A 144,179-nucleotide genomic window follows, 5' to 3' on the forward strand; every position below is an offset into this window, starting at 1 on the left:
CGCCTGCGAGGGCTTTGCAGAAGCAGTGTAAAAGTGGTTGTCTCCTGCCACCTGGTGAAAGCAGTGTTCACTAACAGAGCTGTGGGAATCCTGATACAAAATTTTTTTATTTTTTTTTTTGGAGGTGTTTTTTTTTCCACCTAGAAAATGAAACCTTACAATCACCTACTTCTACCTACTACAAATTAAACCAATACCAAAATTGGTGTTACAGGTCCAGTTGATTTAGGACTACAAGGATGTCAGCATGCAAGTATTCAACACTGAGTTCAGAAGAGGCGATCCCAAGGCGAATTAAAACCAGTTGTCCCATGGGCAGTAGGAAGCCTGTGCTCCACGCCCCCTTGTCTCCCCCTCACCACCTCCGTCCTCCTTTTTCCTTTTCAGCAACATACCTGTCTGTTCGGTGGGAGACTGCGTGCCACGGCTGGGCTGAAGCTCCAGGGTGAGGCAGCGGGGAACTGCCGCAGGCAGCACCTCGGTCTCGCTCCCCTCCCCAAGCCCAGCCGGGGATTTTCACCAGAGGTTGCGCGGATCTACTGCCACGATACTTGCAACAGGCAGTGTCCAGAGATACACGTTTAAAAGGGAAGGGGGAAGGGAAGATGGAAAGAGCTAGACAGCACAATCTGAGCAGCTTAAACTGTGTAACTTATTTTTTTCCTGATAAGCTTCTGAGGTTTTTAGGAAAATAAACTTTTAGAGTGCGTAATGGATTTACATTCTATGTCAAGGATAGATTTCCCCATATGGGTACACAATTTCTCATGAAAAACCTGTAAGTTATTTCTTTATATCTTCTGCGGAGACATTGCAGGTATTAAAACCAATACCATGTCCAAGCTGACATAACAGATTCTGGATTACTCCTACTATTAATATGTGAGTAGAGGACTGGGAAAAAAGAAAGCCAGGAAGAATTTTCCTCTTTGATACTGATGTCAGAGGAAAAAAAGGTCAGTCTGTATTCCTGAGCTTTATACCATTTTTTTTAAATGGAAGTAAAGAGGAGTGGGGTTCAAAATAGTCATGTTATGAACATGTAGGTGGAACGACATGCCAGGATGTGGATTTCAGATGCCCATGGCGAGGAAGATGCATGAACTCTATCCAGCCCCCCCTTATTTCAACCTCCTCCCTTCCCATGAAGAGGAAAGCAGTGAACGCAGGTGGTACGCTACCCACATAGCCCCTGTGCCAGAAACACAAAAACAAGAGCAAAGAAAGCTGGGAGATGCTGGACCAGGAGGAGGTTCAAGAAGAAAGCAAACCAAGGCATACCTCCTGTTACATATATTGTAGTGAGAATAATGAAAAAAAAAAACAACCCTGCTGGTAAAAGAGGCCAACAGTAAGTTTACATCACAGCTGTACAACAAGGTCTTAATAAAGAGAAATCACATCCCACATATGTCCCACTTCAGTCTTCCTCCCATACATATTTTTATTTCTTTAAGGAGCAAGTACTCCAGACTTTATTTAATTCATGGTGTTTAAGTACAGGTCAGCTTCTTAACAGGTGTTGTAGAAAACGTATCCATAGCACGAACATACCTGCATTGTGCACATTAATTGTATTGCATAGACTTGCATTGAAAAAGAAAATTGAAATTATGTATGCAATGCTGATCCATGAAAACCATGGCTAAATTCAACAACCAAAGTAATATTCTGGGAATAGAATTACTTCAAATTCCATTTTGGCCACTTTAGGTTGTAATTCAGCATGCAATTATTTCATTACATAATCACTTTTCTACTTAGGCTAAAATTAAAGAGAACTACTGCCTTAACATGAAAGGAAACAATACAGGTACGCAGGAGGCTGAGACTGCTTTGGACTTCACAAAAAGTACACCTAGTGCTGTGTTACATTACAGCATGACGAGGTTTATATAGCCAGCATTAAGATATTCTAGACAAAACCACAACAAACTCCTTCCCCGAACAAAAATTGTTCTTCAGAAAGAACAATTTTACTCCAAGTTCTAGGAAAAACAATTCTACGCATTAGCCAGTTATGGTTTTGTTTGTCCTGTGACAGAGGAAGACAAGAGGAAACAATCTTTGAAACAGGCAAGTATGTATTACAAGGATCACGGCATTCATGTTTTATTGTTTGCACAATGGTAAGTTGTTGCACATACGGACAAACAGTACACATTTGGAATTAGTTTCACAAATCGATACATTACAAGAAAGTCCAGTGGTTTAACATATTAACTATCAAAAAAAGCAATAGCAAAGGAATAAAAACGTTACGGTTTTGACTGCAGCCCAAGAAGTTTTTAAAAGGTCAAAATCAAAATAAACTTTTAGTTTTCCCAGACATAAAAAAACCACACATTATATCCCTTCCTAGGGGAAGGGTCACAAAGATGCAGTAACATACAAGTGTACAAAAGGGAAGAATTCTGTGCTCAGTTTCCCTCAATTTTACCAAATCAAGTGAGAAACCAAACATTTGTCAAAAAGCAACCACTACTGAACTCAGACATCCAAAACATACAAAATGGTAATAACACTTCAACAAGAGGAAGCAAACAACTTGCTCAGCACTAGAAAAAAAATCTTACTCACTGTAACTGAGAAAAGGTGCTTTTGTGAAAATGATTGTGAATATTAACTTGATGCATGTTATATACAGATCATCAGCAACACAACTTGAAAGCTCCATTCACTCACACTTCAATCTGTATCTCTATTTGCAAAGATTAAATGGCCCTATTATTTCCCTCACATCGGTCTAGTATGCAAGATTCATACTCTACTGTTGCAGTAGCTTCACCTTCAAATCACATCATTTTTCTCAATTCTTTAGCAGCAGCTTACTGCACTATACCTCGTATTGAAAACGGATACGCAATAGCTCTTAAGTCAATCAATGCAGGTAGCACTGACCAGAAGAAGAAGAAGCTGGTGAATCAACTCCATTTTGTAACATTTAATTCAGGTTTTCACTGCAATAGTATATCCTTATCCCCTGCAACTGCAGGGAAAAGCTCATCCAGCTTGACAGCTCTCTGCCTGCAAGCAAACCTTGTGGAACCCTGAGCTTTCAGCTGAAATCCTGCAGCTTTCCACTGTGCAGCTCAGGAGAAAAAACAACACAAAACTTTGGGAACACTACCTATGAAATGTCTGTGTCAGCTTCAAATTCTTCTTTAGAGTTGGCTGCTAAATGGGTAAAATAAAAGGTTCAAAAACCACAGCTCCTAAACACTGTACATACACACCAAGCTTCGTGAAATAGTAAACATTGTACTTCAGCTGGTCTTAAACAACAAAACACGAGAAGGGGATGACACTGCCTGGGACCTGCTATCTGAAATTCAGAAGAACCTCAAAACGTGGATCCACAGAGTAACATGGAGAAACAGAACACACAAAGAGGAGACCTGTCTGTGGGGCAAGGTTTGCACATCTGTTTTTATTTATACATATATATACACAGACATACACACAGCTGTGTGCACTGTACTGTATATATTTACATCCATATACACAAAAACACCCTGAAGTCGATTTAAAGGCCATATCCAGGAACAGAAGATATGAACTCTAGTATTTGTACTAGAATATATTTTATCTGTACAAAAAACAAATATGCATATATTCATATGGTATAAAGCTTATTAACAAAAAATATTCTGCTACTAACATTAGGTTAAATAGATGGTTTTACAAGATTCTTTAATAATGCAGTATAGAACATTTCTAAAACTAGGGCCAAAAATAAAAATACATAAACGGGTTTCTATTCACAAGAAAATAGCTGTTCAGTATGATTCATTTTGTATTTCAGACTAGGGAAAAGTAGCAAATTTTTTTTTTAATTTTATTTTTTATAAATCTCACGGGATGCAATTTAATTAATGCATCAATCTAGAAAAATAGACTTTTCAGATGAACAAAGTTGATTCACTTCCACTTCCCTAAAAGGGGTGCCTATCTTTTCCCTCGCTTGTTTCCAGCTGGAGGTTTCTTCAGCTGAAGAAGTTGCCCTCCTGTCCCAAAGCCTGCAGATGCAGGATTAGACACCCCGAACGTCAGACCAGCAGATGCTGTGATGCCAGGATTGCTGAAGTTAAACCCAGATGTAGTCGAGCTGCCAAAGCCTTGTGAGGGAGGCAAAAATATTTTAAAACATAAGTTACATCAGGATAGCAATTGAGTTCTCCTTGAAGCTGTGAACAGCAGCCACTTTATTACCAGTATTTACCAATACCAAACTGAAACAGTACAACAGAAGAACCCTAACTTTCTCCTCAAGCTCTCAATCTAAGTACGTAGAGCGTATTTAGATGTGCAATGTGCATAAAGCAGGGTGGGAGGGAAGGCAGAAGTACAAGTTGACCATGGCCTGCCCTCCTCACCCCACAGCAGTTTCATAGCAAAGCTAGAAAAGCCCCCAGCCTCGTGTGCTATTGACCAGGCTACCTTTTCCTGACTATGTGGCAGAGACCATACCTTAACCAAGGCAGAAAAAGCTCAAAATCTTTGCCAAATTCCTGGTGTCTAAAAACTGTGACTTGAATCAAACAGCCTTGAGGAAAACGCTTTGGAAAACCTGAATGAACAGGTGTGTAAACTTTGCTCTTGTAACTCCCCCTCACTCTTTCTTCTATAAGGTGTAAATAAGAAAGTTTCACTTGGTTCAGCAACACAAGATTAGCTGAAAAAAATCCACCTGCAGTTTTCAGCGACAATAAAACCAACTCGTTTTACTTTCTTTTGTGAATTTGTATCAGTTACACATAGCCAACTTGATGGTGGTTGAAACAGGATGATAGAAGCTTCTCAAATACTGGTTGAGAATAAGTTCATAACTCTGCTTTCATGTTGTTCTCAGGGAACTGAAAAAGGTAACCAGCCTTGCAAAATAACAAGTATGACATGAGCAAATTAAGTTTTACACAAGTTTAACGTGAAAATAATTAAAATATTAATAAAAACACGATTGATTCTCAAACAAAAGAAGGTATGTTCTTAATAAGCATTACTTAACATGAACAATTTCATCGGTTCTCAGACAGCAAAATCAATCCTTTGCTCATATTAGTATCTTCAACTGAATGCCTTAATTATCTTTAAAGCCCCAAATTAAAGACACAACTGGTTGTCTCATCAGAATCCCAAAGTTGCTTGCACAAGGCTGACATCTTCCATTGCCTCACTTGTTACTGAAGCATTAGATCAAGAACTATCTCAAAATAAGGTGAAATTCTTCCTCCTGTAATGTCTGGATCTGGGTTGCACAGCTACACCGCGAACTTTGTGTTAGAAAGAAAGATGCGTAAGTTGTGTGACAAAACTGAGAATGTTTTTGTTAATTTAGGTATGACCTGGAAGGTAACAGCTGGTATGTTACAAGTACCATTCAAGACAGCCACAAAAGTGTAGAAAGGCAAAAGGGAAAGTCATCTAAATGGCTTTGTCCCATAAATTCTTTTAAGAAAGCGAAAAACAAACTCTTAGGAAGAATACTCAAATGAAAATCTTTAGGAATAAACTTTGAACAAGACATACGTTGTCTTGCTCCTTTTGCATGGAATAGCTTGGTTCTAAAAGGAGTGTTTGCGCAGTCTCGAACCATAGCTACAAGATGATCAACAATTTATTTGCTGAAATAAGCATCACTTAGGTTTAAACAAATATTTTCAGAAAGTAAGTGACCACCTGCCCTTTGAAGGCACAAACTTAGCATCTCCCTTACGGACCTTAGAGTACACCTCACTCATTCACACCTCTGCTTCCTCAAAGCCCCTAAGCACTATGTCCACATCTCTTCAATACCTCCAGGGATGGGGACTCCACCACTTTCCTGGACACCCCATCCCAATGCTTGACCACCTTTCTCTGTGAAGTAATTCTAATATCTGATCCAAATGTCCTCTGGCACAACTTGAGACTGTTTCCTCGCATCCTATCGCTTGCCATCTGAGGAGAGAGACCCATACCCTTCTCACTGCAACCTCCTCTCAGCCTCCTTGTCTCCTGACTAAACCACCCCAATGCCCTCAGCTGCTCCTCATGTCTCATTTCCTAGTCCCCTCACCAGCTTCCTTGCTCTTCTCTGCACACTCAAGCAATTCAATAAATGTCAGACAAGCCATTCAGGTAGGTAAGCCAAATAAAACATACAACCTTTCCAAACAACAGGTTGGGGTTTTTTGTTTGTTTTAACACTACAAGGAAAAACAGCAGATCCCAAAGGTAATCTTCTACCTCCACTCCACAATAAGTACTCTAAATGTAAAGGGATTTCCAACACAGCTCTAAGTGATTTACTAAAGCCCCCATATTTAGAACCTGTTCATGGCCATTCTTCAATAAAAACAGTTCTCCAACCCAAATTCCCAACTAGGCTCTTCAAAGCATGTCTAGCATCTCAGTTTTCATGAAAATAGCATGACACCCTCTATCCCCCCGCAACATGATGTCTATAAATTCATTTATTTTTTCTCCTTTTCCCATGATTTTGGGAATGAAGGCTCTTTACAACATCCCACTCAAACCAACCTTTTTGATTGCCATCAGATGAGTAAGAAATTAGGAATTAAGATGGACTTTTCATGAGGAGTTGGCTTTTCACAGTGGAAGAAAGCTTTGTCTGTATTTCAGAGAGAAAGGATCACAGAACGCTTCCTATAAATTAATTATGCAAAATACCAAACTGCTCACATTTAAATAAAAGCAGTAACATCTGTATATCCATGCATCCCAATTCCCCCACTCTCCCAACTACTGTAAAAAATATTCAGAAATAAGATACAACTATCTTATGGTAGGTAATATTAAACAAGCTTGTTTCTGGATCCTGTAAGTGTTATTTAAGAAACAGGAGACAATTTTTTTTAAAAAAAGTTGCTAGCCTTATCATTTAGGCACCATTTAAACCCATTTATGCATACATATTAAAATCTAACTAAAGATCTATTCAATTCAGAAGCTATATAGCATAGGATTTTGGACATAGAAGTTAATATACTTCAGGACTACCAACCTTATATGGAAGTTCCTAACGCATAATCCCAGGCTAGATGAAGATTTTCATGAACACTATTTTATAAGCACAAAATGTCAGGAATTACATTTAGTTGTTTATGTTTCTGGTTACCACCTTATGGATCTGCGACTCTTGAGACAGCTGAAAACAATCCTGATTTAACTGGATCCAACTCATCTGCACTGCTAAATAGAGACTGGGAGCACTGCCACCATGACAGAGCCTGGTTTGAGGAATACAGTGAAGTGACATCTAAATCGTCTCTGCTCATCACCAATATAGCGAGACTATATGTTTACTTTGGCTCGTTACCTCATCATTGGTGGACAATTGATCCATACAAGTAGTTTTATTATTATATTTCTAAATACACTGAAAATTAAATTATATTCTTTGTAACGCAGCAGCTTGAAATTCTGTAGTATTATTTGAAATATTATAAAAATAAGAATAAAAATTTAAGCAGTGCAAGTTTTGACTTGTTTCTGGTATTAGCAAAAATAAGCAAAAGAAGGCTGATGCTTAGAAACTGCATACTGAAAAATCAGAAGTGTTCTATCAAAAATTTACTAGGGTGTTCATGATGCTAAACAGCTCACTAAGCTGGCTGTACATTTCCACCTTATAACAAAGTTTAAGGTACTTTACAGGCCTAATTTGACAGTAACCAAGGAAATAAGCACAGCAACTAACAAGATGCTGGTCCAAGGTAATGTTCTGGGTGCTGACTAATAAATAACCACTTACTATAGTTATAACAGCATTTTTTTAAAAGAGAAATTTCTTAAACATGCTACCAAAAGCTAATCCCAGGAGACATGATACTCCTTCAACCTGTCTCTGAAGTCTATACGACAGACCACAGTAAGCTACAAGCTTCAGAAACAAACTCCAATTTAAAAAGTAAATAGATAGATGCAAGCTGTAGAAGTGACTAAGATTTCAGATGTCTGAGTTATGGAGACACTATATCCATATTTTCATCTTCTCACTACCAACAAAATAAAACCGAAGAAGTGAAATAATACTGAGATAGTTAGCTCAGTTGCCACAGAAGAGTTTTGAAAATAGTTAACACATGAAATCTAGATATCTACGAAGATATGCTACCTATAACCTGCTATTTTTAACAAAGGATAAGCAAAAAAGAGTTTTAAGGGAGCCTTCCAGACATCTAAAAAATAATTTGAACTTCTTGTATTTAAAGTTAAGTTATGGGTATGTTTGTGACAGATTTATGAACTAATTTCAATAGCTCAGTAACAGCATAGCCTACGCATTCAAGTAGTAACTGCATTTCTGTGCCTCAGGTTTCAACTGATCCATCTGATGCATGTTCTTCTTTTTAATTAGGTAAAGACTTTTAAATAAAAAAACATGCTTAGTTGATACTGCTGAGACCTTTAATAGAACCAAAAAAAAAATTCTGAAAACACATTTAGCAAGTAAACGATTACTCTCATAGTTACATATACATGCAATTTTAAGCATATTTGTGTCAGGAGCTTTTTTAAGACTGTATAGTAGTAGTCTGATTATAGAACTTTTGCTTTAAGATAAACGTGAATTAGATAAACGTGAATTCAAGAAAAATAAACCAACCTGCACTTAGACTTCCTGATGGTTTACTTGTAGTTCCAAACCCAAATGATGATGCTCCTGTGGCACTACTTCCAAAGGCAGAGCTACTTCCAAATCCTAATAGGATAATAGTAAAGACACACAACAAAAAATTACAGACACAACAATTAAAGATATATAGGTTTGGGGCAAGTATTCTAAAACTAAATGTAATTCTAAGCATTATTTGGTAAACAAATATTCCCGAGGCTGCTGCATCAAGTGTATTTTAATCTCAACACAGCATTGCTTTAAAAAAGCAGTGCAAACATGAAAGCCTCAGAGAAAATTATTTTCTTCCAAATACTAAACTGAGTAAAAGAACAAACTATAAGTGATTGCAGGTGGAGAATCTGAGTTTAACAGCAATCAGCTGAGTTTAACAGCAGCTTAGCCATTTGGTAAATTGTCAAGGATACACTATACCAAATGGGCCAAAACTAAGTAAATTCAGACACAGACTTCTATTAGAGAAAGCCATAATCTTCATCCAAAAGAACAACTCCAAGAGAAAAAATCTCTACATTTAAAAGAAAGTAATCTTTTTTCTTGAGGTTACATCTGGTTGATTTCAGGGTTTACACCACCCCAATCCCAATCTTACTGGTGATCAGCTTTACCTAAGACATGACAAAATAACATAGTACCTGGAACAGAAATATAATTTCTAGAATTTTTAATGGAAAATCATAAAAAGAACAGCAATAAGTGTATAGCTGTAATAACATCCACTTTGCATTTGTTATTTATAACTTCATACTGTAAATATTTTAGAATTTCAAAGTCTGTTATTAGCATGAAGTGATTTCAAAGCAAAGGAAAAGCAAGTTGATATTTGCAGTTTGAGATAGAGGTCAGATAGAGGTGTGGGTTTTTTTTGCTACCTCAAGAAGTTACCAAAATTAGAACAATATTTATATTCAATGAAATTATGCCCTCATCTTTTGTTTGAAGCGTTAGGAAAAATACTTTTAAGTTTTAATTTTATATAATAGCAAAAAATCATTTGAATGCAAGATATTCTGAAATATACACCTTTTTTTCCTCCTATCTAGTTGGAAATGAATTAGCAATAGTCAGGCAAGTATCTGTATCAGCATTTCATGAAGCATAGGATCAATACTCCACTTATCTTACATCCTCAAGTGCAAAAGCCTATACAATTGTTACCGATAAAATTCAGGCTTTTTATCATAGCAAGACAGCACGTTTCCGAGCTAAAATGCTGTTTCAACATACATTAAGAATCATACTGTTTAAAAAATAAAATCTGGATGGCTGAAGCATTAATTCTGCTCATTGGATTCCACGAGCACCACTGCAGGTTATTCTACATGTACTCGTGTATTCTGTGCTTGCTTCCATTAGACAGTTTCCTTGATTTGTCAAAAGACCACAACTTTATTTAAATGTACATATAAGAGATGACATGCAAGCAAGCGCTTTCCTAACCAAAGAACTTGTGAAGAATACAAGTTAGGCCTCTAAGAGGAAACTAGAAGCAGATGTCCACCAATTTAAAATAAAATGTTTAATTTATACTGTTTATTTGTGTTTGATCAATTTTGCCAGTCTTTAACCTATAGTGTCTTTGGTTAAAAAGGAATAATTTTATGTTTAAGGCATCTAAAACATTGTGGGAATAACCTAATAAACCACAATTGTTCTCCACTCAGCCCACCATTCTGTTATTTTTCCTGTTCGGTCTATGGGCTTTTTTTTTTTTTTTTTAAAAAAAATCTGAGAAAGCTTAAAAACTGATGAGAAGGCATATTGGTAGACAAAGATAATTTCAAGATAATCGTTCAAGAGAAAACTGATGTAATCTTCAAGTATTATACATCACAACAGTTACATCTTTCCAACAGCTGGTGACAGCATCTTAAATGTTACAACAGCGATTTTCATATTATGCTCAACGATCCAAATGCACAGATGCAGACTGCAATGGCTGCAATGTGGAGAGGGTGTAACAAGAAAAAACACAATGCGTTGTTTGTGCTCAGATATAACAATTGTCTTTGCACATCTCACACAAGAGAAAAGACACTAGTGTCTGTTGACTTGCACTGTAGGAGCCCGACTGATATAAGAAGAAATTTGCATGCGGATAAACACTTTTCCACTTTTAGTTCTACTTCTGAAAACTCATATGTAAATAAAAATGTATACATGCATTTAGATTTTATTTTCTCATTACCACCTATTCTGAAACAGTCACAAGCTCTCTTGGTATATGCCCCCCATCAGCACTATTAATCAGTATTTTGCTAAGTATTTTCCCCCTCACTTTCAAACGTTGCTTTGTTTTAGAGCTTGAGAAAGATCTTTTTCCCCTCCCATCTCAGCACTGATGAACACAGTGACTGATAAAGCAAATGTGGCACCAAGGAGAATCCCAAAACTGTAGCTGTATATAACAGGTGAAGAACTTCATGAATTAGTCATAGCATGTCGCCATGTGCCCAACTTCCAATTATGCAACAAATTAATTCAAGCTGTAGTTACAGAAGGACGTTCTTGATGCACTTCCCTAGCTATAGGATCAACTCCTTTGTGATAACTTCATCCTGTTCATCATGGGGTTTTCACTGCAATACTCTACTAGGCTTATTAACTCTGCAAGGCATGAAGAAGTTTGGAAAGTGTAGACTGTAAAGGTCTTGCCCTGAAACAGATCATCCTCTTAGTGGAGTTTAAGGTTTACAAGAGATTCAGATGTGCGGTATAATAATTCAATGAAACATTAGAAAAGTTAAAGTGTACCTCCAAGGCTTGAAGAACCTAAGCCACTTGATTGCAAGCCAGTGCCAATACCTGAGCCGAATGGCGTTCCAAAACTAACTCCCAGAGATGGCTGTGGCCCTGGTATAAAAAAAATGAGAACAAACTTGCCTTACTCTTTCATAGTAAAGAGGTCCTTTATTTATTTATTCAAGTACTCGATCATGTGAACATCATTGCTTTCAAACCCCATTAAGACCCCAAACTTTACCTCAAAATTCCTCACTTAACTGTCTGCCTCTATGTCCACCTGATAAAAACCGAAGAAAACACTGACTGTAATAAGGTGAAACTTTCCCAAAACTAGTAACATGAAAACACTGTTTAGTATTTTTAAAACTTAAGCAGTTTCACCTTAAACTTAATGCATTAATCATTAATCAAAATCTTGACAGAACTATAGGTAACATGTAGCCACCTGTATCAATGCAATCAGAAAAGGGATAGACTTCAAATTTAAAATGTAAGAGCTGACGCTACTCTAAAACTATATTAATTTAATAAATAGGAATTTTCAAATATTCCATCCAAATTTAAACAGAACACTATGATAAAAAACAAGACAATGACTTTATTTTATTAAATTTATTGTTCATTTTTAAGCAAGTCAATTACACAGTAACATGACAATTCGATTTTTTCCACACAAGTGATAACTGAGTTCTGTTGAGCTCTGCTACATTACACCATTCAATAAGGTAAACTAGTCAAACCACCTGTTTAAATAAACATTTACAAAAGGCACAATGCTGTGTACCTTAATTAATTAGATACATTCAAAATTTCAGAGTCAAGAGTTTGTCCCATAACTAAAAAAGCTGACAGTTTCCCTGCATATCCCCACTAAGATGCAGGACTGTCAATAAACATTTTCAGTCTGCCAAGATAAAATTTACAGCCTCAGTTCCTTTTATTTTTTTTTTCTTTCCTTTTTTCTTTTTAAACCTTGGGGAATAAAGAATCAACTCGCTAGCCTGTTACTAGCACATTTTAAAATACTTAATTCTGATAAATAATATATTTTGACAGTTTTCACAGTACAATCATATTCCTGTCTTTTTTCAAGCAGTTTTCAGTGCACTAGTTAAAAAGTTTCATCATTGAAAACAAAATACAGTGCCAAACTCTTAATCCACAGACATTTGCATCTTTCCTCAACACAAGCTTTCACCTTTGAATATACTTTATGTATCACGTGTGAAAGTCATTCTTTACTTGAATATCATCATAAAGCTCCAATGATTTCAGTCGTTTCCCTAAATAGTTATTAAAATCTGGGTTTAATTTCATTCAAAACACCCTCCTTCATACTACAAAGCTTCCTGTAACTAACATTTATCTGAAGTTTTAAAACATAAGCGTTTCAAGCTTTTTAAAATCGGTTCAGTTTTTGAAGCTTTAAATGGAAAATCCTTTTGAATCAAGTGAAAGGCACTGTACATTGAAAAGTAACATTTTTGCAAGGAACACAAAACTCTTCTGTGATCCAAGCTGAATGACATCTGCATACTCCAAGTAGTGTTAAACTAAATTGTAAGGGCAACTAAAAGTTGTTAGCTTTCAGTCTCTGCTTAGCAGGAATAGTTGGAAAACCCAAGCTAGTTTTTCAACTAAATAAAGTATATCAGATGTTTTAATTGCAAATTTTCACATAAATTCCAAACTAAACTTGTTTACATCCAGTTTAAATACTGACACATCTACCTAGCAGCTCTTATAAGATTTTTTTCATCAATAAAAAACAAGAAACCCTACACAAGTCAGTCATCTAATAAACTAAACGAAGCCCAAAACACATATCCAGTTCCTTCTACACTAAAGGGAGTGCACAGGTTTTCTATCTCAGTAGGAGGCACTGTTAGTGGAAGACCTTAAAACAAAAACACTACAGTCCTCCAGGCAAAGCTCCCCCCCCCACCCCAATGCAACATGCTTTTCAGAGCCAGTAAAAAACATTATTCTAAAACACCTCAGATGATATAAAACAGGATCACATACCTTAGGCTAACAAGCTTTTCATTGAGCAACAGCATAGGATATTTGTTGATTTTGTAGCATAATGTTCTGAAGGCATCATCACTAGTTATAGCTCTTGTAAGTAAACATAATTTTCAATAGCAAAAAAATTAGTAGTAAAGGTTCTTCAATGCCAAAAGTACTAGCAAAAAATTGGCACTTCTGGCTATTACAGGTATGAGACAAATTCTTTATTACAAGTCTTTTAACACTTTTATACCTTGCTAAACTGAAATGCTCCAGAGGGCAATATAATGAACAGGACCCACTGCAGAGTCCAGACAGGTCAGCAAGATTTCCCAAAGTGACATTATGCAATTTTTGTAGCACAGCTGGTCATAACAGTGAATAAATTTAGTGTCACAACTTTGATCTGATTCTGACAAAGCAATACATTGACTAGTTTTAACCAAAGTTAGTATCATTTTTTTGGTGTGTAATTTAAGTGCTATAAAAAAAATGCAGTATCATTTTCTATTAGCTCTTTAATCTCAAGAGTTAAGTCAAAACATAATGAAATATGCTAATAGCTTGATAATGCCTCGACTAACTCTGCACTTCAGTTAAGGAGAGAGTAGCTAAGTTCTTGGGGATACATATGGCGATTTTTTATTTTTTTTTTTAATGGAGTAAAGGTGAGCTTGAAAGTTATTTCTTTAAATCAACTAAGTCTCACCAGAAAAAGATCTGTTTCAGCCTCATGCATTTACAGCTCTTAATCCACTTGGCTTTAATTTCCTTTAAAATCTTTCACTTTAGACCCATCAATAGTAATAGGTAGACCAGCCCCCATCATTCGAACTTCCATGCTGTTAAAAATTGCTCAGGGAAGGTGCAAGTGAGGCAGTGGTTAAAACTAGCTACTGCTGCACAAAAGCATAACCAGCCCCACTGCTACCAATAAAGCTGTGCTCAGAGCAAAGGTGCTAAACCAGGGAGAAAAGCTGCATGCAGACAAGACAAACAATTTTAGTAACTCTAGCTTCAATAAAACTGCACAAAAATTGTGCTTCACTGTGCACAACACAATCCTGGTGTCCTGATGATCCACCCCAGGATACCAGTGGAGCCTTATCTCTGCTCCCTTTCTTCCAATATGCCCAGGATCCACTGGCTTTGTTTCAGTGGAAGCCAGACATGCCTTAGTATACAAAGAAAACATAAATGGGGTGCATATCTACACCCACGAACTGGGGAAACGTTCCCTGATCCCACAGTTTAGACGTAGCTACTAAACCTTTGACTTCTGAAAACAAATTTAGAATAAATTACCTTTTCAGAGAAAGAATAGTAACTAATTTAACCTGATGAAATAGACTTCACCATGTAAACATCAATTTTTTTTTTTAAAAGACTAACCATCCTGATCCCCCGATATTAGAGTACCATACATTAGATTTTAGTCAAAAAACATTAAAGCCCAAATTAGTTTTCTTGTTTTATTCTTATCTTCAAGAACAACAACAGCAGGTCAGGCATTACACAGACCCTTCTACCTCCCCCTTTTATAAACCTCATTTCCTATTCTTTTCTCTCATAACCTTCTGCTAATCCTAATAGGAGCACTTCTCCTGTGGGGACGGTCAGAGAGAGCTGGGGCTGTTCAGCCTGGAGAAATGAAGGCTCCAGGGAGACCTCACTGCAGCTTTTCAATACTTAAAAGGGGTTATAAAAAGATAAAGACCTACCACTTGGGCAGATAGGACAAGGGGGAATAGTTTTAAACTCAAAGATGGAAGAATTAGATTAGATGTTAGGAGGAAATTCTTCACTCAGAGGGCAGTGATGCACTGAAAAAGGCTGCCCAGAGAAGCTGTGGATGCCCCATCCCTGGAGGTGCTCAAGGCCAGGCTGGATGGGGCTTTGGGCAACCTGGTCTGGTGGGAGGTGTCCCTGCCCATGGCAGGGGGGTGGAACTGGGTGGTCTTTGAGGTCCCTTCCAACCCAAACCATTCTGTTGTTCTATGAAACTCAAAACACCACAAAGTTAAAACAAGCAAATATTTGCAGTATTATTGCAGTAAATGGCCATCTGAAATCTTTTCCTCAAAGAAGAAAAAGTAAACTATGAGGAGGCAATCTTCAAATATTTAAAGATTCCTGCAAAACTGAAAGAATGGATTATTATTCTCCTTTTCCACTGAGAATAAAACCAAAAGTAGTGGACTAAATTTGAAGCTATGAAGTTTTGGGTAAGATGCTGAGAACAAGTCAAGCGCTGAAATCAGTAATCTAAGGAAAGCTGTGAAATGTTCCTTCATAGTAAGCTTTTAAGAATGTTTCTCTCTGAAAGAGTTCAGGCCTGAATAATCCTTTTGAGCCACAAGAGTAGGTAACATGACTTCAATTACTAAGCCTATTTTCTAATGTTTTAAAATATCCTTGATGTTTTGAATGGCACTTCAATCTACCTCTAGTTCTCCAGGTCATCAAGCAAGTTCCATGGAGGGCAACAGTATTTCAGCTGAATAAGCAGTAAACTCAAGTTCTTGCCTACGTTTGTGGGCATGTGCGAAGTAAGTTAATGGCTTTGTTCTCTCTGCACTGCTCCTGAAGTTGGCACATTTTTGGCTTTTGAAATACTCTGCCAAAACCACTAACCTAATTTAAAGCAAAACAAAAAAAAAAACACAAAGAAACAAACAAAAGACGAATTCACTCTTTCCACTACAAAATGTTACGGCATAACTTGAAGTATAAAGTCACCTTACCTCATGCGTTCTGGTACAGGTCAAGTTTGCATTTTTTTTCCCACTCCTAACCCCTCAGAGAACACTAATGAAGTCATGCCATAAGTGGCATCAATTTACTGAAGTTATTGGCAGCTCTCTTGAATCTGGACCAGGAAGAGGAAATCTGAATCCCTCACCACAATTCACTAAAATGCAAGTAAAACTTTGAATGTGACATCTCAAGTATATGACTTGTATCCACAACTAAACCCGTAACGATCATGGTGAGTATTAAAAAAAAAGACAAGAAGAAAGACAGGGGGAGAAGGAACTATTTTGGCAACATTAGGCTGCACAAGAGATTATGTTTTTAAACTGCTACAAAGCTGGTGTGGCAGTTTAAAAACATAATCTTTTGTTGATGTCACTTCCACTGAATTTCCATGGATTAAGATAGCAGCAAAAAGAGGAAGATAGGACTACAAAAGAAATTTAAAATAAAAATATTTCATAATGACTTTGTTTTCTGTTGCATTCAAAATATTCTGTCATATTTGTCCTTTAAACCCATCTCCTTGCTGTTTATAAGGGCCAGGGCTGGAAGCATATTTCTCTTTCCTTCTATGGAGAGGGCAAGGACAGCCTAATAATTTGTCAGACTCCTAAGGGTGGTTGCTGAGTAGGTCTTTAATTAAACTAATTCAAATTATGACTGCTGTTATAAGACAAGTGAGGAAAAAGGTGCTAATTTAACTTCCAGTACACACAGGCATACATCTTAGAAAATAAATGGTAGAACGCAGTTAAATAAGCTTTTCAAAATTTGCTGACAGACATATCCACGTTCAAGTAAAATTAAATGGAGGCTATTATTTCCGCTAAATGATTAAATATCAATTCAGCTTCCTATATTCAGGAACCCCTCTCTGAAAAGTGATGGTTAGTATAATAGTATCAATTAAGGTGCAGTAAGTTACTTCCTTTGCCATACATATTAATTTGTCCTTAGCAGTAGATCAGGTATTTCCTCTGCTTTGGTCTTCCTCTTAAACATACGTGCATACATAGAACCACTGATCCACTCTACTTTCTCTACTAATATTCACAACAGCAGAACAGGCAGCAAAAACTGCCCCAATATCACCACAATGAAGGAGTTGGCTATAAAATAATAAGCCAGGCATCCACTTTCCTATTCTACAGATTTTTGACTATCCTTCCTGTTTGACAGCATTTTTCATTTTACAGTTCCAAAGTGCTATATAAAAATGCATTAATCGTTTTACATATGAAAAAGGTAATACGCCTTTAGATATTCTCTCCTCACTGATTCTAAAATAATTTACTATAACCACACAACTCTGGAAAGAGGCTATACTAAGTGTATTCGGAGATGTTACTGAAGAGTGAAGACTCACATTCCAAGGGGGTAAATTAGAACAGTACAGTAAATATCACTAATACAAGTAAATTCACAAGATTAAGTATCTGTTGTATAATTATTGCTAAGTCTACCCTGCTTTTTTTTTTTTTTCCTATTGGCTATGTATCAGTAACTTTACTCATCACAATGTTTAGATTTTTAGTCTAACACAAAGGAAGACCTTATAGAAAAGTTTACACAAGTTTACTACTGTTGTAACACTAATAATCTATAACTTGAATGCACTCAGACCTGTAGCAGGCTGTTGCTGCTGAGTAAGTGTTGCAGCCATCGCAACGGCTGCTGCATTTGGTATGTTGCTGAAAGGGGTCGGTCCAGTGGTAACATGTGGCGCGCTCTGCCACTTCTTAGCTTCTGCTCGTCTTGCCTCAAACACATCCATGGCATCTCCCAGAAAGGTTTTCCTGTAGCCAAGGTATTGGTCTTTGAGCATCTGAAGGGGGGTGGGGGAAGTCATTTTAGTTCAGTATATTAGACATAAAATCTTTACTTCATAAGGAAGAAAAAAGAAACCAGGTTATAAATAACATTTCCTTAAAAAGACACAAAAAGATCTAGTCAAATTATAAACTGGATACAACTGTTTTGTATCAGCTATATCCAGAGGTTGTCCTTTAGTTAAATGCTGCAAAGTGCTCAAGTGTAACAGATTAACATTCTGCACGATACCAAAGTCTTTCAAAGTTGGTGTAAACCAGCACTATTTTATTTGTTGGTGTACTAGCTGACGTCAGAGGTGAAATACTGCCACATTACTAGCTCATTACATGATATAACAACTCCTCTTCAGTGTTACCCCTTCTGCACATTTTCGTTTGCTTCACCTATCTGTCCTTTCTCTCTTGCATTTCTTTCTTCGGACAAACCCAAAGAAGGTATCAGAATTTTAGGATCCACCGTCATTGCTGATTAATTTCATCAGCTAGGTAATGCAGTGCAAATGCAATAAATTATTCTTGCTTTAGGTTTCCAGGTAGCCCAAGTTCGCTCTTCCTTCCTGCCTTGCCCTCTTGCCCTCCCCATGCCCTCAAAAACCCCCCTTCTGTGGCAATATCTGGCTTCATCACTAGCAATATAACTTCATCACTAGCGACTGCTGTGAGTGACCTTTGTCTCAAGTGAGGGAACTATGGGTATCTTAGGTAACATGGAAGACTAAATGGCTTCATTCAATGAGCTGGTAAGAGTGATTTCCATCTACAGAGTACTTTTAAATGCAATACATTTACTAAAAACAAAACCCAATAGATTCAACTGAAAGTTATGGAAGACGTTCTATTTCCCATGTTCCTGGCTAAGTGCTTGTAACTGAGGAGCATATTTAATTCTGGTCCAAGAATTCTGACTCAGGATTTTATCAGCTGTAAGCCCAAGTCTACCAGAAATAGCAGGAAACACAAAGATTTCTCTCATTATCATATGAGGACTGCTGTCCTTGGTGAGAAAATACATTTATAGAACTTGGAGATTTAATAAGATGCCATATTGACTGCAGCTGACAGAAATGTCATTAGATTCTGTAGAACAGGGTCTTAGGGCTAATCTACGCAGAATGATTTAATAAAGTTTTCTACTTAAATTGTGCCCAAGCACGTTTTACTCTTTACTGAACCTGAATACAGAACGTACCTATATACTCACCTATAATATGAATTCATTTATCAACTAACCCTGTACAAAGAAGTTCCAGGTTACATTTTACTACAACTTCAAACCTTTGAAATGAAGTGTATGTGCAAGCCAGAAAGCCTACTTCAGACAGAGGAATGAATTGGGGTCACAGCTCTGCCTTCACAAATCATATTACAACCATGAAATAAGGCAGAGAAAAAAGCAGTTTCAAAACTGCTCTCCTCTCCTAGCTTCTAACAGTTAATAAACCGCCAGAATGAAAGATCCATTAAGGAGTATGTTCATTTCTCTGACTTTTGAAGCTGCAATTGCATCTTCCAAAAATATAAGTCGTCATGCCCACTAGATTGAACTTCAAAATACATCCCACAAGGAAGAAAAGTCTCCATACTAACCCCTTGTTTTCAGGTAATATACTCCTTAAGAAGTAACACCTTTCATACTGAATCATGCTGTCAAGGTACTTGAAGTTATTATTGCTTATACTTGCATACTAATCCAGCTCTTTGCATTAAGTAACAGAAGTATCACCACACTGATCACAGCACAAGTGAGGGCTACACTCAGATCTCAAGAGTGAAAAGCCCAGAAGATGTTACAGATCCTTTTTGTCTTATTCTGCTGAAGTTATAGAAGAGCTGATATATTCTTAATCTCGTACAAAAAATGAGTTATCTAAGAGCAGCACAAATATCTGATTGTACGTAGCTGTAATCCAGTGAATATCCATGATGACAGAAGCAATGTAATGCAAAGAATCTGTTCCTGCAAGAGCATCTGCATTCTTTAACATTATTAAGGAAAAGTAAACTGTTTCAGATGTTAACAAAACGAGCAATACCATGCAGAAGAAACTCTGAAAGGGAAAAAAAAAAAAAAGAGAGCTATTCCCCATTAAAAAGTCACTTAGCAAAAACAATCCCAAATATTTGTACTTTCTCCAAGTTTGTTTTTTTTTCTTCTCCCCATTAAGAAGAGTTCTGAAGGTCAAGAAAAACTACAGATTCTGCCCATTTGTCCAAAACTGTTATGAGAAACTTGAGCTGGAGCCTGTGAAAAAAACAAGCCTAACTAGGCTCCTCTGGTATACTACTTCATTAGCATTTTTTTTTTAACATAGTAGTCTTTTTGTGTATACGACTTTCCTTGAAAGCCAGATTGGAGGGAAAAAAAAAAAAAAAAAAAATCAAGCAAACCAGAGCTCACTTTTCACTAAGTTATTTTGAAAACTTTCTGGTGAGTACCTTTTTGTTACTTATTTGAGTAAGAGCATATTTAGATTGTCTTTACTTGAGATCAAGAGGTCATTGGGTAAAGAGCAAAACATACATACATGAGATCAAATACAGAAATTTAAAGAACTGATCAACAGTTAAAAAGAAAAAGGAGTTAAATAAAAAGCAGTTTGTAACCTAAATGACTGTGGTCAGTTGTCAACATCACTGCAAGTAAACGTTTCAAATTAGACATCGGTTGAACAAAAGCTGCCCTTTTAATCTAAGTACTTCTTGGACAGTTGTTACATAATTTTTAAAAACAGTAATTTAACAAAAAAGAATATGTGAAGATAGATGCTTGTTGATAGCTAATAATATATTTCTTTCACTAAACATGCAGGAACACAACACAAAACATACCTTTACATTTTCATGTATTGACTGAAGTTGGGCTGCTAAAGCTACAAATGTTTGATAGATTTTCTGCATAGCCATGGACAAATCTGTAAGAGGCATATAAAATATATGTAAATAACAGTCTTCCAGGAGAAGAAGGTTAATGTTTATTTTATTGCAAAAAGCCCACCCTGAACCCGTACAGCATGAAGCACAAGAGAATTGTGTGAGAATAAATTGTCTGTAAGAAATACAGAATTTGAGAGTTATTAGGTGATACAAAACCTGCACACAAAACTACTTCTTGAAGCATTATTTCTCAGTGCTTCAAACTTTATTTGGGGGGTGAAAAACAACTTTTTTCTCCAGTTCATTCTTATATGCATGGTAATCTGTTTCCCACAATTCCGTCACTCAGCAAAGCTACAAAATTATTCTATTTAATGTCTTTTAATTATGCAGGAACATTTTACCTCACTGGTTTATTACAGAGTTAGATCAGATATTCTTGTATTTGTATATATTTCCCACTCTAAGTTAATGCCCAATTCCGTGTGCAGCTGATTTTGCAAAGAGATAACAGCAGAACAGAAACTTTACTTGCATTTTAAAAACATGACTAACAAGGATCACAGGAACTCTCTTATTCTACCCACAAGCACTTCATAAACTGAGAGAAAACACAATGGGGAGCTTTGCTGCCTGCACAAAGTCTTAGATTTAGGATAGTCTGCTTCCCACACAGATATGAAACTTTTCAGTGCACCCACTCAACTAACGCAAAACTTTATGATTTAAGAGGAAATCTCAAAGGCCTGGGCAAAATGAGGTGGGCTGCTGACCAAAAAAAAAAGCTTTTCCAAAAGAAGCACTGAAACCGTTTGCCAAAACGGAGGATAGAAAAGGAATGAAGTGGTCTTTCAATGTGATTAGATCAGCTTCATTTATATGCCTCCTTCAGAGGAAGTCACTGAAATGCAAAGAGTAGCCATCAAGTTCTTGAAGATGAGACAATTTAAGAACTGAAAATGTTTGCCTCTCCATTGAGGAATTTTTCCACTATAATTTGAATTTTTTTCTGAAAAATGAATAAACCTCATGTCATCCTGCAGGGATGTGGAGCCAGTAGTACCTAGGAAGACTGGCCTCAAGTTCCCAAAAGAGTCTGAAAGCCATTGACATAGAACACATGACATTTCAAAAGTCCAGACATTCTGGGTCATAATTTATGAGTTTTTCCCTGTATGCTAAAGGTAAACTGGCTATGTATGCAACACAGTGCTGACTAGATTTGTCGACAGTCTAGGTACACTGGTACAGCTGACTGATCATTGCCCACACAAGCAAAGGAACTTTAAATTGCAGGAGGAAACTGATGAAAAAGCAGAATACGTGAAGGCAACCCTCTCGTACTCTGCACAGTGACATCATGTGCAAAGAAGAGAGGATCGTGAGGATCCTGTAGTTCTCTTATTTTTGACATACAAGGTCCAAAGCCTAAGCACCATCCTATAATGGCAAGATGGTCAAGAATCACTTGACACACAAAAAAAAGTGTGCACTTTAAATCACTACTTATCACAGGACCTGTACCTAAAATGACCCAAAAGATGAAAATTCCTATGATCACAGGAGGGTAACAAACCAAAGAGAGATCTCTGACAAGAGATTATCCCAAGATAAAACGATGACAGTAAAAAAGAAAAAAAATTCTTGGAGTTGAAGGCAAAACAACTCTTCTACAATGGTGAAGGCACCTTAGTATTTTCCACAGATAAGCATCTCTGCCACATGAAGACTTTGCCTTCAATAGCAGGTAGACACAGTCTCATTCATGGGGGATGGAGGAAGAAAGGCAGGCAGGCAGAAAACCTATTTTTCTTTCTTCTTGGTTTCTCATTATACATAAACCCCTAAGAACGCTACACAAAGACAGGAGAAATAACAGTGGTCTCGAAGCAGAACCAAATCAACAGACCAAGCAGTCGTGAGCTGAGTCAATGAAAGACTGAAGAGTATGGAACTTTCTCTGATGTTTATGAGCTCATTAGGAATGTGAGCAAGGAAAATGTAGATGGGTTGCACAGACACTGCAAGAAAGGGAAGCCCCAAAAAATCAGAGTTTAAGAATTTTCAAAATAATGTGTGAGATGTGCCCAGGCCATGTTAAGAGTCCTTAACTTCCATTCCCAGTTCCTACACAAGTGCCTTAGCTCAGTCTAGAAAAGATTCAGGAACCATCCTTTGTAAAACAACAGAAGTCAGAACATGAGTGTAAAAACATACCATGTCTCTTTACTTCCTAGCTTTCAGCAGTGTAGAAGTTGTGATTTCTACTCCCAGACACTCAAAGTTTCCATACACAAACCAAGCATACAAATGGCACCTCAGGAACTGGATCCATCTTAAACAGCTCCTGAACCTTTATGAATTGAAGGTTACATTCCAAATCATGACATTGAACAACTGCACAATCTATCTGAACACTTGCTTCTGTACATCGAATAAGGAAAAACAGTAACAAAGAGATTAATTACTAAGTCTTTCTTATAGATATAAGACTTCTTAATTTTTGTGTATGAAACATTAAAATTGAAGCATTCACCTTGTGGAGTTATGTGTGAATTGTTTGCTTGAGTAGCTAGATGATTTTCCAGTTCTTCTATTTGTTGCCTGTATTGCTGCAGTTGTACTTCAAACTGCTCTACCAAGATTCTGAAGTAGCTAGATGAATAAAACAGTGAAGTTTAATCATACAGTTTCATTAATTAGTACTACTTAAAGACAAAAACATTAGAAATTGGCAGCTATTTTGCTACTTGCAGCAGGTATGTTTTATGACATTCTTCAACAGGTAAAAAGAACATGGGCTGTATTTCTCATGTCTATGGTATACGCTAAGTGTAGAAATAAAACACTGACTCTATGAAGCACTTGGTACAAAATCAACTTACAAAGTTATATATTGATCATTGTTGTAAATAACAGTAACTCACTCTGCTGGGGCTGTATTTTCATGCTGGAGACCAGGAGGAGTTTTCTGCGTTCTTAATGCTATTTCTGCATTCTTCAGCTCCTAAATAGGGAAAAAATAATAAAACGTAAGGTTCTGAATGAAGTGCTCAAACAGAAAAATAGCTACAATTCTACTGTTAACTTAAACATTGGAAGAAAGCATTTTATATGAAGAACTATGACAGGATCTGACCAGAAATTCTTCAAAGAACACTCTTGTAGAAAGATAAAGAACTGCAAATACCAGAAGAGGTTTGGACAAGGAACTAATAATGGTACACCCTCAAAGCATGCTGAACTCTTAGAAGAGCATAGAATGATTTTGGGTTGGAAAGGACCTTTAAAAATTATCTAGTCCAACCCCTGCCATGGGCAGGGACTGTCACAGGTAAGATATAATTTCTACTGTACTTCAGAAATCCTGTAACATTTATTAACAGATATGGAAAAAAAAATAGTCAAAGGCAAGAAAGTAACATCTAAAAGAAAAAATATTTTGCATTTAAAGAGTTAATAGTTTTAAAAGAAAGTGCCTTTTTCTATGGAAAGGATCTTTTTAAGCATGGTAATTACAGCAGACTTCTGTTTAATACTTTCCAATAACCATCATTAATCCTTTCTCGATGCCTGGTTCTGTCACTATTCTTAACGGCATTGTTTAAGGAAATGCAAGAATATCACTAACAACTTCTTGCTTTCATAGAAAATAATTGCCCAAGTATAAGTACAGAGTATTTCAAGATATAAAGAGCATCAATTTTTTTACTTGATAATAAAATACACTGATTTATAAAGTAAACAGTCTTTACATGCCAGGTGAAAGAAAAAGTGACAAGATCTTAAATTCAAAACTTAACTTTAGCTCAAACTGGTTACACGGTTAAGATGCAGATTGGTGAACAGAGCTGAATCCTTCACTAAAAAAAAAAAAACAACACTCGATGTGCTTCAGTCCCTGAATTTTTAATTTTTCTACTTGTAGGAAGTAGTCACCAGAAGAAAATATACTTGCATCTCTGCTGCTCCAGAGTCCACCACGTGGTTACAAACTGATCTTCACTGGCAGGTGCATATGCAACTGAAATGGAACTAGAGGGCATATACATTCCCTCCATTGCATAGGCAACATAAAGGACGCTCTCCTCAAGATAGGTGTCTTTATGCTGTTGTACTTACCTAAAAACATTGGCAGCACTAATTTCAGCCTCCTCCGATATTTTCAGGCAGATCAGAACGGGTTAAGCTTTTCACTTTGTTTACAATTGTTTCAGTTTGGATACCATATAGTTTTAATGTGCTAACTTGTCTGATAAATAAAGGTATTTATCCTATAGGAAATAAACATGCAAACTCTACATAGTAAGGTTTTAAGTTATACCTGTGCAGTTTCCATTTTCAGCTTGTCAATATTAAGAGTGTTTCTCTGTAATCCACTGGCAACTACAGAGAGAAGTTGTTTCAAAGCTTTAATGTCTTCCTGTACTTTAAGCATTGCTTTAGATGACATTCTACTAGTTTCTTCCTGAACTTGTTTTTGTTCTTTCACAAATTTCCTGGAAAAGGGAAAAAGGGAGTGGTAGGAAAAAAAACACAATATATTGAACCTGAAATACCCAAGTGTTTACCCCACTTGCATTATTTAAATAGGAATGAAGGAGTTTTAGCTTTTTCCAAAATCTAGTATTGAATAGTAAAATTGTTTAGCTAGCATGCTAATACCATAGAAAACAGCAAAAACCACCAAGACTTCCGTAGCAATTGTATAAGCATGTCAAGCTGTACACTGACAAACTAAGCTACATATATTATTTTAATATATATCTATCCAAAAAAGTGATTACCACATTGAATTCACAAATACATACAGACTGACTAGTCTACAACCTGCCTCCTTCCTGCTTGAGTGAAGGCTGTTTTGCAGTTCTCTCAACTCCATGCAAGATCCACAATGTGTATGCAAATAAGATTCAATATTTATTATGCATGTACAACATGCCTTACTGCTCCCAGGGAGAGCAGGATCAGCTTCTAGAAGCATATGTATTGGGCACAGTTGTTTGTGGAAATGCTATTTAAAAGCAAGGCTGAAAAGGACAGCCTAAGACTTCAGCTACTACAATTATCCACCTACTCTGATCCCAATATTATAGGTGACAGCCTTGGGCTAGTAAATTATTCTGCAAGCAGCCTGCAGTAAAGTGTTTTTGTTACATACCAACAAAACACAGTACTTCAGCTATGCAACTATAATAAATAAAGCACTACTTACTGTAGGTTTTCTACATCTTGACAGATTACTGGAGGTAGATTTTCATCCTTTAGTGCTTTGCTATCTCTGTAAGAGACAATGCATGTTTACACCATGCTTTGAAAATGGCAAGCATTTTTTACATGATTACTAAGTATCATGAACACTTTCAAGTGACTGATTACACACTTTTACACCTGTTGTACGTATACTGCAACTAAGAAGGATTTCAATTAATGCACAGACTATGCCAGTGTCCAATCCTGTGGCATAAGTATTGCACACGTTTTGCAGAAACAAGTTTTCAAAACATGCAATTAGTCAACAGCAGAAGCCAGATGAGCAGCAGGTATTGCATTTGATGGAAAAATCGCAATGTTTACAATGATGAACCATCATTACTAAAGGACCCATACTGCACAAACTGGTTATTTACATATAAGGCTTTTCCAAGACCAAAGTAGTAGAAAAGACAGTACATCAGAAAAAACTAAACTTAGTAAGATACTGAACACAAAGATAAACTGAACACTTACTCTGCTCTTGTTCCTGTTTTGTCACCTAGAAAAGAAAAGTAGGTCAGAAATAAAACTTTAAAGTTGTTTTGTCAATTCTTCAATGAGACTTTAAGAAAGAACTAATGAGTGCACTCTGCTTGATTTCTCTTATTAAAAGGAACACACTAGGTTAGCCATAAAAGAAAGGTTTTAATTTATTCTCCCTTCACAGACAAGCATCTTTTCAATAACAACAATTCACAAGGTCAGGTGCTAATTTCTTGGCACAAGAAGTAACATCAAGCATCTTGTGTCCCTACACCAATCACTACAAACGCATGAACAATTGCAGTTGCATAAGAAATCTGTCCCTGCTTACGCAGTTGTAGCTCACTCAAACCTGCATCCATAGAACAACAAAGTGTCTTAAATTCTACACCTGAAAAAAGCAACTGAGGTTTGCTCACTGGACTTCTTTAAGAATTCTGCTATTGCATGTTGTCCAGGAATAAGTGAGGTTTTAGAGAACTGAAGATATTGCTGCTTGCTTACCATCTACACAATTCAAACTAGACGTCTGTGTATCTAGATGAGAAGATGGATCCAAGATACCAAATGCTGCTCTTGAGCAACAGAGAGGAGCTGAATCTAGTATAATATATATATAGACAAGCCATGACTATTTCTAGCTCTGGCCAGAAGCAGTAACCATACCGTAGCAGTCTGCTAGGAAGAATGCTCAGACCAAGAAATAAGCCTTACTGTTTTCAGCTGGATGCCATTCAAATCCTTGCTTCCTCTCAGTGCCAACAAGCTAGAAGGTAGCCAAAGCTGATGCTAGCACCACAACCAATTTAGGCTGTACAAGCCAGTGCTATTGCCAGGCGAAGCTGCTTGTTTTAGAAGCAAGAACTGCTTAAATTCTCTGCAGACTGTCAGCTAGTACCAGCACCCATTCCCTGTACCTTTTGCAAACAAACAAACCACCAACCAACAACAACCACCCTCACACCCAACAAAACCAACAACCAAAGAGCAACTGTACAAAAATGGGAAAAAGACCAGAACTGATAGAGGCCAGAATTAGGACTAAATTTACTTTGCTTTCTCTCCCCAGTCACTTTTTTTTATTGCTGTATATCACCTCAAATATATCTAAAAGGTGAAAGAGATTTGAAATTAGACCTTGCTACTTTCTGAGCAACTGCCCTGGTTTTTAATAACATGAGGGAAGCTGCTATACAATAATTTCTTCCTGCAGAGCAATATTTTAAAGAAATCCTAGGTACTCAGTCTCAAAAAAAAAAAAAACCTTTAAAACCAATTCCAGAAGACAGGCACTGGCACCTTTCTTCTATCTGTCCTGGACCTACTAGGGCAGCAATTTCATAAGCACTTTCTTTTTAAATTGCCACATCTCCTCCTTCCTTATCTTCATATAGAAAAGATAAATAAAAGGCACAAAATCAGCTTCATACCTTACCACCATTCCTCACAGTTGTACAAACAATTGTACTGTCAAAACTGGGTAGTAGTGCACAGGTAGGACTTCGACAACGCTATCTATTATGAGAAACACTCCTAAATAAATCCTAAATTCTGAAAAGTGAAAACTCTGAACAATCCCCTTTAACACTTCCCATTGCTTTGCTCCTCATCCTGACATCAGCAGTCCCCCACACCCAGTTCTACTATGCAACATATGGGGAATTCAGGTACTTAACTCATTTGGAATTACAACCCAAGAGCTGGGCAAAACAATGCTAAGTGATGTCAGACTGAAGTAGTCTGGGGTTCTCTAGGCTTCAGTTTAAGATAGTTGTACGTCATGGAAGTGTCATGCAACCCTAATACCATGGTAATGGAAACCCCCCCCCCCCCCCCGGAGAATCTAGAGCTCAAAGCTTTTTCATCAGTTGCAGCAGTAATATCCAAAAAAGATCCACATCATGCAGAGTACTCCAGTTTGGACAGTCAATACATAATCTCTTCTTAATAGAGTTTCTGTATTTCCTTCTCTTTTAGTTATTGGAATACCTCATTTCAAATTTGGCTCCTGAACAAAGAGATTAAATGAATTTTGATTCCCCAGAGAAAATGCACATTTTTATAATTTTTTAAGATTACTCTGGATGTATAAAACCAAGTTAAATTAGTAAGTGCTCATCTGTCTGTGCTCAATATTCTGTTAAGTATTTCAGAGATACCACAGAGGTAGGTTTTAATAACTGGTTTTAACAACCTGATAGAATGTACCAGCTATCAGTACCCACTACCAAAAATATAGCTTTAAAAATAGCCTGTTTTTACCTCTTATTCTTCATTCTGTGGCTTTTAAAGGAAAAAAATGCCAAGAGTACCCACCTCGGGTGTTTAAGAACTGTTACAACTTGAGAAAACTATTTCCAAATGAGTACTTTTTGCATCTGCAATGCATTTCTGAAGCATAGCTCTGATTCCCCCTCTAGTGGATTCCCCCTCTGTGTCATTTGACACAGCTGTTAGGAAATCTGCCATGGCTTTTCAGTAAACAGCCCTGAGGTTTTCATGTCTGGAAGGCTGGAAACCAGGATTTAGGTCCCTGGTTCCTAAGTATGATACTTGGTTACACTTATTTTAAAGTACATAAATTTACATGACATTGTGTTTGCAAGCAAAATTTTGTTCTTCTATACAAGTACAACATTCAAGAATGAAATTAACTGAAATGCTTTGTAAAACAAAGTTTAAATTGATAGCTTTAATTCCACATTCCTAACAGTGAAAGTGTGTCTCTGCTGTAGTACTCTGAGAATTTTGTCAGTAACAAATTATGGCATGCATTATCAGCCATAAACATTTTAAAAGAAGCTTACTTTTTTTGTCTGAAGAGCTACTAAACTCAACACCACCAAGACCTTCATTAGCAGTACTTGAAGGAGCCGCTGTTGTCCCCAGAGTCAAGCTCAAGGCATTCTGCCCAAGCCCTGCAAGAAACAAACAGAATTTTTGCATTTAAAATGCTGATAATTACAACTTATTTTAAACCAAATCCAAAGATTACCTTGTTTACAATTCCAGTTCATTTATTACATTTGGATTAAAATATTCAAAATTTGATTCTATCGTTTCATATAACCCTATGAAAGTATTTTCACAGAATCACAGAATCACAGAATTTTCTAGGTTGGAAGAGACCTCAAGATCATCAAGTCCAACCTCTGACCTAACACTAACAGTCCCCACTAAACCATATCCCTAAGCTCTACATCTAAATGTCTTTTAAAGACCTCCAGGGATGGTGACTCCACCACTTCCCTGGGCAGCCCGTTCCAGTGTCTAACAACCCTTTCGGTAAAGAAGTTCTTCCTAAGATCCAATCTAAAACTCCCCTGGCGCAACTTAAGCCCATTCCCCCTCGTCCTGTCACCAGGCACGTGGGAGAACAGACCAACCCCCACCTCGCTACAGCCTCCCTTGAGGTACCTGTAGAGAGCGATAAGGTCACCCCTGAGCCTCCTTTTCTCCAGGCTGAACAAGCCCAGCTCCCTCAGCCGCTCCTTGTAAGACTTGTTCTCCAGACCTTTCACCAGCTTCGTAGCCCTTCTCTGGACTCGCTCGAGCACCTCCATGTCCTTCTTGTAGCGAGGGGCCCAAAACTGAACACAGTACTCGAGGTGCAGCCTCACCAGAGCCGAGTACAGGGGGACGATCACTTCCCTGGCCCTGCTGGCCACACTGTTTCTTATACAGGCCAGGATGCTGTTGGCCTTCTTGGCCACCTGAGCACATTGCTGGCTCATATTCAGCCGACTATCAACCATCACTCCCAGGTCCTTCTCTGCCTGGCAGCTCTCCAACCACTCATCTCCCAGCCTGTAGCTCTGTTTGGGATTATTGTGCCCCAGGTGCAAGACCCGGCACTTGGCCTTGTTGAACTTCATGCAGTTGACCTCGGCCCATCGGTCCAGCCTCTCCAGATCCTCCTGCAGAGCCTTCCTACCCTCGAGCAGATCGACACACGTACCTAACTTGGTGTCATCTGCAAACTTACTGAGGGTGCACTCAATGCCCTCATCCAGATCATCAATGAAGATATTCGATAACTAGATAACCATCTTTAGTCATCAGCATTTTAAATATCTTTGTTTCATTTGCAGTTTAAGAAAAGCATGTTATCAAGACTACAATTTTTTTTCCTCTAGAACTGAAAGACAGGAAATTAGTAAATAATTGAAATGACAACACTAATGGCTAAACATTTTTTTCAGATCAAAAGCCAGCTAAATAAGAGTTTTAACTTCTCCACAGTTAAAGAAAATACTTATACAATATTGCCCTCTCCCATTTATGATCAACAAAACTTTTTTAAATGAGAACACAAGCATATCAAAATACAAGCAAATTTAAGAATGAGGGACATCAATGACTTCAGTTTTCATTTTTATGGTCTACGGATAGCAATGCTGTTCCAAACTGTAAAACAAGAATAAGTTTCACAGTATTAAGATTTTATATAAAAGTAAATCTTACCTTATAATTTAATATGATCAAACATTACATTTCAACACTTTAAGATAGAAGGGGAAAAAAAAAATGTTCACCTGTTGCTGCTGTGCTTGTATTCTGGAAGAGTGACCCTCCTAAACCTGCTAGGGCTCCTCCTAAGGAGAGGCCTGTGGAAGCAGTTGTAGTCGGAGCAGTTGTACCACCCAAATTTAAGGTAAAGCCAGTAGTACCTGCAGGGGAAAGAAAAAAAAAAAAACTTCATGCAGACACTGCCTTCAAATACACCCACAGACAATCTGAAGTAACTGAAATGTGTGAACATCATCTTTATTGTAACTAAATAATAAACTCAGCCTTTTTTTTCTTGCAGTTTCCAAGAACCACTAAAAACTTTCAAACTGTACGTCATTTTGTTCCATATCATTGCAATCTTGATTAGTCCAAGTCTACCTGCAACTACAGTAAAATTCTGAGTCCCCCAGGATGCTAAAGAAACTAGAACCTGGCATAGGATTTATTTTACAGCATAATGGATTTAAGAAGTGTGACTTTCTAATCTTTAAATGCTGAGATATTAATGTTTTATGTTAAGCATTAAAATATTTAATACAAGGCAAATAAAAACATAGGTAGTTTAAGTCTTCTGCTGTAATTGGGTATCCCAGCTTTTGGAAGGATAGAGAGCAATCAAGTAGAGAAGGACAAAAGGCATAAAGTGACAGAGCACAGAATGCACAAACAACTGGGCTGAAATGCAGCCTCCCACGGTTAAGAAAAATGAACTCCACTCTTAATTGTCACATATGTTGCAGTTCAGTTAAGTAAAGTATGATGGCAAGCATTTGCTAGTACAAAAGCTGGAAAAAAAAATCTCCTTTACACTAACTACTTAACTATTTCATGCTGTCTACAACAGGTAGATCTAACTTTTCAGCTGTGTAAGTAGGAAACTTTCAACATTCAGCAGGGTTAACAATAATTAAAATGATGGTTTTATGTGACAAATCATCTATTGCTACCCTTCTAATAACTTTGATTACATGCTGCCTAAATTACAAGGTGTACTGCCCTCTATATAAAATAAACGTCTGAATTGGGACACCCAACTTAGAACTAGTAAAGTCCAACGAACCTTCTTACTGAAGCACCACAGCATTATGAAAACGCTAGAATAAAACAGAGCATAGCACAATTTTACAATAAGGTTATACTGTTAAAGACAGACAAACATTTTCCTACCTGCTGCAGGAGTCGATGTTAGAGCAGACGACAGCGATAGGCCACCTGCTGCAGTAGAAGTAATAGATAAAGCAAACGGTGTGGCTGAACCTGCAGGTTTGTTGAAACCTAAACTAAAGCCTGTGGTAGCTGCTGATGTGGTAGCAGGTGTGCCTAAAAGAAAAGCAGAAAACACTTTTTGGATATTTTGTTTGAGAATGAATATTCAATCTCATCTTCTAAGCTAATCCCATTTAATTGCCACTAGCACCCCAGCAGGCAAGATCGCTTGCAGGCAATACTTCCATAGCACCTTCAGATAAATTTCAAAGTTGACATGAATTGCAAAGGTTGTTCAAATTCAAGGTCAGTTTTGGTGTTTCCAAAAAATAATAATCTGAAAACACCCACGTTTCTGTAAATCTCATGACAGCTGAGAAACAGTGATTAAAGACACACCAGAGAAACAAGAGTAATCTATTTCTCATGTCCCTTCCCAGTTCAACTCTTTACCCTTCTGCTACGGGAATTAACAAGCAGATCTGTTCACTCAAAGTTCATAAGAACAGGAAGCTCTGTATGAAGAATTCTTTGATAATGGATTTCATTTCTTTGCTGAAGGATGACACTGATGAGGGGACAAACACAAGTCTAGCTTTTCACTATGACTGCTCTTACTGTTGTGCAGGAATAGAATAATCCTTTAGCTCTACTCTGGCTTGCAGCTGACCACAATTAACAGTGAGGAAAAACCTCACTCAACAGTTAACTTTCTACATTATATGAACACAACAACTTTTTTCCCCTGTATACCATTAACATCCAAATTAGGTCCTTACCTAGTGTCAGTGCTGTAGCAATGGTTGTTGCTGTTCCTGCTTTAAGAAAGAAAACAGAGTAAGAACAGTAACTGAGAACCGCAGAGCAGTTATCCTAATAAAAACCATGAACCAAAACATGGAAATGATGTAATATATGTAGACTATTATACAAACTTTTACATATTATCTTGAAAACAGAAAAAACATAACATAGAAACCACTATTTGTGAGCACCATAGCATACAACAAAGCATAGCTGCCTTTTAAAAAAACAAACTTTTCTTTATGAGAATGTGTTAAGAGTGAAGCTGATGTTAACAAGCAGCACACCAAGTTGTTTTAAATTTCAAATAAATTAAAGTAAACAAAACTATGGAGACTGATAATGCTATGAAGTATTTTTTAAGCCATACGGCTGTACGTAACACTGACACACAAAACAGATTTACAATATGATGAAGATGATTATGGGGAGCAAGCTTTTGTAAAGTGTTGTGCCTTGTCTCAGTTTTTTACCCCACTTGTAATTTAAAGAGACAGTTTTGAGCAGTGCTATGCCAGGTCAGATTTAAAAAAAAAACGATTAAAAGTTCAAGAGACAGAATCAAGACAGAAATCACCCTACCATAGACAAACACAGTAATAATTATTCCTTATTATTTCTAATAAAAGAATTTCTAAGAACCAATCTATCTGTTCATGCAGAAGTAGAAAAATTTAAATTTTCCCCAAATAAATTGGAGCTAAAATAAAATTCATTAAGTTATGTGTGCACGATGGCTGAAAGATAACTCAAGTCTGAAAAGGTTCATTATTTTATACTCTAATTCTTAACACTGTTGTAAGAATTTCTGCATCTGAACTACAGACCTAAGGAAAAAGAATCAAATTTCTCTATATTGGTAACATTAAAAAAAACAAACAACTTGCAACTGCAAGACTGCAAACATTAACAATTTCACAATGGTTTTAAATATTTTTCACATCAAAATACAGTTCAATTTTAAATCATAATTTTGCGTATTCTGGATAAAGAGAAAAGTTTCTGGAAAACATCAGTTTCAAATTATGGCACAATTTACACATACACCCAGATAAATTCTTCTGGCAACTGCATTTGTGTTTATGCATCATTGGTGCTGCATACATCTCAATTAACAACCTTTTATAATAGCCCGTGAAGACATTTTAAAAAAAGAAACACAAAATGACATAAGAAATATTCTGAGTGTGGCATTCTGTGACATAATATTCTGTGTCATAAGTAACATTCACATGGTACACGTACGAAATGTGTGGTACATACACATGGTAAATTTATTCACTATTGACTCAAATTTCTGCTGTACAAGAACTTTTTATACCTGTACTGGTGCCTCCTAGCGTAAAGCCAGTGGTTGGCTTTGATCCAAAAAGTCCACTCCCGAAGCCCACTGATGGAGCTGACGTAGTTGCTGTAGCAGTGGAAGAACCCAGAGTTCCAAAATTAAGTCCACCTGTTGAGCTATTACAGAATAAGACTGTTAGCAATAATTCTTTTTCCAAAGAAAAACCCAACCCCCCCTTACTTCTGTTTCTTTCCCATGCCATCATTGTCTGAACAGTCAGAACATAGAGCAGGACAGAGTCAGAGCTCACTATCAAAGAGGAACCCACCTCCCTCCCTCTCCTTCAGCTACCTAGCTTTTACTGCTTCCATGATGCTGACACCACCTGTTGAACTCGTTGCTACCTGCCCGATACATCCTGATATACCAGCAAGAACTTGCACTTTTCTCTTAGCTTCTTTATTATTTCCCCGAACTACTGGAAGTGGAGGACAAATGCTAGAGCCAGACAAAAGACGACGAACCTGCAGGAACATTCTTCAAAGCAAGCTACAAGCCCAGTTCGATACCTCTGCCCAGAAACATCAAAGCTACCTCCCCCCAGAGCAATAAGCATGTAGTCACGCATCTGCTCACATCAACAGCACAACTTGGGCCTGTCTTACCACCGAGAAACACAGATGCAAGAATTAACTTTCTAACCAAAACACTCTCCTTTTCCACACATGCAAACGACAGGTGATCCATACCCACGTTTTGCACACTTTCTTTTCTGACAATACACTGTGCAATCCAATCCAACCAGTGAAATAAACTTCCAGAACCATTTGCACAGATTAAGGGGAAGATAGAGGAAACAAAGAGGAGAAACTCAGGGTTCAGCAACCACTAGGAAAATTAACAGTTGAGTTGTGCTTTTCTTTTTTTCTTTTTTAATTTTTGGGTAGCTACACATTATGGAAGCTTCATGGCAAATACAGGCCAAGCCATGTGTTGCAGAGAACGCATTAAGTTGTTGCACAAAATGTGGGGGAATACAATAATCACAATTACCTGTAACCTGTGAAATCAGGGGTACTAAGAGCCAGAAGTGTCTAAGGCTTAAAAATTTTAATTCTTAGACTGATGAAAGATGAGGTGAGTAATTTATTTGTAGTAACTTCCGGCTTCCATTTTGAACCTCTTGAGAAGCTAGAGATTTCTTGAATTTAGACATTTTGTATAGACTATAGCAGTAGCACTGAAATAAAATGTAATTTAGGCTTCAGTGTAACACCTGTTACAAACTTCTTGAGGTTTCAGATGCTCAATATTCTCTCATTGTTCCCTCTTTTTGTATGAACGCAGCTCCTCTGTGTAACAAATTATTCACAAGAGCTGATCTTTAGGAAAAAGGCTATCATCAGCTTCTACGTTAAACTTAGCAATATCTACACCCTGGCAACCTCGCAAGTCCAGTAAAAGTTGGTGCAAATTCAAAATCTGGGTGTTGAATGATACTTAAAGGTAAAAAATTCAGGAAACAGGTGCCAAGAAGTTCAGAAGGACAAAAACCAACTAACTGTCCAACTCCATAGGGGCCAAAGCACTTCAGCTTGCCTTACTCTCAGAATTTCAGCATACCAAACTGCAGCAGCATGACCTAATTGCTTATCAACTTAGACATACAACGTGATGCTTCTTTCACTGGTTGGGAGCTTGTTTCTCATCTTTTTCCAGTGTAGACAAAGATGATTTTTTGATTAACTTTTTCTCATGTTTCAGCATTCCAGTAGAAGAAAGCTAAGGTCCAAAATATGCAATTCAATACTATGGGACAAAACATACAAACAATAATAACAAAAAAGTAAATAAGCCAAAATGTAAACCAATGGAAGTACGAGAAAGCACAGACCAGGGTATTATTTACTCCCTACAGCTGGAAGGATGGGGAGTTCAGCTCACTTAAGTCTTAACTCTAACTTCAGATCTAGAATAAAGCACTTCACCTGGCTAAAGCATGCTATAGAGAACACTGATAAACATGAAAGACCTTAAATACCTCAGCTGCTACTGGTTTAATGCAGAAATTACATGGGCTGCCATACCATATAGGCTTTATGCCATCAGGATATAAACTGACTGGCCACACTGATCATTAATACTCATGCTTGGACTGAAGAGCAAAGCCCTCTTCTTCCAACACCTGGCAATGCTGCCTCAGCTGAGGAGAGGCCCAGCTTCTTCTTACAGTCTCAAACACGTTCTCCAGTAAGCCATCCCACAGGGATGCTCAGGATTCTTTTACGAACGATCCAGCAGTGAAAAGGCCTCTTCCTCTGTGATACTCCTTGACCAATAGCCCTGAAGACTCATCCTACTTGTAGAAATAGATATATATGAATAAAAATGCAGAGTATCATATTTGCAATTAATTAGCTTCTATTACATTTTAACTTACTTTTTATGGATTAAAAAAGGCAGCCAGAACAGCAAAAAAACACCCTACACAAACATTCAACTTCTACGGGTAGCGTATACCACATGCAAATCAACACAACAAAATAAGTTCTCTTCTTTCAAGCAGTACATTTAAAATAATGCTTTTGAATAATGCATGTTTCGTACAACTTTTTTTTTCTTTTTAAACAGGCATGAAACAGAAGCAACTTAAGTTCTTTACAGGGTTCATATAAAAGCTTCACTGTGGGGAAGAAAAACGCACACAGTAAACAGAAATATCATTAATCTGTCCTGACTGGACAATTAAGAGTACTGGAAGAAACTAAGACTCGCCCCCTCCCAAATGGGCTTCCAAAAAGCAATACTGCCCTTTAATCCAGAGATACTCTTTGATCCAGATGTTGTTCCCTTCCTACTGATAATTCCTGCCAAATCCTACAGACAGGTATTTTGAAACATACCTGCTTCAGGTGAAGTAGCAGCTCACCCTGCCCCTTTCATTTACATTACCGTGATCAGTTTTGCCCAATAAGATTTGGCAGACATCCAAAAATTTGGAAAGTGCTCCAAAGCTCCACTGTAAGTATCCTAATCTTCAACAGAGGCATAACAGCAAGCAGGTTAGGAAGAATATGGGCTACTACAGGTGTTGTGAAGAAAAAAAAAAAAACAGATGCCTATTATTTTGGAAAAAATAAATACTAATCTTGCTTTTAGCACAGAGCCTGCTATATCACGTGCAGACCAAAGCCCAGCACCAAAGTTTCTTTTCCACTCCAAAACACAAGCACCAAATAAATGACTCTGACAGAAGGGTTGAAGTTGCACCAACTTAGAAACGAATACAGAAATTTGTGTTTGAACTTTACACACTCGGACCTTGAGCGTGCCACACACACCACCTCAGGCTGCCTGCTTACACCTAGCCACGTGTGGGATTCACCTTTTGCATTCAGAAGAATAAATAAAAACAAAACAAACAAACAAAAAAAACGTGAAGGGTGTCACGTAGCTCAGACAAAGATGATGCAAAGCAAGATGAGGATTATAAAATCATTACAGTTGGACAAGACCTCCAAGATCACCTGGTTAAACCATCCCCATACCACCAATGTCACCCACTAACCCATGTCCCTAAGCACCACGTCCAACCTTTCCTTGAACACCCCCAGGGACGGTGACTCCACCACCTCCCCGGGCAACCCGTCCCAGTGCCTGACTGCTCTTTCTGAGAATAGATGTCTCCTCATTTCCAACCTGAACCTCCCGCAGTGCGACTTGAGTCCATTCCCTCTAGTCCTATCACTAGTTACCTGTGAGAAGAGGCCGACCCCCAGCTCCCCACACCTCCCTTTCAGGCAGTTGCAGAGAGCAGCAAGGCCTCCCCTGAGCCTCCCCCAGACCCAACCGCTGCCCCTCCTTTTGTCCTCAGCCGCCCACAGGCCCCTCCGCCGGTGCTGCGGAGCCACACGGCGCCATGAGGGGCAGCCCCGGTGGCTGCACTCCCCCAGCCTCCCGTGCTCCCCCCACAACCCCTCAGCCCCAGCCCTCGGGACCCGTGAGGGCCGCCCAGTGCCGCAGGGGTGGGGAGGGGAAGCCGCGTTACCTCGGCGTGGCGGCTCCGAAGGAAAACCCCCCGCCGCCTCCTCCACCTCCTCCCGCCCCGGCTGCAGCGGCCGTTGCGGAGCCGAGGGTGCCGGCGCCGAAGGAGAAGCCCGCGGACATGGCGGCGGCGGCGGGGCCGGGGGGCGGCGGCGGCGGGGCCCGAACCCAGCGGCGGCAGCGGCCACGCTCCCTCCGCGCGCCCGCCGCAAGGCACCACGGGACGGCGGCGGACGGCCCCGGCCGCCCTTAAAGCGGCAGCGCCCCGCTCTGGGGAATCCCTCCCCCACCCCCCCCCATATCATTTCTGGGAATTCTTTCACAAATTCCTCCCAGCGGAGAGGGTTTGGAGGGCGAGGCGCGGTGGAGTCACGGGAAAGAGGGCTTAGTTATGGAGCGATACCCCCACACGACTGTGATCGCTCCTAATTGCCCGCGGATGTCACCCCTCCACTATCTGGGAACTTAGTTCAAGGCCACGTGTTGGTATCTTTATAAAAAGTAATTATATATATAATAATTTTATATACATGTATGCGTTGCTTGTTACTTCGTTCTAGTACCGTTGTCCATAGGTTCGTGCCCCGTGTGCCCTGCCAGTACGGGCGCAGTCTGAATCCACATTAAAGTCTTTAAATTATAACTGTACAGAGTCAAGGATCAGTCCCGAACTCTAAACAATCCACCTTTGTCAGGGAGCAATGCATTAAGAAAGGCCACTATGAAGAAGATTCCTCGTTCATGAGCCTCCTGTTGTAAGACTGAAGCCCCCCGCCCACGAAGAGGCCTGGGGAGCCAGGACACGGCTCTTTTTCCCCCACACCTCCTGGCACCGCAGCACCAGGTTCGCTTTCTCCTCAGTGCCAGCCGCCAGGCGAGACTTCACGGCCAGCGCTTGCGCCGCACGGCTCCTAGGACGGCGTCCCCAGCCCCTCCATTCCCCCAGGGCGGGTCTGACAGAGGCTCCCTGAGCGCTGCGGGACGCCGCAGGCCGCCACCCCACGGCCGCCATACCACCCCCCCGCTGCCCCTCAGCCTCCCCAAAATGGCGCCGCCCCTGGCAGCCACCCCAAAATGGCGCCGCCCCCTGCCGGCGCACGCGCGCTGCAGGCGAGGAGCGGGCGCTCTGCTCCCCCGCTGACCAATAGGGGGCGCCGCAGGGAGCTCGCGCGGCCGTGGCCCCGCCCCGGAAGCGTTTCTAAGGCGACGCCCGGCCCGGCGGCGAGAGTAGGAGGAGGGCGGCGGGTGGTGGCCGACGGGGTGCGCCGGGCCGTCATGGAGCACATCCGCACCACCAAGGTACTGAGGGCGGCCGTGGGGGGTGAAGGGGGATGGGGTGGTAGCGCTGCTGTCTTTGGGGTGGTCGCTGTGGGGTGTTAGGGCCAGTTGGGGCCCGGTGTGTTCCTGTTCTGCCGGTGCCAGCCACGGTTGAAGGCGTTGCGGCCGGCTCCGCCGTCGGTGCCTTCTGCCTCCCTCTCCTGAGGGAGCTCTGAGGCGGGCAGTGCTGCTCGGGGCATCCCCTTGAGGGTGCCTGCCTGCTCTGGGGGCTCTCGGGTGGGTCCCTGCAGGCTCAGGGTTCCTTTTGGGTGCTGCCTGCTTTATAGGGCCGCCTCGGCTCCTCCTGGGAGGGCTTGGCACAGCTTGGGGGGAAAGGCAGGGGCTGCACCTGAAGAAAGGGGCTGAGCATAAAGAGGGGGGCTGAGCAGCTCGGGCGGTTACGGCCGTGTTGTGCTTGGGTGCTGCCCTGTACGGCGTGTCCTGGCTTTGAGGGCAGAGCCTTTGTGAAAAGTGCTGTTTTTTTCATTAACAATTGATTTGTATAGTCATGAACGTAAGCCATCAGTAGATGTGCGGTTTGTTAGGCTATTCTGAAAAATTAGTCAAGCTGCAGTTGATGTTCTAGACTCTTCCACTTTATTTTTAGCTTATTAGTTGCTTTATAATGAAGAAAGTGCAAGTCTCACTAACTCCCTTCTGTAAATCAATTAGATAAGTTTTTTTTTTTTTTTTTAAGTTTCAGCTCTTACATAATCACGTTTTAACAGTATTTCTCTTGTCAGCCCTGACTGCACAGACGGTTCCTCTATTTGTATTGTCTTGGAAGTGACCGAGCAATTAGTTCCATGACCCGGCAGTCTGGCTGCAATCAAGTTTTATAGATGTGTGGAGAAAAGGAGTGGTTATATTCCAGTAAATGTATAACCACTAATTAAAGGAACTGGCTTTGAAGCTTTTGGAATAATACCTTTATATAAATTTTGTATAAACTTTTAACTAATTCTTTTAATATATTTTTACATATGCATGTAAGTGTAATACTAAAGGAAGGCCTTTAACAAAGATATTCTGAGTGCCATTTTGGTTTATTGGATGGAATTACCTCATACCACGTTGACAGATCAGGGATAAAGTTTCTTTATCAGCCCACTTTAAAACCTGAAACTCCTTATTTGTAAACAAGATTATTACAGGCAATCATTGGTATCAAAATTAAAGACCAGACTAAATACAAAATATTTTAATGATCTGAGTAAATGTTTAAGTTTCAAAACTGGAGTTGAGACCATAAATGCTGGCAGGTTGCTGACTTCTTTATGTTGTGCTTGTGCATGGCTTTGGGCACCTGCTAAGAAAATCCTTGATGTAGCAATATAACTAGCTGAAGAGAGAAACGAGCACTGCAGCCAAGTTTTAAGGTGTGGAACTTATAATTGCTTCAAGTAAGATAAATCATACCCCCAAAAATCTGTTTAAAGTGATGGATTATTAGCTAAAAGTAACCTGAGTTCTTGATTAGAATTATGATGCTTGCTTAATTTTTTAAAGTTTACTTTGGATAAGCTTATTGGATATCCAGGTAGATTAAAATGCATATGTGCTAGTTTGTAATAACTTTGAATATTGCAGTTATAGAAAGCAAGAAAACTAAAGCACAGCCTGTGCTAGGTACCATGCAAGATCTGTGCATGTGTGGGCTTGACTTGGACCCCATCCTGACTGGTAGGAGACACACATTTTCTAATCTGGCCGGTCTTCACTGTTTTTCAATTTATTTTACTGAAGAAATAGTGAAACTAGCATGAAATAACAGTGCAGTCTTGCACAAATTGACTGCTGTGCAAGGAAGCTGTTGTCCTGCAGAAGGTGTTGAAATAGATCTTACTCTTTATCTAACTTCATTTAATGGAAACGTTGAAGTTGTCTTAGAACTGTTGGTACAAGTTACTGAAAAGTTTAACTTACAAAATTAAACTATCCAACAAATTTATGGTGAACAAGGAAGTGAGGTCAACTTAAAATTCATAGTCTGAAGTGATTTTTATACTTAAGTAGTAACAAATGATGAAAACCATATCACAGTATCATAAACTGGGGACTTACAAATAACAAAAAAAATGGTTCTGTGTTGGAGCTTTAGAAGTGAAGCATCCTTAAAAATATTTTAAAGAAAAATATAGTAGAAAAGGCTGGAATTTCTTCAGTCAAATCTGTTTGTATATTTGAGGTCATTTGTTCGTGAAATGCTGATGGGTTTTTCCAGTGGAGGTAGAAGTTGGGGATTCAGTAATCAAGCAAAATCAAGTGTGAGCCTGCCAGGCTAGGCTTAGATGGGGAAGGGGACACAGCTCCTTCTAATTTTAAGGTGTATTATACAAAGCTCCAATGAGAGTCTTGAAAAGTACTAATGCCTGTCCTCAGCTAACATAGAAATACGGCCTTGAGAATAACTATTTTGTTGCATGGAAGACAACAGATTTTTGAATGCCTGGATTTTGTGGGCTGTATTTCTGTTATAAACCTGCAGTCATTCCTGTGCACTTCTCAGTTTGCAGGGAGGTGCAGTCAGAACTGCTCAAAACAAATTCCAGTTTTTGACTGTGCTGTACTGGTTATGCTGCTTTGTATCTGAGCACTGATACCTTGCTGGTTACAGGATAACATGTTTTGAGGTACAAATACATGTAACTTCCTTTATTTTCCCCTTTCCAAACTGAAATCTAGATTATAGAAGCACTGTCTGCTAGTAGATATGTTTCCTCCATTCTGTATTGGATGCCTTACATTGCTTTTCTAATTTTCAAAAATGAAATGAAAGGGCAAATTTTTAGTGTTTTGTCTATAGTTTTACCAGATAAATAGGTTTGTACATGTGAATTAAGACCAGTCTAACATTAGTACTGTAAATGTGGTCTCAGATTTGGGTGCTGGCCTTGCTGGTGGGAAACTTTCTGGAGTTTAGCTGTGAATATAATGGTGGTAGCATCAAGCTTCCAGCAAAAACAGCTTTAAATTGGCACTAATGAGCCCGTGCTGCCAAGAAATACAGGAATGCATAGAGATAAGCCATTCACCACGGTCCTTTCCTGTTGTTGCACACCCTGAGTCATGTAATGTTTGCCTCAAATAAAGTAAACTGTGGAGCATGTAACGTTAGGAGCACCAGATAAAATGCGGGCTATCTAGAAATTGCTTTATTCTGAAATGCTTTTCCATAGGATTGAGATAACAGTGTTGATGGAATATCAGGAGGAGAAAATCTGCCCTTGGAAGATTGAAACTTGAAATCTCGATGCTTCAAATGCCAGCAGAGTCCTTGAATTTCTAGGAGATTGTTTCTAATTATTAGTATAGTGATTGCATTTCATCAGAGGTTATTTTAACGGTGAGGCAAGGTTGTTATAATGCAGATTTTTAAGATCGGGAATGATATAAATAGCAGTAGATAACTAAAATCAGGAGAGTTAATCTTAGTGTCTGTGGTGAGGATACAGATAGCTGTTTGGAGAAGAACATATCAGATCAGTAGCTAATTCAATGCTGGCATGTAAATAACAGGAAACTCTTAGTGCATGTGCTTGCTGTACTTTGGGACAGCAGTCTACAAGTTTTTAGTAATTCAACTTTTTTTTTAAGTTTAATACCTTGGTCTCTTACTACTAGATAACCATATTAGTTATGTATATGGTCGAAGTAGTCTGCTGTACCTAGTCTTGTAATTTCATTGTGTGCTTTTGTACTGAAACGGGATATTTTAAATGGTCATTCTGCACAAGATTGTGTGACCACAAGTGTCGTCTTAATAGCTTGGATGGAATAGCCTTGGGTGTGCTGTATTATATGCTCTAGCATTTTCAAAATTACTGCACAAACAGATGGAGCTTTACTGGAGATGGGATTTTTACTTTGTGTTAAAGGAAAAAAGTTTTGCTTTCCCCCACTTTTTTCTTATAGGTAGAGCAAGTGAAATTACTGGATCGGTTCAGCACCAGCAACAAGTCTCTGACAGGAACTCTGTACCTTACAGCAACTCATCTGTTGTTCATAGATTCAAGCAGGAGGGAGACTTGGGTAAGTATATCAAATGCTTGTGGCGCAAATGCACAGGTTCTTCAGATGCAGTTCTTCCTGATCTGAGGTTGAATTTGTTTGCTGAAATGTTTAATGTAGAAGTTATTCCCCATGATCTGCTTGTTCGTGATATAATAAGTTAATGATTCACAGCTCCTACTCTTGCATGACACCTTTGCAGTTGAAATTGGATAATGTTGAAAATAATTTTCACTTTTCTGAGTTGCTGTTATTTCTTCTCTGTAGGCTTTGCTTGTTTTCGTGAGCAAATGCTTTTTTTAACATCTGACTTGCACTGCAGTTCAGAGGAAGGAGCAGGAAATTGTTAGATAATCTAAGCACTAGGTTGAAAACTTCTGCATTACCTTTGCCTTCCATTTAGATCTTGCCTACATTAAATGAGCTGGAAAAAAACCAAAGATTGAGGCTTGGTGATTCCATGCACTTTTTTAGATAAATTACTGTTTATTCTGAAGATACATACTTTGGAACAAAAGAGTTCAGAAGGGGCTGCAGCTTCTTGATGGCTGTGACCATCGTACCACCCAACTTCGCTTGTACAACAGCAATACCTGCTAGTTTGTTTTTTTTGCCTGGTTCCCTGGCAAAAACATGTGTACATCAAGTTCTGGCTTCCCCTGTAGCACAGCTGCCTGGTGGGGTTCAGTGCCTTTAAGGGTTCTGTACTTCTCTAGGATGAAGTCTCATTTCCCTGGGCTTCATATTTTTCTGTAGTTGAAACTTCTTGCACTTAACCTTATATCCTGGTTATCTGATGAGATGCCTTGTGGTGCTTAAAATAAAAAATATTTTTTTACTGATTTGGATACAATCTACAACTGTGTGCAAAACAAGCTGTTATCCTCTCACGTGGAAGGAACTATTGAGGAGAATGTGATTCAGAAGCATTATTTGCATCTCCCAGTGCACTGCTTTAAAAGATTGTACTTCAGTGACATCAAACCTGTACTTTGAATATTGCATTTGTGATGATAGTGCAAGTATCAAGTATAATTATGATAATGCCTCTCTTCAGGATATAGTCTCTTTGTAAATGCATACTTGGCAGCATAGTTTTCAGTTGCCTAAATCTGATCGATATTTAAGAGGAGATGATTGCTACAGTGAGGTAATTGAAATGCTTTTGAGAGCATCTTGTTCGGTTGAGGTAATGTATCAGTGGCTTTCTTCCTGTGGTTGAACAGCTGTTACTTTCTCCTGCATTTTCACAAACTTTGTGTAGATTTGCCACAGATATCCATTACTGTGACAGTCTTTTGTTAAAGTGGTTGAAAGGCACTTTGCTATGACTGTCATGTCTACATCAGCACAATGGATAATACAGGAGAGGTTTTTCTTATCTCCTGTTCATTCTATATCCCTGTGAGCAGTCTGAGTAGTCTGAAGTTGTACTCTTGGCTCGAATACTAGCGGACTGATTAAAGTAAATGACTGATGCATAAAATATTTAATGTGAGCTCCTCTGATAGGCAAAAAAAAAATATTGTAATTGTAAAGTCTACTATATGTAGAGTTGCTTTCCCTGCCTTGCTCTCTTTTTGCCTGATGAAATTCTGAGGTATGTTCCATTAAAGGAAAAAAAAAAACAGACAGCTTATTTGGACCTTGCCTAATTGCATGCAAGCTAGTCAGTTAGCAAAGCTGTGGAAAAAGATTAGAATGATCCCAGTGGAGTTCTATTTCTTGATTTCTGTATTTAAAATATATTTATTACTTTTTATGAAGATTAGGTGACAGTTCAAAATATGAGGGGAGAAAATAATTAAATCTTAACAGGTTATGGTATCTTGACCAAAATACCATGCTTGGATTTCTTCTAAATTCATTTTTTATAACTGATTGAAAAAAATCAGTCAAAATCCATATTGAGTACAGGTTAATCTGTGTTATGTCTGTTCTAAATAGTGCGCTTTTCTCATTTTTCATCATCATGCTTACAGTGAGTTCTTGTATGCCTTAGATATTACATCATCACATTGCTGCAGTGGAAAAACTTCCCTTGACTACTTCTGGCTGTCCCCTTGTCATCCAGTGCAAGAACTTCAGGATAGTTCACTTTGTTGTTCCCAGAGAGAGAGACTGTCATGATGTTTATAACTCTTTGCTTCAGCTGTCAAGAACAGGTGAGACTTCAAACTGGAAAAGTCTTTGTAGTATACACCTGGGTAATAAGTTGGTGAGGAATTCCATGCTTTATTTTTTTGAAAGGCTTTTACATGATGTACATTTCACAAATGGGTTAGATGTGTCAAATAATTTTATTTATAATGGAGTATTAATTTATACGTGAATTTAGAAAATGTAGTCTGCCTCTTGTAGCTCACTGATCTTGTCTAAGAGAATGCAAGATTCCAATAGATCCTGCATTTCAAGTGTTATCCTGAGCATTGTGAATATAAATGTGTAGTCTTTTTTATTGATGTGTTCATGGATAAAATACTACCAAACAAGTACTAATTTGTTACTGACTTCATGCAATTTCAAAAAATATGCTGAAGTTTTGATGCTAAAATAACAATATGAATTTAGACTTACAAGAGACTTATCACCTAATGTGGCCTCTTGCATTATTGTGTTTGAACAACTGTAAAATGTTGTCATCTGTCATGTTAAAATATTAGGAAAAAATAAGAAAATATTTTGAAAGCTTTTTTGGTTTGAAGGAAACTTACATTGCTTTTAATGTTCAGTAGATTTACACTTCTGTTCTTACCTTTAAAGATGCCTGTTCTGTTGGCTCTTGTGAAGCTCTTAATAATTTGCTATTTTGTCAGTCTTCATTTTGTGACCTTTGCTTTGCCCTAATGACTCAAATGTCCCTACTGGGACAAGAGGTCAGGCACTCTTTCATTCTCTTTCCTGAAAGTTTTATAACCTACCTTTAACTAAATATCTGGAGTTGCAGAATAAATATTTAAAGAATGCCAAGTATCTATTCAGTCTGAGAATCTTAAAGTCTGAAATTTCTGCAGTTCAGGCAACTTTAAGGTTTGTCAACTGTGCTACCTCTTTCACCAGTGGATTTTTGAGGGCAGCTCATTACATGGTCTTATTTTTCTTTCCTTTTTAGCAAAATATGAAGAATTGTATGCCTTCTCCTATAATCCAAAGCAAAATGAATCTGAGCAAGTCAAAGGTTGGCAGCTTATTGATCTAGCAGAAGAATATAAGAGAATGGGAGTGCCAAATGATTACTGGCAGTTGTCTGATGCAAATCGTGATTATAAGGTAAGGACTGTAGTGGAAAAATGTTCTACTTTACATCTGTTTTTGCTTTATCCTCTGGCTCTTGTCCCATAGAAAGCAGTCTGATACTACTTAATCACTTGGCTTGCAGCATAAGCAAGACTTGCACGTGGAGAGAATTAACTCCTTAATCAGACAGTCTCACAACTTTCTAATTGAAGCTTTTCTTCCATGCCTCACTGAGAGCATATGTGCATTACATTGTTTTTTGTGTTTACTTACCTATTTGAAACCCAGTCCCAACAATTCTGGTGTTCTGCTGCTTTGCTCTCCTCTCTTAACTGAGAGGCATTCTGCATTAGGTTCTGTAGTGCTGACTGTAAAAGACAGTGGCTGTGGTGGTACAGCTGATTTCCAGATTAGATTTCATCTTTGTAGTCTGCAAATATATATATACATATATATATATATAAAAAAAAACAATAGAAGTAGTTTCAATATTTTATTTAAAACACATGCTTAGCATTTCTGAAAAACCTCATTCTTGAGGTGAATGCTATTATAACAGTGATTTCCAGCAGAAATTAATTGGTTGTATCACTGTGACACCAATTTGTACACTATTCTCCATGGTTTCTCTTCTGAGATATTTACATGTATATAGAGAATTATCTTGGTGTTTACCCTTGTCTTTTATTTACTTGTAAAAATAGTGTAGGGTTATATATCTACTATTAGGTTTGTACCCTGTGTACATATACATAAACTAAGTATGTGTCTTTCAGATTTGTGAAACCTATCCTAGAGATCTTTATGTTCCCAGAACTGCAAGCAAGCCCATAATTGTTGGTAGCTCCAAGTTCAGAAGCAAAGGAAGATTCCCAGTGTTGTCGTATTATCATAAGGATAAAAAGGTATTATCTGTTTTCTTCATGCAAATGGGCTGAAAACTCAACACTTGCTGGTAGTTCACGGTAAAATTACGTAATCATAAGGTGTACAATTCAAGTACACTGACTTGAATGAAAACAATATATAACCCATGATAACCTTAAATACAGCTCACAGTAGTAGTCTAACAAGATGCTGAATTAAGCTAAGCCAGTTTAAAATAAATCCTCAAGCAATCAATTGAATCTCTTAAAGCTTTCAGAAATTGACCTGAAGATCAAGATAACATGTCACTTGACAAAAATCTATCTTGATAAATGAAGAATAAAATTTATTATGTCAAAGTGCGTGGCGGGGTGCAAAAAAAAACCTCAAAATAACTCATCGATTGAGGAGGAATTTGCAAGGTGTAAAAAAACTAGTGAGTAAAAATAGATTTTGCAAGGCAAAGTTTGATAAACAGTGGTATGAAGCAACTTCTGCCTGTCTCAGCCATCATTAGAGGGAGAGCAGGATTGTCATCTTGCTGAGTTGAATTTTTGAAGGATAAATATTAAACTAGTAGATGCCTTTGAAGATAACTCCTAATTGGGAAATGCACCTGACACCCTCTCAAATATCATTGACAATGATATAGTAAAAACTACTTCAGACTGTAACATATTATACCTAAAAATAATAAAATTAAGCATAATTTATTTCTCATCAAGAGTAATTTGATTTTAACTGAAAAGTAAAAAAGTGATGTGCTTTTTTTTCAGCCTGTACTTCGAGGTTTTAATAATTAAGAAAATTGTGAACTACCTTGTCATTGTAGATAGGCCTGAAAAAGTTGTAGGCAGTGTCCGTTTTAGTCTACGCAAGTGTGATTAAAAGGTTGGAACACCTATGCTTTTTCAGTTGATGTGTCAAATGAAATGAACTACATAGGCGTTTCCTAAATTACGGAAAGTGCTTCAACTATAGATACTAAAATGAACACTAACTAAACACTAACTTGTCTTTTGTATTCTATCATAGGCTGCGATTTGTAGATGCAGTCAACCTCTCTCAGGTTTCAGTGCCAGGTGCCTGGAAGATGAGCACATGTTGCAAGCGATCAGTAAAGCAAATCCCTCAAATCGCTACATGTATGTCATGGACACCAGGCCAAAGGTATGTATTTCTACGGGGTCTTCACACTAGACTCTCTTCCTGAACACAAAAAGAGTAACTGAGATAACATACAATTTGGAAATATTGAGAGTTAAATATTTTGGACCAATATAAACATTCTATAAAGGTAGAAACAGGCCTCGCTATTCAAGTGGTCAAGTGCCTGCTTTTTTTTTTTTTTAGGAAGTTGGAGCACTATCAAAACAAATATAAGGTCAGGCTGATGGTTGGACTTGATGATCTTGAAGGTCTTTTCCAACCTAAGTGATTCTATGATTCTATAATTCACAGAAGATGTTAGTGAACTTCTGAGGAGGTACATTTAAAATACATATGTAAAACATGGGTAAAAAGTGAATAGTTGGCGTGAGATCCAATCACTTTTAACTGTTGGAATGAAGTTTATGAAGTGGTGAGCTGTGTTGGAGGTTGTTTCAGAACAGAAGGGTGGACACTGACTTGCATAAATGTTTTGTGTAAACTATTATTTCTGACTGTATTAACCAGGACGAGGTAGGAGAAATTCTGTGTTATTATTTTGAGGTCAAATCTCAACACTAAATTGAATTATGTTGAGTTTTTGATGTGTTGGCGTACGAGGGGGGGTAAGTTTCTCTTTTTAGGCAATCTGCATTTAGATTGATACGTTTCATTTAAATCTCCAAATGCAGGAGCTAGAAAATAAGGATGTAAGGTAAAAATCCTATGTTGTTTTACACTTACTTTGAGCTGGCTTCAGTAGGTCTGGCTGAGGTAAAAATTGAGCCACCTGTGGGTTTTGTAGTTGTACTTTTACAGCTGCAAGCATTCTATTAGGATATCTTTTGTAGGATACCTGAAAAGCACATGTATGGTTGAGGCTGGGTTTTATTTACTCCTCTTTAGGTTAATTGCCTTGCAGTGTCTTTTCTCGTAAATGTTTTGAAATAAGTAATGGCTTGTTACTGAGTACACAGAGGACAGAACAGGAAACTATTAAATGCATTAATCAGATGTCAGTGTTGAATATAGACCATCTGTTGCTTTCTGTGTACCATGCCTTTCCCATACTTGAATGCTTAAACTGTTAATTTATTAGAATCTATTTCTAGAACTATTTATAGTATGTGCTTTTGTGTGTCTTTTCGTAGTGCATTCCACTGAAATTGCTTGTTTTTTATTTCTTAATCTTACATTTCATTTGAAGTGCTGGCTTTTAGTATTTTGATTTTGCTCTTTTAAGCTTAATGCAATGGCAAACAGAGCTGCTGGGAAGGGCTATGAAAATGAAGACAACTACTCTAACATCAGGTTCCAGTTTGTTGGAATTGAAAATATTCATGTAATGAGATCCAGCTTACAAAAACTCTTGGAAGGTATGTTCTAACTGTACTATATAGTGTATATAAAAATAAGAAATATTCCTCTGAAGTATTTAATAATGCCTTAAACTGTATTAAGACTTGTGTTCTATCCAAGTTTTGCGTTTAGTATCTGTTTGCTGTGTTCAGTTGTGGTAATGAACTACCTTAAATCTTTAAACTGTAAACCCAAAGATGTGAGTTATTTTGAAGAAAACTGAGCAGCATGTGTTTGGGATTAGCTTGATTAGTATGTCAGTGACTTGTGGGAAAGACCAGTTTTCAAAGTATGCATGTGTACATACATGTATTTGTGTATGTATATGTAAATACATAAAATAACATGTATATACATGTATCTTCACATGTAGAACATTCCTCAAGGAGCACTTGTTTGCACAGAACTCACATCAACTGCATGATCTGGTCTTTACAAAACTTGAACTCTGTCTTGGCATACAGCTCCTGTGCTTGTAGATGCATCTGGCAGAGTATTCATGTTGGGGGGGAGGAGGGGAAGCAAGCCAGTTCATAGCACTACTGCCTGGCACAGTGTTGTGAAAGTGGTGAGGCAGAAGTCTTGTATTTTAATGATACTCTTTTTTAATTAGTTCTCTTAGTATTTCATTGAGGTAAACAGATGAAAACAAGCAAAAGACACTTGGGAGTATTAATGCTGTGATTAAAGAGCAGTGACAGAAATCAGGTTTCTACGTGTACTGCTAGTTACATGTTTGCCTTTTAGAATTATCCTAATATTTCCAGTCATTGGGAAGGCTTGCAACTGTAGGAAAGTCTTCTTTCTTGAAGATATTCTAGCTATGTTGGTCAAGAAGTTTTACAGATCAGTGGTGTAATCTTGATTCATTTTCATTGAACCTGTATTTGCTGTTAACCAATTGTTCAAGCACGCTGTGTGAAATGTTACCATAGAATAGTTTGGGTTGGAAGGAACCTTACAGCCCACCCAGTTCCAACCCCACGGCTGTGGGCAGGGACACCTCCCACTAGATCAGGTTGCCCAAAGCCTCATCCAGCCTGGCCTTGAGCACCTCCAGGGATGGGGCATCCACAGCTTCTCTGGGCAGCCTGTGCCAGGGCCTCACCACCCTCTGAGGGAAGAATTTCTTCTGAATACCTAATCTAAACATACCCTTTATTTTAAATCCATTCCCGCTTGTCCTGTCACTGTACCCCTGACAAAGGGTACCTCCCCAGTCTTCCTGTAGGCCCCTTTAGGTACTGGAATGCTGCTGTAAGGTCTACCTGGAGCCTTCTCTTCCCCAGGCTGAACAACCCCAACTCCCTCAGCCTGTACTCCTAGGAGAGGCGCTCCAGCCCCTTGATCACCCTCATGGTCTTCTGAATTCTGTCTAACAGGTCCATATTCTCTTGTGCTGGGGGCCCTAGAGCTAGACACAGCACTCCAGGTGGGGTCTCATGAGAGCAGAGTAGAGAGGGATAATCACATCCCTTGAGGTGTAGTACTTAAACTATGTTTATATATTCTGCGGTTATTCATGTACATACTTTATTGAATAAAAAGATTATCAGCATGACCATGAACTTTAAAAAAAAAAAAATAGGGATTATCCCAAACTTCAAAAAAAATTAATCTCTTCTTCAGTTCCAGAGAACTGGCTCATAAATCTTGATTTCCTTTTTTTTAAAGATGCCTGTTCCTGTGTAGTAATGTCTGATGCAGACGTATATGTATCATAGTTAAACTTTGAACTTCATAGTCTTTCCATCTGACATAAGCGTCTGTTGGTGGGATGCTATCAAATATTTTTCATAATAATAGTTTTCCTTAAGGATAGAACCACTCTCCGTTTTACCTTGTGTGAAAGATTAATGTATTTAGTCTCAGTAGTAATTACAATTACTGGCTTCTGTCTGGGATATTGGAGGCGAAAGAAGGAGAGAATGGAATTATATCTTCCCAAGAAAATATGAAATATGCATATATTTCAGTGGTAGGAAGGACTTCTGAAACTTAGGGAGGCTTGCAATAAATATCTTTTCAGACCTGGGAAGGAGATGCTATGAAAATTATTTGTGTTTTAAGTTGAGGAAAATGCCATTTAACTTCTGTGAGCTACCTTTCTCCTATACCTAGATGTGCTGAACTGAATGTTCTCTAATCAGTGATAGGATACCAATGACCCTATTCTTTCAAGAGTCTTTGTAACTGGGACTGTACTCAGATTTATTTATAACAAACAACGGCTATTCTTTCTTCAGTATGTTTCTGATGCTAGGCTCTTTGTCTCTGTCTGGCTTCCTTCATACCCTAATGAAAGGCTTCAGAAGACATTTGTCTGCAAATTGAATGTAAGACACGGTCCTTCCCAACATCTTTCACTAATGCAGGGTGTTAGGGGGGTTTTGCAGTCTATTCTTCTGATTCAGCTGTTTTATTAAAGGTCTTATGTGCATCAAAACAAAACTTCTCAAAAATAGTCTTCTTCAGTGTAGACATGATGACTGTGCCCCTGATGGGCAGACTGTCCATCTGTACAACACTAATTGAAGAATCTTCACATAGGCTGAATTTGTGGCTATGGGGTTGAATAAAGAAAATTCATTTTTTTATATGTTTAAAAATATAGCATTAATGCCTGAAAAGACTGAATTCTGATAAGCAAAAAGGTATTGCTTAAATCTGGAAAGAGCACTTTGGTAGGAAATACTTGAGGGAAAAAGCTCAATAATAGCTGCTGCTGTGGCGTATATGTTGATGGTGGAAGTGTATTAACAGTTTTTCTGTGAGTTAATTATATGAAATGTGTTTGGAGAGACTTTTTTGCTTAAAAATGACCCTGCCCCCAGCCCACTGTGCTTCCTTCAGTCTCTAGGTTCTGACTGCAGGATGCAGTCATCTTTTGATGCAATAACTACTGCCCAAGGCACTGCTTGAAGTGGTGTATATGTAAGGACAGTCAGTAATGGGGCAGTGAGTCATTTAGGCTTGCGTGTGTGCAGGGCATGTATTTATGATCCATATAGCCAAAACTATCTTAAAGGATAGTTTTTGTGAGGTAGCTAAACAACTTAATGGTGCCAAGTCATCTTTGATCCTTCCGAGTAACATGATGGATTGCATGGTTATTCAGCACATAGGTGTTCAGAGAGGTGTTAATGTGATTTCCTTATTTCACCACTAAGTAGTAAAAATGTCTGTTAATTTACAGAAAGTTAATTACAGGGGCTTGACATATGTTTGTACCTCCTTGGTTTGAAAATCAAGGCAGAAGTCTGTCTAGAAGCAGAAAATACCAGTCAGGTGTTTCCAACAAGCTGAAAATGATGCTCAAAAGCTGGTTTTGAGAGAAGTATCTGGGTGAAAGTAATCAAAGGCTAGAAGCCTCTCTTTTTGAAGTTACTGATCTCCCCCCCCCCCCCCCCTTCCTGTTCCTTTCTAGTTCCTTGTGCTTAAACAATAATGCAACTGAGAGCAGGTGATCACAATCCTGTGTTAAAATAACTGATTTTTTTGTTAGTCAGTTATCATTTGGAATGGGTGTTTGGTGTCCTTCAAGAACCAGATTATCTGTCTCATTTCTGAATTGCTCAGTACATCTCTGAGAAACTGTCTTGGTTTACTTCCATACCTGTTGCCTTGCAGTGTAGCAACTTTCCATTAATTTGAGTCCTCCTCTGCCCCCTCAATTGGTCTTATAGTTATGGGATCAAAGTACACTGGGAAGAATAGTAGAGATCAGTCAGTATTATACTATATCATTTCTGGAGGTAAACAAAATCCACGTGGTCTTCAGTTCATCGCCTTCTTGTACTGCACTCACTTTATTCTCCTAGGCAGAGTGGAAAGGGTGATGAAACTCATACTCATAATAGTAGTAATTTGAAAGTCTTTCTAGTAAACTTTTTGGCATTTTTGTCCCTTTCCTTGGTGAGACACAAGGGTTCTAACTCTGTTTGGTTGTCATTGGTGTATTTAATTCAAATGTTTTGTCAGAAACACACATCTTAATCTTGTCACTTAAGGCTTCTGTAATTCTGCAGAGCTGAGTTTTGGGTGGAGAACCTTTTTTAAGTGCCTATCTCTTAACTATTTGAGTGGTGGCTTCCTGAAAAGGCTTCAAATCAACTTAGAACATTGAAGAATAATTCTATGCCGTTTATAATGCACTTTCTCCATTGTAGGATATAGGTAGATGTAACTGCTTAGGGCTTCCTAACTCTGTTTCTTTCAGTCAGTGGCACAAAGGGTTTGTCTGTCAACGACTTCTTGTCTGGTTTGGAGAGTTCTGGATGGCTGCGTCATATCAAAGCTGTGTTGGATGCTGCTGTTTTCCTAGTCAAGGTAATTTGTATGCTGCCCCTTTGAGGGTAGTTTGTGAAAAATTACACTTCATATTGCCTTAAATTGTAAAACTCTGCAAATACAGTTTCTCTTCGTTTTCTCTCTTTTTGCAGAGAGATGCTTGAAATACCACAGATACATCTGATATGTTTTAAGTCTTATGTGTTTCTCTGTGGTAGGAGATACTGAATATGCTATCTGATGTCTTATTTTCTTTGAATGTTGTTTTGTCAACTTGAAGAGACTGTTATGATTCTTGATTTCTTTGGATATTTATGAAAGATGTAACCAGGTTGAAGGTGATGGAGACAACTGTTATTTACTCTACACTGAGAAAAGGAACTTATAAGACACTAATGTCAGAGAAGACAAATTGGCTATTCCCATTTAGCAAGGAAATGGGACAGTTCATAAGGAATTCAAAAGTACAGTGGAATTTGCCAAGCGCCTATGATGCTATGGGCTTAACATGAAAGGGCTTCAGGGGGAAGGGGAGTAAAGAAGAAAACCTTTCTTTTCAGGAGCTGAAGTAGGAAAAGGTACTTTAGTACAAAATAAAAAAAATAAAAACGGATGCTTCTAAAGATCAGGTGATCCTCAAATATTTGGGTTAACAAAATTAAATTTGAAGAGATTTGAATTCCCAGCTGAAGCTAAAGACCACTTCCTGGTCCTTAACTTTTGTGTAGTATAATGACTGGATGTTATAATGAGTGGATGCTATAAAACAATAAAATAGAAAACTAATAAACCTATTTGATCTGTAATGTGTAGTCTGCTTCTTCCTTAGTGTTCATTGTGAGGGCATTTCTAGTTTTACAAGGGATAGAAACAGAAATGGGAACCACTGTAGAAGTCCCTGTTACCCTTTGTGAAGGAGATAATGGAATTTCCTTTTGTTAATAGGGAGTTTTCCTGCGTTTCAGTGGAGAGAAATACCTAGATTTCTGGTAGTATCTAACACACTTCCCCATAATTTTTTTTCTTCTATTGAATAGACTATTCTGAGTGTTTGGATAAATGTAGCTTTTGTATGCATTTACTAAATTTTGACTTGGAACAATCTAAGCAACAGAACATTCATTAAGGAAATAACTATTTTGCAGGCAATAGCAGTGGAGAGTGCAAGTGTATTAGTGCATTGCTCAGATGGTTGGGACAGGACTTCACAAGTTTGTTCTCTTGGAGCTCTCTTACTAGATTCCTATTACAGAACAATCAAAGGATTCATGGTAAGCAAGCTGTTGTATTGTTGAATTGCTCCTTTGTAAATCAAAGGATATACAATGTTTGAGTATGAAAGCGAAGAGTGTAACTGTACTGATGCTATTTTGTAGTTACAGATGTATAATATGTTTTGCAGACTACAGTTGGTCTTTAGAAATACTTGGCTGTGGGGAAGAACTGTATTTAAAGTAACTTAAACTGAAATACAAATAGATTGTTTTACGTACCCTGCAGAAATGTTGTAGTAACTGCCTCTTTCATCCAAAATAAAGAAACTTATCTACAAAATAATGATTCCCAAGTGCTTACATGAGATAGATGTACTAAGTTATACCAGCTATACATTCTTAACATTTGTCCCAAATTAACTTCATTAACATCTAAAAATGACATCCCCAGCCACAGTGACATAAAGACCTGAATATATTTAAGCAAAAATGCCTTCATCTTTCTCTAGAGGTGATCAAATAATTTTGCAGTGATAAAACAAGCTACTGCTGATATTACTAACATTTTATAGCAGTAAAATTGCTAAGATTACATTGTGTGGCTTTATGTAAACTATAATAACAAGAATGCAATACTAAAATTTTTCACGTACTTAACAGTTAATTTTTTGAAAGTTGAGTGATAATCCATTTAGGTGAAGCTGTAAAGCATTAATATGCTTAGAGAGCCTGGTTTAACAGTATTTTCCTGGTCGTCAACCTGTTGAACTTCTTAACTAGCTTTAGAAACTAGTTTTAGAAGTGTGTTCTGACAGTCTCTTGTTGGAAAATTAAAAAATACACAGTAGCAAATAGTTGCTTCTACTGTAGTTGATTTGAAATACAGTATGTATCAGTACTCTGTGAGGTTAATCTTATAGATGTAAGATTTACTAAAATTTTGTTCGATACTTTTGTTTTGTTTTTTATCCTGTAGGTTCTGATAGAGAAGGACTGGATTTCTTTTGGGCACAAATTCTCTGACAGGTAGTTTGATCTTCTGACGTAGAAAAATGTTTACAGTGAACTGAATGATAAATATTTCACTAAAAGTGATTTTGAATTTTGCATTAATATCTAGACCTATGTAGTATTACAAAGAAAGGAAAAGCAGCTTGTGAATGTTAAAGTACTGTATTGTTCCCAGAAACTTTGCAATGAGTAAGCTATTTTCAGTTGGCAATGCACTTTGTGTATTGCCATTTATTCAAATACCTATTGGGTGGTGGTTTTGTGTTACAGATGTAAGTTTCTAATGTCACTGATACCTCACTTTCGCATGTTGGTAACTGCAGCTGGATCTGCATATATGCATAGACAGTGCAAGACAAACCTAAAGCAATCTTCCAGCCATTTAGACAACATAAAACATTTTTAAAGTTTTGATCTGCATAAATATTTGCATTTACCCATACTTCTGATGATGGAATATCTCTGCCTTTAGAAACCCTGTATGCCAATAGTTCTGTTTTTTCCTTGCTCTTAGTGTCACCAGCTATGACAACAGCCCTGATGCTATTTCCTATTTACTAGTTCACTTTTAGCTCATGTATTTCAGGTGTCGACTATGGATGTAATAGATAAAAAGGAATTAAATTGTCTTGTGTTGCTTTTCTTTACTGAATAAAGATATCTAGCGCCTTACTGAATACAGATGTGATTACTTACAAGTCAGAAAAATAGGTTAAATTTAGGCTTATTTCTATTCATGAATTGCCCCAGTTTTTCAAGTTAGGTACTTAATTTCCAAACCAAAACTAGTTTAAGAATAGCCTGCTGTATTGTTTTGAACTTAGTTGGGTTTGTTTTCAATTTCTAATCCAAGCCAGTTTCAGTCTGTTTATGGAATCTCTTTCAGGTGTTGTCAGTTGGATGGTGATCCAAAAGAGATCTCGCCAGTGTTCACTCAATTTTTAGAAAGTGTGTGGAATCTGATGGAGCAGTTTCCACAGGCCTTTGAGTACAATGAAGCTTTCCTTCTTCAGATCCATGAACATGTCCATTCATGCCAGTTTGGAAACTTCCTTGGAAATTGTCAAAAAGAGCGAGAAGAACTAAAGTAAGCAGGATATTGTAATGTCTACTTATTTTGGAAGACTAAGAACTCCTGTGAATATGCTCAATTCGGGGCTCTGAATAAAAGTAAACTGGGAGGATTGGTAGAGCAGAAAGTGATGCTGAACTGTATCAGGTAATGGCAGTGTTTTAGCATGCAAAAGCATGAGAAGACAGTTTCTCTAATTTTGGGAAAAAATACCCTGCTCATCCTGAAGTGAAAGTCAAGACATGTTTCTTCCTCCTTTCCCTTTTCTAAAAGTGGATAAAAAAAAAGTGCTCCCAAGTTCACAATTTTCTGCTTAAGTTGGGAGCACTTATTCCCTCCCCTGATATGTTCTTAGACAACCTTAAAATTTTTGCCTGTTCAAGACTAATTCTTGTCAGTTAAAATATTAATAGGCTGTCTCAATGCTTTCTGTTAGAAAACTTCTGGAAAGCTTTCAGTGGCTCATCTTTGTCTTAAACTATATTGAAAAAGTATTTATTGCAATGAGGCAAAACTTGCACGATATAAAGTCTATTACTTCTAAAATTGATAGTTCTTTCCAAGTTCTGTCTGACATCAGTATATGTCAGGAAGAAGTTGATTTTTACTGAGAGCATTTAATTTAGTTTCATAACTTTTTCTGTTAACTTAATAAAGTCAATGATGGTTTTAAATATTCTGAGTTGAACAGCTTCTGGATTTTGCTTGTAGTTGGTGTCTTGACCTTGATCTCTTGTTGCCTTAAGATTAAAAGAGAAGACATATTCCTTGTGGCCGTTCCTTCTCGATGAACAAAAGAAGTACCAGAATCCTCTGTATAGTCCAGATTTTTCTCCAGAACTAACTCTTTTGGAGCCTAATACAGTGTCATTCAATTTTAAGTAAGTTTGAATTATATACAGTCTCTCGTCTTCAAATTTGTTTTTATCTTGCATAGTTAAAACTATCTTATGTGCAGGTTTTGGAGAAATATGTACCATCAGTTTGATCGAAGCATGCATCCCAGGCAATCTGTGTATGATCTTATCATGAGCATGAGTGAACAAAATAAACAGCTGGAGAAAGACATAAAAGAACTGGAAGCTGTGAGTATTGCAAAATAAGTGTATATCCATGTGATTTGTTCTACAAATTCATGAGTAAAGCCTGTAATAATGCTTCTAGCTTTCATATGTATGCTGTTCTTCTATAGCCTACTGCTTGTTCTACATAATGTTGAATTCACCTTTCACTGTGTTCTTCTATGCTGAATGCCAGGCTATGCAGCTGATGTTCTGCTTATATAACTTTTATATAAGTTATATAAAAATATAACTTATTTTTGCCTTACCCAAGAACTCTGTTCTACCAAAGCATTACTGAGATAGGTCTCTTATCTGCTTCCTAGTTAACATCTTTCAGTGTATTCCTGCATCTCAACAAACTGGTTTGGTATTTTTCAGATCTAAAGGAGAAGTCTTAGAAGGTTTTTAGTAAGGACATAAAGGCACTGACTTTTGTCTGGAAGAGTTCTTGTTTGCTGTAAACTTCCTTGCTAGTAGTGTTGAGGCCTCTGCCTGTACTTGAAAATGTACTCCTGTTCTGATAGTCCCAGATAAGGGACAAGCAAGGAAGTCTTTACTTCTCTATAGACAAACAAGCAACCTTTCAGTCTTCTGCTCAGCAGCATATTTTTTAAGCATGCAGTGCTTGTAGCATCTGTTGTGAACTGTGGAAAAAGTGTTGGCTTACCCAGTGGCCTAATGCCTATTGGATACTGTAGTCTAACTATGTAAAAGCATTAAAGGGAATAACAGAATCTGAGTTGGCCAGCAAAAAAAAGGGTTCTTTCATTCAAAGCAAAACATCAGTAAAGCAGTGATGCTTACTGTTAATTATTTTCTATATTTCAGAAAATAAAGCAGAAAAATGGGCAACCAGATGCAGTCCTTCTGAAAGAACATCAGTCTGCTCATCCTGCACCCATGGCACTGAAAACCCCTCCGTGTTTCAAGAAGGAGCAGCCACTGATTCCTGTGAATGATGCTGTAAGAACTATAGAGGGCAGCAACACAGCGGACAATCGCTACAGTGAATTAATGGAAGAGTTTTCAAAAGCTGAGCCTGCTGTTGTCAGTTTAGAGTATGGAGTGGCCAGGATGACCTGTTGAAATCTGGCACAGCGCTTCCCTCTTCCAGCCTGGCTGAATTAAGACACTTTGAGGATGGGTCTGTGCTGCATGACCAAAACATAATTTGTATATTGGCAAGTTTTGTTAATGTAGACTAGAACAGCATGCTAATTGTCAGGTGTTTGCTGTTCTTATATATATATATGTATACATATAAAAATGAGTTGTATTTTAAAAGAAATAGGGGCATTTGGTAAGTGGTGACTAAAAATTGAGGAGTGGCATGTCTTTGGACTTTGGGCCTGTTTGCACTAAATTAAAACAGTAATCTTTATTCATTATAGGAAAACACAGGTGGTCTTTCACATTGATTTTATTTGGGCGAGAAAACTTGAACTTTGTATTTTGGGGACTGAAGCTACAAGTGTGTATATATGTTGCATATAATATAAATATGTATGCCCTTGTTATATGTCACCCAATGCTAATTTTCACTATATTAAGTGCCATGGGAAAAGTATTTAAAAACATGAATAGTTGGCCTTAAACCTGTTGATCAGTGATATTGGTGTCCATGACTACTGCACTCTGTAAACGAACTCTGTTTATGTTGTATTTGTTCAAATTATTTCCTTAAAACAAGACTGAATACAGGGAATGAAGCATGCCTAAGCTGGCACAGACTTTCAGCAAATTGCTATTTGAATGTCAACTTATTACTGAAAACTGTTCTTCTTCCAGTTCCTCTGTTGTTTAAAATATAATAGATTGGCCTGATTTTGCTCTCTAGTAGCTCAGTAGATGTGAGCATAATTGGAAGTAAAGGTTGTGTCTGATCTTAAATGTTTTGATTTGTGGTAAGGTATTTAAGTGTAGAATAAAGTGTAAAACACGTAAGGGGGGAAAAAAAACTTAGCCAATATCTGAATGGAACTTGAGTATTCAGATTGCTTAATTGCATGCTGGGCAGTTCTTTGAGTTCCAAGAATGGAAGCAGGAGTTCTAGAAGTCGTCTACTAACATTGTTCCTGAGTACAGCAAAAACCTTTCATTTATGTATCTGAAGCTCATAAGAAACTGAGTGCCTCCAAGATCTTTCTCTGGGAGAAAAACTTCATAATTAGTGAAGCCTCCCTCTTATCTTGTAAAAACTTGTCCAGCTTGTGCATTTTTAAAAATCTTCAGAGTATTGTGAAACTGCGTATATAATTACATAAAATCTTCATCTAGCAGGATATAGTAGAAATTCTGACATAAAAATGTTGATATAATGTAGATTTCCATGTTTGTAGCCTGCTAGTAAGGGAGAAGGTTTTCGTCAACTTTCTATCTCATGACATTTTCTGAGCAGGTAACAGAAATATTCATATTTGGGTATTAAGATCCCTAGGTATGGTGTTAGATTAATGCTACTAGCTTTTTATCTTTGGATTTAAATCCTTTTTTGTTATAAGTGAGAATGAGTTTATTCCTATCCTAATCCCTAAAGTCTGTTTTGTTAAAATTACTGGTCTGTGCCCCACATAACTTGACGTAATTGGCAGTGTTTCCCTCTACATCAAATTAGATCCAGTAGTATATTAACAAGGCCAATATACATCATGATCAAGTTGCACTTGTGAGGTTGTGTGGGTGAAGTTAACTGTGACCCCTGTATTTGGTGAGTATAATTCACTATTTTGTTTAAAGCCTATAAATGTAAATAAATGTTCATAAATCTTTTTATTCCCAAAGGGATAACGTCATCTTTAAAATACGTTATCTAGTCATTAAAACATAGTTATTTTTTTCCACTACAAGTTTTGACTGAGTTTCACATTTGCACAGTGGTGCCTTACAGGGTTTCAGCAAGCGAGGGTTTTGTGCCTTGTTATTTGTTGTCTACCCATCACCTCCTGTATCAAACTGGTTCTGTAGTTTTCCTTTGAAAAAACATCTTGTATTATTAAGCTTGTGTTGCATCTCACTATGGAAACAAACATCATAGACAATATAGGCAAGTGTTATTGGTTTGTACTTGTTTTTTTAATATTTAGCTGCTCTGGTGTGCCATGTACATTTTTTCATATTTATTATTTAGAGTTTATGGACTCAAAAGATTATATTAAGCTTTTTTTTGCAAATATTGTTGTATGTGTTTTTTACTTTAAGAACTGAGTACCCGTGTATATAAGGCTTTTTAAAAGATACGTTCCCTTTCAGTAATGATAAAGTGATCTTATTTCAGTCTTTGGGCCCTTTCTATTGGAAGAGTTCACTTAAATGAGAGTTGGGATGCCTTTTAATTTTAAATCAGGGCATGTTAGATCAGCTTTAAAGTGCTGTAAAATCATCTGCTTGGGCATAAAACCTGCTTCATTTAAAAAACATAAAATTCAATACTTCCTGATTTAAAGTAAATACTGTGCTCAGTATGTGAGTAGTTTCATAAGGCCATTGCATGGAGCAGCCTTAAAGTCCAGACAGCTTTGCCAGTTCAGCCCCCAGGGTCACCAGTGAGAAATCTTCCTGCAGAGAGGCAGCTGTCTATTCTTGTTTGCTGTTTAGGCTTAAGCCAAAGCTACCTTAAAGCATGTGGGACCTGTGGTGAAATAAATAGATGGTAGCACAGTGAGCTCCAACACAAAGCTTGGCAGGATAGCCAGGACTCAGCTCAGTGGGACTGCTCTATGTCCTTCAAGAAGCTGCCTAAAAAGATGTGGCAGGAGCCTTCTGGGAGCAGAAAGAATTCTGATTCATAATTCTGATTCACAGTTCAGTGGATGAGCTTTTCTTTATCACAGGTATGCTGCTTCAAGAGCAATTACAGTATCAAAAGGTGCCCAGTACCACTCAAAAAATGCTCAGAATTCTTTCTAGTTCTTTCTCTTTTTAGCTGTGGCTCTAACTTGCAGCTGGTGCACTGTCCAGGTGATTGGGAATATAATGTCCTGGGTAGAAATTTGCTATAGTTGATTCTGTTTCATTGCTTCCAAGATCTGAAGCATAGAAATGGCAGGTGCCAGTTTTGAGAAGGTTTTGAAAAAGTCTGGGTTTCTAAATCTTGTGCATTGCACTACAGGGGAAAAATTATACCCTTTAATTAACAAAGCTGATAGTCTCACCTGAGGAATTAAAACAGTTTTCACATTGTACGCCAGGCAATTTGAAATAGTTACTTCACTAGTATAGGCAGAGTTGGGTTTATTCTTAGGTCGTTAGCTATTGTCATGATGTATTCTTTTAATACAAGTTTAAATATGAGTGTTCTGTTTTGTAGGACAACGGCCAAATCAACAGACTAAGAAATTAATTAAGCAACACTGAACTGAGCCTGAATTTTCCACACATCTAATTACAAGTGACCTAAATCTAGAGCAAAAGCCTGAAGTCTAGAGTCCATTTAGAGAAGTGGAACAGCAGTCCTTGCATCACAGCACATCTCTATCTTAACGTGGAACAAATGTCTGAATATAATGTTTTAGAGGGAAGGCTATTACAGATCAAACTGCGACAGTTCGATGTGTTTCTTGCTCATTGTGAGCACCCTGGAAAATGCCTTGCAGGGAAAGAGAATGTGTTCTTTCTCTAGCTGCTGCTTTCCTAAGGCCTTTTAATAAGAAGTAATGCTTCGGCAGAGCTCTGGGAACTTGCTGCTCCTATTCTGGTAAACCAAGCACATAATGGATGTGCAGAGTTGTTTGCAGCTCATGAGCTCCCTTACAAAAGAAGGGAAGTGAGGCTGGGAGTAGCTTTGTTTAACTACTAACCCCTTGAGGAAGTTACATGAATGAAGAAATTCCGTGTGAAAATATTACAATTACAGGGCCTGTGCTATTAGCACCTGCTCTTTGGAGACCTGCCCTGTTATTGAACAAGTGTGGCTAGTGCGAGAGCCTCACATAAGAATCATGATTGCTTTCTAGTTGAAAGATGATCTCATTTCAAACTAGATCATTCCTCCTTGGTGGTAGTTTATTCAACTTTAGGTCAGAATCGAAAGGTTCATAGAACTGTTAGCAACTAAATATGAGTTCTAAGCCTATAGCTGATCATAGACTTGTGTATAGTGGCTGTGAAACCTACTTTAGGATTAGATCTTTATACCTGGCTAGTCTACTTTGACTCACTTCCACCATTTATGCCATGCTTTCCTCCAGGTGTTGCTTATTGTGGTGCTTGATGTGCCTTTCAGATGTAACAGACTTAATGCTTTGGTTGTTTCAAAAACCTGGAAGTACTGCAGTTTTCGTCTACTATTCTGAGGGCTTGGTTCAGCCTCAGCGAACAGCATGGGTGTGCTTACGTTTGATCTAGCTGCCTTGACCTGCCTACATGTTACATAGCATTGAAAATCAGCACAGCATTGTAATTCAGTGGTGCAGTGTCTGTACGCACAATAGGCTTGAGGAGAAGGATGTAGTCAGGACCCTTGTCACAGCATGCGGCAAGGAACAGGACCCTGCTGGGATATCACTCACAAAAAGCAGAAGCAGCAGAGCTGTTCTGATGCTCAGGGAAGCCATGAGGTGGAAGGTCAGAAGCATGCTTCTGCATCAGCTTCCAGGTTAGGGAGCATTCGAAGAGCTATTCCATTAAGCACTTGAGGCTGAGCAATCCTGTACTGGCGTTGAACAATAGAATAGATTCAGATCTGTTTTTTTTTTTTATTATTTTTTTTTAACCTACTGGCTTCTAGTAATAAATGTCCTGGTGGTGACTTTGAAATTGGGGTGCAATATTTTGTTTAATCTTGTTTATGGTTTAGCTATTGAGGACAGTTGTACCACTTATAATTAAGTGGGCTTATGTTTTTTGGCATATACTCTAAAAGTCTTTCCCATTTTACCTACAAGGTTGGCGTGTACATATCTTGTGCTTTGCAGATGTTTCTACTGAAGGCTTTTCTTGCAAGTAGGTAGTCCTGGTAAGGTGCCTGCCAGGCTGCCCCACAACAGCATTCCTAGTTACCTAGCATTACATTTAGACCCAGGCTGGCTTGCTTGCTTTGCCTTACTGTTGCTCTTCAATCTTCCAGTTTATCTTTACAAGCTGTCTGTCAGTAACGTCCCTTGACAAACATCTTTCCATCAATGAAAACGGGTTTGTTTTTTCTGGCTCTCAGGGATTTCTACCCCTGAACTAGTGAACTTGAAAAATATTGCTTATTTTCCCTTTCAGGGCTTCTGAGTGCCTCTTGACTTCCACAGTCAGTTTACTTACTGCATTTTAACTTCAGACCTGGCTAATAAAAAAAAAATAATAATAATTTAAATGCTGGATGTGGCAAAGGGAAAGAAGATTGTTTTTGTTGTAACATGTCTGGAAAGACTGGCTGTCTTAAAAACCATTTATTGCTCCATGTAAAAGTCACTTATCTGTGTGCTGGAATTATGCTTGATGTATATTCATGAAAAAACTTCAGTAGATTTTGTAATGACTATTTTATTTGTACATGTTTTGAAAAGCTATGAAGCTTTAAATAAAATGATCTTAATATTGCCAATCTAATTGGGCATTAAATAGTCCATTTATAATGGTGAGTAAACTTTAGATCTGTTGAATAAAAAATTAATTCTGTGGGTGAAACACCTGATACAGACTAGAAAATATGGAAGTGACTCAGCCTATTTATTAGTTTCCTGAATGATCCTGTAACCTTTAGGTATGGGAGACTGGCACAGCTTCCTTCTGTGTTAATGACGGTATGCTGCTGCTCTGTGAATTGCAAACACTATTCTGTGCTTAACTTAGATGTTAGGAAAAGAGCTTTACACATCTACTCAGTATTACCGTTACACCATGCATGCTAACCCTAGATTTGTGTTTTCGACTATGTCCAGCAATTCGGAGTACTAAATAGGAATGATTTTCTGAAAACATCAGTGAAAACACCAGCCTATCTTCTCAATGGCTCTTTCAATTGAGTATTGAAAGTTATTTTCATTAAATCTCTGAGGCTTCCAGGGACTGTACACTGATACTGTTCATTTAGTAACGATAGCAAGTGATTTTTGTCATGGTAATAAAGCTCTTCCTAATTACTTGCTGTTAGACATTACGAGAGCTTCTTGCAGCAGTGTTTTACTCGTATTTGCTTATAATTCATATACTTACCCCATCTTGGTCTGCATTGACAACATGGCTTCTGTTCATAGATGTAAACTAATGTAATGGACAATGCGATGCATATGCAATGTTGTCATCTTTGTTACAGATTGGGACCCTCCTGCTGTGGCTAGATGCAATTTACAGGGCTCTCAGCCTGTTGGAGGGTTATTCCAGCGGCTTCATGTCAGGTAGGCAGGCTGTATGCTGGAGCTAAACTGCAAGAGAATCAGGATAGTACCATTAAAGGGAAATGTCAAAACTCCTGCAAGCCACAGCAGTACGTCTTAACCACATGCCACAACAATCCTAACATCTGTCAGCTGGGTTCTGTCTCCAGCGGCAGTAGCTGCTACATGGAGAGCATCAGTGCGTTCATCCGTGCGCGCTTCGAGGGTGGGAATGCTTCTCAGGAAGGTGGATGTGCAGTTTCATAGGGGCATATACAAGTGGTGGGTAAAGCAGAGTTTAAATTCAGTTCTTAGTGCTTAGTGTAGTCTAGTGGCTGGTTAATTTGGTCTGCTGACTTAGTCCAGGGAGTATTTCTTGCCTCACCTGCCTGAACGTAGGCAGGTTGTGGTTATAGACATCACCTGGAATATACTTGTTAAATCTGAGTAGGCAAGCTATAGGAAGAATACTCTGGCTACAGAGTGTGATGGTTAGCAGCAAGTGGGAGGTATAAGCTCTGTAAAGGCAAAAGAGGAGATGGACTTGGCATCTGTGACCTTTGTGATGGCCACAGTGGGAAGTGAGGACTGATACTACGGTGGCTTTGAGGGTTTTGATGTTGGCTGAGCGACTTTCAGAATCTGGTGTAAAACCTAAAGTGATCCTAAAAACGTTGCTGTCTGTTTTGGGTTTGTTCCACGCCCTGAAGCTCCTGTGTGTAAAACATTGAAGATGGCTGTGCTCTTGCAAGAACCTGTCAGGGCAGTGGACAGGCTTGTTCTCTGAATATCCAGGAGTGCAGATGTGTTCAGAAATACTCATCCTTAAGAAATATTCATCAGCTCTGATGATAGCTGCTCCAGCTGAGTCCCTCCCTGTGAAAGCAAAAAACTGCTGCAGCTTCAGGTTCAGTTTGAGATGAATGTGAGAATGCTTGAATGGGCGAAAACGCTCCTAGTGATTGGATCCTTCTTTATTTTTGGGTCCTACTTCCAGCTTTTAGTAAACTTGTTTTTTAATAGTATGCTGATGGAAGAAATGTTTCTTCATAAGCTAAATGCTTACCTTTTTGTTTGCTTGCTGGAATTTGCATGTACGTGATCTAATGGTTTTAAGTTATTTGGTGGCATGCAAGCGCCCCATTAGGCCACAATGCATTCAAGAGGTAAAAGTGTGATTACCATGACAGCATAATAAATATGATTTTTTCTCTTTGATGTGTTAAGGACAACAAGTAAACAGGAAAGAGACTCCAGTTGGTATTCTATCCCTTATCCGAATGACTTTTAAATGCCTATTGTGGGTGCAGGAAATATCAAAGGAGACTATTGACAGCTATTATGAAGCATACTGAAAAAGGTTGGTTTGTGGAAGAAAAATGTTCATGCAGTCTTCCTGCCTTTAAGGAGGATTGTGTTTATGAAACAAAATAATTTAAATCCTGGCAGGAAATGCAGCTAGAATGATCCAGAGGAGGGCAGTTAGTAGGGTTGCAAAGGAAGTGCAAGAACTCCTAGTGCTTGGTGTAGGGCTTCATCTAGGCAGAGCTTGGTAAAAATTAATTTATTGGTTATTTTTAAGAAGTCATAGTGAATTGGCTTTGGATTGAAAATGCATGATGTGCCAGGAGAATGTGAAAGGCAAGCATGGAGTATGACTGGAACCATCAATGTAACCATCACTATGAATTTTGTGAAAATGATGCAGAGGGGAGAAGAGCACTGAGGTTTCAGTGGCTATAAATAAAAATAGGAGGCTGAACTGAGCTCTAATTCCTTTGCTGTTTCTTATATCCCATAGCAGACAAGTCCATCCATGATGCCAAAAGACAGCCTGGGAGAGGGCAGATAACTGGAATCTGAGTATTTGCTGATATGAACCAAGAAAAGGGAAGCAGAACTGCTTCCCAAGCAGAGATCATTTGGAGGAGATTGCACGCTAAGCACAGATGACAGGGCTGTAAAAGAATGAGTTTCTACTTAGCGACTGTTGTAGCAGAAAGGCTGGTCAGCTGGAGTTCAGCAGTGGGGAAAGGATTAGGGTTAGCAGTAAGAACTAATTTCATTTATTAATATTTAATGTAATGTATGAAGAACTTAAACTATTTATATAACCTTATCATGGAGTTATATATAGCCCTAAAATTTGAATTCCTGGGTCTCAATTTGGCTTGTTCTACTTAAAGATAAGAATCCATATGTAAATTTGACTTTGCTTTCCTAAATTCTTGCCAAAAATCTAAAGACTACAAACTAATGTAGACTGCTCTTTTCTCGGCAGCTTTGCATCGAGTCCTCTATACTCTATGGGGGTTGATGTTCTTGTGGCTATTCAGTTTCTGATCAACTCTGCTATTTTCTTGCTTTTCTCTCCTATATGCCTATTTGTTCAGTCAGACCACAAGGCAACTGAGGCACAAGAGAGCTACTCGTAGATAGCTGCGGAGGTCAGCCAAGGGACAGGGGGTTGCTACCGAGCTGCTCATCTCAGTAACACCTATACAAGCCAGCAAGGTAGAAAAATACCATTTGGGATCCCCAGCAATACCACACCAAGCTTGTCCTGAGCTGCAGAACAGTGCAGTAATTACAGCAGGTCTGCGGAAGAGCTAATGACCTGACCCCTGTCTGAAAAGCACCATTAGCCGGGCTCTGCCATGTGCTCCGAGAGCAGCACTGGAGGAGGTGAAGTGTGGTGCTCTGTCATCACGAGGATTAGGGAGAGCTGTTCTGATTTACTGCAAATAAAAGGAGTTCTGAAACTGTGCTGCTTGCTTCCAGCCTGTTGCTTTGTAGGCTTATTAGTGTAACAGGTAATGGGGTACACTTAGTGTTAGTTACACGGGCACACAGCTATTGTGGATGTGCTCCTGGGAAGGCTTTAGAATCTGGGAAGGTTTTAGAAATTGGTGATCACAGCATAGAAAGCGTTAGGGCATCTCAGTTCTTATGAGGTCACAGGGACTTCGTTTTTAGGAAGAGTTTGGACCATTAAGCAGAACTACAGTTGTGCCTCTGAGTGAAGCTCTTCCAGCTCCAGAGACTCTGGGGCTCACTATTTAATCATGCTTACTTGCTCTGTTTTCCTGATTTTTTTTTTCCTGAGTTTTCCCACTTTTTAAAGGATAACTATTATTTTGTATTCAGCTCCAAATTTCAGCATGATTTATAGAAGGAAAAATAAAACCCAAGACGTTCCTCTACCTGTTGTAGTAGTTTAAAACTGGTAGCACATTTTTTTTTATCCAAATGTTTTTAAAACAGGAAGGAAAAAGATGTTTTTGTCTTAATTCTGAAAATAATAGTGGGTGTTTGGTGTATTTTTTTAATACTTTCCTGTGTAGTGGGTTCACACCCCTCAAGTGAGGCTTCTCTGAAGCCAATGTACTGAATGCCGTGACCTCAACATTTGCCCTTTTTCTTTAGGAAGGGGATGTTTTTCTGCATGCAAAGCTTTTTGTTTTTATTTTTTCCCAAATGATCCGTCGTGTTGAAGATGTTCCTACCTGGCTGCTTTGCAGAGACAGTAACTCCACCTGGGTGAAGGAAGTGATGTATTCAAAATATCTTGCTTTTTCCTTTTTTCCTACTTTGTTTTGAAATATTTTTATTAATATCCATCAATGAATGTAATCTGATAGTGGCACGTACTCCACAATGCTTTAATTGCACTTTCTGGAGATGTAAGTCTTCAAATACATTGAAGTTTAAGAAAGAGGGAGCTGTCAAGCCTTTGTACTGCGGTTCATATTAACAAATCAGACTAAGCCTCGTTTCACTTTTAAACCTTCATTGGGTGTGAAAGGCTGAGCACAGAAGTGCCTTACCAACACACCCATCCAGCTGCTTACTCCTCCCTGGGGACTGGGCTCTCTGGGCACTGGAGCTAAGCAGAAGAGAAGTGTGGGTGGGAGGAAGCAGCCTCTACAGCAGATGAAACTGCAGCATCTTACACAAGTAGAAAGCTGAATGCAGTGTGTTTGTTTTTGAAAGAGGATAAAAATTCTATCAAATCTAAGTATAGCTTGTTACTAGAATATACCATACGGCTGTCTTTATGGTGATTCGCAAATTGAAATATTGGCTACGGTTAATCTGAGCTTGAGAGGCAGCTCTCAGCACAGTGCTCAGTTCCTTCATTTTAGTGCCATTCAAATGCCAGCGTAATTGGAGGCATGCATTCGCTCTTGTCATTGCAGGATGAGCTCTCATGTGCCATCTAAACAGAGTTAGAGCTATGGAAAGAACCTGAGGCTCTGTTACATTATCATTTTCAGCTGTAATGCTTACAGTACCAATAAATCAAATTACTCTTTTTTTTTTTTTCTTTTTTTTTTTTTTTTTTTTTTTCCCTGTGGAACAAGATTATAAAAACTGCCCCATTTTCCCTCTTAGTTAATTTTTTCCCCATACCTTAATATGTCGTTTGTTTTATCAGACTTTGAATTGGGCAAAGTTGATTTCTAAAAAATAGATTTTATTTTAAAATGAAAGCCACAACTATGGTAGGAAAAACATCTGTGCAATGTCTTAGGGAAAATGCTCACTAATTTTTCAGCAACTCCTGTAAGACTACAAATACTACTGCAAACCTGCAACATAATGATGAGGTTTTTGAATAATTTGGCAATCCTGGAATCATTCTCTGTCATTTCCAGAATAATAGGTCTGTTGTGTGTAGAAGAGGTGCATAAAATACAAGCAAATTTTATAACTTGTACAAGCAAGTAGTGTTAAGTTAGTTGTGTGAACTTTTAAATTGTCCCCAAGAGATCCTAGCAGTAACTCAACAGAGACAATACAGAGGTACATGTCGGAGCCATGAATCGTGGAAAAACAAGGAGAAATAGATGAAACTGATCACTTGTGCCAGCATCCAAATAAATCACTGAAACCCTTGAACGCTCCTTCCAGCAAACCTAGAGGTTGCTGGTATGTGGCCAGGTCCCAGTGCCACCCGGTGGGTTTCATCTCCCCGGCTTTGTGTGCCCACTTCTGAGCTGGTCACCCTTGGCTCCATGCGTGGATGAACAGCTGCTCCTGGTGCACAGCTGGCTTCGGTGCACATCTGAGCAGGGTCGTACAAAGCACATGGTGAAAATGCCTCTTTTTCTCGCTTGACTGTGCAGGAACCTTGGCTCAGTCACATGTGAAGTCAGGCGCCGTGAATCGCCTTCCCACAGCTTTTACAGGTCAGAGATCTGAAGTTTGGAGCAGCTTTAAAACATGCCCTGGAAAGTAAGGGCTGGTGAAGGAGCAGGGTGCCCAGAAGTTAAATGCTGCAGAGGTTTTCTGATGGAGCACTTCATGGCAGCAGCCTCCAGAGCAGCGCTGGCACGCATTGCAAGCCACCTGCCCACCCTCTGCTGTTCACAGAGAGTTGGAGGACTCCTGTTAGTAGACAGCAGAGCCTGATGTTTTATGCTACTGGTAGCAGAGTTTGGGATGCAGCCCAGAGATGGGTTTGCTTGGTAGGCAAGAGAAACTGAAGAACAGGATTCAGAAAACTGGCATACTGAGCTGGTTAGAGACTGACAGATACGTTGGCACTTTGTGAAAGCTGCAAGGAGGTAATGTGCCAGGTTCAGCCTCTTTGCTGCCTTTTAGCTATTAACTTACTGCTTAAGAGCTGGGTGTGGAATGCGAGGTCCCAGTTTTTGCTCCCCGGACCTTGGTGGGTTCAGGCAGTCACCTCTCTGGGGCTTAACCTGTGTGCTGGGCTGAGCAGGGCCATAGTGGAGCAGAAAGCCTGAGAAGCTGCCCCCTCCCGTCTTCAGCCTCTCCTTGGGACTCTCTGTGGTGACTAAAACTTGCCATGGAGTCCTCTGGCATCAGGCTCCTGGCCTCTGCTTCCTGGTGCTTCTGTGGCATGTTCTGGATTGTTGGACAAGGCAAAAGAAGCAGATGAAACTGGGATTCTTCCTAGCATTCTTGTAAAACCTTATCTACTTCTGGTTTTATCACTCAAAAAAATAATAGTAATAAAAAAAATACTGCTGTTCTGACCACTGCCTTGGGTTCAGATCACAGGGCCATGCACCTCTAGAGGCAGGAGTATCCAATGTGTGTTGGCTAAGTCCAAGCAATACTTTGTAAGGTGATAGAGCAGGGCGAGGTGACTAATGGGACTTACTACAGTTCACATGGTGGGATGTGGAATGTCATTTCAGAGAGCAATTACAGGTCAAAATTCTGTCCTGCACATGACAAAATCATGGAGTGCCAAGTTGGAGATGCTTTCAAGGGTGATTACCAAGAGGGAAACATGGGTTACAGCAGAGAACTGCAAATGAAGAGCAGACGACTGCACCCAACCTCCTCAGTCCCTAAATATGATTCATGATGACTAATGTGGTGGATGAAAGGCTGTTATCAGTCAGATTCAGCTCTGTGGCTGGAAGTGCAAGAAGTCTCTTTGGATTTGAGAGGGAGTATACCCAACACCTACACACTGGTGGGATGAAGAGTCCAGTATTAAAAGGCTAAAACTCTTTACTACATGGAAGATGTATATAGAGAGCAAAGCACAGGATGGACTGGGATAATGCTGACCTGTGCTGATACTTCATAGTGTGCTCTGAATTCACTGCGCTTAACAACTCTGTCCTGGAAACTGTCCACAGTATCCTAAATGGTGCTGATGAGCATTTTGGGGTGGGCGTGTGGTTGGTGCACAGTTTTGTGCATAGAAATGAGCTTTATGTGGTTAACCTGCGATGTCCCCAAGGCGATTTTGCTCCTCATACACCCTTGTTTCCCGAAGGGCTCAGTGCTACCTCATTATTTTCAGGTGATGTTCCAGATGTGTCGTACCACCATAGATATACCAAGGTCTGAGGTCAGGAAGCAACGCCTGTGGTTGAATACGTGAAACTGGGAAGTGGAAGAAAATACAATGTCATGGCAAATGAATATATGGAGGTGTTTCTGCAGCCCCCCACTGGAGACAAAGCTCTAAGTGCTCTATATAGGTAAGACTTCCATTTCCCTTGGCACACAGGAATTCCTGCTCTCCTGTGTCTCTGAAAATGCAGAGGTTGAAATGGACAGATATAAATGATATCTGTGTGATGGCCAGAAGTTGTTACACATCAAAGATATTAATTGGTTTCCTATTAGTTTTGTCCTCTGTGAAGGAAAGTCGCATCAAGGTAAGTGTGGAGCAATGTAACAGTCAGTACACAAAGCAATATCTCCTTTTAATGTGGCAGAAGATGCGGCCACTCTAACAAAATTAATCATGTGAATTATGTGACTTGTTTTCAACAAAGCATCTTAAGTAGTTCATAAATATTCCTGAATGCCAGATTCTCTAGGCAGCACAAGAAAATAATAAAAAAAATAAAAAAAACAAACAAACAAACAAAAAACCCACAAACTTTACTGTACCCCAGCTCCCCGGAAGAACTGTTAAATTGCTAACAGGTGCATGATAGAGAGGGAGATACTTGGTTTCTCTTAGAGATATTGTAACAATTTCCAGACTGTAATAAGCTGAGGGTTAATTCTCTATCTTTTTACTTTTAATCATCCTTGATGGTTGTATGAGAGTAGGAAGATGGTTTCACAGTTAAATCTGGGACTCTGGGAGATGTGATTTTGATGACTGGATGTGCTGCAGGCTCTCTCTGACCTCAGATAAGTCATTTAATTTCTGCATTACTCCAGTTTGCCTGTGGAAAACTGAGATGATAATCTCTTTTCATCAGTGCTCCCTTTGGTTTGCTTAGGTGGCAATCTATTCAGGTCAAAGACTATTCCTCTTATTTTATGTGGCGCTCAGACCAATTTCACTGAGGGCCCTGAAGCTTGATCCATAGATAATTCTGTTTTCTAATAGTATTATTTGGAAAATATCTACAATTAATCCATGAAGGGGTACTAAAGTCACCGTGAATAATGTTTCTTCCCAAACTGCTGGAACTTCAATCAAATTGCAGAATGACAACATTATGTCTACTGGTTAGAACAACAACATACAGTTGGGAGATGAAGGTCTCCAGCATCAGCACGGTCTGCATTTTTGTCTTTAATGTTGAAGGGCTGTTTTTACTCTAAGATGTCTGGTGTTTGTGATGTCTTTATACCGAGTCTTAAGAAGCTTGCAAAGGAAAAAAGGAAAGTCCTGTAGAAGGTACATCATAGGTTTCAGCTGAACTATCAGGTGAGAAAAAAATGTCAAAGATAAAATATTGAATATCCTGACATACACTGGTAATTTCTCTTCCATTAATTTGTAAGGAAAAAATGGGGAAGAAGAAGTTCTTGTGGAAAAATAAAAATAAAATAAAAATCCCAAAGTGAATGGAAGTTCAATACATAGTTTTAACACATTAACTTTCCTTTGTAAACAAGAGTCATAACTGTTACATCCAGGGACCTTGGGGAAAAACTGAAAAGTACAAAATTAAGCAGTAGCTAATGAGGAAAAATACATATATATATTTTTCCATGAAGCTGTTCAGAATCAGTCCTTGTTTCCCTCAGGATGTTGGCTGTCTCCAAGGTGTTATACATCTTAAAAATTTCTAATCTTAAAATCCTCAGAGTCACAAATGGAGATGAGCCTGGTGGTCTTGCACCCTACTGACCTGACCACTTGAAAAAGCTTTGATTCCTCTTTGACACAGGAGAGGCCCCCCCCTAGCAATGTTCTGGTGGAGTGATTTCCTGAGCAGCTTCGCAGCTTTTGGCAAGTGTTGCTGGCTCCTTGCCTGTGAGGAAAAGCCCAGGTGGACATAGTCACAAGAGGAATTTAAGTGAAAGAAGACTTCAGAGTATTCAGTAACAGGCTTTCACTGAAACGTCTAATTCATACTTAATGGAACAGTGTACAACATCTTGTTGCTTTGTATAATTTGTATATATTATCTTCCGTACCCCCTCAGTGAATGTCTCTATTCATATCAAAAAATAAAACATGCGAGGTTTTTCTGTTCTCTCATTTTCCCAGAATTTGCAGATTATTGTTAATTGGACTGGTTTTGAATGTGATATTCCCTGTTTATTGCTGGATGGGATGTGCCTGAACTGGGAGCATGAACAATTATCTTATCAGTGTGTGAAGACTGGAAGGAAAATATCTGAGTCCTTAGTGTGTGACAACGTTTGCTGTGCCTAATGGCTATGGATTTATGGTGGCAGGCCTACAGATGACATCCTGCTGCTTCCTGCACTCGTTTAGCCACCTTAAATGATGCTGGTTACCCGCAGCTCCCATCCCATCAAGGGATTCTGTGGGTACACTGGCTGGAAAAGAAAGGCCAAGGAGAGCTCCCCCCCTCTGATAGACCAGAAGGGAGAACTGGTCATGGCAGATGTGGAGAAGGCTGAGGTACTCAGCAGGTTCTTTGCCTTGGTCTTCACTGCCAGTCAGGCTTCCCACGCCTCCCACTTCCCTGAAACTGTAGATGAGGGCTGGGGGAGCAAAGTCCCTCCTGCTGTAAGCAAAGAGCAGGTTTGAGACCACCTGATGGAACTGAACAGGTACAAGTCTATGGGACCTGATGCCGTGCATCCCAGGGTCTTGAGGGAACTGGCTGATGGAGTTGCCAAACCTCTCTCCATCATGTTTGAAAAGCCCTGGCAGTCAGGTGAAGTCCCTGGTGACTAGAAAAAGGGAAACAGCACTCCCAGTTCAAAAAAGTGTAGAAAGGAGGAGCTGGTGAGCCTCACCTCTGTGCCTGGCAAGATAATGGAACAGATCCTTGTCCTGAAAGCAATGCCAAGGCACATGCAGGACAAGGAGGTGATCAGAGACAGCCAGCATGGCTTCACCAAGGGCCATGGAGATGTTAAGCCTGGAGAAGAGGATGCTCTGAGGAGACCTCACTGCAGCTTTTCAGTATTTAAAGGGAGCTTATAAAAAAAGATGGAGAAAGACATTTTTCTTAGGCAGATAATGATAAAACAAGGGAGACAAGGTTTTAAACTAATAGAGGGAAGATTTAGATGTTAGGAGCAAATTCTTCACCTGGAAGATGGTAAGGTTCTGGAAGAGGCTGCCCAGAGAAGCTGTGGAAGCCCCATCCCTGGAGGTGCTCAAGGCCAGGCTGGATGGGGCTTTGGGCAACCTGGTCTGGTGGGAGGTGTCCCTGCCCATGGCAGGGGGGTGGAACTGGGTGGGCTTTAAGGTCCCTTCCAAACCAAGATGTTCTATGATTCTACGGTAGTTTGAAGAGGCTTTGTATGTGTGCAGTACTCTAGAAGCTGAGACCACATAAGTGAAGTAGGATTTGATTAGCACTCTTCACTTTATGACAGCTAATATTTTTCTACTTTGTCTCTTGGTTTTCAAGAGCCAGAAACCATACTCTTTGCTTTAATATCCTGTAATTAATTCATATTTCTATCTACTATCAGCACACCTGACATCTCTTGTTCATGTAGTATCTAAACTTGATGTCTGTTTTTTGTGAAAACAACCAAATTTCTCATTCGTGTCATGACCAAACCCATGCAGGTTGGATCCTCAATGCTTTCCTGAGAAGCTTAGACTATTCTTTGCCCTTTCCTATTATCCTTAATCTCTGCTTCTGGCAAATAAGTACTGACCTACTTTATTTTTTTCCCTTCAGAAAGAAAAACAAAGTGCACGTGGTGGAGCAGCAGCTGCTGCTGTTTCCTGACAGCAAGAAAAGAGTCAGCATGCCCCTGGTTAGGGTTTTGTTAAAGCCATTCCTGCTTTTACATCCCCCTCTCCCCACCCTGTGTGCGGGCACTCGCTGCAGCCCCATCCCCTTGCAGCCACTGCACCGTGTGCTGTTACCCAGGTGTGGACAAAACAGAGGAGAAACACCACGGGATGGGATTGCCCACAGATGGGGATGAGTTAATTAAGGGTAAGTGGACTCTGGGGCCCAGCCCCCTGTGTTGGTGCTCCCTGATGCAGCAATGACTCCTGCTTGCAAAGCTGGAAGGCCGCCAGCAGCTCTAGAGGCCACTGCTCTCCGACACGTGCTGCACATCGTGCAGCTCCTCTTTGCCCTTCACCTTAGCTGCCAGTTATCTGGAAAATACATAGAGACTGGGGACCATGGCACTGTGTTCCCTTTGCACGCGAATGGCGGTACTTTGTGGGGTGGAAATGGGGGCACCTTTCCCATGGCTTCCCATCTCCCCCCCTCCCTTTCTGCATTGGATAGTGGTATCAGTGTTGAGTGCTCAGCTCCTGCTTGCTTCACGGGCAGCTTCCACTATCTCCAGGAACTCCAGTGCTTCACAAGAGGGCTGTTATGCACAGATGAGAGCTAGCCACCAAAATAGAAAATCAATAGTATGCAAGCAGTCTCCTCCCACACATGCTTTTGAAAATCTCCCCCACAACCTTTTGCATCAACACTAACCAGATTTCACCTATAAATCTGCTGCACTTAATCTCCCTGAGTACCTCTCCAGCACTCGCCTCTCATTGCCAACTTAAGCTCCCTTATTGACAGATGCACACAAACAACTTTTTTCCCTCCCACTTCTCAATCCACTATTGTTCAAAACCAACACGCGATGACAGCTCTGGCAGGGCTGCATCTGTCCTGCTTGAGCTCAAAGTCGTGAAGGTGTGAGAAACAAAGTTGTGTTTTTGCAGTAGAGAACTAATTTTCTGTATTCCAAGGTAGCTGTGTAGTCATAAGAAGGAGAAATGCTAAGTAGAGAAGTGGACAGTAGAAGGCCTCACTGTTCCAAAACAAGGTAGAAGCTTGAGAAAAACAGGATGAGCAGTGTGGGAACAGTAAAACAAAGATCACAAGTTCTCAAAATATAAGAAAGGAGAAACTGAAGGGTTGAAAAAAAGAGAAATTGTACGTATATGTTATGGAGGAGCGTTGAGTAGCTTGTGAACCTGTAGTACTCAGCCAATGAGGAAACAGGGGAGGTGATCAGGCGTCAGGTAATAAGGAATAAAAGGTTATGATTTGTTTACTAAAATGTGCTCCTGATTGACAGGACGCCCACCACTGCAATCACGAATAAAATAGCTTCACAGAGGGTCCTGTCTGAATAAAATTATTTGAGATTTTTCTCACAAAGGGTTTGAAATGGGAGGGCAGAGCTTTGCTCCTGCCCAGATTTTGCAGAGCTCCTTCCGTGAGGCAGCCAAGCAGCCCAAATTCAGGGGCTTATGTGGGCATCTCTGCCTTCCCTGCGCAGCCCTGGCATATATCTGTGCAGTTGCACAGTGGCTGCTGGATGTTTTTACCCTTGGCTGCCTTTAATGCTGTCTTCAAGTGATTGTTTCAAAACTGCCTGATGCCACATCAAAGCAGCAGCCTAGACAAAGCACATTCAGGCTGGGAGCTGGGGTGGAAAGAGGGAAAATTTGCAGCAGAGCGCTCATGCAGCGTGTTTTTTCTTTTGCTTCAATGGGAGTGAAGGGCATGCAGGAGACCTGCTGGCAGAAGGGCGAAATTTTGTAGGTGTGAGCTTGGCCAGGCAGAAAATCCAGCCCATCACAGAATGCTGTTAGCTGTGTTGTTTTTTTCTTTGTTTGTTTGTTTTCTGATTACCAAACTTTTTTTTTTTAGCGAATATTGATTGTCAGTGTTGGAAGGAACACTGGGACTATGGCAACAGCACGAAGAATTAACAGGATGCCTGATGCGAAATGCATTGGCTTTTTCATGTAGTAAAAAGAGATGACTAAGCTGAGAATCATAACAAGACCTAGTCTCCATTTCAGATCTTGTTTAAGAGTCTAATTATGGAATATTGTAGACTTAATTAAACACGTAATCAAGGGCAAATAGGCGCAGCCTTACTCCAGCTAACAGAAATATAAAAATTATTGTGCTGGAACAGACTATTTCTCTAATTAGAACACAAGAAACAGCTACAGTCTCTTACAACTCTCATGTAGGATAAACCATTAGCAGCAAGAAAAAGAGCTCTCACTGGGTTAACCCATAAAATCCATGGTAAATAAAAACTGATGACCTTCTATAACCACAATTGCAGTGAGTTTTGTGGGCACGAGGAGTCCACATACTAATTATTTTTCCACTTGCACAGCATCGTCAATTTAAGAAAACTAAATTACCATAAAGATCACAAATTCAGTTTATTACTAATCTGCTGAACAGCTAGAGAAACAGAAACCCGAGTACTGATGTGGTGTTCCTATGTTCTCCTGGAAAATCAGTGCAAAAGTAGAAATATAAATTGACGGTTGTTCTGTCAAGATGTAAGGATTTATGGAAGTTACTGTCTAAATATTCAACCCTCCTCCCACCCAAAAAACCACCAAAGAACAAACAAGAAAACACCACTCTTGGGGATGTGAACTCACAAATTTAACTAATTGAGACAAGTAATTCCAGGCTGCTCTTGTCAGCTGGCAGCACTTGAGTTTGAGGCTTTGCTTTCCACTGAGCTCTTGTGAATTCCTGGTTGACTCCCCAGGTGTCTGCCACTTAGAACAACCGGCAGTTTTGTGGTTTTAAATGTTTTAATGAAATTGTCTCACAGACACGTTTGTTTGGCCCTCTGAATCCTGCTGTTACTCAAATCACACATGATCGTGTGATCAACCGTAGCCTCAAGCAAAGGACAAAGATGTGCCTGTGTGTATGCTCCATGTTAGCTATTTAGTTTCAAAGTGTTTTTGATGCCCTTTTGCCCTTTGCAGCTCCAGAGAGAAGTGGTGCCACCACCTTTTCAGTGTAGGCATGCTGGTGACGCTGCTGACGCTGCTTACAGATCTCCCGGCTCCTCTCCTTTGGGCTGCCCAAGGCACTGGTGAGGTTTTCTTGGGATGCAGCACTGCAGCGTCACTATTTTGGCCTTTTCCTTGGCTTTCCTACCCACCAGTTTAACGTCTGCACCTTTCTTCAGGCTCAGCCTTTAGCCAGACTGCTGTTGCACACTGGTTTGTTCTCCCCCGCCTTTCACCTGTTACTCTGGCTCTTTTTTTTTTTTTTTTTTTCCTTTCTCTTTTTTCTTTTTTTTTTTTTTTTTTTTATAACTGGTCCATCTAGAGCAATGCATTTTATCCTCTGCTCCTGGAGCTGGTTCTCGAAAACTTGTCCTTTCCTGCTTTCCTGTTTTTTCTTCACTGATTCAAAGAAAGAAAGGCCCACACTATTTTTGAGGTAAGAATATGAAGTTTGAAAACAATGCTGAACATAATGCCTTTTATCCACATGTGGGAAGAAAAGAAGTGAACAGATCACCTATGTTCAACCTTTGAAGAATATCAAGGATAAATCTAATTTTACCTGGTTTATTTTTCCCTCAAGGGATTTTTATAGGACAAAGCAGAGAGATGTCCTTAAGTAAGGAAGTGACCAGGAACAAAAATTATACGAGCATGGAATCACTTAGGTTGGAAAAGACCTCCAAGATCATCAAGTCTAACCATTAACCCAGCACAGTTGAAGCAGATGAAGGGGTTTCACCAGGCACTTTCTGTGAAACTCAGCCACCTCCTATGCCACCAGGTTGCTCTCTTGACTGTGTTGCCTTTTAACAGCAAGAGGAAACTGTGAGATAAAGATCTGATCCTGGAGATCAGTAAAGGGTGAGCTGAAGTAGCTCTCCGGAGATGGTGCTTCTTCAATCGAATGTGGAAATAAGGACTGCTGCTGAAAACTGGCTTGTGGCAGGCAAGCTCAGGAGCCCTTTGGGGTTCAAATAGTCTTGTGTCGTGTGAAGGTAGGTATTTTTTTTTAAGATTAATTCAATTAGAAAACAACTATCCTGGCCAGACTGGTTTTCTCCTTGCCTAGAAAGGACAAAAGGAAAAGTCATTTACCTTTGTCTTACCTTTATGCAACGCCATCTGCAAGTTCAGGAGTATTGAATTTCCTTGTATTTCAGCCATGCATGGAAACAAGGGTGGAAGCAGGATCTCAGCCTGGTCCCGCCTGTGGTAGTGCTGGTGAAACCCCTCTGGAGCAGCAAGGACTGGGGCTGACTTTCTACTCCAATACCCACAGCCATTTTTGTCTTCAAAACATGGTTTGGGGCTGCTGGCTGCTCTGCAGTCTGCATTGCCCACACTCCAACCATATTTCCAGCTTTGCTTTGCAGTATATTGCTTTTTCAGTGCAACCTACACACTGACACCATCACAGAAATGCAGGCACTGGGGCTTGGGCAGCTATGATCTGGCCTTCTGGGTCATCGTTTGTGCATGTGTAACCTCAGCATCAGCTTGTGCTACAGCAGCCCAGGGTATTTCTATTTCCCAGCTGCACTGAAGTCTGTTTTGTGTTAGAGACAGAAGACAAGGTGTCACTTCTTTGTATTGTACTGTCCATATACTTTCCATAGCCTTATCATTTTTCTGTCCTCACCCTTTGCTGCTTTTTGTTTAAATCTTCATTTCTTTGTCCACCATTTCTCTGCTCTTCTTCCACTTGCACGGATTCACACAGGGGCAGTTTGGCGCAGAACCACTGGAGCACATGGAGGTCTGTTGAGTGATTTGGGATGAGCTTTGTCTCCTGAGAACCTTCTTCCCCATCTCCCACCTCTTTTGCAGTTTATCTCTAGCAGACAACAAAGCAAACACCATTCTGGTCCCACTTCCCACGCCTCCAATAACCAGGTACATTCCACATTAAGCAGAGTTAATACAATTTTTCTTTTAATAGCAAAGTTTCGTGAATCAAGCACAAACATTCCTTTACGATGATGCTAGTAAGACTAGTATAAACCAATGCCCTGAATTTACATTTAGCCATTCAAGGTCACTAGTGATATCTCTGCTTTTGAAATGGGGAAAGTGGCTACTGCAGTTAACTTTCATGCTAAAAATCTACGACTTTCTTCAGTATTCAAAGAGCATGTGGAGAAAAGTGAAAAGGTGTGATGCTAACTATGAGAGCTGTCTGCTAGAGCTGTTTTTCCCTCAAGCAGAATTGACTAAATCTGCACTGTTTGCTGCAAATAAAATTAGTGGCTAAGGCTTGCAAAAATGGAAATGTTGATGGAGACGTGGCTCCTGCAGTGCTGGCAGGAGTGTGGGACTGCATCCAGACACGTGGACCACCCACGGCATGCACCACCTCTTCCTGCTTTGCAAGAAGCCAGGTGAGATGACTGCTTCTGTCCCGAGGTCCAATGCAGTTATTCATGTATTTGTTATCAAAGCCAATGCCAGCCATTCCTATTTTGGAAACAGTGGCTTATGATACACTATGTGTTCCAGAAGAGCAACAGAAAGATGTGCAAAAATTCAAGAAATGTGCTCAGAAATATGACTAACATCAGAGGCTCCACTTGTCTACTTGAATGGCTGGGGACTGGGCCAGGGCTAATGAGTTTTGCAAATGTTGTTTTAAAATCCTGTTAAAAATTTGTTGTCTTAATAGTACAGTAATCCACACAAGCTGTAAGGCTGGTCTCTAATTAAATCATGTTGAGACTTAGAAATGCAGATAAAGGAAGTAGGGATTAAACCAGTCTGCTAGTACTAGTCTCTTTCGGAAATTCTCAGTTGAGTTTATACAGAAAAATGTTCAAATGACCACAGAGACAGGAAAATACCTATTAAAAAATCCCAGATTACTGCATGGAGCCTGTATATTTCTAATAGTGATCTCATAGAATACACTACGGGAAAAAATAGTGTGATACATAGGAGGTAAGTACATTCTGTAATTCAGTAATATCCTTTTTTTTTTTTTTTTTCCACATGAGAAGATAAACCTCTTCTTCGTCTTTATTCCTGACATAATGTATCAGCCTGGGGCAAAGACCCAAAACTTGTGAGTTTGAGGTGTGTCAGACATGGCTGTAAGGTTCATGGAGACATTGTGCATAACATGGGCCTTGCCAGGAAAGATGCATTTTGCGTCTCCCTCTATGCCAGCCACAGCTTTCCTTTTCCCTTTGGAAATGCTATGTCCTCTGGAAGTGCTCGATTCCCCTTGGAGAGGGCTGAAGTCTGGGGTTAGAGGTGTCCACCTCTCCTACAGTCCTCATGAGACCTCGAGGAGAGGGAAATCCTCTCCTGGCTCCATGCAGTGCCTGCAGCCCCACATTTCCTGACTGAGGAATCTCCTTGGTACTCCTCAGGGGCCTCTGCCCACAGGGAATGGGAGAGGCAGGAAACCAGGATTTGGGGGAATCATTGCCTGAGTTGATCCAGGGCTGGCCAGGGTGCATCCAGCTGCCCCCTCCAGTATGCCCACACCTAAATGGGCAGCTCTCTGCTGGGCTCCGTCCTTGGTCAAGGGCCTGCCTGAGTTATGTCATCTGTCATTTTGTATTATGACTCTGATTTTGGTGTTTTCATTTGGCTGTTCATTAGGATGCTTAAATGCAAATGTGGGCACTCATGTTATGGTTTATACGTTGCCCAGATCTGTACTTTTCACTTGGAAAATCTGTAGATGTAAATTTCTGGAAAGGGCAGCCTTCTGCATCTCTGGTACTATCTTACATAATCAGATCCCCAGGGTGTTACAGATGTGGTATAAAAATAACTACACCCATGCCTTTGTAATTTAGCCCAGTAGCATGATGGACCAGCTATGGCTTATGGTAGGAAACCCTCAGATAGTGGGAAACCCACTCAACAGGGATTCAAAGTAGCATTCTCCAGGGCTTTCTCTCTTCCAGACATGTACAGTGAAAAACGTGTTACCCATTTGAAATGCAGGAGGATGAAGGTGCTTCATTATTTTTTTCCTGTCATTTTGAGAGTATTTTGTGTTATTCTTGTTCTCATTAATTCTTATTAAGTGTAATTCTTATTAATTCTTATTAAGACAGACATGACAAACTATGTACAAACCCTTTATTAAAATGCTCAGAAACCTTTCACGCATATTGCATGCTTTTAACTGGTAACAGGTTCATATATTTCCTTAGGGTAAATGACTTTTCACTTCTGATGTTAAGAGAAACTTTTCTGATTTTTTTAATCTCCCTATCTAGAAGCAAATACTTTGTAATGTTTTATTATAATTGAATATCCATAACGTTCAGTGTAAAAAAAAAATAAATAAGAGACTCTTCCAGGAAATACCCTATCAATACTATAAATGATTAATAGAAAAGCATCATTCCCTTAAAATGCTTTACCATACTTGCAGTCCAAAAGCAAGAGTCAGGTACTGGAGTCACACCAAATTTACATTAGTGTGTGATACTGTGTTCTGCTCTACCTTAATTTACATGCACTCTTATCATTGCTTAAGTGATATCTAAGTGCTTCCCAATTATTCATTAAGGGAGATAATTGATGTGATTTTTTTTTTTCTTACCATTCCCCTTTTACTTGTGCAATGAAGTATTTTGTTAGGGTTGGTTTTCTTTAGGATACACAGAGCTGTTTATTTACTTTGGAGAAACCAGGGAGAAAACATTCACCTTGTGCTCAGGGCAGAGAGCTGTGATGCTGAACATCTCCAGCCCCTGTGGGAACCCATCCCTGGAGCTCAGGATGGCCCCAGTGTGTTGTCTCCCGCTCCTGCATGTGAGTCAGAAGACCTGGTCTCCCAGAGACAAGTTTCTCATCCCTGGAGCCGTATCTGGACACAGGGCCTAACACCATGACCTTGACTTGTCACTTCCACTAACACCTTGCCACCTTGTCGCAGCAGTGCCTGATGCCCACGAGGTTCCTCCCACACCATGCTGGCACGTGGCAGAGGTGCCTCTGTGCCATCAGAAATGGCCTCTCTGATTTCCAAGGACACTGCACCGAGCTGTTTCTGAGCTGAATCTGGGTCAGCATAATTCTGTTTTCACATGCACCTAACTGTTAACCATCTCAGACCCTGCCTCCATAAGATAGCCTCCCACCTCTGCACTTAAAATCTCCCCAGAGAATTGAAGGAGCAAAGATTTAAGCTGATTCACATCAGCTTTAATTAAAACTCAATTAAACTCATTCAGATTTAAACGTCCGGGAGGCAGATGCATGATCCACACTTAATTACTGTAGTGCAGCCCCATGCCCTCTTCCATGCCCACGGGTGGTGGGCTTGTGCTTGGGGGCTGACGGGGTGGGCCAGGGGGTGCACAGCTTTGCGGGGATCCCTAATCCCCTTGTCCCTGCTCCACAGCCGTCCTGCATGCTTACTGCACCTTGTGAGGCTAGCAGCTGCTGAGCGGTGGTGCCACCCCCGCAGGGTCACTGCTGGTGGTGCCATGCTGCTGAGAAGCTGCCTCCAGGCTCACGGGGCCTGGTGGTGCCCAGCAGCGGCTGCAGCCATATGGCTACTCCAGGGGCTTCCTGGCACAGCCTCCAGCAAATCCTCTTAGTTCAGCTTTTTACCCTCTTTCTTGCCTCTTTGATGCCGGACTTGCCTGGCTGGGTTCCTGCTCTGGTCTCAGTTCCCACCGCAAGCCCCAAGGCTCTCACAGCCTGGAGGTGGATGTGCCCTACACACTCATGGTCTGACCCCAGCTCAGGGACAGGACTTTGGGTTTGTGTCTGGTCAAGGTCCTGCCTGGTGGTGAGGCAAGAGGCATAAACGAAGTGTTTATGCCAGGCTGGATGGGGATTTGAGCAACCTGGTCTGGTAGGAGGTGTCCCTGCCCATGGCAGGGGGTTGGGACTGGGTAGGCTTTAATGCCCCTTCCAACCCAAGCCGAGATTTTGTGAAACTGGCCTGCACTGGTACTATTAAAATCTCTTGCCCTCCAAACCCAAGGGGCTGCATATAAACTACCTTGCCTGCTTTTCTGATGTCTACCATGGCCTCCTCATTAAAGTAGCCCAAGGGGAGCCAAAGGGCATTTTGTAACAGGAGGCACTGGCTAGTAGCAAAGGCCAGGAATGAAGAATTTAAACCTCCTCCAAACATTGACTCTCCTCTTTGATGCCTCAATAAGGTGTCTGTGTGTTTCATAGGAAGCCAGTAAATTCAAATCTGCTTTCCTAAGGCCGTTAGGAGGATTTTTGTTACCATTTAGAGTGTTTGAAAAACAGGGAATATGATGTTCTTGTGCTGAGTGGAAGTAGGTGCCTAGCCTCCCGAACCAGGAATGGTGTGTTCACAGGAACGAGAGCTTGTTGCAATTTATTCTGTTCCTCAAAATCTAGGTATGAAAACTAAAATCCCTGCTGATGCCTTTTCGTTTTTGAAGCAGCACAATAAAAAAACAGCTGCTGAAGCTAATGACTGCATTTGCATAGATTACATGTGACAATCCAGCACACAACGGGGTGTCCTGTCATGTAGACAACAAGCCACAAGGGCGATGCACTTCTTTGGCATTTACTGCCAGAAGTCAGACGCACTTCTGCAATAATAGCATCAGCTCACTTCCAGGGGGGCTTTGGCTAGCGGCGACAGAGAAAATTACTGATTTTCTCTTGTTTTCCAAGCCAAAAGGCAGAGGGCTCTCTCCCGCCAAGTGCAGAGAGGTGGAGGAGGGAAATCGGCTCTCATGAGGGCACCCAGAGTAAACCCTCATCCTCCAGGGTGGCAAGGGGAAGGAGCCTGGTAGTGGTGAGCTTTCCCCTGTCCCCAGGGGATCTGGGCTATGCACAGGCCATGCAGGATGGCTGTGTGCAGCCCTGCAATGAGCCAGAGCCCGGAGAGGGAGGGCTGGCGCCTGCCTGGGGGCACCGTGGCTGGATGCCATGCTGGCTTGGAGGGGAAAAATAGTTCCTTTGTGTTTTCTGCACAGTGTCCGGGTTTATGGCATTGCTTTGTTATTCTTGCAGTGTTGGTTATAGACAAACGCAAGAGGACAATTTATATCCCAAGGCAAACTGGCTCTGATATGGTGCTTCTCCTTTTCTCTTTGCTTAATTGGGCTAACAAAAAAAGACAACAGCTGCAATGGTGGGAATGAAGAATGCCTTTGCTTGTCGTGTTTTTCACAGCAATCAGCTTGACAAGGGGTTATCAATTGATTTGAGGTAACTGTTAATGCTGGGTGCAGTTTGGTGTCTGTTTATCCCCTTTACTGTTTCACAGATACAGTTGCACTTCAGAAAACAAAATCACAGAATCACAGAATGGTTGAGGCTGGAAAGGACCTCTGGAAATCATCTAGTCCAACCGCCACCACGACCTCTCCCCAAGCAGGATAACCTAGAGCAAAACAGACAATTATTTTCAGGGAGAAAAAATGCCTCCACTCTAAAGCATGCTTTAATAAGACCAGAATGTGAAAAGGAGAAGAATCTCTGAAAGAAAAAAAAATTGCTTTGGGACTCCTGTGTGTTTATGTACATGTGCACTTGCGTTCATGAGTGTCATGAAGTGAGCAATTAGAAAGAGAGACAGGTCACGGGCACATGTTTTCCAGAAAAATCAGGTCATTTTCTCCAGGATTTGTCTTTCAAGACTGCAGATCCAACAGTCACAGAGTGCTTCCTTCTGTTCTTGTAATCCATGAGAACATGGCAAAGCTCCGCGACCACCTGTCAACCTATTTTTGTAAAGTGCCATAGAAACACTCCTTGAAAAGGACTAGATGATCTTGACTGCCCTATTGGATACACAGGATATCTTTCGCTTTGATGCATGGGTTTCGCATTCGGTTTTGCTGGAGGCAGGGGATGGTGTACCTTGGCCAGGAGTCGAGAGAGATGGGCTTTCCCCAACCAGCCAAACCTATGCTGCTGGTTTCCAGGTTGTTTGCCCCTGGCCCAAATCCAGCACTGTGGAGTTAGGTGGGAATTTTGCAGATGACCTTGGTAGATGCTGAATCCAGCTATCGCATGAGGAAACACCACTGAGGAGAGCTCTCCAGCTCCCAAAGGGCTGGGGGATGCTTGTTCTGCATCCTGGGTACCCTACCATTCAAATCCTAGGGTCCGATCCTAAGGGTCCTACATGTTCCTTGTGCAAATGGTGCTTCTCCAGGAACCCACTTCATCCAAGCAAAAAGAAAAGCAGGAGTGGAAGCCCCAGTGATCATCCCTCTTGGTGCTAATCTATTCTTAAACTGAACTGTACTCTTTTGATATTTTAGTAAAACTGTCATGAATCAACACCCACTGCTTCATTTTTCTTAGTGACACACACACCAAAAAGGGGGGGAAATGAAAAAACAAAAAGTCACCCTCTAACTGACATTCATTTTGAATTGATCGAGTGATCTGCTGTCAGAGCAACAGCTCTTGACAAAAATAGCCCTTTGAAAAAAAAAAACCTCTGGTATTATTTGTACAGCATGTGCCACACGATGCTCTGTACTGAGAGCAGGGCGTCAGCGACCAGTATTAAAAGGAGATCACTGAAAGTGCTGTGTGGGAAATGAATCATGTGCCTTTATAAGCTACCAGCATCCCTGTGACTGTCTCAAACTGATGAGTGCACTGATGTGTATCAAGGCATCAGTTTTAGAAGGAGCAAGCAGTGTCAGATTTCTTTAAAATCCCTCACAGCTCCGAGGAGCTGATAAAACCAAAATCCAGGCTGCACCAAGCCTTCCCAACAGAGCAGCTTTGACCACAACCCCAGCCAACTCCCAGCCACAGTAGTAGCTCCACTGGTGCAAGAAATGGGGATTATCAAGTGCACATACGTGGAACAAGGCACTTGTTTGCATTAGAGACAGTGGAAAAGGTTTTATTTCTGTGTAACAGTGTTTTCTTCAAAGGGAAAAAAAAATGAGGCTGAAAAATGTTGGCTGATATTTTTGGGAAAGGGAGGAAACAACCTGAAGTCCATGGATGCTGAAACATTTGGTGAGAGGCAGATGTGAGCAAACACAGGCACTTTACTCTGAATGTTTAACTTGGGCTCCCTTTGCAATCAGAAGAGACAGGGCTTTTAGGATAAGATTTATCTCACCCAGCCTTAAGCTGACATATAAAATAGGTCAAATAAATTGCACCCTAAGAATACCTATCTTCTGCCACATTCGGGAAAGGGGATTTAGGCTAACTAGCAGCAATGCAGCTGTTTACTCTGTGGCTGGTTAAAGTATGGGGAAATGAAATCCAGCCTTTGGTTTGAAACAGATTGAAACCGGTGATTCCTACAGGTTTCAAAGGCATAGCCAATTTATTTATTTATTTATTTATTTATTTATTTATTTATTTATTTATTTATTGTAGCATCTTACAGTTAGCTCTTTGGGAGGCTACTGAGATGTATGCTATTACAAATTCAAAATATGTAGGGTTTATCTGATTCAGTGTGGCTCAGATAGGGGTAATTGCAGTTTTGGGGGTCCTGAAAGAAATCCAGACAGCGAATTCCGCCATTAGGTTTGGAAACTTGTCATGATAATAAGCACAACTATTTCTTTCCTCTCCCACTATGGTCCCAGGCACAGATTTGCTTCCAAAGCTTTTTAGTAATTTCCTTGTTTCCCATGTACTCAGGTTTCTTTTCCCCCTTTCACATTTGACCCTTGTGTCTTCCCACCTGAGCTCAAAAACTTCCATGTGCTGCCACAGTGGCAGATCCCACTGATGTTCTGCCCGGGGGCTGTTTATTTTATGCACAGTGATGTGGGGGAAAAAAAGAATGAAAATGAAGCAAAGCATCCCTGAAATCAATCTAATAAGGTATCTATTAGTAATTATAATGAAATATAAGGAGCCACTGCAGAATCAAGCAATAGTGTTAATGGGGAATTTGAGAAGGATTTCTTATTCTAAAAAAAAAGCACAAGAAATATGATCACATCTATTTAGGTATCCTATTCAGAGAGGCTGAATATTTAATTAAGGGGCCAATTCTGACTTTTACATCCACTTGTACTGCTTGAAGCCAGTTGAAGGGCTTGAAACAGTACAGGGGTGCAGACCAAACCTAGGCACACCCCATCAGTTTTTGAATGCTTACCTCTCAGTAAAAATGTCTTCCCCTCCTCTCGGAGTCATTCTCATCTGGTCAGAAAAATACATTCTGGCCCTGCACACCCCCCACCCCCTTCCCCTAATCTGCTTACACTTTTGCTTTGGGCTTTTAATTAATGGTAGTGAGCAAGACCCTTGCCTCCTGTGGTACTATTGTCTGTCAGGTCTGCTGGGATTGCACAGACGGGATTTTATTTTCATTAATTTTTGAAATAGAAAGGCTTAAGTAGCACAATTAGAAATGGAAAAAAATTACTAACATATCTGAGATATTGTTAACACCAAAGAAGAAAGTGACAAGCATATCCATGTAAAAAAAAAGCGTATTTATGGGATTTTTAAAAACATTTCTCTTTTCAATCCAGTAGGTTAAAGAAAACAAACTCTTCACATTTCCAATAATCACAGTGCAAGTAAATCTGGGATTGGTCTGGGTTAATTCTTAGAGGTTCTAGCTACAATGTTACAGCAGGATTAATCTAGAGTTTTTTTGTTTGTTTGTTTGTTTGTTTTTTTTTATGTAGTGGGCCAGGGCACTAACATATCATTAATTAGAAGCAAATCTGTCCCTTGGGGAGACTACATGCACTGCCTGCATTTTTAATTTGTATTTATCTTTACGACAAATGAAGCATATTTTTCCCCTCTCCGTTTTTAAAGTTGCTTCCTTATTCCTGTGTAATCCTTTTATTTTGCATTGGGAAGAACAGTTGGATAACACAGGGATTGTGTGCCTACAAACATTTTTTTTTTCAGCCTCTTGGCTGAGCTGGAAAACACTGAACAATTTTCTTTTGGGTCAAATTCATGTTTTGTTTCATTTTGTGAGGGGTATTGTTGTCTTCCCATTTTTGTCTTTAAAACAGCATATCAAAAGCAATTTACACAGGAAAGTTTTTTTGATTTAAAGGGAAAAAAAGTGAACAAAATACAGTAATTTCATTCTTTCTCATCTCAGATTGTTTAGCTGATCTCAGAAAACTCATTACTGGTTTGTTTAATCCATTTCCTGTTGATTATTATTATTTCTTTTTCCTGTAAAATTGCACCCATAAGGGATGCTAGGGCTGAGTGACCGTGACAAAAGAAAACTTCACTGTGGCTGCAAAATTCCTTTCACATGTGGAGGTGTTGTTGGCCTTAGTCACAACACTATTACTGGGGAGAACAAGAAGCATTCCTCCTAGTGAAGACCTCACCAGCATTCTTTGGTCTAATACATGGCCTTCCAGGCTCACAAAATGGGATTTCCCATTTTGGCTGGACCTGACCAGTGTGTAAGCATGTCAAACTTTGGTGGCTGTTTTTAATTTCCTCCACATTTGTGTTGCAGAAGCACACAGTCACTTACCTGTTGAAGAACCTGTACCTCTGCTCTCTTTTGGTGTAATTTCTTGGAGATTTAGAAGATATTTTGCTCACTTAAATTGCACAGTTCTGCAGCAGGAAATTCAAAATTCAATACGTTTGTGTGATTCAGACATAATTCTCTGAAAATTGAGTCCAGGTCTCTCTATTTTGAGAAACAGGTCTATTCCGCTCTGGATACTCTTCCCAGTACCACAGCCATTTGGTACAAAAAACCAAAGTCATAAGAGTTCATTATCTCCCAGGAGACTGGAGCCATACTTTATGGGGACATTTGTGTTTGCATGTGTGGCAATTTTTGCCACACATGCTCTGGTACCAGATTTTCCCACTCACAGTTTTTCATGTGCTAAGCAGGCAGGCAGGCTGGTATTAGGCATTTTCTGGTGGTAGTGAGCATGAAGCCTGATGGAGTGTAAGAAACTCATTTTTCCTTCCCTATGTTGTGTTTTTTAGATTCATTTAAGAGCAGTTTCCCTGAGATATCCCCAAGTTTGAGCTGTCTGTGAGTGAGGGACAGCCAGACTCTGGGCATGCTGCACATTTTTGCTCTTTGTGCCTCTGCAGCTTGTGAGAGTTTGGTTTGCAGAAAAGAACATCTGACCTGGGAAAGCAGAGGGTGGAGGATGAAACCAGATGTCCTTATGGAGGTTCTAGCTGCTGCTACACAGACTGAAGGTGGAAGTACACACTATCAGAGGACATGGATCTGTGGGGATGTAAGTGCAAACAAGTGGCAAACATTAGAAATCCAGGCACCCTTCCCCTGTATTTATATGTACACCGGTATGTATTATAGAAAGAAGCCGCATATGGAAGGATTTTTTTATCCCCATTTCTCTTTCTAAATTAAAAAATAAAATAAAATGCTGGTGTTAGTGGTGATAGATGTCTTTTTATTTTTTAATTTTTATTTTTTTTAATCCAGTCCCAGTGGTTTGATAAGCAGATCTTAAGGTATCAGCAGAGATCTGACATTACTTACATGTTCTTTAATGAGCCCATTGATTTTGTAATCCAGCAAACGGTATCTCTTCCATTTCCTGATACTGTAATGCATTGTGGTGTCTTTCAGTGCTGTAGCACACCTGTCCATGTAAGAAGAAATGGCAGCATTTGAAATAACTTCTGAAGCAGTGGACCTGTTTTCCCTGTGGACCCGTGATTGCTCTGGGCCTCCCTGTACTCAGACTTAAATTCTTGAGCCTGGCATGATAATTGTCTGCAGCTTTTTAAAAGCCTACTGACTTTCACTCCATTACCAGCCTGGGTCTGGATGCAGGCACTGTGCTGGCTGAAGCCTTGCCATTCACTTTCTGCAATTTAGATTCCCTGCTCATCATCAGGAAGACCTAGCAGTTTTAAATTGATGTATCTTCTTTAGAACCCATGAATTATATATACAGTGTAGGGCATATGAGGGTAGAAGTACAGCTCTAGAGAATGCTAACCAAAGGGGAAAAACAAACAAACAAACAAACAAACAAACAAACAAAAAACTTCAGCAGAAAATGGGTAAATTCTGGCATAAAACAGAGCATATCCTGGGTAATATGTTGAAAGGACTGCTCCTGACTCTCTGGAGTCTCTGAAGCTTCTTAGAAATTAAGCCTGAAGTGAAAAATTCCTGCACCTGCATAGATCTACAGACACCTCTGTCCTGTCAAATTTCTTTCTTTTGTCCTATTCAGTACATGAGACAGCCTTGAAACACCACAAAAATAGGGGGCTTCTGTCAAAATGAGGGGCAGGATGGCTTACACAGTGTTGCATGTCTGGTATATTCATTTTAAGGATCAAAAAACCCACCTCCTTCAGAAACATTTCCTCCACAGGCTTTTTCCAGTATCCTCTCCAGCTGGAATAAATCTGCTGGTGTGGCTGTGGTGAGTGGGATCTCTGCCACCATGCTAGATGTCCCTTGAGGTGAGATGAGTCTGGAGGATGTGGTGGAAACAGTTCTACCACCACTTGGCTGTCACTTGTCTGCTGGTCTTCTGAAGATCCCAGCTGATTGTGGAGTCTTTCTGCACTTTTAAATTAGAGATCTTAATTTTATTTTCACTTTAAAAAGTGTCTGTCAGCCTTTCCTGTGCCTTGCAAGAAAGATAGTTATGACAATTTCCACTGTAGGATGCAAACTTCCTTTTCAGATTTACAGAGAGGAAGGGGAGCCATAAAGAAATGACTCCTCATGATAATTTAGAGGAGTAAGTTTTAAACCTTAGGGAGAAACAGTAAGAAATAGATATTGCTCACATAGGCTTTGTGCAAGCTTCCTGGAACCAGACAGAATACAAAAGGCCAAAAGGATGAAAATGTCTCTGGCTCCCTTTCATTCAGCTTCTCACTGTCCTGTTCCAGAAACCAACCTGTCTCACCTTGGAGCTGTGCTGATCCTATATCCCTTTACAGTTCTGCAAAAATGACATGACACAAATTGCTTTCAGGGGACTTCCTTGACAAAAGCAGAGGGAACAAAAAGGGCAAGGGAACATCACTGAACTCTGTGAAATTCCCATTATACACGAGGACAGGGGCACAACAAATGTGTCAGAGAACGGTTTCTCCCAACCCCCTTGATCTCACAGCTCTCTAGTGTTTAAACATCACTAACAGTAAGAGTGATTTATCTTGAATATTAACCCCTCTCAGCATTACTTGTCTTCAATTAGAAGTTGGTGAATGCTTTGCTGAAAGCTTTCCCTGTATAGCCCTGCAAGGGCAAGTTGACCAAAGCATGACATGAGTTCATGTTGAACTCACAGATGTTTTGCCATTAAAAGAAAAAAAAAAAAAGTTAATTAAAAAAAAAGAAGAATGGGAAAGTTTCATTTGTCCCTTTCAAAATTCAGTGCTTTGATTTTTCGTTGTAGAATGAGTATCCATTTCCAGAGGTATACAAGGTTATTTAAATCATATTTTTAAAAGTGTAAAAAGATTGAGAACAAATGTGCAGAAAAGATTCAATTTGTCAGAACATTTTTCAAGAGGTAATTTCAGGCTGACCTCAAGTCACTTTCCTCCATTAACGCTTGGATTTTAAGTCGACTGAAAAACAAGCTGAAAGTCTACCCTTTCTTTCATGGCTGCAGATAATCACACAAAAAAGGAGAGGGCACAATAACTTGTCTGTTCCATACAGCTGTGAAGCATTAAGTCATCTGTCCTCATCCTTTTATATTTCTGTATCCCACTACTTTGGGCTCAATGTTTGCAAGAAGAATTGGCTCAATGTAAAGAATTGGTGAAATGTAGCAAAACACCAGTATGAAAAGTGCAAAAAATTGGTAAATTCAGCCATCTGTCTGACTCTTATTTATTAGCTGTTCTGTTTACTTTTTCACAAGCTATGTGACCAGGTTTTGTTCTTTCAAATTTTCAAAGGACGTATTTGCATTTGCATAGGAACATTTGGTGTTTTCTCTGTTTTATCAAGTTTCATCCATCTGACTGGAGAGCAGAAATATTACCACGTAATGGGGGAACTCGTGAGCGATGGCGGTGCAAAGTGACCTCCTGTCTCCGTGGCTTGTGGGTGCTGGGCAGGTGTATGTAGTGCACACTGTACGATGTAACTCACTCCTCCTCTTCCAGTCAAAATCTTATTGAACATGCAGCGATTGTGAATGCAAATGGAACTTTTTATACATGATCAGAAAAAGGGCTAAATTCACTGCATAAATTATTCACAACAGATAATTCAACCTATTCTCATGGGACAGTGCAATGAATGTCTGATGATGTCATAGAAAGAAAAAAAACAACAACAACAAAAAACAAACCAAACAAAACAACAACAACAAAAAAACAACATCCAACCAACTAATTCTTCCAAACTGTGAAGTCAACAGCAAAAGCTTTTACTAATTTCAAAGGCACCAGGACTTAGCCCATAGCCAGAGGGTGGGGATACAGCTTCTCTGTAGTGGTTCCCAGTTGTGTTTAGAGCTATTTAAAAACCCAGACAAGTGCTTCTGCTTGGAGGAACCCAGACTAACTCCATAGAGTTGCCATCCGGCAGCCAGGGTCCATGGGCTGCAACAGCTCCAGCTGAAAGCAGGTCTCCTCCACAGCTGGGTGCAGATGATGGCTCCCAGCCTGAAACAGCCCTGCCTCCATCGTGCTGTGGTGGCGGTGCCGCCGAGCCAGTTTGGAGCTCCAAATCACAGGGTGGCTGAGGGGAGAAGGCACCTCTGGGGGTCACCTGGTCCTACCCCCTGCTTCAGCAGGACCACCTGAAGCAGGTTACCCAGGACTTGGCAGGCTGGGTTAATTTGCTTTGCATCTGGAGTAGATTTGCAGCTAGTGAGAGGGGTCTGTGGCCAGCGTGCCACCCTGATGTGGCTGTGCCACCACAGCCCTGGTGGCAGTGCCCTGTGGCCACGAAGCGGGCACTGTGACCACATGCAGTGGATGCGGGGTGTGGGTAAAGGCTTGTGTGCCATGTTAAACCTCCAGCAGGAGAAGCAAGCAGCCGCTGTTCACCGGCGGTGGGGGTCTTGGGCACCAGGGAGAGGCAGGGGTCCATGCCACGGCTGTTTTTGGCATGAGGTCCTCCCTCAGCACCCATCCGCCATGGCAGGCTGCGTGAGGCGGCGAGCCGTGCAGGACGACACGGGTTAAGTTATATAAACCCTTTTGGGGAGGGGGTGGAGGAAGGGGCGCTGCCGGCGTGGCTGCGGCGGCTCAGGTTGATTGAGAGTGGATGACAGCGGCCTGGCGCAGGCCCACGGCGGTGGAGGAAAGCTGCTTAGCCCCCTCCGGGTTGCCATGGAGATGGGAGGGCGGCAGCGGGAGCGGCGGCGGGGCTGTCAGTGAGGCACAGCACCACCGGGCACCACCGGGGCGGTGGCGGCGAGGAGGCCGCGGCGGGGACGCGGTGGCGGCAGTCATGGACTCGCATTGCGACTGTGCCGAGCCCCCGGCCGCCGAGCAGCCGTCGGGGAAGATTAACAAAACCGCCTTCAAATTGTTCAAGAGGAGGAAATCCGGGGGCACCATGCCGAGCATCTTTGGGGTGAGGAGCAAAGGTGGGGAGGGGAAGGGCGCGAGCAAAGCGGGGATGGTGCGGAGCAGGACGCACGATGGCTTGGCCGACGCCGTGCTGGAGAGCAGCAAGAAGGAGGACCAGGGTGGTGGCGATCCGCAAAGCAAGGATGCTCAGAGCCGGGCGGCCGGCAGCCTCAGCGTCTCCCCCGGCAGCTCGGTGGCGAAGTCGCACAGCTTCTTCTCCCTGCTGAGGAAGAACGGGAGGACGACAGAGAACGGCAAGGCAGAGAATGCGGATCAGCGGGCTGGCGGCAGACAAAAGAAGGGGCTGAAAGGGATCTTCAGCAGCATGCGATGGCATAAAAAGGACAAAAACGGCAAGGAGGAGAGGGGGGAAGCCTCGGAAATCCAGTCCGGTCTCATTATGCCGGGGTCTCTGACTGCCAGCTTGGAGTGCATCAAAGAGGAGACGCCAAAACCTTTGTCTGAAACTCCAAACAGCACAGGAGACATCGGTCTCGAATCACTGCATGAGAAGCACACCTCAGCCGAGGAGCCCCAGGTGGGAGGTGGGGAGTCGCGGGACAGCAGAACCCCCCCCGGGGAGGACCCTGCCACTGCTGGAAGGCGACCCGAGGAGCTCTGCCACGAGCGACCGGACCCAGGTGCTGGAGAGGTTGGGACTGCGAAGGATGCGGCCATAACAGGTGACATTCCAATAACGACTATTCCCCCTGTTGAACCTCACTGTGATAGTGGTCAAGAGATGGCAGCCGCCCCTGACCCTTCCTCTATTGATCCACCCTCAGAGCAATCGATTGATCGTATTTGTTTGATGTTTGCTGACGTGACTTCACTGAAAAGCTTTGACTCTCTTACAGGCTGCGGAGATATTATTGCGGACCATGAGGAGGATGTGGGCGGCGGGAGTGGAGGCTGCGAGAAGAGCACCCCCGGGGTCAGCAAGCTGGGTGCCTCCAAGAAACACCCCACCATGGTGGCCTACCAAGGAGGAGGGGAGGAGATGGCCAGCCCGGAGCAGGTGGATGATACATACCTCCAGGAGTTCTGGGATATGCTGTCGCAGACAGAAGAGACCCAAACAGGAGGAGGAGGAGGGACAAAGATGCCCGAGGGGCTGAAGGAGAACCGAGGTACTGAGGGGGCCCAGAACAGAGTGGCGGTGAAACGTGGTGGCTTCAACCAGATCCCTATTCACCTCAACCACAAAGAGGAGCAGAAGGGCAGGGAGAAGGAGCAGCATGAGGGTGTCCCAAACAGTGATGAGGGCTACTGGGATTCCACCACCCCTGGTCCTGAGGAAGATAGTACCACGAGCATCCAGAAGGAGACCATTCCCAGGGACAGCTACAGTGGGGATGCACTCTATGACCTCTATGCTGAGCCAGATGAAAACCCACCAGGGAAGCCTCCAGACGAAGGGGTCACCTGTGTGCCACGCTCCAAGCCCGTGTCTCCAATAACGACTACCTGCTCACTGAAAACACCCTCAAGCACAATGAAGGACTCCAAAATACCCATCAGCATTAAACACCTCGCATCACATCCAGCCAGCCATGGAACAGACACGAGTAACAGCCATCATGTTGCACACCATCACCTGGCCAAAAGTGAGATGCACAGAACAAAAATCCCTGTCTCTAAAGTACTGGTACGCCGGGTTAGTAACAGGGGCTTAGCAGGGACAACGGTGAAAGCTGCCACGTACCAGGACAGTGCCAAAAAATAATTGAATAGCAGGTGGAGACAAATTTGGACAGCAAGGTTGGTGTGTGAAAATCTGCATAGAAGACCACAAATAATGAATTCGTTTTGCATCACCTGAAGAAAGGCACCTAAAAGGCTTACTTCAACAGTACTCCATGGGCCTGCACTTCTGAATCCCTTCTTATAGTACTGTATGGCTGTACACAAAAAGTCAACTTCTTTCCAAGCATTTTTTTTTATTATTTTTTTTTTTTACATTTGTATCTTTTTTCACAGCACTAAACACTGGGGAGGTTCATTTTACATGCCTTTGTGGAAGCAGGACTTGGATTATGAACCTAAAAGAGCATCTTCCCTCATCCAAAGCAGTGCCATGAGTTCTTCAAGGGAACAGAGTTACAAAAGGAGCGACATGAGAGGTTCTCCACTACACTTATCTTTTAGTCATTTCTGGGGGAGGAGTGGAGGGTGGGTGCCTGGCTCCAAAAATGGTGTTTGCTCTACAAGATATTGGGAAAAAATGCCAAGCAAAAAACAAATAACCTAACAGGTATTTTACCTGATGTGGGAATGAGAGCACTGCTCAGCAGCAGACTTGACTGACTCATGTGCAGTAGCTAACTAAGGCGTTAGGTGGACTTGTCTAGCAGGAAAACATATTTTTATTTCTGTCTGTTTGGTTGGTTTTGATCTACTCTAATGTAACTGGGTAACAGAGACACCTGACGTAGGTTCAGATGTTTACATCAATACTTGTCCGATAATGCATACAATCAGGTTCAGGGAAACATTTTACTAAATGCCAATATATACACACTGTTCACATTTATACAATAACTTGCTTGCCATGTGTAAATATATACATATTTTAGCAGATTTACTCAATGCTACAGATTTTTTATAAAAAGAAAAAACACCTGTCTGTATTATCTAGAGTTTAAACAAAAGTTAGTTTTTATAGGTAGATAATTTTACAGTTCTAAAGTGATAGAACTTTGTGTAAGTACCTTAAATTAGAGCAAAACTCTGTTTTGTATGGGCTCATGCATCCCCAGATAAGTAAGTCTGAAGTGCTGATTTAATTCCAGTGGCACATTCCGTGTGTCAGAGCTGAGGTTCTGACAGCGCTGACATTGCAAACCTCTATTTTCAGGGGTTTAGACAAAGTTGCTCTGGGCTTAAACCTTACAGAGAAGGAACCCAGGTAATAAACATGTTTTTTAATTATTATTTTTAAAAATATATAAAATTAGTTTTTGACTATTTAAAGAAAGTCTGGGTTCTTGTTGCTTTTTATTTTCATTCTAAATAATGTCAGAATAATTTTACTTTAAGAGAGAAAAAGAAATATGGTAAGCTAATGGTCCATAAAATGGTCTGATGAGCTTGGATCTTAGGAGAAATGTATTAATGGCCAGGATGTTTTTGAATAGTGGCTACTATACATGGGCATTGACAACATTTCCAAGAAATTTAATAGGGTTTTAATGTGCCTGAGGACATATTTTTATGATACACTGAAAAAGCTCCAAAAAAATCACTGAAGTCTAAAGGTAAATATTATGTATTTACAAAATATTTTGATATAAGTATTTAATCATCAGACCACAATTAATATAAAATATATACTCCAGTGTATCTGACAAATAATATACATTTTAAAAATATACATGTCTATATTATGCAGAGAATCCTAAATTCACATAACTGAAGCTAATGGGTCTGATCTTACATAGGAGTTGGTTTTATTGTGTCTTAAACTGAAAGAAAAAAGGAAAATAAATATACACAATATACATTTGAAGGATATTAAGGTTATAGATAAACCATAAAAAGCCAGGAAACACAATAATAAGAATGTTTTATATGTGTAGTTCACTGGGGTGATGGCTTGATAAGTCACAAGAGTAAAATTGGCATTTAGGGTTGAAATGACTGCAGGATTTAATACTGAACTGCAACACCCCAGTGAATAGGGAGAAAGTGTTAGTTTTCTCATCTGTCCCTGTTTTCATGGTTTAAGAACCTTAATACACTTCAAAGATTATTCTATACGTTTTCTTTATGACATATATGCGTGTGGTTTCCTACATGCCTACTCACACAGACACGTTGTACATATGCATGTGTAGTCAGAGCGCACCTCCTCCTAACGTACATGCACACAGGCAGACATGCACACCCTGCACACTTCCACCCGTGCAAAGACGGACACGCATGCACACTCCCATGCATGGATAGAGGGGATGTACCTTAAATATAACTCAAAACACGCTGGTGATTATTTCCTCTGCCTGAGAAGGGGGTTTGCATTTGGCCTGACTCTGCTTGTGCATTTTAGAAAGTTAAAGCTGAAATACCCTCAAAGGGATGAATGTACAGAACGTGGAATATTATCCTGGTGTTCGCCCCTAAGCCTAACATCCTATTTTTCTGTTCTTCTGTTTCCATTTGACTGTAAGGGACATGTCTTTCCCTGCATGACAACTCTGCAGAAAAATCGTAATTCCCCATTTTGTTTCATGCACAAATTGTACAGGGAGATTCTATAGGGTACTGGAAGTTGAGAGGGCGGGAGGATGTGGTGGGCTTGGATAATACCATAAAAACTGGAAGCATGGATTGCAGGTAGTATCAGTGGTGCATCCTTTGAATCACTTGAAGATGTCAGCTACCATCCCTACAGGACTTGTGTGTGGCAATTGTTCATCGTATGCATTTTGTTTGCATTGTGGCATGTATGTATCAAGAAACCAATAGAGTAACACTAGCCTAGCTCCCTCTCACGTAACGACTAACAAGAATCATCATTAAAATGCTTTGGCTTCCCTTCATTTTCTCTCTCTCTTTTTTTTCTGCCCCATTTTCCCTCCTTCCCCTGCATGCTGGCGCGCAGCTTCCTGCTCCGTGCTAACCCCGGTGCCGAGCAGGAGGTCCTGGGCTGGCTGCCCAGCATGGGCTGGGAGCATGGCCACGCTTACCCGCGAGGCCAGGTGCCCTCTGGTCACTCTCTGTCGCATACCTAGTGCAAGTACATGTTGCAGATCTCCCGTCGGTTTGTTTGGCTGCTTGCTATGTACATATTTTAAGGACAATCATATCCTGACAGGATAAGGAAAATGGGAAAGGAACTTGTAGTAGGGTGTCAGTGTTTTGGATCGTCATGACATGATGACATTGATTCAGGGTAATGGTCGTGTGAGAGTAAAAACACAATTTAATGCTCAGATTAACTTTGTATTTATAAAACTCACTTTTGTCTTCAAGCCATCTATGTTAGTATTTCAAAAGGTAATAGAAAATGTAATATTTATTAGGGCTTTCAATTTTCCTAGAAATATATTTGTATAACTCCACACAATGCCTAAAACAATCACTGAAAGGAGGTTCAAAGGCTTTCTTTACACCTATATTTAATTCCTGAAAGATCCCTGTAAAATGCTGTGCGATGCCTAACAACAAACAGTTAATGGCTTGCTGGATTTAGAGGCTGAGACATCAAGAGGTAATAATAGTCCCGAGGCATTCAGTGGTGGTTTGCATCCTTATTTATATTACTGTGTTCAGGCATATATTTTCCTTGGCTTTGGTAGGTATCAAGGTAGAAATGGTGTTCTGAGTCCCAAAGATAACATTCCCAGTTCTGTAATTGTTTTGATTTTCTTCAAGAATAGTTTTGTTTCATTGCTTTCTTCATTGTTTTGTGGTCTGAGTGATGCTTTGTAATGACCAGCTTGTAAGTTCATAAAGGATTTTATAGATCAGAACTTGGCATTTAGTTCTATATACTCCTTGCACTTTCAAGTCACTGCTGGTAAATTTTGTATGTTCTTCGGCTATGTCTATATATTGTGTAGCGTTTTATAGCTATCTACAGTGATTTCAGTGGTATACATTCCTGTCCTATATTTCAGCACAAAAGATTTCAATTTGGTAGCATGAAATGATGTTTTTGTGGACTTCTTTTGTCATGATAGGAGTAAAGTTTTCTGTACTATATGTGTGGCCTGCAACAGACATAAAGGGTCTTACGTTCCTTTTAGTGCATATGCATTTTGCTCTTGCCAGTAATAGGACTCAAACACATGTAATAGGTTTCAGAAGAAATTACATGACTAGAATAAGAAAATCTATGTTCAGTCTTATCCCATCAATCACCAGCATTTCTTTCATCCACTGTGACCATCCTTACCACCATTCACGGTAGTAGAGGACTGAATTTTAAAAATTACATGCACAGATGTACACTATGAAAATTAATTCACTGATTATTTTTTAATGAATCTTACTAAATTATTTATCTAAGCTAAGCGAATATTGCACCAAAGTCTTCAACAAAATACAGATGGCATTTTCAGTAAGATGCTGTAAGTGCAGATGAGCCAAATTAACAGGCTTTGCTTAGCAAAGCAAAACCTAGTTGTTTTTAAATTTGTAGCACTGACTGAGCTTGCACATCAAAGGGAGCCATTGATTCTGCTACATGGCCATGCTCTGAGGTTTTTTTTTGGCTGCTCTAATGGACTACTTTCAGAAAAGGCTTTTCAGCAAGATAATGGTATGAGAGAGACAGTTCACGGCAACAATAGCCACTTACAAGGCAGACGGTTATCTAACAGCGATAATGTGGGACTTCAAGCAAGGTGGCCTGAAAATGTAGCTTCATAGTTATTAATATGAAAGGCTGAGACTCCTGTCTTGGAAAAGCAAACTGACACCAACTTAAAGACGCTGCAGAAATGAGTCTTGGCAGAATTTGCACATAATGGTTTCTGCAGTATTTTTTTTTTTTTTTTAATGTTCGGTTTTCATTTTTTTCATTTTTCCTCTGGTTTTGGTTTGTGCTTTTTTGTTTGTTTGCTTTGTTTATGTTTTCACTACAATGACATAACCCCATTTGTCCTCACAGAACTGCACAATGACTGACTCTTCTGAGATATGATACTGGGAATACACTGTCAGTCATCCTTCAGTGGCCTGGGACTGGTCCCCACAGAGCATCCCTCCCTCCCACTGAAGAGGGGTGGGATGTTTACTGTGAGTAGGAGGTATCTGAATCTATCCAGCTGTTTGCTCTTGGGGTACAGCTGAGTTTTAATCTGATTTACAGGTAATTTTTTAGCTCATTGTTAGCTCACGTCTTATCTTCCTGTGAGCATCTCAGTGGGCAAGGTCAGCATTGATTGCTGTTTCCTATGTCTGTGTTGTAGAGGAAAATGGAAGAACCACTGCCATATGCAAAGGAATAAGAGCTGTAACCACCCAAGCCACATCCTGGGTGCCTTTACTCCTGTAAAAGCATGTGGTTAAAGCTCTTCCTACCTTAGAGGGCTTCTCCATCCAAAACTATTGCCTGGGACCACATTTTATTATTTTTTTTCCCCACTCTGTCTCCTGTTCCCTCTCAGCTGTACTGCAATAGCTTGGGAAACAGATTTTTGCCCCAACCCTCCATCACTAGAAAGCAGGAGCTGCTGCCCGTGTATTCTTCGTGAGGGCTTTGCTCCTGCTTCTTAGTCTGGAAAAAAATGAATTCTCTTTCAGAACAAGTTGCAAAGATATTTAAAATGGAGATGTCTGCTGTGTGATCTCATACACGTGGGTGAGGATGTTGAGTGCTATTTTGCAAAGTGGAATATATCCCTCCACTTCTCTGTTTTGCACAATTTAGCAAATCTAGCAGGGAAGCATGTCATGCTTGTGGAAAAGCCTGGAGGCTGTTTGTTATGGAGACTGTGCCCAGATTTTCTTTATCTTTGGTAAGAGCTGCTTTTCTTTTTCCTTTCTGTATATACTTAAATAAATAGACCCAAAGGTGTACTGGAAAGAGGAAAAGGTTATATACTTCACAGGGCAAGGAGTATAAATTGTTCTGCTCAGAGGCTTCTTTTAGCAATGGCTAAAAGAAAATTGCTTTGCCTGTAATATCACATCCAAGCAGTGCTCTGAAATAGAAGCTAATGTAGCTATGGGCACAAAGATAGAAAAGCAGCATTTTGGCATTTGCCAACAAAATCTGACAATCTCTTTCTAAGGCCCAGTTCCTGCTGTGGTAAATCTTCCATAGTCTCCAGTAAGAACTGGAGAAGGTCTTTAGTCTCTTAATTTTGAAGGAAATAGGAAGTATTACTTAAATAAGTCTTCCCTTTTTCTAAGAGATGAACATTATTCAGGTGATTGTGCAGTCTTTGATATTACTGTAGTTGTACTTTCACTGATCTAAATGCAAAACATGTCTTTCCATTGTTTTTCCATCTTAACAAGCAACCACTCCTGCACATAACTCCAGTGCTCAGCATGTTTAAATTACAGCTAACACAATCACTGCCTTCCTTAATTTAACTTGTGACGGCAAAAACAGGACCAGATCCTTTCCAGAGCACTAAAACCCCTGCTTATGGTGTCATTGCTCTTGTTTTTTTATATGGTAAATGATTATCCCTCCATTTTATTGTTTCACAGCAACATCTTAAATCTGTTTTAAGGGAGAACAACACACAGGGAACTGAGTGGTAAGAACTAGACCAGCTTTTTTATTATTTTGAATGATGTTGCATCAAAACAGTTGCTCTTTCAGTATCAGATTGTTTCCATGGGATTTTTATACAGATGCATTGGAGGCTTTGAACATAATATGCTCGTAAAAGAAAATTGGCTACATCTGCTTTGAATTAAGCCTGACCTTAAAATGTAAAAGCTATGCCTCTGGTGAGGCTTCCTAGTTAATGGCAGCCCACAGGAAGGTCTGCCCACAACTTACCTGCACCCCACGGATCATGGGAGAGTTTGTCATCTGTCCCTTTCCACGTGTCCCAGGGGAGTGCAAGGTGGGCATCTGCCAGACAGGACAGCAGCAGCAGCAGGAAAAGCCAGGGCCAGCGATGCACTGGGGCAAAAGGGTTGATATGGTGCTTGGGAGATGGGATGAAACAAGGGCTGAACTGCTGGTGCTGGTGGAAAAAGAGAGTTAAATGTAGACCAAGGACAAACTGGGTGCAAGTGCTCTGGGTTGCAGCAGCAGCAGCACCAAATCCTAAGTAAGGCACATGTAACCTTCTGCAGCACATGGCTTGATAGAAGCAATGTTAGCCTGCTTTCAAAAGATGGAGCAAGATAAAAGCTGTTACCTTTGTGCAAAACTTACGTAAATCTTCTGCCACGGGACAGATTGCAGTATCTCCGTCCACCAGCACTCCCTCTGAAACCACTAGATCTATTAGCAGTGGTGGCTGGTGTTAAGACTGAGTGAGGACCCCATAATTTGGCCCATTTGATTTTTCCTTGTTCCCTTTGTCAGCTGTCTGTCTCAGGAAAGCTCTAGAGTCATGGCTTCTAGCCCTGTTGAAATGGGGAATGAGATATGAATGTGGTTGGTGGAAAACACAGATTCAGTAAGTGCAGAAATTACAGAACGGCTTCAGTCTATTATCACAGCCCAGCTCTGGTGAAATATCATGGTGTGCCTGAGGAAAATGCAGCAGGGGCTGTTCCACACTGCTTCTGACAAACTGATGCTCTTGGGCTTTCCTATGTGCCGAAAGGGACAGATGTGTCCTGTTAGAAGTCACTCAGTCTGTTTTTACTAGTCATATTATAGCTGATGGATCATTGCTTATTACATTTTTCCCTCATGTTTTTTGTCGGCCACCCCCAGGAAGGCAGCATATGACCTGCTCGAGATAATGAGCGAATAAAGCCAGACCTCCCTGCTCTTCTTATCTAAAAGGGTTGTGAATGATCCGGTGAGGCTGTGTGCACCAACTTTTTCAGAGTACAAGATCAGGCTGCTCCAGGGGGTGTTGTTGTAACAGACTGTTAGACATACTCTGCTCCTTTCCACCTCTGCAAACTTCAGTAAATTAGTGTCTCCTTGAATCAACTCTGTCCCAGCCAAAAGCATGGTATCTGTATTCTCAACATATGGAAAACCTAACTGATAGCAATAGATATATTTTTTTTTTTTTTCTCCCTGACAGTTCACGAGGATATACTTAATCAGTGTTTATTTTATTTTTTATTCTGTAAATATTTATTTTGATACCCTGCGTATTTATTGGCACTGGTTCTGGTGTTTGCTTATGTGTCATTGTAAATGTTGATGGTTTCAATAGTCTTGCTTCTAATGAATGTAAGGAACTCAGACTAACTGCACTTTTCTTCCATTCAAAAATCGTACAGAGAAAAATATTTCCACTGTCATATTATGTGTTATAATGAATACAGTTAATAAAATTGGTTGTCACTTTTCATTGATGAACGTGGAGGTTACTTTTTGATGTTCAAGTTGGAGCTAGAGTTGATTTATTCAGAGCTAGATTTGATCTATTCAGTGCACTGGAAATCACTAGGCTTATGAAAGCAAGACATTGGAGAATTGTGTCCCCAAAATAGCATAAAAGAGAATACTTGGGCATGTGTGCACTTTCATTTCAATGTAGAAATGCCTTTAGCTGTTTTACTAATAACATCACAAAATAACTAGATTAAATTTGCTACTTAGGGTACGGCTTTCATAAATCTGAGTGAGTTTTGGTCTTCTGCTGTTTCATCAGTGGTTTTTTTTTTTTAATTATTTGTTTTGTTTTGTTTACCTTTAAATCACCGAGACGATGGAAGTGGACCAAGTCTCATTCTGTCTTTCAAATCATCTTCGCTTCGTGGTCCTCTTCCTAGTTGGGAAGCCAGCAGGGAAGCTGGTTCTCTTCACACACAACTTTGGAGCTGCAGTTTTGTCATAAGATCTAGAAAAGTCAGTCCAAAAGCTGGGACTTGACCACTATGACTATGAAGTGACACTTTGTAGAACCTCGATTTTGCAACTTTCTCTTCATTTCATGCATTTCAAAGATGCTTAAAGCATTTGTATCAGTCTAGTTTTAACCCTTAAGTTCAGTTTCTTAGCTCAGCTGAGGTTCAAAAAGCCTCCCCCTTGTTAAACACGCCCATGTAAGATACTGAACCTTACAGGATAAGAACCGAGATAAAATCTGCTTGAACATTTTCAATGAACAACAAAACAAAAGGCATGAGAAAGGTTATTATGCAAGTAAAGAGCAGGACATGGTGACACAGTATAAACTGACCCTATGCTCACAAAGCATAACTCCTCTTTCCAGTAGCTGGAATGAGGCTGAAGAAATGTTTTCACAGTGATTTAATGCACAAACAATTTTACATTCAGGCCTTCTCAGCCTATGTTCCCTATTGCACTTTCATGTCTTTTATCCTATGCATCTGGAAATAGAAGATTTGCTGTTTAAATTAATCCCTACTGTAGATGATTGTCTAGTGACTACCTTGCTTTTGTCCAAGTATAGCTACTGGGTTTTTGAAGGCCAGAGGGGTTGCAATGAAGTGTAAAGCAAAAGTACAGCCTCGTGAATCTTGATAACTGCTTATGTGTGATGCAGCTCTTAACACATTCCACAAAAGCAGACTACAGTAGGCTGGCAGATCCACTCTGATGGGGAAAAGAAAAAAAAAAAAAAAAAAGGAACAAAACCAGAAGACCTGGCTCAAAAATTATTATTATTTTTTTTGAAATCTAGATGCTGAGTTTCTATTATTCAGCTAAAAGTTCCTTCCCAAGTAATAACCAGATCAGTCATTCCCGATAGTACTTCTCCATAGCCATCTTACTGGAAAATTGGAGGTCCTAAAGGGTTTGCAAAGGAAAAGGTGGCCTGGAAATCTTCCTGTGGCCAATTCATTGAAGCTGAATGCTCCATCCATTTCTGCAAAGCTATCCAGCAAGAGAAGAAAATATTCTTGAATCCTAATAATTGGCAAGAAATATTGGCAAGATTAATTGACCAGGCAACTGATTGTGAGAGACTACTAGTCTCATTTTAAATCTTTTCCTTTGAATCACGGTATTCCCTTCTGAAGTGATCATACAGAATTTGTTTTCATGGGGCTCACATTGAGCAGACGCCTGCTCCTACCTACCACATTGCACATCTGCTTCCAATTAAAACCATTCCACAGTCCCCAAAGGGGGTGGGAGGGAGGCTCCAAGGTTTCTGCGAAGGGTTATTTCAGCAGCCGTGGATGCTGCTGTGGCAGATGAGGAGCAAGAACTTGCTTCTAATGACACATCACCCCTTTTGCTCTGTAAAAACCCTGAGCACTTGACTCAGACACTCAGTTAGATGCTGGGAACAGGAGGTCTCTTGTTCTCACTAATGAGGACTTGTCCTTGACTGCTGTGTGTGTTTTTCCAGCTTAAGTAAACCAGTTGTTTTAAAAGGTATGGATGGAAACAGAGTCCCTAGCTAACATTTTAAATAGAACTAGACAAGTGCAAGGAGGAAATGACTGGAGTTTGTGGAAGTTGAACTCCTGTGGCTACTCCAAAGATTAACAAATAATCCTTGCTGATAATAAATAACCTGTGCATCACGGTACGAGTCAGGGACAGGCTCTTTGTCAGCCTTCATTGTTGGTATTATTTGGAATTCAGATGCAGATGCTGAAATTGTGGAGGCATTACAGATACCACATCAGATAGCAGAGTTGGTGGGATATTTAATGGCGGGATTTTCCATAAGTAATTGCGTGTCCAGTTTAAACCATCTTTCATTTTTAGCTGCTTCTTTTTCTTGTTGTTGTTTGTTTGCTGTTTTTTGTTTGTTTTGCTTTTTAAAGGGTGGACAAAAACAAAGATGCTCAGTAGAACTGGGGTATTGGTACTCTTCAGCTGCAGGAAATGACAGCATGGGAACAAGCGGTGCTGAGCTCCTGGGAGCAGGTAGGGCAATTTGCAGAATGCAAAGTAAACAAAACCCACAGTATCTCAAGGACAGAAATTACACTGAATCTGTATGTCATGTGAAGCACATCTCTTCTGTTCCTGCCGAGCTATATTTGTTCACCTGAAAAGATGAAAATACAACCAAATTTTGCAATAAAATGGTTTTGAATAAATGTAGATGAATGTGTCTTAGTAAATATGGTTAGTGAAAAACCTGCCCTTGGTTATGGCTGTGAAGATACTGGCTAAAACCTAAAGTGGGCATGAAGAACATCTATTCTATTAAAATGATGTAGAGGATCAGAAATAAGAGAGTAACAGAAACCAGATTGTTTGAATATTTCTTAAGAGAAAATAAAAACATCCCCAAATCCAACCAGTCTTAATCTATCTTTACAGTAGGAATACATTACATCTACCTCTGTCCTTCTGTTTCCACCCTTCACATTCTGCACTAATACATTTTGTTTACTGACAGATAACAAATCAAACAAAAGCACTCACAGTGAAGAAATCAATCCTGCTATTCCTGCTATTCTTTTCCTTACAAACTTTTTTTTTTTTTTTTTTTTTTTCCCTGTGACAGTAAATTAGACTTTTGACCCTTAAAATTAAAGCATATGCAGTCATTATCATGCCATATTTGGGGTCTGATTATGCAGCCACTGCATCTGAACAGCTTCATCCAAATCAGGAAGAAAAGCTCCTACGCAGTAGCTGCATAAAGGGTGCTTGCACCCCTTGCAGCACTGCCTATTGATGCTTTCTTAGAGGCTTAGAATATTTCTGTCTGTGATCACTACATGATGTCGAATTTGCCTGCAGTTGTTTTTCTTATAGGTTCTGAAAGAAAACCCCATAAATCTGCAAGTTTTATGAAAAAACACTTGGACCAGATTACATGGTTAAGTTGACTTGTCTATGCTGAACCTTAATTCTCTCTCAAGATGTAACATGTATTCAGACTGATTTAAAATAAATGACTGTATTGGAAAACAAAACAGACATCAGAGCACAAGCACAAAGGCAAATGTCAGCCCCTGGCTCCGAAACAATTGGGATCCTCAATCCGAGCCATGAAACCTTACATTTCTGCTTGAGCTCAGGCAAACACTCAGCACTATTTATAGCACAGCCTTTTACTATCCTTCTGTTAGAATAGGCTTCATCGGAGGATTTACATGACTAACCAAAAGCAAAAGGCTTTTGTCCTTCGTTTCCATAAGAGAAGGCCAGTGTGAAGCTGGTGTTAACTGGGCTGCATTACAGAAACTATCAGTTACTAGAAAACCAATTATTAATTCAAAGGCATCTGTTACCATGGCATAGGTCTCCTCTTCCCTCTCCATGCCCTAGATTTAACACCAATGATGGGAGCTTAGGGAAAGCTCAAAGAGAACGGTTCTTACCTCTGAAAAATAAGATGCATAGTCAAGGAAGACCGCCTGTTTTCATGGCAACTAAGGAGTAAAGGGTTAAGACCCAGGAGATGGCTATGAACCAACAGACAGCACAAAAGACTCCTATTAGCAAATCAAGAGTCCAATGTGCTCTCATTTCCCCCCTTGTATCTTCAGTTAAACCCTTTGGGCCACAAAGTTACTGTTGGTGCCAAGGACAACAATTGGCAGAAGGTGATTAGTTTAGATTCTGCTACACACTCTGAAGTCTCAAGAAAATGAAAACCAACCCTCTCTTCACCCTCTGCTCTGATTTCCAGGGCCAGGCAGGCCTACCAGCTAGTTCCCATCCTTTCGTCTTGCTGGGCCAGCTGTGTTTGCCCGGGCTTTCCCCAGAGATACCACTTTTTCACAGATGCCTGCCTTTCCCTGCCTTCCAGATGGCAACAGGCTTCTTAACAAGCTCCCCAATTCCTCTTTCCCCCACTGGGACATTTATTTCAGTGTTACCCTGTCACATCTGTTTCTCTGCGGTCGGATGACGTGTGGGAGCACATCACCTCATGCTTCTTTAAGGGGGTAGGGACCAAGCTGCAGCTCCCAGGCTGTTCCAGACCTTCCCGCTGGAGATGTGCCCCCATGCAGTGAGGACTGCCAATGCCCTGGTGGGACAGTAACAGCCCCAGCTGCTGAGCAGAGGCAAAGAGCACTTTGTTGAGCTTTGCAGGCTGCTTGTTTCCTTGTCTCAATCCACTTCGCTGAACTTACTCTCTCCTCCCTAGAGCTTTTCTGCATGGCTTCACGAGGCGTCCTGGTGCTGTTACAGGAGCGTTTGACATGTCTGGGGAAGGAGGAGAGCGGTTGGAGAGCAGGGCAGGGGACTGCGGGTTATGATATACCTTTACACATGTTCTCTGTGACCTTCAGCACAAAACTGCACCTCTTTGCTTTTTCCACCTCTAAAAGGGGATGTCAATGACTCTGCTGCAGGAGAGGCTTTGCGGGGCTAAATCCTTCGTGGTTTACCCCACTGTCTGTGAAGTGATGTGAGATGTTAATACACCTGTCCCTATACCTGGCTACAAATGCTCTTGAGACCAGGTGGCATTTCTGCTGTGCCCTGCACTGCTTTTGCTGATTGCCACAGACAATTTTATGAAACTGATTGAAGAAACATCAGACTAGGGAGTAATGCCTCTCATACAGGGTGATTTGAATGCCAGTCCTACAGGGGTGTTTTGCTTCCTTCCTCACTTCCACTTTTTGACTTGGGATTGGAGCAGCAGTTGCTCATTGCTCTCGCCACACAACCAGAAAGCAGACGTCCTTGAGATCTGACGAGCCTGGTGTTGAGCCTCAGAAAGTGACTCAATGTCTCTGGAAAAGGGCAGTGTAGGAACTGATATATTGGTTCAACTGGTGCCCCACCCGATCAGGCAGTCTATTGCTAACAGCAGCTGTCAGCAGAGGAGGTATTTTATGATGACACAAAGGCCCTATAGTGGGTAGTTGTGCAGCACCTGGTTGGCAGAAGAGGCACCGCATTAACTTCAGGTAGTGGTTTGTCTCTGTTTTGATAAAAGTTATTTGTATCTCTTGTTACTACAGAATAAATTATTCCCATTTGCATAAATACTCACTTTTAGAGACTCTTTTGTGGTTCTTTGCTTCAATAATATCCTGTGGCTATGAGGTTCCACACATCAATCATGCTCTACTAACAGAGAAAGAAAAAAGACCCCTACAAGATCTGAGAGAAATGCCGAGGAAGTCTGATGTGGTATGTAATCCTTTTTTAATTGGGCAGCCTCAAAAAGAAAGATAAGAGAAGGAAACCATCCTGGTGAGGTGCACGATGTCACCGTGAGGTTGGTTGAAGTTACCTCATTACTTATTCAGGACTCATTCATTTACAAAGAGGAAAGTCAATTTTATTTTTAGGGATATTAGTCTGGAGATAAAAGAGATCTCCCTTGCGCTGGCTGCCCAGCTGGGTTGCACAAGAGCATTGTGTTGTGGAACAGACATACTGGAAAACCTAATCCCAAAAGCATTTCTTTCAAAATCATGTGGTGTTTTGTGCTTGGGTATTTTTTTCTTGGGTTTATTCTCCCTCTGTGTTTCAAGGGTCAGCATTCAAGAGCTGGGTGCTGCTTTGGCTGGACCATTGGGCAGCAGCCACCAGCAGCATCATGGTGCGGGCAAGATGTTGCTTCAGCTCCCTGGTGCATCACCTGTGCCGAGGCATGCTCATTAGATGTTATATCCCAAGGGAGATATGCTAGTTAATTTAACAAGGTTTTGCTGTGGGTTCTATTTCAGTGACTGTTTTTTGGTCCCAGAGCAGTATCCTGAGGGCTTCTCATCTTACCTCTTGGGTCTCCTCATAGGTATAGTGAGTTTACGTGGCAAGGCTTTGGTAGCAGGGGGCCATAGGGGTGGCTTCTGTGAGAAGGATCTAGAAGCTGCCCCATGTTTGGTAAGGGCCCCACTGCTGACCAGAGCTGAGCCAATAAGTGATGTTGTTTTGCACCTCTGTGAGAGCAGATTTAAGACGGGGAAAAAAAAACGCTGCGCCACACAGCAGCTGGGAGAGTGAGAGGAGTGAGGAACAGCCTTGCAGGTGCCAAGGTCAGTGCAGAAGGAGGGGGAGAGGTGCTCCAGGCGCCGGAGCAGAAGTCCCCTGCGGCCTGTGGTGAGGACCATGGTGAAGCAGGCTGTCCCCCTGCAGCCCATGGAGTACCACGGTGGAGCAGGGTTCCACGCTGCAGCCCATGGAGGAGACCACGCAGGAGCAGGTGACCTGGCAGGAGCTGCTGCCCGTGGGGGACCCAGGTTGGAGAAGTTTGCTCCCGAGGGATGGACCCTGTGGTACGGACCCATATCTGGAGCAGTTCTTGAAGGGCTGCTGCCTGTGGGCAGCCCACGCTGGATCAGTTCAGCAAGGACTGCATCCCGTGGGAGGGACCCCACAGCACAGGGGACGAGAGGGACCGAGAAGGAGCAGCGGAGAAGAAGCGCTAGAGACTGACCATAACCCCCATTCCCCCGTTCCCCTGCGCAGCTCGGGGGGAGGAGGTGGAAGAGAGTGGATGGGGGGGAAGGTGTTTTTGGTTTCTTTCCTTTGTTTCTCTCTTCATTAGCTTGTTAGTAACAGGCAATAAATCTTACTATCTCCCTATGCTGAGTCAGTTTTGACTATCACAATAATTACTTGTCCTTATCTCAACTCTTGAGCCCTTTTCATCGTATTTTCTCCCCGTTCCTCTTTGAGGAGGGGGAGTGAGAGACCGTTTGTGGTGGAGCCCAGCCACACAACTGAGTAAAACCACCACAGTAGGTATTAATGCTCTGTCCAGAATTATCCCACCCCTGCCCAAGCAGGGACACCCAGAACAGGCTGCCCAGTACCATGTCCAGGCATCTTTTGGAGATCCCCAAGGAGGAGACCCCACAACCTCTCTGGGCAGCCTGTGCCAGGCTCTTGCCTCTTGCCTCAACTCTGGCTGCTGTGAACTGAGCTGAGGACACAGCAGCGCTGCGGCAGTCTCCTTGGCTGCCCTGCTTGTGCTGCACAGCACAGAAGTCACTTGCTGAAGCATCTTCTGCTCCAGCTGCTCTGGGTGCAGGAGAGGAGCCCTATTTGTGGCTGGTATTCCTGTCCAAGCCCCCGCTGGCTCTGGGGACCATCCTCCACTAGGCACATTGCTTTGGATCACCTGAAGCGCATTAGTTCTGTGATATTATTCATCACCAAGACAAGTGATAACTTCCTACCACTTATCCCCCTTGCTGCAGCTGTTACCAGCCCCTCCTGTGTGGTTCAAGAAGCACACCCATGCTGAGTGCCACATACCCACAGCAGGGCTGGTTTGCTCCCGGGGGTCCCAGCAGTGAGACCCTGCCTCCTGAGGGCAGCCCCTCAGCTTCACACCTCGCTGAGGCCGGGAGAGGCTCAGCTCTTCCCAGAGGGCTTTGAAACCCCCCCAGTGTTAGAAAAGCTGCTGCGCTTGCAGGGCACAACTTTGACTTCTGTACAATTTTATAATTTCCTTTAATTGCTTCAAGTGCTCTGATTTTTATACCGTTGTGAAAGGATCTTTGTTTACAACGATTGTGGAGGATAATATTTCTAGCATGGGTAACCATGGCAATGAATAATTCTATTCTCGGGAGCTGTGCCAGCTGCACTAATGCCTTATAGTAGCACTCAGGCAGTTTGCTAATGAGAGATGTCTTATTTGTTGTAGGAGGACATTTTCCCCTTGTCCATGCATTAGTCTGTAGTTTCTTAAAAGCACATTCTTCATCGATAATGCTTGGAGAGAAAAACTAAAACAAACCAAGCAATTCTTGGTTACGCAGCTACTCTTGCATGTAAGATTTTCCTATTTTTTCTCTGAGATTTTATAATACAATATGTTATTTAAGGAAACGTTTGCTATGCAATAGTCTGCTCTGTTTTTATTACCACCTTTAAAAATAAGGATGAGCTTAGGGTGCTCTAGAGCAGCTGTCTGTTGCACAAAAAGATATCACCCTGTAAGCTGCCCTAGTCAAACATGTAGCTTCTATCTCTAGAGGAACTTTTTTAGTAAATTGCTTTTACAAACAATTTGATTAGAGTAAAGAATCATTTTAAAATTATATTACTTTATAAAGATAAATGTTACACCTTGGAGTTGAGTTACTTGGACACCAAAGCATTGAAATTGATTGAAATATTGTCTCATCTATGTACAAACATGATTGTTATGTATGTTAAAAAAGTCTGCAACACATATATTTTACATGATTTGTGATTTAAATGCCATAAATTACTTTAACAATAAAAGCTCCAAAATTTTGTATTTTTAGCTTAGATGACTTGGGAAACCCTTTGTTCAGTGGAAACTCTTGGTTAATAGCTAAGCTGCAGTTCCTGTCACTACATGACCTGTGGTCTCTGAGCATAAAACCAATCTGGTGGAGTAAAGCATCCTCTCTTGTTTTCAGAAAACCATTAACAATCCCAAGTCTATTATCCAAACTAGGTAACCTTAGGAAAGATTTATGGAGTAACTGTTGAACCAGACAAAGGAGTTTGGAATGGTTGTAACTCAAGATTTCTTGAAAAGAATTTCTTGTCCTTGGGTCTTGGATCAGAGAGAAAGGTGAACATGTCCAAATAAAAATCACACCACAGACCTTCAGCTTTTTCCGCATTTATTTTATTTTTATTTTTATTTGAGATTAGTGACTCGCTGCCCTACTTTGTAGGCTCTGTTGTCACCAGTCTCTGTATGCTGGACATCTGCCCGGAACCAGCTGTTGTGACTGACTGCCTCCCAGGGCTCCCCTCATCATCCTCCCTGTGCTCTGCTCTCAGAAAAGGTGCTTTGCCCATGTCCCTAAAGACAAAGCAAGGTCCAGCAAATGCAGTTTCCCAACAAGTTCAGTTTGGGTTGAGTTAAATGATAAAATGATAAAATTTTCCCCAGACTGTGGTTCTTCTCAGCCTGGGCCAGCTCAGTTCTCTGCAGCTCTGTAACGCCCCCACCTTTTCATCATGTAAAAAACTAGGTCAGCCCCAAAATGAAAACAACAATGAAAAGCTGTGGTGATTTTCCACAAAGCTGCCACAACTCAATCGTTGACTCTTTTTCTTCCCAGTTTTCTTTTCCCTGGCGAGAGCATTGCCTGTGTTTAACTCAGACTACCAAATTTTTGGCTCTTCCTCTGCCCCTGAAACTACAAACACTCGTTTTGTGAAAACCTAATTTACTCCTCTCCTTCCATCTCCCTGGGATCTGGGAGGGAATGGCCACCGTGGTGGCTAGTCCTCCCTGTGTGGGGACCTCCCTCTGGCTCTGCTTGGAGGGTAAAAGGACACCGGCTCGTGGTGCTGCAGGTGGATGGAGAACCTGCGGGTTTCCTTCCTTTCCTTGCCCCTACATCTGGGCAACCTTCTGTAGTGGTCTTGCTTCAGTGGGGGGGATGGACAAGGCAACCTCCAGAAGTGTCTCCCAGCCTCAACCATTCTGTGGTTCTGTGGTGTGTGAAGGGCTAGCTCAGATAGCTGTGCTGGCTCAGGGATCTTCTCTTTCATTTTTTTTTTGTTTGTTTTTCTTCTTTTATATGAACTATGTGCATAAAAAGGAGAGAAAAAGAGGAAGAGAGAGAAGGGAAAAAAAGAAAGGGGGAGAGAGACAAAGTCATTTCATGCAGCTCTGCCACATAGCAGAAACCCAAACCCAGGTTCTTTATGGAGGTGCAAATCCAGGCCAATGCTCTGCAGAAACTCTCCTTTCCAGTCATGGTAATGGGATTCCCAAAAAGCTCCTAGCACAGGGACCAACACCACAGAGGGTTAAAGTGTTATCATTTCATCAGCAGTCCCCAGTTAGCCCTTTTCTGAGGGCTGCGGTGCTGCTCATTAGAAGCAATTAATCTCCACACTGTGCTCTGCTGTCAGCCTGTGCGGCCGTCACAGGCCAGCTCACCCGTGAGGGAGCAGCCGGGCATCCCATGCCGCCCAGTGCCTCCAAGCACAACTCGCTTCACTCCTGTCCCCCACAGGTGCTTGGGTTGTGTGTGTAGACTCAACACATAAATGGTGAGGGGGAGCCTGGGCCCCAGATTAGGTTTGGGGTTGAATTAGATGCAGCCGTGTGGGCAATGTGAGCCATTGCCCAGCACCTGGGAGCTCTGCACTAGCTCTGCAGGAGAGGGCTAAAGAGGACTCAGCGTGCTGTTTGGGAAGTTTTCTCTGACGGCTCTTGTCTGTTGCAACAAAGCCGACTGTACATGACGTGCAATGTTGCCATGCCTCTCCAGGGACAGCCCTTTTTGGATGACAGCCGCTGTCATCAATCTTTGGTGCAACTAAGACCATAGGAGAAGGAATCGCTCAGCCAGGTGAGATGGTTTTCAACTCCCTTCAGCCATGTACATTGTTGTTGGGCCTCTCTATAACCTGTTTTCTCTTTGCAGCTGAGGCTGATGGAAAGGAGCTGGAATCAAGCATTTTTTGGCTGGTTTTACCAGGTAGCACCTGAAGCACTGTCTGTCCAAGCAGGTTGTCTGAGGCAGCAGGACGTGGTCTGATTCTTCCTTTCCCATTTATTGATCCATCATCTGCAATACAAGCCCCATTTGGAGCTCAACAACACTTCCGAGCCATTACTGTTTCTTCTACCAGAGATCTCAGTTCTCCTCAACACCACAGAAAGCCCCCCAAAGCATGCAGGAGTCCCTGAAACTACCATATGAGGACAAGGCCAAATCTACACATCCTTGGTCAGAAAGGTTGGTGGTATTATCCTGAGTAAATGCATGTCCCCACTGAATTTCACACCAGATTGCCCCTACACAACTTCAGTTTGTAGACCCATCCTACACCCATGTGTCTACTGAGGAACAGGAGGAGCAGTAGGAATGTTTTTGGCAGCATTTCCTTCCTCCCTGGAGCCAGGCAAGCCCAGGAGCCCAGTGCCAGGAACTGACCTTGGCATCTGGCACGACAGGACAGACGGATGGCAGACACGGACAGATCAACCTCTGCCTGCAAGCTGCTACCTCCCGGCCTCATAAAGTCAGCTCCCTGATGCGTGCTCTGACTAGATGCTGCTGTCTTCCCCTGCTGCGCACTCATCCTGCACCCCAATGTGCTCCATTCCCCACACAGCTCCACAGGATGTATGCAGGGGTAGAAACGTCATGGGGCTGGGGACAGGAAAAGTTCAATGGCTTGTTGAACAAAAGGTGCAGAAAGAGGCATGTAGGGGAATTAGTAAGATTTCACAACGGGGAAAAAGGATTTCTGAATTTGGAAGAAAATACTGACAGTTAAACCATGTTCATTTTGAAGCTCTTTTGCCAAGCTTCTTGGTTTAAATTCCAACCCCATCAATTTTCATGAAGGTGGCAGTATCGTGCAATGTTTTTTGGGTTTAGGAAGAGGAAATACGGCTTTTCCCCTGTACCCCAGTATTGAGCACACACCTGGGAAGAGACTGAGTCTTCCAAGCCTTGTTCCCCCCCCCCCCGGGGGGGGGGTTTTTTTTTTTTTTTAAATGAATTACTCTGTTATTATCTTCCAGCTGCTGTTGAGGAACAACCTGCAATGCCTCACGATACTCTCAGATGTCCCTGGTGAGGAGTGGGACCTGTGTCCAGGAGCAGACGGATGATTTGCCACCGCCCTGCCTGGCTGCTGTGCTCCTCTCTGTTTCACCGGAGGTGGAGTATGGGAAGGGGAGATGTCTGGGGAGGAGGGGGGGGAAATACAACTATTTAACCTCTCCTCTGCCTGTAAGTCAGCAGAAGTGCTAAGTGCTTCCAAGAAGAGTCTGCTCAAATCAAGAGGGTTATAAAATCAAAAGTAATGCAAAGAAACAGAGTATCCCCGACTACTCCCCTCCCTGACCTGAAGGAGCACAGGTTTTGACCAGTGTCCATGCTGGGCCAGATTCTTCTCTCAATTTAACTCATTGTCATCCAACTATTCTCCAGTTCATATGTGTTTTTTTTTTTTTGTTTTCCTACTATCTTTGGACTCTCCTGAGCACTGCTGCACTTTTCTGTGATTTCTCTTTGCCCATCAGGTCCAGGCCACTTGTCTTTGGGGCAGGAAAGAGCTGGAGTGAGCCTGCCATGGACAGACTGCTGCATCTGGGCTAGGGGCTGCAGGCCTGCCTGAAAAACAGAAAACCAGTGGAGAAATAATGGTAGCCTGGCCATTAGCTGTTGATTTCCATTATAAAGGAGCACCATGGAGTATACAAGTACTTCAGTGATGTAACTCAGCCCTTTACCCACAGGCAGGATTTGACCCTCTGTCTGCTGGTACAGGATGTTGGGGGAAGCCATGGAAGAAGGATCTTCCAGGGTGAGTGCATTAACTTGGTGTTTTGGGACATAATTCTCAGAGTTAAGCTGCATGAATAGAAATTTTACACTGAAATCTATGATTTCCTCCAAATTCTCCTCTTTTGTGCCTCCTGCATGTGAGCTTTTGTTAATCAATCGCTACACAGCATTTTACAGCATGTCTTTTGTTCAGTGGTCCTTTCAGCTGTCACACTCCGATCACGTTCAGCTTAGATGTATAGAGCACTTATTGTTTGCTTTGGGAGTTTTTTTTAACGAACGTTTCATTTAATATTCAGCCTTCCTTGCCATTTGTCAGCAAGATCAACATCCTGTTGAATTTCACTCGGAGCAACCTCAGTGCTCCAGTGACAGGGCCACGTCTCTGTTCATCGATAGCTGCAACCAGCCACAAGACCGTCTATGTCAGCCCCATGTACGTATGGGGGAAGAGAACAAAGACCTACACACAGGCATTAATGGGGGTTATCCTTCTTTTCCTTTTCTTCTCTTTTTGGGCACTGACCCATTTCCCCCATGTCTCCTCTCTGGTAAATGTCTAGAGCTCCATCTAAGGGTGTCCTGCTAAGGGGAAAAGAGAATTATCATTGCTTTCTTTCCTTGTTTATGCTGCTTGGTGCAGGCCTGAAAGATTTCCCCCTCTTCATCCAATTATATTCTCTTGCTTTCTTTTTATAATAACTCCAGGGCTTGTCCTGATAGATTTGCCGGATACTGTAGTAATACAGATATATATGAAAACTATGTTGCTGAGAGGAGTAGTGATTTTTCATTAAAACTATTAATGTCCTTCAGGGATTTTTTTTCTCCTTCATTGAAATGCCTAAAAATATGTAGAAGAAATATATTCTTGGTAAATGCTTGGATAATTCTGCCACCTTAGCTAAGAGCTGGGAATACCCTGAGACCTCCTGTAAGCTGTTCATCAAAAGTAGAGAAAGGCCAAGTTGAGATTTTAGACATATATATTTTTTTCTTTTAGAGCTGTAAGAAAAAACAATCCCAATCCTCTAATGCCTTGTTTTCATACAGAAGTATAAGCACAAACAAGAGCACAAGCCAATTTCATTTGTTTTCCTTGGTAGGTCACAGCTAACAGAGAGCAGCTTTTGAAATCCCAGCAACTGCTACTAATCCTGACCTGATTTGGCGTCTCTTCAAAGCACACAAATAAAGCCAGGTTGATAAAGCTCAGTTCAGAGACTGCTTTTCCTTCATTTATCTCAACTGGGACTACTGCAAAGGCAGGAAAAATGTCACCAGAAGTAGAACTGAAGCTCTTAAAAAGCCCTGGGAAAAGGCTTCCCTTTTGCTACAAATGCTGCAAATTTGCCATACTTCTCCCATGCTATAATAGGGCTCCAGACTCACTTCTTTACAGTCATCCTGGCAAGATCAATAACTCTGGGAGAGAAGGTCAGGATGGGCAAATAAATTGCCATTGAGTACAACAATAAACAACCTGGCTATAAACTCCCCACATATACATATACATATTCCATTTCCTGCAGAGTTTGTCATTTAAACACAAGGCAAACTGCATTCTGATGGGAGGTTGGGAATAGTGGGGAAGGAGGAAGGAGGATCACAGGTCAGGACAACAATCAATTTAACAGCAGGTGTTTGTGAGGATGTGTTTCAGGATTTTGTTCCATATCAGTGAAATTATATATCCATGTATATCTATAATTTTGGGACACTGATGAAGTTTTATTACTCTTCCCAGCTCTTGTCTCTAAACGCACGCTTATTTTTTTTAGTCTGAATGACTCTCACTAAAATATCCTATGCTCTCTCTGCTGTGCCTCCTGTAATTCACCCTGGGTCCTTCCTCAGGACTGAGTGCTGCCAGATTTGCCACCACCTCCCCCCGGCACATCAGCCCTTCAGCAGAGGCTTTTTGCTTGAACTAGAGAAAAGAGATTTCCACCCTAAAAGACCAGAGGCTTATCCTCATCACAGACCTTTTACTATTGTGTAATACATCTAATATGTCTTCTTTATCCATAAGATAAAAGCATTAATATCTCCATCTGTCAAAGATTATATGTAAACATTCATTTCTCCCAGGATGCGATCCCCATTCCCTTATGTATAAACACTGCTACCACTTCTGCCCTAATTCCTGATACAGGGCAGCAATCTCAAAGAGCATTTCAGAAGATATTCATGCTCTACTGATTCATTCTCACTGAAATGTAAATGCATACAAAAGCATATATACCTGAACAGGGGCTTCCACAAGTCATCAAATACTCAGTGTCCAAGTAATAAAAGGGCAGCTGATTTTAAGAAACCACAGTAATTCCCAACTCCAGGGCTGTTTTACAGTGGACAGATTAAAAGCCTCCAGCTGTATGCTATTTTCCCCATACTTTTTGCATTTTCTCTGTTTGAAACCTTGTTTGGTGCATTTTCTGTGATGGTTGTCATTGGCCTATTAATTCTAGCAGCTCCAGGGTAAATTCTGCTTACATCTTCCTGTAGCTGCACAGCATTTGATTTGTCCCCATCTACATAATCCATCTGTCCCCTGACCTGGGAGCTGTGTGCAGCCCTATGTGCCAGGGAGTGTGGGCTCAGTGTGCCTCTATGAAATACATGGAACAGGATCTTGCATGATTTCTGGCTTTCTTTTTATTAGCATCTGATTAAATTAATGTGATTCTGTGCATGAGTCACATAATGCGTGTCTGTTTGATGTACAGATTCTCAGTCGTGGTGCCTGTTTCTGTGAGGTGATGGGTATCTGTAAATGGGGTTACGGGTGCTTATCTCATCTTGGGATCTGAAGCAGTGCCATGGTCCCTAAGGGTGTCCTAAATCATGCACAGTGCCCCTGGGCCCCTGAGCATGTGGTAGATATGACCCATGGGTGCTGGTCCACCTGGTTTATGAACCCTTTGGACTTCAGAAGGGGTTAAACCAGCTCAGCCTGCAGAAGTCCTGAATGTGTGCAGAAGACAAACTGTAAGACCATAAGTTGGGTGATGGTGGTTTGGAATGAGAGATGACCATGTCTGGCATCACGATTCTCTTGAGTGTGTCCCGTGCAGGAGCTGCAGGTGGTCCAGAGGGAACTGAGCTCTCCTACTGTGAAGCAGCTCTTCTGGGTCCATTCCTGTCACCTGGTCGTGGTGGTCTCCAGCAGAGCTCTGGCTCACAGGCATGACTCCCCACTCAGGTTCTCCCAAGGCCATGGTCTCTTGCATATTTCCCCTATATAATCTTAATTTACTTACAGTCTGCAAAGATTTGTGGTGTCTGGTCCAGCTGGGCTAGGGAAGCTGACATCCCCCATCAGCACCACAGAAACATCTGGCTCTGGCCTACTTCTCCCTGTGTTCTTCAGAGCCTGGTGCTGTTTTATTTTTTTTTATTTTTATTTTTATTTTTTAATTGTTTTTTTTTATTTTTCATTCTGGTGGGGGTGGCTGTAGCAGGACACAAGGCCAAGGACAGGTCAGAAAACAGAGCATCCAGAATGTTGGATCTTAGGGAAAGATGCACCGAGATGCCCAGTGCAATTACATCTGTTGGATGAGCTTAAAGCTGCCCCTGCTAATATGCAGCCCAATGAGACATACTGTAAAAAAAAATACAAAGAGGAAGGATTTGTTCACTTATAAGTTGAGCAAATCTATTTTTGCTTCTTGTTATCTTTTTCATGGCAGTTTCTGCTCCTTTAAAACTCTTGCAGCAAGGACAATTTTATTTTTTTTTATTTTTTCCCAAGAAGCGTTTGTCTCCCTGTACTTGAGCCAGCAGGCATATCCTAGAGTCAAACAGTCTCGTGCTTTGAGGAGGAGAGGAGGGCTCACAGACTGAGAGCTGGGTACCAGATGCATGCGAACAGCTCATTGCCCCTGGGCTTTCTCTCTCCACAAGTGTGAGAGACGCTGCCTCACTCAAAGATCTTTGAAATCTTTCCTCTGGCATTGTTCTCTTTTATTGAAACGGTGGTTTTGTGCTGAAAATTTCCTTGCAACTCTCCTACCAGAGCAGGCATTGCTGGTTGGTTCCCAGGTTTTTGCAGCATTGAGGTCTGTGCTAACTTTGTCTCTTCTCACTGACTGCTTCAGCACTGCATGGAAATGGATTTTAGAGGAGGCTAAAAGACCCAGGACAGAAAAAACAAACAAACAAACAAACAAAAAAAAACACCACCACCACCAACAACAACAACAAAAAAAAAAACACCAGGAAATAATAGCTCGTCAGTGAAGATGGCCTCTGAGGAATCCCAGGGACACGGATGTGGATCTGCAGGAACTAAGAAACAGCAGCAAAACACACCTGACAATTAAGGAAAATGAAGAATGGTAAAATTTCAAATTGGGGCTTCTTCCAATCTGCCCTGGAGAATCCCCATTTCAGCACAGCTCATAGTTTCCTAGATACAAGTCCCAGCAAGGGATTTAAACTTTAATCTAGACTGCAGTGTGCAAGACTGTATTTTTTTTGTTGTTGTTGTTTTGTTTTTTTCCCCCATAAGCCTCTGCATTTTTATTGGTGGCAGGGAAATAGGGCTTTGGCCCCTCCAGAACTTCCCTCCTGATGCTTGAGCCATACACGTGAGGCCATGTGGGGTCTGTGTCCTTGAGATGTCACTAGGACACCATGACATCACTTCTCTAATGGCCTACTTACCTCTGAAGCAACACGTGCTGGTGTATGGCCACCTTTCTCCCTCCTGACAATGCCAGGGACCAGCTTGCAGCACCCTGGCATTATCAGATCCAAACTCAGCCCAGGTTTGGGGTCACTGGCCTGTGTGGCCTGGGAGAGGGCTCACATGTGAGAACAGGAGAGCTGGAGGAGGAAAGAGCCTGTTTTGTGGGTCACAGAGTCACTGCAAGAGAGAAGACTGTCCTGTATCCTGAGGTGACAAGGACAGATGATCTCGAAAGGATGGGTTGGAGTCAAAAGGAGAAGCATTTGTAGTCCAGTGTGCTCTCTTCAGTGCCCTGTGTCAGTTCAGGGTACATCTGCACAGCCCCGTGACAGTCCCCAGTTCACACAGCTTATATATAATATTCCTCCCAGGTTCATCTCCAGATTAAGCCAACTGGTTCCCTCTGAGACGAAACCCACCACCAAGGGTTGAAATTCCTCTTGCTCCCCTCATCCACCTCCCTTGGCAGAAGATCTGTCTCTGGGCAATGTCACCCCATGGTGGTGGCAACCCTAGCACGGGCCAGCACCCTGCATCAGGATCTTCTTTTCTTCCCCTTCATCCCCTCTTGGAGGACAAGACACCCCTTCCCACTTCTCCTGTGGCTCTGGGACATGAGTCACCTCCGCTCTTCTCCAACCTTTCCTCAAAGGAGCATCAGATCATGTCACCTCCCTGTTCCCACTGTGGTTCAGAGAAGCTGGGCACATTTTGGCACTTAGAATGGGAGGAAGCAGATCCTGAGATGGAGCAGGGCCAGACCACGGGAAGGGGAGGAGACAGAAGGGGAGAACCAGGCTGCTGTGGATAAGGTGACATTAGCTGTCAGATCACAATACTGCTGGCATTTATGCATTTAGGATTGTGACATTCACCACAGCGGTGACACATTCCCCATCACTAAGGATCAAAGTGTTGCCACAGCTTGAGCTCACTCCATTTGGAGGTATGATACCCTGCTTTTTTTTTTTTTCTTTTTTTTTTCTTTTTTTTTTTTTTTTTCTTTCTCATTTTCTTCTGCTAATGTCTTTGGGTCAACCTGCCCACATTCAGGCTCCACTGCTAAGCCACTTGCTGTTCTTCAGCATGCGACATGCAACATGACCAGTGCTTGTCTTTTTGCTTTGATTTTAGGAACTCATCTTACCAGAGGGAAAACAGATGCTTCCCATCCAGACTAATCAGGGAAGAAGTTTTACCCACGGGATGCATCTGTCCGAATGTAGTTTAAATGTTATCAAATTGGTCAAGTTAGAGGACCAGCAGAGCTCTGCTGCAAGGAACAAAACAAAGGGACTGACTACAGATATTAAAATCTGCTCTCGCATGTGGTTCTGGAGACTGTGCAGTGCACTTCACGTAGAAACTGAAATACCCTGAGGATAAAACAGCAGCTGGGATTAAAACAAAGCTGGCAGCACTCCAAAGTACCAGTAAATCACGTGGGATTATTACTTTGCAAGAGATTTTACTGGTGTGGAAAGAAAAGAAAGTAGAAACCGATTTCTGCTAAACAAAGGAGTTAAGAGGAATTTCCAGTAAAACTAAGCCCTCATCCTGTAAAATCTCAGCCCAGTTCTTAAACCTAAAATTAACAATATTTGAAACTCTAAACCCACTATTACCAAGCAGGATTGGGGTCTGAGCAAGGGCTGTAGCAGTCCATAAAGGGCCATGCAGTTTGCAATATGCTGTACGAAGGGTGTGGAATAATCAAATCTGCACCGATTTCTTATCTACAAATTTTTATTTTCTTTTTATTCAGACAGTGAATCTTAACACAAAGAAGAGCAAGCATCTGGTACATCAGAGAAGAAAGGCAGAAGAGGTGAGGAGGAAAGAACACATGGTAAAAAAAAAAAAAAAAAAAGGAAATAAAAGAGAGACATAAAAATACACTGGCACTGTGTCAGAACAGACCTAAAATAACCAGCTGATGGGTGTGACAAGTGATACAGAACTAGTGCTTGCTAGTTCTGGTAAGCACTAGCATCAGGTGTCCAGATGAAGCATCTCACTTTAACCACCTTCCCTGGGAGGCTCCAGTCTAGACCACTTGCTGGAAACCAGCTACAGCTCATAGCTGATGCCATGTGACAACACATGCTTCCTTGTCTCATTGCTGAGAATGCAATAAATTTATTATTTTTATTTTTTAACAACTTGAATAAATTCTTTTAAAAGTGAAAAAAACCATCACCACTTATTTCCATCCACCTTTGAAGGCAAACATCATTAGATCAGCTGCTCTACAGGTTTTTGGTCACAGCTATGGTAGAATGTGCCTTGGGCTTAGCTTTGCTGAGAAGCATAGATTAATCCCATGCTACTCTTTCTTCCAAGGCTCTGGCACTAATTAATTCAAAGGAAATGTGTTAGCACAGTCTGCATCAAACCTTGCATTAACTGAGCTCTCTGCAAGGCAAGTGTATATGTATATGAAGTAGCTGCAAGTTGAGCATCGCTGGAGGAGGGGAATGTGAGTATTCTGGGGTGAGAGTTGGTCACAACCCAAATCTGGCAGTTTATAGCATACGCCATAGCCTCTGGCCCAGATTTTTTGCTGAATTCATCATCTGACAGTTTTCTTATAGACAAACTACCGGGAATCCAAATATCCGAGTAGGACACAGGAAATTGATACTGTGAAGGTCTCCGTCTATTATCACTGCAGTGTATAATTGTGAAGGGTATGTCCATGTAACACCCATTCATATGAAATTCACACCAACTGTACCTATCTTAAGTTTTTGTATCGTCCCTTACCTGGGTATCTGAGCCATACATAGTCACTAGGAAACTCTCTAGTAGCCATGTGTAGTCAGTCCATAGACCTTCCCCCTCCCTGTGGAGGGGATGCTTCTGTTTTCCTCCTCTTTTTTTTTTTTTTTTTTTCCTTTATTTATTCTATTTTATTTTATTTTATTTTGTTTTATTTTATTTTATTTTATTTTATTTTATTTTATTTTTGTTGTTGTTGTTTAGTGAGCTGGTTTTACTGTGTGGTTTTGCTCCTGATGGAGAAAAAAAGCTTTTGGGGGGTTGTTAATGATCAGTGACTGGAATCACACCACTTCTTTTAGAAATCTGTTCCATAACCCAAGCCTTTGACCAGGTCACCTTAGATTATAATGATTAATAAAAATAATAAAAAATGAGAATATTAGACCCTCTCTGTCTTTGTAGCTTCATGCTCCTATGTAGTGCATCTAACCGACAATGTTCAGAATGAAATTCAGGTACCATTTATCCCATCTGGTAGAGCGTTTAACTATACTTCATACAACCACAATTCCCATCACAAATTATTCTGCACGAGTCAGAGGCACACATGTGTAAGCCTACTCTGTTTTGTTACTGATGCAATGGCATTTACTGAAAAGCACATTGGGAAAAAAAAAGTCTAGGCTAATTTTGTTCTTTCAAAAACTGCAATTTAACCTTGATGTCAGAAGATGGCAGCAGTAAAGCACAATTAGGACCTTTTAAGTCCACAAGTCTTTTCTTTCAAAACGTGTATTTGTTCCAGAAAGAGGCAGATCTTTTAAAAGGCGTTACTTTCAACAGTGGCATCAAGTATGACAGACATCCTTCTAGTAAACATGAATGCATGATTGCCTTTCATCTTAACGTACAGCATGTATCAAGAGCTGAATATCTTATTACATGCAAGCACCCTTAGAAAAATTAAGTTGCGCATTTATTCTCAAAAAACTAGTGTTCTATCTCATCCATAAGAAAAGATAACATATTTCTGCAAATGCCCATATATATCACTACGCAATATAGTGAACATCTACTGAATTTCAAGGACCATTTCTTTTAAATCAAGAAATCTATTCTTAATTCAAGCATTTCTCCCAGAAAAGACCCCGTTTTAAAGCTCAGGAAAAGCAGAGAGATTCTGCAGTTGGAATATTCATCAGCTGCATGAATGTTCAACAGTTTCACACCACCTTGAAGGTCTTTGGCTGTGAGTCTGTCAGATTCCCCCATGGCTTAGCAGGCTGTCATCTATCAAAGGACACAGTGATGCCAGGAGACAAAGTCTCTTTGATTGAAGAAGTTATCTCTGAAAGAAAAGCCAAGAGATGAGGCATTGTCATTGAGTGTGTTCCCCCCTTCTGCAATAATAACTTAATACGTTTACTAGACCATATTCTCAAGGTTTGCTGTCTGACATGACTACCAAAATATTTTCTGAGCTGTGACATGACAAGTCCTGCCCTTCTTTGAGTTCTGACCTGACCAGTTGCCTTACTTTGTTGGGTCCTCACAAATGTCATTGCATTTCAGTCTCACTTCAGGGAGATTGGACGCAATTTTATCTGCTCCTTTCCATCACTTTAAGGGGACAATCCTGGAAATACTCCTGTGTGATGCAAACCAGATGCTGTTTTTGACAGTCAGTGTCTGAGGTTTAAAATCAGTGCGATGCCTATAGATGACATTGTTTATCCCCTCAGCCATGTACCTCTTCACTTCACTGGGGATGACTTGCCTCAGGATGTCTCTTTCTGTAACAACTGCTGAAGAGCCAGGTGCTTTTTTCTAGCCAGAAGTTCTCAAGTGTTCTGCTTTTGCAGTGTCTTTTTGCAATATGCTCCTGCAGTTTGCCCCTCCCTTGAGATTGATGACCTTTGGACAGTCTCTCCTCCCTGGGCCAAGGCACAGGATTTTGTCTGACAGAATGTGTTTGTCTTTAGAGAACAGATTCAGGAGTCCAGGTCATTTCTGTTTTTCAGTGGATGTAAAGGTATTGAATGCCCTTACAAATGAAATATAAAACACATTCGTGTCTTTGTTTTGTAAAAATACTCTTTTATTCCAGCTTTGATCATGTTTGTGGCATGGAAATAGTTTGGGATATACATGTAATAGTTCCCACAATAAGTTGTTTATGTAGTAAAACACAGTTCTGCTACTCAGCTTCTACCAGTGAGTGTTCCTTAATTTCTTCAATGGATCTGGTCAGACTGACACCAGTGGAAGGTCAAATCCCATGTGATTAACTGTGACAATAACCACAGCTAATATAGTCTTAACTTGTATACCCCTAGTAATCCATGTAGGATCTAAATAATCTGTTCAAAATGATAACTCATGAGGTGTTTGTCAGTTGTCATAAAGGGAGAAAAATATCTGTGATTCTTCTGCCCTTCCCAGTCTCAGGACTCTTTAATGATCAGAGCTGCACCTTCTCACTGCATGTGGCTGTTTCAGGGGATGGCTACAAGTCATTGTTGTGCAGTTATTCATTGTATATAATACATATCTGTAACCCAATTCATCACAGAGTTACTCCAGACTTAGGACAATGTGATTCTACTAATGTTACAGAGCCTACTGCTTGCTTTAACAAAGCAACTGACCATGATGATACAAGCTCTAAACACTACCAGTGTGGCTTGAGTAGCCTATTGACCATGCAAGAGACAGAAAAGGCAGTTCAAAAGCTGGTGCTGTCCTCAGTACCTGAGAACCAACTGCATTTACTGCTGCTTTTTAGAGGTGCTCAGAAAGAGCATTGTTTAATTTAAAAGAAGGGTTGTAATCAAAAAGACAAGTAAGGTCAGAGATGTGGAGACTTTCACCCTGGATTCTGATATATAAAGCTTATGTGTTGTAATCCTCTAATACCAACTTTCATAAAATAAAACTATCTAAATATAATGAGTGCATATACTTCCTTAGAGTCAGGGAAAGGTGAATTTATGAAAGCAGAGTAGAGAGCACTACAAATATCATTCAGTCACATATCTTCCTCAGATAAAGGATGATGTTACATTAGCTCTGCAAATGACTGCAACGAGGGTTGAATGATCTTCCCTGTTTTGTTGTATTCAAGAACAAACTTCAAATCAGATTTTCTCAGTAGAAAGAGCTTTTATATAATACTTGATTGTTATCAGTAATAACAAATGAACTAACGGCTGCTTTATTCCACTTAGCCAAAAGGGCCAGACAATAAGCTAATCTCTCTCCTTTTCAATCTAATTTTGCCATGGGAATCATTGCTGCTACTTAGCAAAATCCCTACGTAGAAAAATACATATTGGTGAAAAAAAAAAAAAAAAAAAGGAAACAAAATCCTTCTACACTGATGCTATCTTGATAATGACTAAAAACCCATCCACGTATCAATTTTCATTTTCTGATCAAGTCAGAGTATGTGAACATTACCTCTAACAATTACCATAAAATCTTTGATAGAAACATTTTGAATTTTGTCTGGGAAAACCACTCAGTCACTCATGACAGTAATGAAATATGTTGATGGCATTTTCTTATGCATCCAATCATAACGTGATTTTCTTCACTGTCAGTGGTTATACTTCCATTGCAGAAAATGATGTAGCTGCTCTATCTGAGGCATGGCAGATGTTCCCATATATTAAATGAATCCCGGTGCCCTCCAGAGAGAGAACTTTATTCAGTACAAGCTGGGGTGTATTACAACAGCTTAAACCACTCTTATTCATATTGGTGTCCCTGTGGAACAATCAAAAGATCAAGTTCATGGACAAATCAGCTTTTCAATGTGTGTGCATTCAGTCTATATGGTCTTGGTCTGTCCAGCTCTCTTTGTGTGCTGGGACCCTGTATCAGCAAGTGCTGCACTGAGTCAGCGAGTTCTCTGGTCTGGCCATGTGGGACACAATACAAACCAAAGGTTGTCTTTTTTATTTTCCCAATTACTTCTGTTTCCACAGAAGACACCATTGCCACTTCCTCCTGCCTACTCCAGCCATCAGTTACGCCACAGCAGCGGAGCTGCACATGGAAAGCCATGCAAACCTTCGTGCAGCCACAGGTGCAGTGAGGCAGGGATTGTCCGTGAGCCACATTAAATCGGATCTCCATTCCCTGGCAAGGAGTCCCTCCCCAGCTTTCCTGTAGCCCCCTTCAGGAACTGGAAGTCTGCTGTAAGGTCTCCCCAGAACCTTCTCTTTTCCAGGCTGAACAACTCCAACTCCCTCAGCCCATCTTCATAAGAGAGGTTCTCCAGCCCTCTGATCATCTTTGTGGCCAGCTGGTTCTTTATTTCAACACATTTTTAAGAAAAAAAAAATAGCAGTGGGAGATTCTATTAAAGTAATTTTACTTATTGGCATTCCACACAAGAAGAACTTCACCACCCACAGTCAAAGCTGGAGAGCAGCTGATGGCATGTAATCAAGGCCTTAAAGAATTGCCTGTGTCTGGCACTTGATTATAGATTACAATGCAGTCATTACAAGCCAAGATACAGTCATTACAAGCCAAGATCAGAAATTGGAATTAGTACTTTTTTGGCTTTAAGAATGGTTTAAGATATTAATCTCTGTTCACTTCTACATTCAGCACTTGGAAATAAAACCGATTTTTCCACATACAGCTAAAACTTTAAATTGATAGGAATTTGCAAATGCAATCCTTGCCTTGTTGCTCAGCAGCATGTTAGCTACATGCTTACGTTACTAATAATGGCTAGGTTTCTCCATAGCACAGGGAATATTGTAATTGGTGGAAATGCAGACTCAGTCTTCAAGGCTTGAAGGATTGGACTTTCCATGTTTGTCTTGATTGGTCGGTTGGAATGGTGAAAATAGGATGTGACATCTGCCTGTGCTTGTGTGTGCAAAATAGCAGCTGCATGAGATGTGATAGGCAATAATTGGCTGCCTGCAGAGCAAGAAAACACCCACATAAATGATGGCTCTCTCTTCTGAAATTTAGGCAAGGAAGTCTTTCAACAAGGCCAGGCACCCTATCAGGAATGAGCTGTCAAATCTGTGTACATCATTGTGTCTCATTAAAATGGGAAATGCAGCTCTTCTAATCATTAGTTCAGACAGTGCATCATCCCACCATCCATCAAAATGGTATTATTGTAACGCATTATTTGTGTCAGTGTTCACCATAGCAGAGTTCTTGGAAACTCCAAAAACAGCCTTTTCTTCTTTTACAGAAAAGCAGAGAAACTACTTAAAATTAGGGATTCTTAGGAAAGAAATATAAAACAACACAAAAAGAATCATATTGCCATAGCGCACCTACACCTCGAATATTGTATGTTATGCATGTATGTTCTGTCACAAGAAGGATATGGAAAAATCGAAGAAGGGAAGCAGAAAAGATCAAAGGAATGGCACCTGTTTTAGGAACAAGTAAATAATCCTAGTGTCTTCAAACCAGAAAAGAGACAGTTTGGGAAGGGAGGGTGATATCATCTTGATTTACAAAGTTTGTATCACGTGAAGAGAGTAAGCGGGTAGCAATATTCACCCTTTCTTATATCCATGACATTATAGCTACAAAATGAACTTGCAATACTCAAAATGGTTCAATTCCAAACAATCAAAAGGAGGAACTTTTAATTCACACAGGCTAATGAGGGAACTTATAACACGGAGTGTTTTGAATGTGGAATGATGAACTCACTCCATGAGTGTGTAGAAAATAAAACCACTGAGAACTATTACACAGAAATAATTACTGTTGCAACTTCTTGATGAGGAACTTCTCTGGACTGATGAAATTTGAAAGTTATACTGCCTGTCCTATTCTTACACTCATATTTATACACTAATTTCAATGAGCTGGATGGATCTTAAACTTACCCAATGGACTTATGTTCCAGTGATGTAAATGCGTTTCGTTATTGTTGCTATTATTAGTTGTTACTGATATTATTAAAGCAGTACCTTACATTAATAAGATTATGCATTTTTTAAAACATGGTGTTTTCACTAATGTCAAAAATCCCAATGGTCTCTGCCTGGGACTGAAAAATAATTTAAAGACAGGAAGACCTGATATTACAGTCAAAGCCTTGGATGAATAGCAAAGGCTGATGAGAAGTCAGTTTTTATTTGACCCAGTTGTAGCCCAGATATGGAGGTGACCTGACTGCTAATCTATTAGTGAGACTGCTGTGGCAGCTCCTGCTGTAATGGCTTAAAATTAAATGATTTTTCTCCACCTTTTCAGAACATTCTTTGGTTTTTGTGTTTTTAAGTTTTGGATTGTAATTTTTTCCTTCTTTTTATCTGTAGCCCTCACTTGATTTCAATGTTCATGTTAGAAAAACAAACAGACAAACAAAAAAAAAAACAGAATTCAGAGACATCTAAAAGATATATTTAAGAAAATACCTCATCATTTCTCTATTTCCAACACCTGCCAGCAGTGATCCTGGGACAAGGCACGACACTGACTGTGACTCTTCAGGCTACCTTCATCCACTGGATCTCATTACGTGGATGATTTAGGAAGGGACCTTTTACAACCTATGAGCAATACTGCAGTAGAGCCCCAGGAAAAACAACATCTGGAAGTTGTCTTGAGCTTGCAAAACCTCTGCTCCTCCTAAGTCATGTGTCACTTCCTCTAAGATTCGAAGTCATAATAGAAAAACGAAAATGGAAGTGACACTGTCAGCAGTGTGACCCTCACAGCTGTGCATCCCTTGGGACCCAGAAGAAATTGCCTCTAAGTGCCAATAGGAAATGCCATAGGAAACTGGTCAGCACAGCATTACGTTTGTGCTCTGATTTGGCACTCTTCAGTCCAGCACAGAGAGTGCACTACTGGCTGTTGGCACCAGGCAAAGCAAGGGGCTTTTCAAGGCTGCAGAATTAAGAAAGGTGGGTGTTTTCATACTGTTGTATCTTCACTGGCATTTGTAATAGTCCTTGCTAAATATTTGCTTCAGATCGCATAAATCTTTCTATTTAAAATCATAGAATCATAGAATCATAGAATATTCCGAGTTGAAAGGGACCCATAAGGATCATCAAGTCCAAATCCTGGCACCGCGCAGGTCTACCCAAAAATTTAGACCATGTGATTAGTGCACAGTTCAAATGTTTCTTAAATTCATACAGGCATGGTGCAGTGACTGCTTCACTGGGGAGCCTGTTCCAGTCCGCAACCACCCTCTCAGTGAAAAATCTCCTCCTGATATCTAGTCTGAACATCCCCTGCCTCAGCTTCACCCCATTCCCACGGGTCCTATCACTGGTGTTTATGGAGAATAGGTCACCCGCCTCTCCGCTCCCCCTCAATCTTCAACAGCAGTGTGATAATACAAACTGTAAATGAAAACAGAAAAATATGTTTGTGAAGGATAGAAAATGGGTATAAATCGGGACAGAAATTTTACTTTTCTTCATGAATTTTATTGAAGAGCTTTCAGTTGACTATGGGACACAATTTCTACCAATATGTTTGATATATCTGGTTTACTAATAATACACAACACAACTTTGCAGATAGAGAGTGATACAGAGACAGAAGGTTTCAGTATTTGTCCCAGTAAAGGCCAGCATAGCACTGGCTGCCACCTGGGCTGTCTGGGCACCTCAGTGTGTCACAGTCTTGCAGTGCTGAGGCAAGCATCTTCCACATGGAGAATCTTTCATACGAAAGGAGGAGGAGAGAGCTGGGATCCATCAGCCTGGAGAAGAGAAGGCTCAGAAGGATTTTATTAATGTGTCTAAATACCTGATGGGAGGGAATGAAGATGCAGGAGCTAGATTCTTCTCAATAGTGCCCACTATCAGGACAAAAAGCAATGGACACAAATAAAAAAAAAAGAAAACACTCTTTCACTGTGAAGGTGGCTGAACACTGGCACAAATTGCCTCAAGAGATTGTGGATAGAGACAATCAAAACCCAGATGGACATAGTCTTGGAAAACCTGTTCTAGGTGGCTCTACTGAGGAGCAATGTTCTCAGAAGGTCCCTCCCAGCATAAACAATTCTGCAAAGCAGACCCAAGGGAGTATGAACTGCTGGCAGGAAGCAACATGGGACCTGGGAAAGTGTGCTGGACTGGACCTGGGGGACCTGGATGTATCTCAGGTGGTCAATGAATGACTGAATGTGGGTGAGAAAATCACTTTGCTTTCAAGTGCTTCTTTTTCCCCAGTGTTATAATAGACATAAAAGTGCTTACCTCCATTAGAAAGCTGTTTGAGGCTTATGACCACCATGTAAAAGCAAGATATACTTTTTTTTTTTTTTTTTTTTTTTTTTCCCTAAATGTGTTTTATTGGTCCAGTCTCTGTCAACCACAAAGTTACTACATTAAGAGTACAGTCTGGGAGCTGTGACTGCCGAAGTCACTGGGCACAGACTCTGGCATCTCCTTCCTCTTAGAAAACCGTGGTGATAACATCTCAGTGGGCTGCTACAAGGTTTGTCGTTAATGATTACACACCATTTTGAAAGTTCAGTCTCTCTAGAAAATCATTGATATTAATGACCCAGAGCCATGTGAGATTAAATTCACGAATGAGTTCAGTTTCACTGCCAGAGGGGAACAATAAATACTCACTCAGGAGCCATGGGCAGTTTCTGAAGGAATGGCGTAGGCTGCCACAAAAGCTGACCTATTCTTCCAGCTTGCCATCAGGTCAGGGGCAGGGGCTACCTGGGAATACATGTGTTAAATGTTTCTGCAAAACCCACACTCAGCAAACACAGCTTTTTCCATTCCCTTCCTCCCAGCACAAAGTTCACTTGAAAAATGATAAAAAACTGTCAAAGGAAAGTCCCTTCCCTACAAGCGAATGCTCTTGCAATACTCGTACTCCCAACACACAGCTCATGTACGTTAGCTCTCACAAACAACATAGGTCAGCCTAATGCAGGGACACTGCCAAATACCCCTTACCTGTCCTCCCTGTTGGGCATGTTATTTTTTCCCAGCTGAAAATGCTGGACTAAAATTTGGCAGGACGACAAAACAATCATACACAGGGTGGTAATGATGATATCACCAGGTGTCCTGTAGCTTTGAGTTATTACCATCACAGCAAAATTCATTAGCATGTCAAAGCACCACAGCCCAGAATGCATACAGACCAGCACAAAGAATTAGGGCATGAAAGACAGCTTATGTGGAGAGTCACTGACAATGAAAAAAAAAGATAATATTGTGCTTAGGGCAATTCTCATTCATCAGAGTCTTGTCAGTATGGTTAGATACTATAGAATAAATGTGTCTAACCACATCTTGTTTGGCCACACTGAAGTTAGAAGGGTATCCTTTTTTTTTTTTTTTTTTTTTTTCTTTCTTTCTTCCTTTTTTTTTTTTTTTCCTTTCTTTTTTCTTTTTTCCCTATAAAGCACCCAGAGATGTGGATGTGTATCAGGCCATTTTCTCTGTCTCATCACCAACTTCCTTTCTACTATATAGTACATTAGTACATGATGTCACACCATATATTAAAAGGTATAGAAATCAATCCATTTTCTACCCCTCTAAATTCATGGATTTATATTTTCAGAGAGTGAAAATCACTACAGCCCCCTGGAAGGCATCTGTGTGGTGACAATTTAGAGTGTTAAGGTCCAAGACCACATGTGATCATGCTGCAATCTGGCTTGATATTCATGCAGGTGATTTCCAAGGATATTCTTCTGCAATAGATACTGGTGGTGGTAATTAACTACAGTCCCTCTGAGCCACTGTGCTGTCAAGGGTCATTTCAGCACTAAGATGTGCTCAGCTGCTGTATATGATGTTTTCCAGGCAAGACACAGAACTGGGGTTTTTCATTTACAATAACTATTCCATGAGGAAGAGTAATGCTAATGAAGTCTGGTGTCCTACTTGCATCCCCAAATGGACAATTGCCACTCTGCCTGTTTGAAGATTCGTTTTCTTACAGTGCACAGTTCTTTTGAGCCCTACACAGCCACACATTGCTGCTGATTGTAGTTTCCTTTCCCCCTAATGTTTCTGTGACACTGTCTCCCATTGGGGACTGAGAATCAGACTCGTCCTGCTTTAAAACTCAATGAGTACCTCTGAATCCAGGTTGCACTGCTTTGGCAGCACCACCAGTTTTACCTGTATAAGGCAACATGAAGTGAGAGATTGTCTTACTGACATTAATGTTCAGTGCAACTGGAGTGGGCCAGTATGAAAAATGGATGTTGGTTAACTAGCAGGTGTTAGGTATGAGTAATGAAAGAAATGTGGGAGGCAAACTTTGCCCACTCACTTTGTGCAATACTTGTCTCTCTGCAAAGAATGGCCTCTTTGTGCCGGCATAAGCCTTGCATTCATTTCCTGCTCTGATCTTATCTAGAGAATTTGAGTGACCCTGATATGCCATTAAATTTGGGTCCCTACACACTGAAATACTCCTTCCATTTTTATTCATGTCTTGGCATTACTGGGCATCCCATTTTCCCCCTCCACAGATAGATCAACACCCTGTAATATCCCTGGGCTAATTTTGTGTGTAAGTTGTAATACAAAGAAAATGTGATCTAGCAATAACAACCACAGCTTTTGAAACGGAGCATATGGTAATGTGATCACACGTTTATCAGACATACACCTCCCTGAGCCTTCAGACGGTCAGTATTTTCTTTAAAGATACAGAGAGACCATCTGTCTATAGCCTACCTATAGTCTACAGACCATATATAGCCTGAAGCCTGCCTATCTGGTCTTCCATACCACACTTCTAATTTACTTCTGCAAGATTTCCTAAGGAAGTGGGGCCATGATTCTTAACTATTCGGGTAGATAGGTCAAGAAAGAAATGGTCCAGACCTTTCCAGTATATATCAAGAAAGAAATGGTCCAGACCAGTGTCAGTATATGTGTCAGTGCAGTGTCAATTACAGCACATTTTAAGACCAGAAGTTGTCATTCAAGATTATTTTCTGAATCATAATTCAGCATGGAGACTCCTCAGCTTCTCTGGGCAATGAGTTCCAGTATTTGACCACACTACAGAAAAAAAAAGTCACTTTCATATATTTAAATGTAATTTCCTGTATGTTCTCTCATCTCTTACATGAACTACTTGTTCTTAGAGGAATGACTTTCCCTTTGACTTAGCAAAAATGCATTTCAATGATCTTCTAAATAAATATCATTAGAAGCTGAGATGAACTTCTGTGTTCCTGTCCTTAAGCAACCCATGTTGACGCTAAATATACAGCAGTAATATGATGCACCACATTTAAGTGAGGAGAGTTAGGTTCAAGAGAGAGCCATCATCTTGGAGTTCAGCACAACACAACATCTGAACTACAAAATTTTTTTAAAATTTTGCTTTTTTTTTTTTTTTTTTTTTTTTTCTATTTGTTTTTCCAGTTTATTCTCAGATGCCACGGTCCCGTGGACATGACTGTCTGCATTGTCTAATTTAGATCTATACATTGATACAAGTCCATCTATACATTGATACAAGTCCATTTTCTTCACTTTCATAACACATGGGAATTAGTGAATAAAATACAGTAAAAAGTTCTATTTTCATACTATTGTTCCTTTTATTCCTTTATTAATTGTTATTATCTAAAGTGGATTTAAATTGGTGTATCCATTCCAACAAGTAAGACTCAAGAGGACACGTCAGGATATATCTATCTTTCTGACCATGCTTTACAAGAAAAATGGGCTATTACTTTGAAACACAGAGATAAAATAAACACCCACACTGAATATTCTCACAGATAACCACGAGGAAGCTTCAAAAAAGCATATTTTTATAATACATAGATTAGAAGTATTGCTAATAATGTCAGGAAAAGAAAACTTCAAAGTGCCTCATGGTTTCCACAGGTGGAACTGAAAAACTGCTGGCATCACTGACAGAAAAGACAAACTTCAAAGTGGAGAATCACCTTGGAGTGCTCAGAACAAGTGAGATGCTCTTGATGTACCTGGTCTGTGAATGAAGAGGAGAGAGATGTTTCCATGGCTGTCAATCTTTCTCTTGGAGAAGCACTACATTCTCTTAGAAGCAGAAGTACTAGAAGAAAATGTACCACACAGACACACAGAGCATAAACTTCATTTTTATTCAGGAGCTTCCAAAACATATTTAATAATTATTTTTCATAATTTTCTTCACTTGTCAGGTGCAAAATATTGACCTGCTCATATAGGCTGCAGCAGTTTTCTATATTAGGCAAAATAACAAGCCTAATCATTAATATTATTGATCACATTGTTTCAAGCAAAACAGCTGACAGTCAAATGTGGATAGCTTTCTCTTAAGAGTGGCACACGTCTATTACTCCAGTGTAGATGATGGCTGACACACACATCCATATATCAGCTGGGCATCCATATACCAGCTCCTTGGCAGAGCCTTGTCTTTTCCATTCAAGGAGGTCTTTGGCTGCAGTCCCAAGTAAGCAGTAAATGCCCCAAAGTGGCATTGCTCTCCATTTACAAAAATGCAGTGAGAGCAGAATTAGATGTGATGCAATTAATGTGCCCTCTGCAATTCTTGTAAAAACACAGTCCTGCTGATAGAGAGTAACATACCAACTTGATTCATTTTAAGGCCTGAGCTTCCACGAGATCCCAGAAGCTGTCCATAGGAACAAATTTAATAGAGCCAGAAAACTGGCTTAAGTACTACCCTGTGCTATCATTTTGTTTAGTTGTCAGTTATTGTAGTCTGGTAGCAAACATCTGCTCCATGGGTGATATTTCAGCTGAGTCTAGCATTGCTGTCATTGCTTCAGGGAATTCGGTAGCTCTGTGAGTATAGTATTCTTCTGCCTAGTACATTTGCCAACAGTTTGTGATTGATCTATGGTTATGAGGGGACAGAATATGAAATGTTTGATATGGCCTTGACTTTTGTTGTGTCTCCAATGTGCACTTGTTGCTGGAGAAGGAGGGGAGAGAAGCAGTTTTCTACTGAATTACAGAAAGATAAGATTGCTTTCTATAAACCTGGCAGGAGGGGGGAAGAGCAATTTGTGCTAGATGATAATGTTGGAAAAAATAGCAAGAGACTATTAACTGCAGGAAATTAGAAGACGATTTTTAACTGCTAGAACAGTCTGGCTTTAGAGGAGCGTTCTTCTAAGGGTAACAAGGGCAAAACAATGGACAAGGTCTTAGCCTGAACTTCATATACTTATGAAAAGTCTCATGGTGTCCTTATTTCCTGTGACAACTGAGAACTGGACTCGGTGTTTCAGGAGCTACCTTTTAAGCCTGTGTCTATATCATCATTGCATGATCCCTGTGAGTTTCTTAACCAGGCCTGCAGGTAATCATGACCTTCACCTTCATGTTCTCACAAGGCTGCAGGAGGCTATAGCTCTGTGCTCTGCTGTTCGGAAGGAGCTTGCAAGACGCAGTGTGCTTTCTTTAAAGGAAAGTTTATTGGTGTTCTTTCTTTTTACTTCTTAAGATCACAGCAACCAATGTTATTTATAACCTAAACCTGTGGAACTTGCTCAGAGTGCTTTCATACTAGGTTTTTTGGAGCAAGGCTGCTGTACCAAAGACCTGTATCTTGCTTCTTTGTTGAGGTGAAAAAGTGAGGAAATGCCACTGGTAGAGTAAGACCACTTTTGAGAGAGGCAGTTTTAACATGACTTCAGCTGAGGGAGTTGCAAATTCTATCCCCACCTTCAGAGAATTCAAGTTTCTGGCCCAGACAGAATATAAGGGATCCCCAATGCACAGAGGTAGGGTTGGAAGAGGCAGTCAGTAGCTGAAAACTAATTGCCTTTCACAGAATCCCATGCTCCTGTTTTTTTTTTTTTTTTTTTTTTTTTTTTTTTTTTTTTTTTTTTTAGCTGTGAAAATGCCAATGGGAGAGTCAGCAAAGGCCTCTGTGCTCCCCACACAAATCAAATAAAAATCTTTCAGCTCTGGCACTTCAACAATGCTTGGCTTGCTTTGTGACACTGAGTGAATTGTATGGAGTAGTTTTTCTTTCAGGAACAGACATGCAGAAACAGAAAAAAACTGCAAGAGCACACACATTGTCCAAAGATTCTAGGACTTGGTAAGAGTGAATTTACTAAAAATAGCTCAAACAAATCAGGATTCCTTCTCTCCCCCATATTTTTCACAGACCAGGAGTTATAGCACAGGTAGACTTCTGTATACGGTGCTCAACACTCCATATTTTATGATAGGACAACTGATGGAGCAGCTTCAGAACAATTTTGGAAGATGTCAGATGGATTTCTTAGAGATTTATATTGTGTGAATGATGCCCAGTGTTTTGGAAAACATTAAACAGTCCCTAAATATCTGAACTACCCTTGAGAAATATAGGATGTGACTTTTACATTGAGATAGGAAGAAATAAATATTATGCATAGATTATTATCATTCTGGCTCCATACCAACTTCAGGCAATAGGTCATCAATGAATTTCTACTTTTCCTCTTGACCTTTACACATACAGAAACAATGTTTTTTAATATATTTCTAATCTTTCTTCTAGCCTTCTGTGCATTTGGAAAAGAACATACTACCTGGGTTGCTAGAGCACTGTCAGTCTTCCATGTCCATTGGGTGTAGGAATGAAAGCACCTTTCCGTTCTGCTCTGCTTCTGTAAATATCTTTGTGTGAGAAGCTGCTTGGGAGGCTGCTGAATCTTCTTCCAACCCAGAACTCTTGGTTCTTACTCACTGTCTAGAAGACAGTGAGAAGATTAGATTTTGTAAATGGCTTCTCCAAGCTGTTTTTCCAGAAGCCCAAAGCCAGATTTCCATGCCTTAACTTAAAGCATGAATCTACATTGCTGACGTCCCAGAAGACAGTCTCAAAGCAGTCAGGTGGGTTTGGAAAACTTCCAAACTCTGCAATCCATTCAGTTTGGGTGATTCTAACAGACCCCTGCCAGCTTGTAACAAATATGAATCACATCAGTAGCCGCATTTGCTCTTGAGTTGATGAGGCTGGAACATCCCTGATTGCTGCACAATATACTGCAGGAGTTAAATCTGTTTCCACAGTGAGGACGAGTAGGCTGGACTCTGCAACCCAGCAGGTTCCTTCCAGTTTCTAAATAAAGTCAGGAGACCTTTTCCCTTAGGATGTTCTACCTGGTTATGTTAGGCTGCAGGGGAGCTTAACCTCTAGACATGTACCAGCTGTTTGGAGGGTGAAGGAGACCGTAGGTTCTGCTACATATCAATTTGGTTAGGCAGACGGTAGATTTGGTGCAATGTTGTGTTAATTAATATTATCTTTATATAAGTCTTTGATAAATAAAATAAAATAGTTGTTGATAGCCAGGCTATCAGTGTCTCAACTCTGTGCAGACTGTTGCCTATATGAGCAGGACACATGCATTCTGCAGGTATCTACTGGTGACTCCAATTAGTAGAAAGCACATATATATATGGGAGAACATGAACTGGAATAGTTCAGAAAACTTATTCAGAGATTATTATTATTTCTGATTCCTTGACTCAAGACACTCTGTTTTAAGCCCTTTTCAAGCACAAAATGCAGTAGAACTGATGAATGTTCACTCTGGACAGTTAGTCTGAGTTAGTCTGACTAAAAATAAAACTTGTCCTTATTATTTATTCTTATGCCAGTAAAGGACATGTCAAATTAGTAGAATCAGCTCAGCATTTAGCTAACTGAGATTAGCTCCATACCTAACCAAGCTCTTCCTGCTGCTGAAAACACACCAAAATCACTTTATTTGAACTTAATTAAAAGTACCTTCATTTTTTTTTATTTATTTTTTTATTTTTTTACTAGTTACTAAAACCAGATAAACTGGTATTCTACATTCCTAATACATACTACATTTTTACATATTTATGTCATAAATATGTTTTAGAGACCTCAGAAAAAAAATGAACTATGGTAGTGGGTTTTGTGCTGGAAGGAACACCATAAGAGACAGTTTGTAGCTGGTCCCTGTTCCAAAGACACTACGGATCTCAGGAGGTAGAAGATAAAATGGATGCAGAGAATTGACTGAGATGATCCAGTGAAACAGTAAAAAATTCAAGCTTTGTTATTTCATGCACAAGTTAGTGTGACCTCAGTGACCTCAGAGTGCAATTTGAAAAAAAAAAAAAAAAAAAAGAATTCAAATGCAGACTGTATCCACTGCATCAGATTGGCCAGAATGGCTTGTCAACATGAAAGTCAGGGTTCAGCTCAGCTTCTGTCATCACCTGCTGCAGGACAGAGCCATTGGGACTCAGCTGCAGCGTGGCAGTGTCACCACAATGAATGAGCAGAAAACAAGTTTCTTATCTGACACTGGCTGGAGAAGACCTCTGGCTTTAGAAGCTACAGGGCCCTCCAGTGATTTTCCTGGTTTACTTACACTTTTACAAATTCCTGGGTTGAGTTTAGCAGAAGCATCTAGTCTATTCCATGTATTTTATAGCAATGTTTTAATAAAGGATGAATGAGCAACTAATGGTTGTTTAAAAAATGTGTAATACAGATGTTAATAAACCTAAGAGTAGAAGTCTTTGCAGATAACTGCAAGTAATGTGTTGATCTATTAGAATTTTTAACATTCATGAAGCATACAATAAAAAAAAAAATACAGATTAGCTATTAGTTCTTGGGAAAAGAATTGTAATATCAAATGTTGTCAGAATGTTTTCCAGAAGAAAGCCAGAAATATATTTTTTTCTGCTGATTAAAATGGCTGGCTGAGGAGGAATTAAATTTGGCAGGGAGGTTCGGAAGTGAAAGGTTCCCTGTGAATCAAAGTATGACAGTTCTCAAGAGTAACAAATCCTTAATTAATGGGGGATGGATGCCAGAAGCAGTTAGTTTAAAACTAAACTTGAAAGCAAGTTCAGGAATTCCTTGAAACAAAGGTTTTCCATTGCCGTTTACTGAAAACATGTTGTCTTATTGGCCTATTTGGTAGGGTATTGGGCCTGGCATCATAGAGGCATCATTCTAATTGTCACTTAATAGAAGCTTTGTTTCATCCTAAGCCACTTCCATGAATCTCCCATCACCTAAGCATGGCATTAAAGAGAATTCAAAATCAAACAAGCTACTCAAGAAAGAATTGTCCTTTGACAGAACTGGGGCTCCCAGTGCATTTTAATTTTTCTGCAGGCTGCAAGGGATGGAGGCAGGGTCTTCTTTGTGACAAATAGGTTGTTACCAAATAATAAACACATTAGCTGATGTGAGGGTTCAGGGTAAATCTGCACATTTAGCACATGTAGGGATAGATAAATTTACATATACAATTACTGCAGAATTAGGAAAAAGGCAGAGAAGTGATGACAGACTATTGCCTTTGTAAAAATCCAATTTTCTAATGCACTTACACCAAGTATGAGTAGATACGCAAACAGTTCTGGCTTTTCATAGTGACCATGCTAAAGAAGCACACAGAAATTGGCAACAGTTGCATTTACCTTTTGGTCATTAAAGCTCATGCATAGTTCATTAAATATTGCAAGTAAATTTCCCATTTTTTATCATCACCTAACTACAATAAGTATTAGGAGAAATGTTGTTATTAGCAAATGAGGAATGCAGTGTTGTAAATAGGTAGTGATATGTAACATCCTGCCTTTTTTAAATTCAAAAATAAAAA

At 40.5% G+C, this 144,179-nt stretch overlaps 3 protein-coding genes and 2 long non-coding RNA genes across 9 annotated transcripts; 4 read left to right on the forward strand and 1 right to left on the reverse strand.

The window, feature by feature from the left end:
- Window positions 1–2,083: 2,083 nt before the first annotated feature.
- On the reverse strand, window positions 2,084–38,677 carry NUP58 (nucleoporin 58). 3 transcript variants are annotated; one of them, XM_035326112.1, is made up of 16 exons: window positions 38,454–38,677; window positions 34,442–34,581; window positions 33,096–33,131; window positions 32,278–32,430; window positions 31,134–31,268; window positions 29,406–29,516; window positions 26,590–26,614; window positions 26,075–26,140; window positions 25,184–25,358; window positions 23,787–23,866; window positions 23,396–23,514; window positions 20,815–20,897; window positions 17,777–17,978; window positions 11,396–11,494; window positions 8,612–8,707; window positions 2,084–4,118 (listed from the first exon to the last, which is right to left on the reverse strand). In XM_035326112.1, the coding sequence occupies exons 1-16, from the start codon at window positions 38,570–38,572 to the stop codon at window positions 3,949–3,951; spliced, it is 1,809 nt and encodes a 602-aa protein (XP_035182003.1). In that variant the 5' UTR covers window positions 38,573–38,677; the 3' UTR covers window positions 2,084–3,948. The 3 variants fall into 3 exon arrangements, with proteins under 3 accessions (XP_035182003.1, XP_035181998.1, XP_035182011.1); XM_035326107.1 differs by having other exon boundaries at window positions 33,096–33,134; XM_035326120.1 differs by lacking the exon at window positions 11,396–11,494 and having other exon boundaries at window positions 33,096–33,134.
- A 946-nt stretch (window positions 38,678–39,623) lies between these two features.
- MTMR6 (myotubularin related protein 6) lies at window positions 39,624–65,577 on the forward strand. The gene is made up of 14 exons (XM_035326131.1): window positions 39,624–39,748; window positions 43,682–43,798; window positions 45,780–45,942; window positions 46,890–47,047; window positions 47,791–47,919; window positions 48,917–49,051; window positions 50,274–50,406; window positions 54,609–54,718; window positions 55,825–55,950; window positions 56,870–56,919; window positions 57,791–57,991; window positions 58,723–58,857; window positions 58,935–59,061; window positions 59,869–65,577. Exons 1-14 carry the CDS (start codon window positions 39,725–39,727, stop codon window positions 60,124–60,126), a joined length of 1,866 nt encoding a protein of 621 aa, XP_035182022.1. The 5' UTR covers window positions 39,624–39,724; the 3' UTR covers window positions 60,127–65,577.
- An 11,353-nt stretch (window positions 65,578–76,930) lies between these two features.
- LOC118166971 lies at window positions 76,931–88,247 on the forward strand. 2 transcript variants are annotated; one of them, XR_004750845.1, is made up of 3 exons: window positions 76,931–77,185; window positions 80,403–82,373; window positions 87,224–88,247. It is a non-coding gene; the product is annotated as an uncharacterized LOC118166971 (long non-coding RNA). The 2 variants fall into 2 exon arrangements; XR_004750844.1 differs by lacking the exon at window positions 87,224–88,247 and having other exon boundaries at window positions 80,403–80,990; window positions 82,115–82,509.
- A 7,807-nt stretch (window positions 88,248–96,054) lies between these two features.
- On the forward strand, window positions 96,055–106,407 carry AMER2 (APC membrane recruitment protein 2). Its single transcript, XM_035326154.1, has 2 exons — window positions 96,055–97,133; window positions 97,308–106,407. Exons 1-2 carry the CDS (start codon window positions 96,143–96,145, stop codon window positions 98,174–98,176), a joined length of 1,860 nt encoding a protein of 619 aa, XP_035182045.1. The 5' UTR covers window positions 96,055–96,142; the 3' UTR covers window positions 98,177–106,407.
- An 11,981-nt stretch (window positions 106,408–118,388) lies between these two features.
- LOC118166985 lies at window positions 118,389–127,684 on the forward strand. Of its 2 annotated transcripts, XR_004750855.1 has the most exons (4): window positions 118,389–118,527; window positions 119,109–119,176; window positions 124,225–124,799; window positions 125,619–127,684. It is a non-coding gene; the product is annotated as an uncharacterized LOC118166985 (long non-coding RNA). The 2 variants fall into 2 exon arrangements; XR_004750852.1 differs by lacking the exon at window positions 118,389–118,527 and having other exon boundaries at window positions 118,543–119,176.
- The last annotated feature ends 16,495 nt before the right edge of the window (window positions 127,685–144,179 follow it).

The sequence above is a fragment of the Oxyura jamaicensis genome, chromosome 1 (assembly GCF_011077185.1).
Source record: "Oxyura jamaicensis isolate SHBP4307 breed ruddy duck chromosome 1, BPBGC_Ojam_1.0, whole genome shotgun sequence".
NCBI classification, from domain to species: Eukaryota; Metazoa; Chordata; class Aves; order Anseriformes; family Anatidae; genus Oxyura; species Oxyura jamaicensis.

Bases quoted from the DNA above. Each gene is read 5' to 3' on its own strand.
- NUP58 (XM_035326107.1), bottom strand. From the start codon at position 38,572: ATGTCCGCGGGCTTCTCCTTCGGCGCCGGCACCCTCGGCTCCGCAACG. The intron at 25,359-26,074 runs GTAAGTAGTGCT...TCCCTTTTCCAG, and splicing joins CAAGATGTAGAAAACCTACA to GAAATTTGTGAAAGAACAAA. The intron at 8,708-11,395 runs GTACACTTTAAC...TTATCCTATTAG, and splicing joins AGGTTCTTCAAGCCTTGGAG to GATTTGGAAGTAGCTCTGCC.
- MTMR6 (XM_035326131.1), top strand. From the start codon at position 39,725: ATGGAGCACATCCGCACCACCAAG. The intron at 39,749-43,681 runs GTACTGAGGGCG...TTTTTCTTATAG, and splicing joins AGCACATCCGCACCACCAAG to GTAGAGCAAGTGAAATTACT. The intron at 45,943-46,889 runs GTGAGACTTCAA...TTTCCTTTTTAG, and splicing joins GCTTCAGCTGTCAAGAACAG to CAAAATATGAAGAATTGTAT.
- AMER2 (XM_035326154.1), top strand. From the start codon at position 96,143: ATGACAGCGGCCTGGCGCAGGCCCACGGCGGTGGAGGAAAGCTGCTTA. The intron at 97,134-97,307 runs GTGACATTCCAA...ACTCTCTTACAG, and splicing joins GAAGGATGCGGCCATAACAG to GCTGCGGAGATATTATTGCG.